This window comes from Fundulus heteroclitus, unplaced genomic scaffold (genome assembly GCF_011125445.2).
Source record: "Fundulus heteroclitus isolate FHET01 unplaced genomic scaffold, MU-UCD_Fhet_4.1 scaffold_219, whole genome shotgun sequence".
Classification (NCBI taxonomy): domain Eukaryota; kingdom Metazoa; phylum Chordata; class Actinopteri; order Cyprinodontiformes; family Fundulidae; genus Fundulus; species Fundulus heteroclitus.
This window is the reverse complement of record NW_023396631.1, coordinates 1-104,705: the sequence shown is the minus strand read 5'-3', so window position 1 is coordinate 104,705 and position 104,705 is coordinate 1. Positions and strand designations below refer to the sequence as shown.

Below are 104,705 nucleotides of genomic sequence, written 5' to 3'. Positions count from 1 at the left end.
AATGGGATATTTATTTACCTGAAAAACAGAGAAACGCAGTAATAACATGTTCAGCCACAGGAAACAGTAGTTTTAAATCTAAACAGTTCATGAAAAATGAGCTAAGGTTAATCACCCAATGCTGTCTAAGAGGATAAAGAGCAGGAAGCTCCTCCGTGGCAGGAGACCAACATACGCTGCGACATGTGAGACCTGAGCCCAGAACGCTGGAGGGTCAACAGGAAACTTATCAGGGTTATAACTTAGGCCGGGGAAGACGTGTCCCCCCAATATTGGAGACAGGTGCATTTGTCTCCTCTAAAAAGTATACAGTCCCACCTTCTTGCTTTACTGACAAGTAGTCCTCCTCATAAACTTGTAGTTTTGCCTTTGCTGCACTGAATCCCTTCAGATTTTCTAGTCTTTCAATTTCTCTTTTCAATTCTTCAACTAATTTTCTCCTTGCAGCACTTTCCTCTTGTCTCTTTAGCACAACCGCTTGCTTCCATTCTCTTTTTAATTTGCGATCAGTTTCCTCCTTTTCCTCTAGGAGGCGTTGTGACATTGCAGCAGCTTCTTGGTCTGCCATTATGCGTTTGTCTTCTTCTTCGAGCATCTGCATTTCTTCCCTATATTTTTCGTGCTCAGTCATTATCTGAAACACAGCGTTTGTGGCTTCATACTCTGCTGCAGCTTCTTGTCTTTTTGCAGAGCAGCTATGAGACATAACTGTATTAGCCTTAAAGGGTCTATGAACTGAGACACTAACCGGCATCAAGCCATACAATCTCCTCATTTTCTCCTTCAACCTGACATTTGATGTTTAGCAAAACTAGTGTAGTCACTGATGTGCATTTATCTAACTTGGAACGCATATCATGTGGTGGTCCATCCATTGCTCTATATTCATCATAAATATTATTAAATTCAACTTCATCTCGTTGTACAATATCCGTGTGACCTTTAACAAGGTCAACTGGATCTTCTTCTACAACAGATTTTTTTAGCCTCTTTGATTAATGGCCACTTTCCATCTGTCATAAATACCATCAAAGCGCCATTGCAGCCCTTGTAACTTTACTTTGTGGAGTTCTCTTCCCTTTTCTGTGAGCATGTGAGGCCTTTCACTTCTACACTGCTCTACTTTGACAGTTTCTGCAGCTTGTTCTGCACTGGCAACTTTGCTTTCTCTTTCCTCTCATTCTGAAATTTTCTTTCTTGAAATGTTCAGCACGTATTACTTGATGAAAATCTGGTTTAAACTTTAACCGGAGACATGATTTGTGAACTTGATTCCCTTCTTGTGGTGCCGCTGTTGTCAGGCTTTACCCAGTTCCTTATTGTTTCTTCCTCCTTGCGTCACTTTTCCAAACATGAGCCTTATTGTCTGGCTTCTGGACGTCTTTATGGAGATGTAACTGTTGAACCATTAACATTTGCGGTCATTGGTGCAATGACACGGTATCACCACCAGGGGGCGGGAATCATGTAGGTCCGAGTTCGACTATCACTTCCACCTCTTCTTGCGTCAATAAAGAGTTTGTTTTACTGATGGCATGACTTGACTTTATTTTCGGATGTACAGTCTTGATTGTTACAGCATCACACGACGGCATTATCAAACTCGCTGGCTGACCCATGCGTAGAAGTAGAAATTAGGAAAGCACAAACAATCTGGCATCCCTTGACTTACTCCAACTCAAAGCCGCCTCTCAGGCTATAACCAGAGCTATAACAAGTCAGTTCCTGTTCTCACACAGAGCACTGATAAACTGGAATGTTATGATTGGCTGCTGTTGGAACCAGTCTGGACAGAACCCTTTGTTTTACCAGAGATCTGAGCCAGAAACTATCGTTATAAGCACATTTATTGCTGCTGACACCAAACACTGTAAACAGCGCTGCATACGCAGGCATAAAAAGTAGCCCTCTGTAAAAAAAAAAAAAAAAAAAATCTGTGTGTCAACAGAGGATCAAACAAAGCTCTGATGCTTTCTCTTCATAAAGAGAAAAACTCACAAAGCAACAGTAAAGTTAGAAGAAAATGGGGTTTTACCTTCAGTTCTGATAAAAACTTGTTCTAGGACATTGTTCTTTGGAGACAAAAGTAAGTCAGAGCTTTCGTTATTTTTCTCTTCCTGCTTCAGAGTAACATAGAACCAGTCTGTCACACAACATGATGTGTTAAAGGACACCATGTACTATTCATGGTATTTTGTCAACAAATTTAGCTTCAATGAGGCATATGAAGCCCTTTAATGAGACAAGATGTCATTTTCTAGTTAATTAAATATCTGACAGTCATTTTGTCAATTAGTGAAAGGCTGCTTCTATTGTTATACTTTGAATCTTGATATATCTACTTAAATTTCATCAACAACACCTCCCTGAACTCACACATGTATCAATCCCATCCATCAACATACATTATATATATATATATATATATATATATATATATATATATGATGTGCAATAGACTCAGACAATAATGCTGCTGTTTATTCTGTTTTAAAAATGAAAAACATTTTCACCACTACCATCTGTTTTCACCTGGTAAAACATACTTCATATATTTTAACTGTAAATAGTACATAGGGCTGGACAATACTTATATGACGAAATATTTCTTAATTTCTGTCAATACGATATAATTAGAATATAAGCAAAATAAAAGCCTACATAGAATCCTCAAAACACATGCTGGTACAATATTATGACAATTATTTTGCCGTGTTTATAAAACTCCTCCAATATAACATTTTAGAACATTTGCTTTCAAAAATAAAAACACACAAAATTAAATAAAACCCAGAACATCAGTCAGTGACAGATGCTGTAATCATAGACTGTAATGTATACTGAAATATTGGAAATGTCATTTCACCTTTATTAAATAAAGTTATATCATGGTATATATTGATACTGAATTACTGTGCACCCCTAACAGTACCCACTGCACTATTTTGATATACTTTCTGTCCGCACTAAAAAAGTGTCATGGTGCATTTTAGGCCTGCTTGTTTTCTCCATGGACTTTCCTGCACTTTCTGCCTCTCCTCCAGCCCAGTTACTTCCCTCTGAACTGATCAGGTCCACCTGCTGTAAACAAGCCCGGACTCGGCCCACCTGCCCACACCTCTACTCTACTTAAACGCACCTCAGTCTGCATTTCTCCAAACATGAACCGTATTGTCTGGCTTCTGTTCGTCTTTATGAAGATGTAACTGTTGAACGTGCGTGTCCATCAACATTTGCAGCAGCTTGGTCCTTGGTGCAATGACACAGTATCACCACCAGAGGGCCGGGAATCATATAGGTCTGAGTTTGACTATCATTTCCACTTCTTCTTGCTTCAATAAAGAGTTTGTTTTACTGATGACGTTGACTTTATTTTCGGATGTACAGTCTTGATTGTTACAGCATCACACGACGCCACCGTCGAACTCGCTGGCTGACCCATGCGTAGAAGTAGAAATGAGGAAAACACAAACGATCTGGCATTCTTTACTTACTCCAACTCAAAGCCACCTTTCTGGCTGTAACCAGTCTTGCTCACACTTCACAACCGGCATGCCTCTCACACAGCTGTGCACCTATCACAGGTGTGCCAGCAGAACCAATTTGCCCTAACAAAGATCCCTCCTTAGATTTTCAAAATAAGTGTCTTAATGACACATAATTCTGTATAATGCAAAGGAAAATACATGAACTGAAATGATGGCAGTGACAGAGAGGATAATACTCTAATGCAGATCTTTCCTTGCAGACACATTTTCCCCTAATCAGTCATTCTGTCCAATCCAAGTATGTCAGACTCTTTGCCTCCAGAGTTTATCTGTAATTTCCATTACAACCAATTTTGCAGTCCAGTCTCTCTAATCTCATAATCTCTAACACAGGTCTTCATGTAATTGTTATAATGTGTTTAAGACATTTTCAGTTTGTATTGGTGTGTAAATGTATTGTTTAGTTTGCTCTTTGTCTACAGTAAATAGTGTATTTTTCCATTTTCATCTGATGCAATCCTAATAAAAAAGTTTTCCCCCACAATTTAGGTTCATTTGTATTTAAACTGTTTGTCATTTGTTGATGGGTGTTGGTGGTACTTTTTGGTTATACTGGTGGCTACAAAAAAAAAAAAAGAAGAAAGCTTCCACAGATGTCATTTCTTGGTTTGTTTTTTGACCGCCGTTTGGGTCCCATTCCATGGCCGCTTGACCAGTTTGACAAGCAGGTGACAGTAACCAACAAGAAAGGCACACCAATTACCAATATTTACTTAGTGATTTGTTTCATTCTTAAAAAGTCTGTTAAAAAAACAACATAGCTCAGTTAAAAATTTGTCTCAAAACAAAACTAATTTCTTCTCACTTAATTTGAACATATCATTGATTGTTATTGCTTTGGTGAGAAACTAAGACGTGTTTTAGGTTTTAAACCGATGCCTCTGCAAGTAAATACAACAGCGTTCAGGAGTCACAATCTGTCATTTCAGGAATGTATCTAAGTCTTTCCCCAGATTTATTTTTAGTAAATAAGCCATAATCACTTTTTAGCAAGTAAAATATTTATATTTTCTTTAATTGGTGGATTTTTCAGTGTGGGAGGGGTTATGTTCAGCAGGATATATAAAATATAATCCCTCTAAATAAAATAAAGCCATTTTAAGCAGAACTGACATTTCGATATTCATATAAAAGTCATAATCTCTTTTTGCCAAGTTGTCCTATTTTGTCTTTTCTGTTAATTTATGCAGAGTGGGAAGTTCAGATCAAGATCAATAAACTATAATCCTTCCTTGAACCTTTGCACTGGGCACATTACTATCTGTACTTACATTTTTCAAAATAAATAAATAATACCCCCTGTAACAAAACAAAAAACGATTAAAAAATATATTTTTAATAACTTATTGAGTAACATCCATCACGGTACAGTTTTGTGACAGAATGGATCTAACTCTAAGCAAGCTCAGTGCAGATAAATCGTCAAAAGTTTATTTTTATTGTTCCATTTAGAATGTAAATTTGCAAATATTTATCAGGGCAAACACGTGAAACTGACACTTTCACGCATAGAAGAGGATAAGAAAGATAACACTTTTGATTGGTCATACAAATAAAAACTGTTTTATTAGCGTTAATATTGTTTGATTTTTAGAACTAAACCACAGAGAAAGACGCAGGCCGTGCTCGCTCCCGCGGTAAGCAAGTTCCTCTTCCTGCTGCTCCGAGAACGCGCAGGATCATTTTATGCAGACCATGACTTAAAATGGCGTGTGTCGATCGTATCATCACTTCCTCATAAACCACCCTTCTCGTTGCATTTTCATTCCGTTTGATCTTAATCGATCACAATATTTCGATTGTTAGCTATTGTGACTTTTCTCTTTAGGACATTTACAGTAGGTTGAGAAACTCAGAAGTGAAAGAAAAAGACGTGTCAAAGAGTCGTAAAGAACCCGTTTAACTACCAGTCTATCTACATAAAGGCATTTTGACCAGTAAAACATGTTAATCAAAATATGTTTCTCCTCCCCTATTTAATTCAGTCCTACACCCTTGATCACTACGTTTATTTCTAGGGAGACGGGAGGATTATCACTCAGTTTTATGACGTCACAGCACATTTCAACCGACTCGCACTTACAAATGTTTCAACAAAAGTTGGTTCTCACTGAGACGGAAGGGTTCGGTCCTTTCTCTCTTCCACGACCCGAAAACACATAAAAAAAGCTTTAAAACGGAACCGACACAGTTTAAAGAACCAGGACTCACCCGACAGACACACCGTCAATGCCACAGAAGGCTTCACAAAAATGGAGTCCAGAACCGATGGAAAAAAGTACTGAAGAACTTTCAGTTTCAGTTCTGAGCTGGGTGTGTTCTATGGAGCTAAATTAGAGCCAAAAGTTTTGTTACTTTGAAAAAGGAAAAGTTAATTTAAAAACGTAATGTTCTGTCTATATTTTGAAAAGAGATAACCATCTATTCAACATAAAAATAAGTGTTTTTTCCAGTTTAAACAAAACACTGATTTGATTGTGGAAGTATTTTCAGTTTAGAATCAAAGTTTTTAGTTTTTTTTTTACAGCTTCAAATTACTTTTTTTTTTCACTTTCAGATCTTTTTTTCCCCAGTCTCAGACTTTTGGCCCCGATTTTGTTTCTGGGGCGCAGTTACAAAGGAAAGGGACGTGGAATCATGAATCTTTCTTCTTAAAGAAGAAGACGCATTTCTGTTATGTTGCCTTCATGAAACGTAGAAACTGTGAGAATTGCGTGGCTCTGTTTTTATTCATTATACCAGGGGTTTTCAAATTCATTGAATATGAGCAACCCCTTGGAATAGGTAAAGATAACCACGTATTTCACTTTTACTTGTCTCCATGTTCTAGAGGGTCCCGTGGAGGCTCTGACATAAAATAACAAAGTAAATATGAAATTATTAAAATGCAAAAATACATACTGTAGAAAGTGATAGGAACATGCTGATGTTATAGTATTCACAGAAAACGTCCAATAGGGTGTTTTCACTGACGTCACTGGCCAACTTCCGGTCCGCCATATTGGGTGGCACACTTCCTTATCTCTAGTTGTCTTACACGTATTATCGTATCGCGAATGGATAAGTACGCCAGCACGCTAGAGCGACCAGATAAGGACGTATATCTGAGGAAATGTTCCGTGATCGACCATATGGACCCCTATGCCCTCCACGGTGCTTTGTTTAGCCGTAATCCAGATGATTGGCCAAATGTAGAGCACGGCGACATAGTGCATTACCTGGTGTTCGGTGAAAACCCTCTGCACACTCTTGAGGAAATGAGAGCTTACAAGGATCTAGAGGCTCACAACCAGTTCACATCTGGTTATGTACATCAAGGAAATCGCCATCATACGTGGACGGGTGAGTTTTAATAAGATGGTAAAAATGTAAACAATCCGACGCAAATGTGTTGCACCGCCCGCCGGGGGCGGGCGGTGCGCGAAGGCGCTTGGCTGCAAGGCCGATCGACGCCGCTCGCGGCTTTAATTATTTAAGCAGAACAATGACCAGTGCAAAATTAAGTTGTATTTACCGTATTGGCGCCGGTAGGAGCTGCAGATCATAAAGCCAGCAAACAGTGGGAACACAGCAACTCGTTTAAAGGTAAGCTGCGTTCAGACGGGCTCTGGCCCATGCTAGTTTAGTAGCTGCTAACCGCTAGTGCTAACAACCACTCGCGCATGTAATGTACTTTTAACTTGCTGCTATGTGTTTCAAACGTTTAGAACACACTCTCATTGACATCGGGATACTGTGGAAAGTTATGTTCGGTCTTACAGCCGCGATCCAAGCGAGCCGACGATCTCTTTATCTCTGTAACTCGTTCAAAGGTAAGCTGCGCTCAGCCGGGCTCTGGCTCATGCTAACCGTTAGCGCTAACAACCACTCGCGCATGTAATGTACTTTTAACTTGCTGCTATGTGTTTCAAACGTTTAGAACACACTCTCATTGACATCGGGATACTGTGGAAAGTTATGTTCGGTCTTACAGCCGCGATCCAAGCGTGCCGACGATCTCTTTATCTCTGTAACTCGTTCAAAGGTAAGCTGCGCTGAGCCGGGCTCTGGCTCATGCTAACCGTTAGCGCTAACAACCACTCGCGCATGTAATGTACTTTTAACTTGCTGCTATGTGTTTCAAACGTTTAGAACACACTCTCATTGACATCGGGATACTGTGGAAAGTTATGTTCGGTCGACTTACAGCCGCGATCCAAGCGAGCCGACTCTTTGTTATCGCTAACAGTTGTTCTCCGTGGTTGCGCCTCCAGGCAGGAAAGCGGTGGAAAATTAATCTGTTTCTATGTTTTTCCCATGGCGATCATGTGTTGCGCTGTTACAGCCCACAATACAGCAACGGTTTACCATGGTTGAAATCAAGTTAAGGTGAAATTAATCAAATTAAAACACGGCTGAGAGAGGGAGTACAGTATGCGGTAGTAATAGGCAGTAGAGGCGGCGGAGGCAGTCAACACGACAGCCGCGGAAAGTAATAAGTCATAACGCCCAAGCCCTATTATTAATATATTCTTCTTATATGTTTTAAATACTTAACAGTTAATTACCTGTGACAAAGTGAGCACCGCAGACTCTGGCGTATTCCAGCTTAACACCGTCCAAATCGGACCTGGATATCCGTGTCAGCCATAGGTGACGGCGTTGTTCAGACAGCTGTTTTTTTTTTTTTCACACTGATTCACTATTACGGCTGGTAGGCGATAGAAAGAGCGTTGATCTCCACCTCCACGGGCCGTGCAACCAACCATTAAACACGTTTTCCCCATTGTTCACCTCCAATACTGCCTAAGGCGTCATACAATGCAGGTCAACGGTGCGAAACGACTGCCACCCAATATGGCGGACGCGCTGAGTAGTCACGTGAGCGTGACGTCAGCTGAAAACCCCCTATTCTATAGCAACATTTACAACAACACAGGTCAAATTGAGTCAATGTAGAGATTATGCCTTTATTTTTAAATCCCAAATCATGTAGATGGACTTCTGGAGATCATCATCTGTCATCTGTAAGTGAAAGTTGTCACCTGTAAAAAAAAATAAGTTGTTTGAGTAGTTTTTGAGGCTAAAGAGTGTGACCAAAGTATATATTTCCATTTTCACCAGCAGACCAGAATAATAGAAAAAATGATACATAAAGCATAAAAATATGTCATATATCTGATGAAAATGTGTAAAAACACGTGGTCGATACACCACAAAAATGATGCTTTTATTTTGAAAAGTAGTCTCAGCCGTCACTGCCGTAATCCTTAGTGTTCACGTGACCAACAAAAACAAGTGAGGGCTCACTTGACCGCAGTTCTCTGTTGCTCCTTCCTGTCTCAGCGTACAGGGGGACACCCAAGAGCATCACAAGCTCTTTCGGGAGGGTGATAACTCTGAAAAGCTTCTATCCTCCTCCTCACAGCTCTGAGGAAGAAGTCGCGCGCCGTCTCCTCTTTCCCGTACGCGCGCTCTACGGCTTGCCATACGCTCTCGTGTTACGTGGCGCGCACGGTTGCTCTGAGCCGCACAGAGCGCCTGTTGTGCATTACAGAGACAACTCTGCAGGACAGCCTTTGTCTGCACAGCGCCTCTCACACTGGCTGTGTGCGGCTATTTCTCAGGCTTATACTTCCTTTGGGTTGGAGCCTCCAGAGAAGCTAAGAGCTCACTCCACCAGACTGCAGTAAAGTTGGCAATATATTCACAGATTCGGCTTTTCCGGATAAATAACTCATTGGCGGATGGTTGATTCTACAAAGCGACACCTCTCTGCAACCACAGGAAGGCAGACAGTGAGCTACAATCGTAGTTTCCTCAAAACGAGTCTCCCACCGCGCTGGGAGAATTACATTGGACTCTATGCAGAGCTCGCTGCTCCGCAGATGCTTAGGGACCGTCTGCAAATTGAAGCACCAGAAGAATAATGATGGAGAAATATTCAACAGCGTCACCAAGGAGAGGTGGATTATCATCAAATTAATTTCATGTGTATCTCATCTCATGTATATCATACCACATTTATTGGATTTGAAAATAATAAAAAAAATTAAGAATTTCCCAAAGCCTAAATGGCAAATGGCACCTCTATTTAATTATTAGAATAAGTATAAAATGAGCAATGACTACACTATAGATCATTGTAGTGCCACCAAACTCATCATACACATAGATAACCCCATCTAGTTTATACTACAACTCTTACTTTGGGAAAATGTGTTTAACTTTATTTTTTGATATTTTTTCATTGTTATTAAAAGCATATACTAGCCAATAAGTACGCTATAGATCATTGTAGTGCCACCAAACTTGTAGTATACATAGATAACTTCATCTAGTTCATACTACAACTCTTACTTTGGGAAGATAGCCCAAACTGTATTTTTTTAGATTTTTTCATTGTTATTCAGACGGAAACAAGACTCTGACCATTTTAATGGTCAGTCAGAGTCAGACCCGGCGGCATGGGCGGGCATTGGGGGGCCGTGCCCGCCCTGTGAGCCAGCTGTGCCCGCCCTGGACTGGAAGCTGTCTTTTGTTTTTATATATATACCTCGGAGTGGCCATCGTTCTATTAGTACTATCTTTGATGTGTCAATCATACAATTTAACCAATCAAATCAACGACTGAAGACAACATGCTAGCCAATCACAGATGGAGTGGGGCGGGACACTGAGTTATAGCCTTCAGTCGCTGACGCGGGCGGTGGTCGGCTGTGGTCACCGTCACCGTCGGTGTCGGTAGAGCGGGATGGAAATTTGGTCTGATTACCAAACAATTACAAGAAGTGACAACGAAGCAGACAAGAGCGAGCTGGAAGCAGCGCGATTAATTACTGTTTGAAATGTCAGCACTGAAGTCTAAAGTGGAGTAAACATTGACGCTAGGAGGGTTAGCTACGACAGCTAGCAGCACCAGGAGCAGATCTACTGCCAAACTGGAGAAACTTGGGTTACTTGCAGACAGAAGGGAACTCTGCTTTGTTCTGCTCCTTGCGCTCCATACCTGCTGTAATTACAGAACCTCTTTTAGTGTGAATTTTTACTTCAGTCAGTGTTCAGCCTGATCTCATGCTAATAAGCGTGTAGCTTATGCTGGACTTTGAGTCAAGACACAGCACTACAGGTTACCCTATCTCACTGATAGTTTCCAGTAACCCAACATAAAACCTGCCCAATTTAAAAGAAAAAAAAAGCCCAAATCTCAAACTCTCACGTTTAAAGCACAGAACTATTAAACACATAAGAACTATTAAACATAAGAATATGCCATTAGCACACAACTGCACTGAAGCAAAGAAAAAAACTGTGCATACGGCCTCCGAACAAAATATGCAATCAGACAACCCCATAACACACACAATCTCTTTAACAATCATGATATATCAACCGGAAAAAAAATATTTATAAATAGCTTCCCAACATGAGTTGTAAATCTACCTTAATATAAACTTAATTTCTCTCAGTAAAGGTCAATTAAACATATCTCTTACATGCAGTCATGAAATATGTTTAAGTTGATAAGTAGAACTCAACCCCTCTTGGGCGTTTACACTGACCAAACACTTGATTAACCATTATTCTTTTCTTGTTTTATCAATATTATTCATTATAACTACTATTCAATGATGATGTCAGATCGACAGATTCGACTTATTTAAAAAAATAAATTGACCAGTATGAGTTGTAGGAGATGGCATTTTATTAAAATGTTTTGGTTTCCTGTCCGACGTTGACAACTATTTTGATATATTTTGTTAGTAATTCTTTCTAAAAGCCCAACAAATGTTGTGAAAAGCTTCCCAATTTTTTTACAACCTGCCCATTAACTATTTTTGTTCCAGCTAATTGGAACAAAAATTAGGCTTTTGTGTTCAAATGCCTAATTGGTGTGAAGCCTGCCTAATTTGACAAAACTGACTACACTATTGCTATATATATATATATATATATATATATATATATATATATATATATATATATATATATATAAGTAATAAATAAGTAATAAAAAACTTTTAAAAGTGTGCCCCCCTAAAAAAATGGAATGCCCCCCCTGTGATTTGTTTCTGCAGCCGGGTCTGGTCAGAGTGTCAGTTTTGCCCCCCCTCTGTCCTGGGACAACTGACCCCCCTGTCGACGGGCGTGGTGATTGGTGTCACGTATTGTCAAACACACCATTTGAAAGTGAACTGAGTTAGTTGAATTTGTTTGTTTACTGCCAGTCACATCCGTTTCGTGAATAGAAACGTTGGAGCCACAATTCTCACAGTACTTACGTTTCCTGAAGGCACCATAACAGAAGCCCGTCTTCCTTCTTTAAGCTTGTCAATCATGATTCCATGCCCCTCTCCTTTGTAATCGCGTCCCCTACGCAAAATCGGGGCAGAAATCTGAAACGAGGGGAAAAAAAATATTTATATAAGTTGTAAAAAAAAAAGCTTTGATTCTGAAAACATAAAAATTGAACTGAAGAAAAAAGTCTTCAAATATCCAAATATGGAAAAGTGAAAGAAAAAACTTGTAATTTCTTCAAAATACTTCCAGAATCAAATATTTTTTTTATTTAAACTGAAGAAGAATTTTTTTTTTTAGTTTTTAATATATGGTTATATTTTTCAAAATCTCATACACAACATTAAGTTTTCAATTTCAAATTTTACTTTTTCACTTTCTTTTTTCAAATTAACACAACCGGTGGCCCCAATTTTGCTCCACACTGATGCGCTTGTAGGAAACGCCTCCTCCACCACTCGAGACGCTTCAGAGCCTCGGCTCATCTCATAAACCCCCTGATCTCGCCTTTGCTAGTTCTTGTGTGGACCACCCGGTTCACTGAGTTGTTCCTGAGGTCTCTGAGTCTCGGTTTGCCCACACTGGGGACACATCGCCTGCATCGTGTGGTCACCATCCTACTTAATAAATATTTTAAAATGTATACGCCACCTTTGTGACCAGCTTTAATATCGGGTTCCCCACATTACACAATCTTGTTTGAAAAGATAAAGTAGCGCAGCACAAGTTTTTACAAGTTATCCAGCGATGGAAAGCTGTCCAGAAGTTTGATTTCTCACATGAACTTTAGAAAAAAGACCCTCAACCGATTTAATAGCAGCATTGCAAAATATGCATATAGTCACGCCAAAACTGTTTGTGTGTGTGTGTGTGTGTGTGTGTGTGTGTGTGTGTGTGTGTGTGTGTGTGTGTGTGTGTGTGTGTGTGTGTGTGTGTGTGTGTGGAAAATCATTGAATGGATAAATGGCATTAAAGTTTTTTAAATGGTTTTTGCTTTTGGTGTGTTACGTCCAACAGGCTCGTTTAGTGGGGTAACATTAAAGGAGGCCACACAAGGATTTTCTGATTAAAAGAAATTTGATTTTATTAAATTATACTAAAGAAATAAAACCTGAAAAGGGAATAGCTGAAATAAGAAACCAAAATAAATTTATGCAAAACCCATAACTAACCAGAAATAAGCAAATGTGAAACAAACCTAACTAAACCCAACCATAAGATGCAAACCAAATGGGGTTCTGAGGAGGGAGAGGAAAAGGCCTCCCCTCTGCTGCATGCCTGGCAGCTTTTAAGCAGCAGAGCTCCAATTAGGGCAAAACACAACGCCTGCAGAAGGCCTGTCTCCAGAACCACATAAGGAAAAAAACAGACCTACTGCAGCCGTAACAGGTGGAATAGGAAAGATACTGAATTTTCTTTTTATTGAGATGGGAAATATTGTTTAAGAAATGTTGCACATTTTGTCCTTAAATTGGTATCCTTCAATTATTAAACAAGAGTCCCTAATAATACAAGAATAAGTTAAAAACTCCATCTGAAACATTGGCCAAGGAACATATGTCATTACTTTTTAAAACTTGCTTTGAGAACATACTACATATCAATATATTTTCCATATGGTAAAGGATTCCTATTGTTGTCTAATAAATGTATAATTGTCCAAATTCCCTGATCAATCCAATCTCTTTAAAATAATTTTTATTTATTAAAACATCTATTCCAAATTGAAGTTGTGTGTGGGGAAAAGTTAAAGTTCAATTCCTGCTAACTTTTCAAAAATAGTTTCAGGGTGTCATTCGGTCTCTTCATGAATAACTGCAACCATTTTAGTGTGATGGTATCACTCAGTGACTCAGTCATTGTATCCTCCTTCCTCAAACGGCTTCATGACATCACTCTACTTAATGTAGTAGTTTATTTTTCCAAATGTGACTGAAGTGGGTTCAAATTATTTCCTTGATTGATTTATCAGATATAAACACTGCGAGGGGTAAATTTATCGAGAGAGACCCTTAATTTTAGTTAACAGGATACTTCCAAAAATGGACAGGAGAATGAAAACATTCACCCTCTGAGTCTGACGGGAACTTCACTGATTATAAGTCAATTAGCTGATGGCACAACTTTTTAAAGAACATTTCACAGGTTCCTGTTGCACTTTTGGAAATGTCACTGTTTTCAAAAGCTTCTGGAATAAATCTAAATATTACACAATGTGAATTATTGACTATTCATGATCATCTACTTGGAAACATTTTCAACATTCCTATTCAAAATGAAATTAAACACTTAGGAAATGTGTTTTCAAAGGATACAAATAAAAGAGAGTCTCTTAACCTTGAGAATATTATAAGAAAAAAAAAATCAAAAAAAAATTTTTGAACAGTTGGCTCCAAAAAGACCTAAAATTGTTTAATAATTCCATCACAATGATCAAGAACAGAGGATATGCTGGGCACCCTTGGCAAATTCCTTGTTTAACGTCAAAACCTTTGGTTGTCCCAAAAGGCAAAGAAACATAAGCATTAATATCAGAATATGGTAATGAAGTTTGTAATTTTTTTCTAAACCCAAAATGAAGCTCTGAAAACTTTTAAAATGAAATTATGTTCAACTATATCAACAGCCTCATAGAAATCTACAAAGAGAATCATACAATCATCCTCGATTAAATGACTGTAAATAGAAGATCTAATACCAGTCTGATAGAACGATCCTTAAGGAACCAAGATTGTGTTTCACTAATAATCTGCTCTAAACTGTCCTTTAACCGCTTCGCAATGACATGAGTAAAAACCTTAAATGTATTAGTATGTATTTGGTCGTAGAGTTCCAAAAAAATCTATCTTTACCGAGTTTTGGAATAAGACTGGTAACTCCTTGTTTCATTGTAGATGTTAACGTTTCATTAAGAATGATATCTTTAATAACTTTAAAGAGGAAATCTTTTAAATCGTCGCAAAATAATTTATTTAAAAAATTACTGTCAGTCCATCTTGCCCAGGGGCTTTTCCTGTTTTTAATTTGTTTATAGCTTAATCTAATTCTTTAATTATTATGTCAGAATCACAAATTCCTTTAAATATTTAATCACTTTTAGGGATATGGTATTAATTTGGTCAAAAAACTGAGCTGAATTAGTTGTCAGATAATCAGAGAATATATATATATATATATATATATATATATATATATGTATACTACTATACTATACTATATATATATACTGCGACAGACTGGCGACCTGTCCAGGGTGTACCCCGCCTCTCGCCCAGTGAACGCTGGAGATAGGCACCAGCACCCCCCGCGACCCCATGAGGGATTAAGCGGTTTGGAAAATGGATGGATGGATGGATGGATATATATATATATATATATATATATATATATATATATATATATATATATATATATATATTTTATTATTATTATTTTTTTTTTTTTTTTGATGAATGAAATTCAGTTTTAAATTAGAAAATGTGTGTTCAGGACTTTTGGAAGAAAAATTCCTCCGTACATTTCCATAGTGGCAAACAACACCAGTGCATTTAAAAAAGCTGACTAACCTGCTTCCCCCGGTCTGACACTCCTTTGCCTGCCTTCAGCCTTTCAGCTGTGTCTAATCAGTAATCAAGGCAACAGGGAAGCTGATAAAGTTACCTCAGCCACTATCTCCCTTTCAGTTTGTTGTTGCTGTGGCTGGGGCCATGGGGATTTTCACAAGGCAAGTTTAAGTTTTAATTTTGTTGTTTTCTGTTTAGCTATGAAAAATAGGAGTTTGCTGTTCTCACTGAAGGTGACTTAGTTCAAGCCTTAAGCTATTTCTAAAGGCCATGTCTTTAGTCATTTTATAGCTGAATAAGCATAAATTAACAAAGTTCAAATTCAAAACAAATATAAATATTGGCCTGTGTCATGCTGTTGGAATGCTTTTGATAAATTGCAAACATTGACAAAATTAAGCAAAATGGTTCCAGATTTTTTTTTCTACCCGTTGACATAACCAAAATCTTTTAACTAAGGTAATTGTCTCATTTAGGTGGCTACTGGTTTCTTTGTTGGTTGTTGGAGGATACCATGCAGTTGGTAAGCATTATCAAACTGAGTTATGAGACCAGTTGTATACACAAACTAATACATTTTCCCAACAGTTGCCAGTGATGAATCTCCAGCAAAAGACAAGGAGAAAGTTGCAGTTGCTGCGGCCTCTAAAACCTGTTTACACACTGATGCTGGGGACAGGTCTTTAAGGAGGCCGGGGGAACTTGATGATTCGATGCCATTGGTAAATGACACCAGCTGCAACAATGCCACAGATGATGATCAATCTGAGGCTGAAACACTGAAGCAAAACCTAACAGAGTCAGACCACCAGCATCCAACCAATTTGTCTGACCAACAACCAATGGAAGACTCTGATCAAAAGCCAGTACAGCAGCCACGAAACTACTCACCCCAAATGCTCCCACAGTCTCATTGCCCAACTACAAAGTCCACCTGTCAACCACAGGTAATGGAACACCAGCTGTCAAAGTCCCTATCTCAATTTTCTGAGTTACTTCAATGGCTGAAGAAGATTGGCTATAGGCCTGAGGAGAAGGAAAAGAAGAAACAGAAGGACAACGACAAGGAGCAACAGGGACATGGGTACGCAATAAAGTGGTTCCAGGACCTCCAGCAGCAGTATGGTCAGCCCCCAAAGTGGTTCCAGGACCTCCAGCAGCAGTATGGTCAGCCCCCAAAATGGCTTCAGGAGCTCCAGCAGTATGGTCAGCCCCCAAAATGGCTTCAGGAGCTCCAGCAGTATGGTCAGCCCCCAAAATGGCTTCAGGACCTCCAGCAGTATGGTCACCCCCCAAAATGGCTTCAGGGCTTCCAGCAGTATGGTCACCTGATGAAGTGGCCTGTCAATCCCCAGGAACACGGTAAAATGCCAATGTTGCCTCAAATTCCCATCCCTCAGCATCATGGTCACCAGCCCCAACAGTATCAGGATCATGGTTTCCTGTCACATCATGAACCCCCAGCCTATGGCTTCTGGCTACCAGTGCCAGTGGAGCCCCAGCGGGTGCACGGCTTCCGTCCGCAGGGGCCCGTGGAGCCCCAGCGGGTGCACGGCTTCCGTCCGCAGGGGCCCGTGGAGCCCCAGCGGGTGCACGGCTTCCGTCCGCAGGGGCCCGTGGAGCCCCAGCGGGTGCACGGCTTCCGTCCGCAGGGGCCCGTGGAGCCCCAGCGGGTGCACGGCTTCCGTCCGCAGGGGCCCGTGGAGCCCCAGCGGGTGCACGGCTTCCGTCCGCAGGGGCCCGTGCAGCCCCAGTATCAGCACAACCCCATAGTCCCTGTGAATCTCCATGAACATGGGTACATGCCTATAGTCCCCATTGAGCCTCAGATGCCCCAAGAGCAAGAAAGGTACCAGAGCCACAGAGCATCACACCATGTGGCTAGGTGGCCCGATTATCTGCCCCAGAAGCCAAATTATATGGTCATAGCAACCAAAGGCTACCCAAAGAGGCCAAACTACAAACCTAGGCAGCCTAGTAGTCTGCCTCGGGTGGTTTACCGTGTGGCAACGTAACCTCCTTTTGCCAATCAGGTCAGTTGGTAAATTTCAGCTGCAATAAGACTTTTGAAAAGTCTTATTGCTTACTGTTTTTAACCACTGTATTTTACTTCAGACCTGCTTGCTTTGCTAATCTGTTGAATAAAAGTCTATCTTAACCTTGTTTTGACTGTTTTTAGAAAACTGGCTGTGTACCGGTTTTCTGGCAGTTCCCACCAATCCCCTGGAGTCGATGCCTGATTTCAAGTCCCGAGGAGTACAGGGTGCAAATTGGTCAAGTTGCACTGAAACCTTGAGCTTTAGGAGAAAAATAAATTTGTTTGAACCCACTGATGGTTGTTCTTTAATGGCTGCATCTGGAACCTACCTAAGGAAAAACCCTTTTAAATGAATTGCAGTCAAGGAATACTAATTTATCCTGTACTAAACATGTGTGTTGGTAATACAGTGTGTTAGATATTAAGAGGGTGTGGAACAAAATGGGGAAATTGTTAATAGTAATTTAGGAAAGTTGGAGACCCCTTGGCAAAAGGAAAAACTGAACCACTGTTCAGAGCAGAAACTAAGACTTTCTTTGCCAAACCAAGCTATTTAGGAAACACTGAGATTGTCCGAAAGTGTTGCTCCTTTCCTAATGTGCAGCCTGAAAAGTTACACAAGATCCCAGACTGTCGCTATCAGCAAAATCTAATGTTAAAATAAATGCCCATTCTGGTCTGTTTCAATAAAACTGACTTTCTAAAAACTTATCGCATGCTCTATGGACCACATTTACCGTCTGACTTGATGGATTGTTTTGGATTTTGAAGTATAGTTTGCTTGTAATGCTTGCAGATTTAAGTTTAGTGCTACTAAAATTTAATGAATGAGGACACAATCAGTGGTGGTTGTGAATAACTTTGCTGGAAAGATGTGTGTAGACCATGCTCTGGATATCAGTCTACCATCAGTCTGTCACCTGAAGAACATTTCCAGGATTAAAGGACTGTCTCAGCAGGATCTGGAAAAAACTAATCCAATAATTTTATCATTAGAATTGATTACTGCAACGGTGTTTTCACAGGTCTGCCTAAAAAGTGGATCAGGCAGCTGATCCAGGACGCTGCTGCCAGTGTCCTCACTAAGACTAAGAAAATAGAGCACATCACCCCAGTTCTAAAGTCCTTACACTGGCTCCCTGTATCTCAGAGAATAGACTTTGAAATGCTTCTGTTAGTCTATAAATCCCTGAATGGCTTAGCACCTAAATACATCACAGACTTATCAGTGTATCAACCCTCCAGACCACCAAGGTCTTCTGACTCCAGCCTACTCTGCAGAAGCAGCATTTATTCCTATGCTCCACTAATCTGGAACAAACTCACAGAAAACTAAAAGTTCTGAAAGCCTGAGTTCTTTTAAATCAAGATTAAAAACATTTTAGGATTGCCCTTGACTGTTCCAGTTAAACTGTTTTACAGAAAAATCATTAGTTCAGTTTTGTAGTCCAACTGTTTTTAATGTTTGCTTTTAGTTTCTATTTTCCCATGTTTTATTTTTACATTTTATTCCAACTTGTTTTTATTCTGTTTTACTTTCCTATATTTTAATCATGTAAAACACTGCATTCTTTGTGCTGAAATGTGCTACATAAATAAATGTGCCTTGCCTCTCATGGACTGCAAATACCACGGCAGTGGTGAGGAAGGCTCAGCAGCGTCTCCAGCTCCTGAGAGTGCTCAGGAGAAATAACCTGGACTGGCTGCTGGTGACCCTCTACAGAGCCACCATAGAGAGCATCCTGGCGTACTGCATCACAGTGTGGTACGCGGGGTGCTCAGCAGCAGACAGGAGCGCCCTGCAGAGGGTCATCAACGCAGCCCGGAAGATCCCTGGATGCTCTCTGCCCAGCCTGTAGGACATTGCCAAGTTTAGCTACCTCAGCAGGGGTATCATAAAGGACACCTCCCACCCCAGCAACTACCATTGTGACCAGTTACCGTTGGCCCGGCGGCAACAGGTCACACAAACCAGGACAAATAGACTCAGAGATTCAGAGAATGGTTTACTTTCCAAGAGCTTTCACTGTAACAAATCAACAAATTAACTTGTCCCCAAAAATCATACATATACTGGTTATATTCATTATGTGCAATAAATGAAGCAATTTCTGTGCAATTAATTATATATACTAAGTGAAATGAACTGCTTCTTACCATTTTTACAGTTTTGACTGCACTGGCACTGACGGTGCTACTGTGTATATATCTGTATATATTATTATTGCTTTTTTTTGTCTTTTATTTTAGGCTAGTATTGTTTTTTATGTTCATTGTAATTTGCACCAAAGGGAGTTGCACTCAAATTTCATTGTAAACTGTACAATGACCATAAAGGCTATTCTATTCTATCTGCAAAGTCAATATATTATTCTGTTATTCTCTCCATACATTTTTACTCCTGCCACAAAGATGACATGTTTAGCTGTTTCCCTCTTTGATGAAGCTGCTATGCTCTGTAGCATAGAAAGTGATCACTTTTGTTTTTAAAACCCTTGGTCAATTTCAGGAGATTGTTTGTCTGGAGGTTTCTTCTTGCTACTTTCCTTGAGTCTCTCCTTTCTGCTGTCACCACATGCATGCATGCTCAGAAGGAGTGATTACTGCAAAGTTAATCATTCAGTGAAACTTTTTCCTTATGTAAGGCAAGTCAAGTTTATTTGTAAAGTGCATTCCAGTAGCAAGATAATTCAAAGTGCTGTACATGTGCAGAACATAACATAACATAGAAAAGAAAATATATAGAGGAAAGTACATTTCAGTTGAATAGTAGCTGTAAGTTGGACACGATACTTTGGACAACAAAGTTAGTCTAATGAAGTTGTAGTTAACTAGGACAGTTTTAATTGAACATTAACATTTAAAGGTAATGCAGAATCAGAAGGCCTTTTATTGTCACACGTACAAGAATAAAGCCAGCTCAAAACAGTGCAGAAATATCAAAATGTCAAATTATCAAATTATGTACAGATTAAGAGTTAAGGTGTACAGTCCTGGGTGTTATGTATATAACATTTAAAGGAACTCAGGGTTTAACCACTTTCAGAAAAATTACATAGACTAACTTATTTTTTACCAATTGGCACCAAAAACTGATCTTGAATGAAATTGGAAGGAATTCACATTTTTAGATTAATCTTCCCAAAAACGACTTAACTGATTGTTCTGCGTAAGTATTGGACCGGTTTGTTTTGAAAAGGGCCTTGAGATATTAATATGTGAGAATTTAAACTGAATAAATAAAAAAATTAATTGAAAGTTTGTAATATTTTCCACACATTTTGCCATCAAATGTCATTGCAACAAATTTATTAGATATACTCTTTGTATTTTAGTGTTGTTCAATATTATCTTCATATCAGTCTCCTCTCTATTTTTTCAAATGTCATACATCTAGTTCTAATCAGTCTTAGTGATAAATTGTTTTTGATCAAACTGTTTTTCAATTTTACCAAAGTTTTGAGTGATTACCTCCAAAAGCTGTTGTAGGTTGTTTCCCTTACTAAACATTGTTGTGTATGTTAGATGTTTTATTTTTTGTAAAGAACAAATTCCATTGGTCCCAACACTCCCCCCTGGTGGACACCACAAGAAATGCCCAACCATTTTGAAAATTGTCCTCTCATCTTCACAATATTGCTGTTGATCAAATAAACTTTGATCCAAACCAAAAGCCCCTCTGTGGTATATTTTACCAATTATCAGTTGCAGCAAAAACCTTTTACATAAACATCAAATATATATTTTCTGAGGTTAGCAATAGTTGTGACGAGATTCATTTACTCTGTAGATGTGGATCTGGTTCTAAACCTGTGTTGATTCTCCTTGAGGATTTTGTGTTTTGCAATAAATCTATCCTGTGTGAGTTTCTGTTGTATTAAAAAGTAAAGAAAAAAGCCCAAACTTAGTGAAATTGTGTTTATTTTCAGCTGAGAGTGGTAGAATTTTGGCAACTTTCTTTTTAGGTATATGGCCACTAGGATATGAATAAAAAGCCATGTACCTACATAAAATACACCCCTGGCAAACCTCTGCACACTGTTGTTTACATTGGAATGTAAAAGAAGTCCCATTATGGTTTTGCGACGCTGTATACCTCTTTTGTAAGATATTTGACAACACCTGCGTTTAACTACTGACACCTGGTTTCATTTACCCAAACAAGGCAGGAGAGAGGTATAAAAAGGTTCAGAGTTGTAGTAGCAGCATACATTTTTTCTGCCTAAGTAGGTTGTGAGCTTTGGTAGCAAGTTACTGGGCTTGCTGTCAACTGTGGTTGACATTATGGGATTTCTGTTAAGGTACGTGTCAACCTGTGGAATAAGTTTGACAGTTTATATAATTTAACTAATTATTTTTATCTCCCTAGATTGCTGGTGGTCTCCGTACTAGCAGTGGGGACAAGTAAAGTATATGGTAAGGTTATCTAACTGTTATCTAAATTTGATTGTATATTAAATCAAACTCTTAAATCATGTCTGTCTCTCAATCAGCAACACATATGCTCTCAATGCCTGAGCCAGACTTTCCAACTAGGGGCCTAAGTAAACCACTCAAATTGCCAGAGAAGCTGAGCTATCCACTATGGTTTTCAATGGCTCCCTTATACCTACCCCAGCAGAACCCAGACATTAACAGGCCCAGGTACCCAGTAGGAGGTCCAGTCCCTCGGGCCCAACCACCAATGCTTCCTGTTGAGCCCAAGTATCCAATAGGAGGTCCAATCCCTCAGGCCCAGCCACCAATGCTTCCTGTTGAGCCCAAGTATCCAATAGGAGGTCCAGTCCAACAACCACAGTTTCCTGGATGGCAGCCTTGTTCAACAGGTCCTTGTAGGCTACCAATGTTTCCGGTTGAGCCCAGGTATCCAATTGGAGGTCCAGTCTCTCAGGCCCAGCCACCAATGCTTTCTGTTGAGCCCAAGTATCCAATAGGAGGTCCAATCCCTCAGGCCCAGCCACCAATGCTTCCGGTTGAGCCCAAGTACCCAATAGGAGGTCCAGTCCAACAACCACAGTTTCCTGGATGGCAGCCTTGTTCAACAGGTCCTTGTAGGCTACCAATGTTTCCGGTTGAGCCCAGGTATCCAATTGGAGGTCCAGTCTCTCAGGCCCAGCCACCAATGCTTCCTGTTGAGCCCAAGTACCCAATAGGGGGTCCAGTCCAACAACCACAGTTTCCTGGAAAGCATCCTTGTTCACGGGGAAATCCAGTTGGCTCTTGCGCACCACCTATGTTTCATGTAAACCCAAATTATCCATTTGAGAGTCCAAGCACACAAAGGCTTTCTGCTGGGTCAAAATACCCAGTAGAGGGTCCAATGGGCCATGGACTATTGTCGTTCATGTTCAACTTGGAGCCTGGAAAGGACCTTAATGATCACTTGCACCATGGATATCCACCTAGAAGTCCAGACTGCGAGAGCAAATGGCCATTTCTTCCATCAAAGCCCTGCTCTTAAAGGTTAGTAGTAATGGTCTTTATGAAGGGCAGTTGTAGTTGATCTGTTTAAAAAAAAAAAAAAACTTTTTTTTTTTTTCTTTAAAGGACCAGCGGCAGTGAAGACTGAATCATCATCATCATTCACCTTTCAAAATAAAGAACTTGATCTGATTTTTGTGTGTGGGGTTTTTTTTTTTTTTTTTTTTTTTTTTTTTTTTTTTTTTTTTTTTTTTTTTCCCTCCCATGTATAGTGTGTTCCCCTAGTTTCAACTTGTTTGCCCTGCTTCCCTCATATCATGCAACGCTTGCTTGCAGGATGGCAGCGCGGTCCTTGTCAGTGGGGAAATTCAAGTGTATCCGCAAAGTGACAACTACATGCAGAGGGCAACAAAAATTACAGTGATATCAAACATAAATTGGCCAATAAAGTTTACTGAACTGTGCAAATGGCAAAGATGTGAGTTGGGAGCAGTGGATATAATCTGGCAGCTAATAGGTCTTACAATAAGCTCCTTGGTGCACCTAGGATGCAGGAATCTCTGAGCTCTGGTTCTGCAATAGCTTCATCCAGGGGTGGGAGACAAAGTTTAATTTTTGACAGTTGTCTTCTATGCTCTGCACTGTTTAAACAGAGCTGGTACTCCAAATATTGCCTAGAATATACATACTACATACATGGCAAAGATTCAGGGTGTATAAACCATGCACACCCACACCAGCATGCAATTTCCCTTTTTATAGATCAAAGCTGCACCTGAACGTTGGTGTATCAGGTTTGGCCCTCTACATGCCCAGGTTCAACAATAAATGGTCAATGCAAAGAACTGCATGAATGTTGATGTATAACAGCCAGTTGATGGTTAATGGCTACCACAGAGAAAAGGCTAAGAAACTGCTAATTTCAGAGAATGGCATTTATTACATTTGTAAATCAGACTTACACATCCCCACTATCCAAAAAAGGTTAAATACAACTGAACATAATTTGACCTAACCAGGAACTTCAGATCTGATGTCCAGTTCTATTTTTTATTTTATTTTGATTTACAATGTCCTGGATGGCTGAGAATCTTCACCTGCATTGATACCATTACAAGTTAAATTAAGTTCTCGTTTTAGTTTTGGCAGTTATCTTGATCTCATGTTCAATTTCATGTGCTTAATTCATAGTAAATCAAGGCTGGAGTAGTTCATCCTAAATCTGATACAAAACTGGAAAATCCGTAGCGTTTGTTTTGTTTTTTTAAACCTGACAAAAACCTTAGTGTCCCCCATGCTGGTTGGTGAACGCTATTTACCCTGTAGAATTGGCAACACCTGTCTTTAGGAAACTGAAAGAAATCTATGAGGAGGATTGGCGGGAGATTTGAAGAAAACAATTTGGACAAAGCAGATAGCAACCAGCTGTACCGTGAGTGTAGCAATGGGCCATAGTTCTGATGGTGATGATTATGATGAATGGCCTTCCGATATGGAGATAAGTCAAACCAAAATGGCAAGAAAGAAATCTTGGTCGGAAGTGAGTAGTGAAGAACAAAATAGCACAAGGAAAAATGCTAAAAAGATTAAAGCTAAAGCAGATGATAGCCGTAGTTACGAGGAAAGAAAACAGGAAGAATGGAAAGCTATAATTACACTTAGCAGCAAGAAGGGACATTTTCATCCAGTTCAAATCACTAAAGCAATAGAAAAGGAAATAGGAATGATTAAATATGCTAAACTGTTAAATAATAGAAGAATCTTGATTTCAGCAGTAAGTAAAAAACAGCAAGAAATGATATTAAAAATGAAAGACCTCGGGGGAGAAAAAATTAAAGTTCACATACCAGGAATGGCAGCTACATTAAGAGGAGTAATTTCAAATGTCCCTTTAGAAATTTCTATGGAAGAACTGAAGAAAGAAGTAAAAGGTGGGAAAGTAATAGAGGCAAAAAGACTCCAAACAAATAGAGGTGGCAGCAAAACAGATAGTTTGTCTGTGTTGCTGGTGTTTGAAAAAACAATGCCTCCAGAAGTGAAAATTGGATGGATAAATTATAAAGTTAGGGAATATATTCCTCAACCTTTAAGATGTTTTAAATGTCAGAGGATGGGACACACAGTGCAACAGTGTAAATGGAGGCAAAGATGTGCAAAATGTGGGGGAGAACATGAGTATGGTAAATGTAATAAGGATGCTAAAATAAAATGCTGTAATTGTGGGGGAGAGCATAGTGCTGCTTACGGTGGATGTGAGGTTCAGAAAAAAGCAAAAGAAGTACAGAAATATAAAATCTTAAACAAAGTGTCATATGCAGAGGCTGTACGAAATGTTGGTGCTATGGAACAAAACAGATTAACAGAATATCAATTAAATGATGGTACGAGACAGGAAGGACTTCCACAGAGAATACATACAAGAAGAGTTCAACCAGAAAGAACTCAGACTCCACAGCAGACATGTAGCCATAAGTGTATAGTGGAAGAAAATTCAATGATTGTAGAAAAAAAGGGATTTATAGCTTTCATATGCAAAGTCATCAATGTTACATCCAGGCAACAAAGAAAAAGTGATAGAATCAAAACAGTGGTAGAAGCTGCCATAGAGTTTCTAGATATCAAAGATATTAAAGCTGAAGATATTCATGAAATGCTAAGTATCAATAATGATGGAGGGTCTCAAAGTATTAATTAAAATTATAATGGTACTCCATTTCTTACAATGGAATGCCAGAAGTTTGATAGCAAATGGACAAGAACTTAAAAAATATGTAACAGATTCCAAAGTTAAACCAGATGTTATTTGTGTACAAGAAACATGGCTAAAACCTCATCTTGATTTTATTCTACCTGGATATGAATCCGTTAGATTAGATAGAGATGGTAAGCAGGGTGGGGGATGTGCAACATTTGTAAGGGAAGAAATACCATTTCGAAGAATAGTAAATTCAATAGAAATAGAATGTGTAATAATAGAAATATATAAAACAGATAAAAAATTAATGATAATTAATCTATATAATCCTTGTAAACCATTAAAATTAGAAACATTAGAAAACGTAAGAATAGGGAATGGGAAAGAAATATGGTGTGGAGATTTTAATGCACATAATAGTCTTTGGGGAAGTAAGCATACTGATAGTAATGGAGAAGTGGTGGAAGATTTAATGGATGTTAGAAAACTAGTATGTATAAATAATGGAAAAGGGACTAGAATAGATATCCATTCTAACATGGTCACATGTATTGATCTCACCATGGTATCAGATAGTCTGGCAAATTCATGTGAGTGGAATGTTGAGGAAAACACAAGTATAGGAAGTGATCATTATCCAATAATATTTTCAGTTAATGTTAAAATAGATGTACAAGAAAGGCCTATTCATAAGAAATGGATGTTTGAAAAAGCAGATTGGGAAAAATTTAAAGAAATATGTAACAAATCAGTAGAATCAATTTCAATGAAGGAAGATATTGAGGAATGTTATTCTGAGATCACCCAGATAATTTTAAACGCAGCGTTAAAGAGTATACCTTATAAATCAGTGGGGAGAAAGAAAAAAACAATACCTTGGTGGAATGATGAATGTACAAAAGCAATAAAAGAACGTAATAAAGCATTTAGAATGTTAAAGAAAACTCTGAGTCAAGAAAATGTGATTAATTATCAGAGGGAAAGAGCAAAAGTTCGTAGAGTTATAAAGAACAGTAAGAGAAATACATGGAAAAGTTATTGTTCTACAATAGGAGGTGAAGTTAAAATAGGAGAGGTTTGGTCAATGTTAAAGAAAATGAGTGGGACTAAAGTATTTGTTAAAATACCAGTATTAGAGGATGATGGAGTAATTGCAATAACAGATAGGGAAAAAGCTAATGCACTGGGAAAGAAGTTTGCTAGTGTGCATAATGGGGACCATTTAGATAATAAGCATAGACAGCATATGGAGAAGATACTAGTAGAAAATAGAGATATATTTATTCACAAAGAAAGTGAGGAAAATGCATTACATGCAGATATAAATATGAATGAATTAAAAATTGTATTAAAGGGTATCAGAAATAGCGCAACAGGAGAAGATAAGTTAAGTTATATGATGTTTCAGAAATTACCTGAGAAAGCATTTGAGCTTATATTACATTTATTTAATAAAATTTGGAAAGAAGGTAAAAAGCCAAAAAGATGGAAAAGTGCATTAATATTGCCTTTTAATAAGCCTGGGAAAAATCCTAATGAAGTTGGAAATTATAGACCTATTCCCCTAACATCACATTTATGTAAATGGATGGAAAAAATATTAGTAAGAAGACTAAATTATACTCTTGAGAAAAAAGGAATATATGCACCATATCAAAGTGGATTTAGAAAAGGTCGTTCTACTATGGATGCTGTGGTGAAAGTAAGTAATGAGATGGAAAAAGCATTTAAAATGAAAGAAATAATGAATATTGTGTTATTAGATATAGAAAAGGCTTATGATTCAATGTGGCGGGAAGGATTATTAATTAAATTAAATATGATAGGAATTAGGGGTAGATTTTATAATTGGGTTCTAAATTTTCTAACAGAAAGAAGAATTATAGTTAAAGTAGGAGCTGAAATTTCAGAACAATTTGAAATAAATAATGGAATTCCGCAAGGAAGCGTTATTAGTCCAGTATTATTTAATATAATGATTAATGATATTTTTATGAAACTAGATAGAAGGATTGGATCAGCTTTATATGCGGATGATGGGGCCATATGGACAAGAGGAAGAGAATCCAAAATAGTAAGAAATAGAATCAAGGAGGCAATAGGAGAAATTGAAAAATGGTCATATAGATGGGGCTTTAAGCTCTCGACAAGTAAATGTTGTAATATGATATGTACAAAAAAGAAAAAGATAAATGAACAGAATTTGGAATTATATGGTCACAAAATGGAGACAGTAAGTAATTTTAAATATCTGGGTATATGGCTAGATCAAAAAGGAACATGGAGAACACATATAGAAAAAGTAGAGACGAAATGTAAGAAAATCATAAATCTCATGAGAGCAGTAGCAGGAAAAGATTGGGGAGCAAGTAAACAATCATTGGTGCATATCTATAGGGCTTTAATGAGATCAACAATAGACTATGGGTGTTATATATATGGAGCAGCAGCTAAAACAAATTTAATGAAAATAGAACGAGTAATTAATAAAGCAATGAGAATTTGTACTGGTGCAATGAGATCAACACCAACTAAAGCAATGCAGGTAGAGTTAGGAGAAGTGCCTTTAGATTTAAGAAAAGATCAGCTCATGGTTACATATTGGTGTCGGTTATATGGATGTGGAAATGAAAATATAGCAAAAAGTGTTATAAAAGAGTGTTGGGAATATAATTCTTTTAAAGGTAAAGGTTTTGGATGGATAATAAAAGATAAATCAGAAGAATATAAAATAAGAAATATATGGTTTAACTCACCTAGACCTATAAGTAATATCCCTATTTGGTTATTTCCAAATGTCGAGGTAGATTTTTATATAATGGAATTAAAAAAAGAGTGGGTAAACAGAAGGAGAGGTCAAATGGCAAATCATTATATAAGAACTAAATATTATAGCTATTTAGATATATATACAGATGGATCTAAAGATGATAAAGGAAAAGTAGGTATAGGAATATATATTCCAATGATGAATGTAAGCATCGGTAGGAGACTACCTGATCAGATGTCAGTATATACAGCAGAAATGATGGCAATAATTATAGGATTACAATGGATAGAGGAAGTAAACCTGATAGAGTGGTTTGTTGTGTTGATTCTTTGGCAGCACTTTACAGTATACAAAATATGAAATCAGAAAGAGAAGATTTATTATTAGAAATACATCAAAGTTTGTTCAGAATACAAAAAATGTATATAAATATAAAGTTTTGTTGGGTTCCAGCCCATGTAGGAATAAATGGAAATGAAAGAGCAGACCAAATAGCTAAAAAATCAATTAGAACAAATAATATTATAAATATACCGTATGGGAAAGGAGAAGCTAAGGCAATAATTAAAAAAGAAATTAAGGAAAAATGGCAGGATAGATAGAAAATGGATAAAAGTGGAAGAAATTATTATATGATACAGAAATCTATTAATGCCAAGGGTGTGACAAGGAAAAATCGAAGAGAGGAGACTATGTTAACTAGATTAAGATTTGATCATACTGGGTTAAATAAAACATTATTTTTATTAAAGAAAAGTGAAACAGATGAATGTATAGAATGTAAAGTAATAGAAAATGTAGAACATATTTTATTATATTGCAGGAAATATGATAAAGAAAGGATAAGATTAAAACAAAAGACAAGACAAATTGGAAGGGAATGGAATTTGAAAGGATTAATAGGAACAACAGGAGAGGGGATAAAGGAAATGCAGAAAACTGTTATTAAATATCTTAAGAATACAGGATTATATTATAAGATTTAAAGGTATATGTATATATGGATGTATGTATATTTTGTATGTATATATGTATATGTATAGATAGATAAATATATAGATATATATGGATATATAGAGATATAGATATATAGAAATATGGATATGGAAATATGGATAGAGATATATAGGTATATAGAAATATGGATATAGCGATATAGATGTGTAGAAATATGGATATAAATGTATATAAATATAGAAATATGGATATAGATATAAATAATCATCACATTGATATGGCCCATGCTACATACTCCGGTACAGTAGGTGGCGGTATGCACCTAAAAGTTAAGGTTGCAATCTGCCATTAAACAAAAAGAAGAAGAAGAACACCTGTCTTTAGCTAATTATGCCTGTGTCCATTTGACAGCAAGTTAAGGAGAAGGAGCATTCTTAAACACTGTCGGTTAGTTTTCTTGATAAAAAAATACTGAATTGGCTGCTTGGTGTGCCTGAAGTTATGGGATTTTTCTTTGGGTAAGCTTTTGGAGAGTGAATATGTCACTCTAAACTCAAGTTGAAAAGTTTTGTAGATATTAAAGGGCCTTACATAAATTGGACTCTTTCTTTCCAGGTTGTTGCTGTTGTCAACAGTTGCTGTTCAAAGACAAGTAAATGGTAATGTTTTGCATCATCAATGTAAAAGTATACATGATGTGTTATTTTGGTCTGTGATATTTTATTTACTAAGAAAATGGAAAGAATGCTTGAATAAGTGACTGGTTATGTGGTGACAAAAACACTCTTCAAACAGGTGACACCACTGGCTTTGCCACCAAACATGAAGACGCAGAAACACTCCTGGCTGGTTTCCGACCAGTTTTTGATGAGCCTAAATACCCAGTAGGGGGACCAGTGAGCACTGAGTACCTGCCAAACAGGCCCAACATACCTCAGCAGCATTATGACTACCCACCCCAGAGTCTGAAACTGTCCCGACATAAATGGTATCATAGTTACCCACCCCAAGGTCCACAAAATCAACAGCAACATGGTTACTCTCCCGAGAACTCCCTGTTTCCCCAGCAACAGCATCACAGCCCCCTACTCCAGGCACCTGTGTGGCCCCAACATCAGCAACGGCATAATGCCCCCCTGCCCCAGGGCCCCATGTTGTCCAAACCTCAGCAACAGCATCACGGTGCCATGCCCCAAAGCCCCATGGGGCCTCAACGTAAGGAACCCCGGCGCCCTGTGACGCCCCATCGTCAGCAACGGCATCAGGGTCCCATGTTGCTCCAACCTCAACAACAGCATCAAAGCTCCCTCTCCCAGGGCCTTATGGGGTCCCGACGTCAGGAACAGCATCACGGTGCCATGCCCCAGGGCCCTGTGGTGCCCCAACATCAGCAACGGCATCAGGGCCCAATGTTGCCCCAACATCAGCAACGGCATCAGGGCCCCATGTTGCTCCAACCTCAGCAACGGCATCAGGGCCCCATGTTGCTCCAACCTCAACAACAGCATCAAAGCTCCCTCTCCCAGGGCCTTATGGGGTCCCGACATCAGGAACAGCATCACAGTGCCATGCCCCGGGGCCCTGTGGTGCCCCAACATCAGCAACGGCATCAGGGCCCAATGTTGCCCCAACATCAGCAACGGCATCAGGGCCCAATGTTGCCCCAACATCAGCAACGGCATCAGGGCCCCATGTTGCTCCAACCTCAGCAACGGCATCAGGGCCCCATGTTGCTCCAACCTCAACAACAGCATCAAAGCTCCCTCTCCCAGGGCCTTATGGGGTCCCGACGTCAGGAACAGCATCACGGTGCCATGCCCCAGGGCCCTGTGGTGCCCCAACATCAGCAACGGCATCAGGGCCCAATGTTGCCCCAACATCAGCAACGGCATCAGGGCCCCATGTTGCTCCAACCTCAGCAACGGCATCAGGGCCCCATGTTGCTCCAACCTCAACAACAGCATCAAAGCTCCCTCTCCCAGGGCCTTATGGGGTCCCGACGTCAGCAACAGCATCACAATGCCATGCCTCTGAGCCCTGTGGTGCCCCAACATCAGCAACGGCATCAGGGCCCCATGTTGCCCCAACCTCAGCAACAGCATCAAAGCTCCCTGTCCCAGGGCTTTATGGGGTCCCGACGTCAGCAACAGCATCACAGTGCCATGCCCCGGGGCCCTGTAGTGCCCCAACGGCATCAGGGCCCAATGTTGCCCCAACCTCAGCAGCAGCATCAAATCTCCCTGTCCCAGGGCCTTATGGTGCCCCAACGTCAGCAACGGCATCAGGGCACCATGCTGCCCCAACGTCAGCATCAAAGCTCCCTGCCCCAGGGCGTTATGGGGTCCCAACGTCAGCAACAGCATCCCGGTGCCATGCCCCGGGCCCCTGTGGTGCCCCAACGGCATCAGGGCACCATGCTGCCCCAACCTCAGCAACAGCATCAAAGCTTCCAGCCCCAGGGCCTTATGGGGTCCCAACGTAAGAAACAGCATCACAATGTCATGCCCCGGGGCCCTGTGACGCCCCATCGTCAGCAACAGCATCAGGGCCCCATGTTGCCCCAACCTCAGCAACAGCATCGAGGTCCCCTGACACAGGGTACCATGTTGCCCCAAAGTCAGCAATCCCAACATCAGCCACGGCATCACAGCCCCCTGCCCCAGGGCCCTATATTTATCAAAAGTCAGCAATGGCATCATGGCCCCATGCCCCAAGGTCCCATGGAGTCCCAACATCACCATCAACATCATGGTCCCCCTCCCCAGGGCTCCATGGTGCCCCAACTTCAGCAACAGCATCAAGGTCCCCTGAACCAGGGCACCATGTTGCCCCAACCTCAGCAACAGCATCAAAGCTCCCTGCCCCAGGGCCTTATGGGGTCCCAACGTAAGAAACAGCATTACAATATCATGCCCCGGAGCCCTGTGACGCCCCATCGTCAGCATCAGGGCCCCATGTTGCCCCAACCTCAGCAACAGCATCGAGGTCCCCTGACACAGGGTACCATGTTGCCCCAAAGTCAGCAACTCCAACATCAGCCACGGCATCACAGCCCCCTGCCCCAGAGCCCCATATTTCTCAAAAGTCAGCAATGGCATCATGGCCCCATGCCCCAAGGTCCCATGGAGTCCCAACATCACCATCAACATCATGGCCCCCCTCCCCAGGGCTCCATGGTGCCCCAACTTCAGCAACAGCAGCCTCGTGCTCTGTCGGTTTCCCAAAGTCAGCAACACCGTCATGGCTACCGACCCCAGGGACCCTTCATGAACCAACAACATAGTGACAACCCACCCCAGGACCAACTGATTCCAGAATATCAGCACAAACGTGGTGACCTCCCACCCCAGGGACTGTTGTGGCAACAGCAATATCATGTAGTGCCTACGTCCCCAACTGCACAGAAGTACCATGGTTATCCAACAATAATGTCCCAACATCATGGTTCTCTTCCACAGGATCCCAAACAGCAGTCCCACAATCAGGAGCCAAATGTACTGGAGCAGCTGTATCTTGACTACATGACTCAGGTGGCCCAAGAACCTAAACAGAATGGCCAGTATTCTAGCTACACGCATTGGCAGCCTGATATACCAAACCAGCATCACAATCCCCAACAGAACACCTATTCAACGAAAAGCCCCCAGCGTAAACGCTACTTAGGCAAGCACCAGGGGAAGATGATCAAATTGCCACAGAAACCTTATATTGCCATCAACCGACCTGGTCTGTTCCAGAGGCGCCACTTCTAAAAAGAATGGCATGAGTGGAGCTAATGTGAACATTTTGCCGTGTGCTTTATTAGGTTGCCAATTAAAACCCGCCGTGAGCTATGAGCTGAGTTTTGTTTGTCTGTTTTTTTTGTGTTTGTTTGGAGGGGGGGGGGGGAGTTCAATAACAGCACTTTTACAAAATTTACAACACGGTTAAAACATTTATTCAAGCTAACATTGGTTTTTAGCTTTACATATGATTTCTTTGCTGAAGGCAGGATGGGTTTGGCCAGCTTTATGTCAATATACCGAAGGCTAAAACTAGCCCTTTTAATATTTTTTGTCTAATATTAGAAAGGCTGAAGTACAGACTGATGGTAACAAATGACCTGAGATCTTCATATGGGTGAAATGGCATGGAGAGAAAAGGGTTCACTTGCAATGGGTCTAAACATCTGTTTAGAAGAATAAATATTGGTTTGCTGTTGCAGTTCTACATTACAATGAAATTGGTCTTCTGCATTGAACTCATCACCCTGTTGGGAGCTTACAGCGCCTGGGGAGCAATCTAGGGTTAAAGGAATGTTCTGTTCTAACCTTTAAGCCGCCGCTCTAATATCAAGATTTTTTTTTGTGACAAAACCAAAAAACCCATGTATATAATTGGAGGTTTAACATTTTTCTTTCCATAGGATCTGAAATATTTTCTTCCTTGCAGGTAAACATGCTCAACCAGGTTATAGGTTTTTCTCTAAAAGTGCTTACCTCTGGCCGGACCTTTTGGAAAATTGGAAAAGTAGCCAAATTTTGGCAGCAAGCATCAACTACACCTGTGGGAAACCTAGAAAATATCCCACCAACTACTGCCAACTTGCTCTGGCAAGCTGTTCTTGGACTGTGGGAGATAGCCTTCTTTATTTTTTTATTAAAATTTTTATTTTGTTGAAACAAACATAAAAACAAACATTCGAAAGTCCTGAATGAAAGGGAGCTGAAAGAAGAATCTTATGTTATCTGCCCCCTTTACCTAAAGCAATACGTTTACAAAGAAATTAAATTACAAAAGCATCAACAAAATCAACACAATGAGCATCAAAACATAAATAACAAAAACAAAAGATAATTAACTGAAACATCTGTCCTCAAAAACTAAAATACACATTTTATTTTAGGTTGATTTACTGTATATTCATAAAACTTGACATGACTATTAATAATTAAGCATAACTTATATATTCCCTCAGCATAGCAGCTTTTATTGTCCTTTTAAATCTGAATGGTGATTGTGATTCTTTAGTTTCTTTGTTCAGATTGTTCCATAAACTGATTCCAAGAAACAGAGCGCTCCATCAGTTATGATCTAAATTTGTTTTTTAGAAATCTTAGTTCCTTTTGAATTATAATTACTCTCTTTTTCTGGATCTTTTTTGAATGTTTTTTTTTTTTTTGGTAATTTTAACAACCTTCTATCGGTTGATGGACAGACAGGTCAGAGACAGAAGTGTACATGCAGTGTGTGTAAAATTAGAGCCTCAGTAAATCTACAGATCTGATACAGCACATCTGCATATAGAAAGCTGATAATGTCCTTTTATCTTTTCTTTTTTTCCCTTCAGGTGTGGTTTATGTTTTGTAATTAGTAAAATTGTTTTTGCACTTTAGTTTTTCCAGACTTCCTAGGAGAAAACCAAATTTTCCTCTCCCCTCCTAGGGCCGGAGGAACCCGGGCTGGCCCCTGAAAAGCAAACTGCTCCTGAAACACTCACAAGCGAGAGAGCAGTGCGAGGCCAATACAAGCCTGTGGAACGGGCCCTATTGATATGGGTAACTTAATGCAGCCATTTATGTGCTGCTCTTTCAACCGGAATCTAAGGCAATCTCATATTGTTAAAGATTGGAACCGGGAGTCTGGATGCAGCTTTCTATCAAACATCCCAGTTTCTACTAATGAGGCTAAAGTCGACAACTGTGTTTCAGCAGCATTTGTAACGGACCCCAATCTACATGGTTTTCAAATTCTGAGATCTAGACTTCTTTCAGAGTCGACTCCCATCCCTTGCTCTTCCCTTGTAAACACTAAAAAACCAAGGTTTTAACTCTCACAGATCTAGTTATAATAATAATAATAATATGATTTTATGGTCTTTTAAAGTAAACTGGAGCTATTAAAACATCAGCGCTGTTACTGTTGGTTGTTGTCTTCCAGGACATCCTGGCATTACTGAAAGCAGAAAGTGCTGCTAAGAAAGCCCTCAACTAAAGGGTTTGGACAATGATATGCATATACAGTCATGTTCAATAAATTTGAATATTATCAAAAATTGAATTTGTCTCAGTAACCTGAATAACTAAGGTAAACACATTATATAGATTAATTACTCACACTCTCATGTTTTAAAGCCCTCGTTTCTTTTAACAATGATTTATTCCTTGCATATAATGAAAACGCGACGTTTAGGATCAGAATATTGCATCAAACCAATTAAAAAAAGTAAATTTTAAATACAGAAATTTTGGATTAATGTAAAGTATGTTTATTATTCTGTTGAAGGTTGTTATGTTCAAAATGTACTTTTAATCTGACAAATGAGCCTCAATGAACCCATACTCTAATTTGTTGAACATGTGACTGTATATATGTGACTATATACATGCGTATCTGTGGGATGTGACAAAATCAGAGGGATGAATTTGTTTAACAGTATAAGAGGGCCATCATATTCTTTTAAAGCTACAAATGACCAAATCGTCTACACAAGCTGCAATTTTGGTCGTTTACTCATTAAAATGGGAATAATCACCTTGGTGTCAGTTTTACCAAAAATATGAACCTGTATATGAAACATGTTTTACTCTGGTCTGATACAGTATGCCACAACAATGAATTAGCAGCAATACTTTGTGACATTAAGCCTGTTAAAATGTAAAAAATTGGTTGCAGGCTGTTTAACCACTGGGAATCAGGGGTGTAAAAGCTAGCAAAATAAATCATGCCGTGTGTCCCCAGTTTTAGTGTCCTGCACCCTGGTTGGTGAACACCATCAGCCCTGTGGGATAATCCGCCACACCTGTTTTGAGCCAGTCACACCTGTGACCATTTGACAGCAACTTCAGGGACAGAGCTCTCAAAGACCACATGTGTCGCATCAGTCAATGCCAATGTTTTTTTTTGGGGGGGGGGAGTGCTGAATTAGCTGATTCTTTTGGCTCAAGTGATGGATGTTTTTTTGGGGTAAGTTTCTATGTTGTTTTCTTTAAAATAGTTTATGTAAGAGTAGGAAAGTTGTCCTTGTATCGGTGGTATTTATACAAACTTGGATGTTTCTTTCAGGCTGCTTCTGCTGTCCATGCTTGCTGCTGGAGGACACAGAGTAAATGGTAACCTTGACTATTAAGTTTTCATGAATTCATGGTTTTGCTTGCCCATTCTGTTATGTGGCATTTAAGAACTATAAAGATAAGGAAATTATAATTAACTAAATGAAATTCTGGTCTTGTGGTGACAAATCTTTTTTTCTGAACAGGTGATTATAGCTTTGTCAATAAATATGGAGAAACACTCCCTGTTTATCGGCCAGTTTTAGAGGAGCCTTGGTTTCCAGTTGAGCCTGACTTCCCAAATGGGGGTCCAGTGGACTCTGGATATCTGCCCTACAGGCCCAAAGTATCTTACCAGCATCATGGCTACCCACCCCAGAGTCCTGAACTGATGCAACATAAACTACAGTATCAAGGTAACTTGGGCCCATTTGTTCCCCAGTGTATCCATCAGCACAGTGACTTCCTACCCAAGGACCCCATGGTTCCCCAGCATCCTCCTCAGCAGCTCGGTGGCTTCCCGCCCCAGGGTCTCTCTGTGCCCCAGGACCCCAAAGGGTATTGGGAGCATCATCATGGCTACCTGCAGCAGGTGCCAACTGTATTCCAATATCGTAGCTACACAACCGAGGCGTCACAACATTATGGTCCAGCCAAAGAACCCAAGGTGGTCAGACCGGGTAAACATTACCCAGCCTACGCCCCCCGGGGGCCCAGCGTGCCGAAGCAGCACCCTGGCTACGCCCCCCGGGGGCCCAGTGTGCCGAAGCAGCACCCTGGCTACGCCCCCCGGGGGCCCAGTGTGCCGAAGCAGCACCCTGGCTACGCCCCCCGGGGGCCCAGCGTGCCAAAGCAGCACCCCGGCTACGCTCCCCAGGGCCCCTGGTATCCCCAACAGAACACCTATTCAACTAAAAGTCCCCAACGTAAACGCTACTTTGGGAAGCGCAAAGGGAAGATGAACCTGCCACAGAAACCTTATATTGCCATCAACCGACCCCGTCTGTTCCAGAGGCGCCACTACTAAACAGAATGGTATGAGTGGAGCAAATGTGAACATTTTGCCGTGTGCTTTATTAGGTTGTCAATTAAAACCTGCTGTGAGCTGAATTGTTTTGGGGTGCCTTTTTTTTTTTTTTTTTCTTTTTTTTGGTGGTAAGACTGGTTTAGCTAGCTTTACTTCAATCCCTAATATTTCGGAAAAAAGTTTAAAGGGGTTGCTAAAGCTACCCTTTAATTGAAGTACAGATTGATGCTAATAAATTACCACAGATCTTCATATGGGTAAAAATGGTATGGAGGGAAAAGGGATTTACATTGAATTGGGCCATAAAACCTGTTTGGAAGAAATCTTGTCATTGCAGTCATACGTTCCAGTGAAATTGATCTGCATTGAACTCATCACCCTTAGGGAGCGGAGGGCATCTTGCAGCACCCGGGCAGCAATCTGGAGTTGAGTCTTGCTCAGGGGCCCATAGTAGCAGTCTATAGGGTTAAAACGATGTTCTTGCAGCCGTTCCAGAATGCAGTTGTTCTGCTCTAACCACTATGCCACCATTCTGACAGCAATGTTTGTGACAAACTATATAATTGGAGGGTTAACATTAATCTTCCCCTAGGATGCTTAACTAGGTTATAGGTTTTTATCTATAAAAGGACTTTTGTGTTTCACAACTGCAGAATGTTTTTTACATTTTTGTTTTAAATTACCTCTGGAAGGATTTTTCTGAAGAGGCCAAATTTTGGCAGGAAGCATCAGTTACCTGTAGGAAAAATTTAGAAAAGATCCCGCCAACTACTGCCTGCTAACTCTAAGATGTTCTCAGACTGTGGGAGGAAGGCCGTGAACCCAGTTGAGAACCTGCATTAAGACCTCAGGCTGGGAACTGTGGTTTGTGTAAATATGGGATCATTGGATGGAGGTTAAAATTGGTTTTAAGTTTTCTAAAACTGTCTGCAGCCTTTGTACCTTCTGCAGTCACTCCACTAGGATGCAACACTTTATATGGATGGAGAAGCAATCAACGGTAAAGAAGGTTACATGGTTTTGGCCTGATCTGACTGCAAATTGTCTTTGATTTACATCACATTAAGGAGACTTTTTGGGCTTTGTATAAGTCCTTTCTAGAACAGGAAACTGTGCACTGTCCCCCTGCGCCGTGGTTTATATACAGAAACTGGACACTGTCCACCATCAGGGACTTGGACATTTTAGGCCCTGTCTCATTTCCACCCTTGTTCCCCTTGACGGTGTGAGTGTGTGGTGTGTGTTCCTATTCTTCAGAGTGGTTTAGCGCCCTCGATCCACACTTTGAAGTCAGCATTGACGCGGGCTGCACTGAAATCATTGATGCATGTGATGTTTTGAGCTATGAGGTGGAAATATTTTATCTAAAAAGACCTAAGAAAAAAATAAAAGGCGTTTTCTTAAAATAAGGCAATGCAAAGTGCTTTTACATGATTTAAACATAGAAAAATAAAAGCAAGCAAAAATAGTTTAAATGGAATGTAGAAAAATGTAAGCAAAATGGAAACTAAAAGCAAATGATTAAAAAAAAAAAAATAGTTGAACTACAAACTATTTCAGTTAACAGTTTAACGCGACCAATAGTTATTTTTACTTAAGACAAATTTCCTCAAACAGTAGCAGCTGGTTTAACTTTATTCTATGTGCTTTGAATTGTTTTGATATTTGCACTTTTAAATGTCTGAAAGCACAAAGTCATGTTTTGCAGGTCTATTCATTGACTTTGTTTTGTCTGAAATTGTATTTATGAACAAGTGAGCAACCAGTTATGCTTCCTCTGTCTTTTTTAACCTTGCAGCAGCTGTTGAACTTAAAAAATACAATAAAGACATAGTTATGCAAAATATCTCTTTATTTGCTTTTCTGTAACAAATGTCACATCAAGGTGCTAGCATTAATGAAAAGCACACAACACATCGTCTAGTTATATATATATTTTTGCTATATATTTAACTATATGCTTTCCCCAATCCTGTCAAATTTCTGTTCCAGCAGTTTATTCCCCTTCTAAACGATGGCAAAAGCAATGAGTCCCATTTTCGGTGTCAGTTATGACTCAGAGGGGCAAGTTGATGACATAATCGGTAGTGTCCTAATTGTCTTGTTTTGGACACCTGCACACTTGAACCCTCATGTGCACTTTCACCAGGTTTACAGGGCTTCAAACATCACCTGTACAGTGTTCATGTGGAAGCAGGTAAACCGTCACTCCAGAAGGCGTTGATGCTTACTGTAAAAACTAAGCCAACAGCGATAATCCAGCATACTCTAGTGTTTTCCATCCACAAAATCAAAAGTATCATGATACTAAGCCTGTTAAAACATGAAAAATTAGCTGTAGGCTTTTTCCAACTGGGAATCGGAGGTAACATCTAGTAAAATAGCGTAGTGTCTCTCCAGCTTTAATGTCCTGCAGTAAATTAGTGACTTTTTTTTAAATGTTTCCAGAAGCCTCATAGTGCCATCAACCAGCAAAGTCTGTCCCAGAAGCACTACCATGGATTAAAGCAGAATCAGTGGACTTTATGTTAATATTCTGGAATACGCTTTATCAAGTTCCTAATAAAACCTGCTAAAAAGGATCAATTACTCAGTTTGTTTATGCAATTGTTACATTTTCTTTACCTCTGCATCTGGTCTAGCTAATACTGTGTTTTAACTAATTGAGTGAAATTACTAATTTTTGGAATCCAAGATGTAAGTGTTGAGCTCCATTTACAGCAATTTGGGTTAAACATTGGCAGAAGGCTAATGTGACTCTTTTATCCCTTTTATTATTCTTATAATTTACTACAGACTGACTTAAACCACACAATGTTGGGACATCTAACTTGTTCTAAATGCAATTATTCTGTGCTAAGGGGATTGTATGGTGAGGGTTAAATAGAGCTACCTGCGACTTGGTGCATCTGAATACCAGAACTCAAACCAAACATAATTTGGGTTTTATCTAACTTTACACTTTAGACCAAATTGAACAGTAGTTGCTTAGTCACTGGGTGGTCTTCCTATAGAACCCTTTTGTACTGTTGAGTAATTAAAACTAATTTTTACTTTAAAATAATCCTCTTGTACAGTTTTGGCTTCCCTGCATCTCTATCAAGTGAGTTCACTTCTGTAATTGGATTTCAAAAAGTAACATTTCAAGTTGTTGTGAAAGAGTTGTCTTGTAAGATTTTAACTTCCCGTGGTGTAATTATTTATAATCACAATTATATTTGTAATTGTTCGTTTTGGTGAAAATATGAATTTTCAAGTGTCCTCCTCACCATTAGGGGGCGCACTCAGATGTGATTTGTAAACATTCCACTAAAGACAAGAACAGCGAGGCAATTTTTTTGCACCAATCAAATTACAGAATCTGAGCTGTTAGCCAATCAGGATGATACAAATGATTCCTGTGGGAGGGGCCAATAACTGCTGTTCCGACGCCATTCATTCGTGACACTCTTGGCTAAAAAACAACAGGGCTCGGTCGGATTCAGAAAGTAATTCGTGTTTGTTTTGATCCATTTAAGAAGATTTGTGCGTGTTGGCGCTGTTTCTCAGAGTTCTGGATGAACTAACCCGGAGGTAGAGACTAATTCAGCGGCCCGGATTAGCTTGTATGCTAACCACCGGACGTTACTGGACAATCCTGCGGCTGTCAAGCAGCCAAACCGGGACGTTTCTGGGTCTGTTTCGGGTAAATATGGCGCTGCATCATCAGGGAGGTCCTGTGTTTGTGTCACTGTTGTCCTCCTCGGGTGTTTCAACCTGTTTTATTTATTTTTTTTACCCCTGCTCCTCCGCAGCGGTAACCATGGGTGAGGTGGAGCTCTCCTGCCTGGCTTATGTGAAGATGTACCTGCACTCCTGCCTCTTCCCCCGCTGCAGCGTCAACGGGCTGCTGCTCTCTTCCAGCTCGGCAGGGGGCGCTGTTTGCGTGACCGACTGCGTGCCGCTGCTCCACTCTCACCTGCCTCTGGCTCCCATCACGCAGCTGGCCCTCACACAGGTGAGCAGCTGGTCTCCTGTGAATATGGTCCCCCCTTTAAAGTAAAGGTAAACTGCATCCTTTATGGTGTTTTTATGCACATGTGCATTTTAGTAAATTAGAATAACATCATAGTAGGCATGTGACAAAAAAAATCAACATTACTTAAAATGACTAAGACTTACATTTTAAGAATAAGGGACCCAAGATCTTTAAAATGATACTAAGATTATTGTTCTAAGATTAATGAAGTTATCAAAATTTGAAATCACAGACTAAAACTATAGGAACACTTGTGACCACCTTCAACGACTTTTTACCAGTTATTGCTTATAACTTCAGAATTAATTATCATAGCCTATTGAGATTTTCAGCACTTATAAGTTGTATAATTTACTTTCTGAATTCCAAATAAAAAGTAAAAAACAAAATTCTTAACTAACTAATCATCGTTTTTAATTACTCATCACCATCTACCGACATAGTGGAATATGCTAAATATACAATATTAGAGATTAAATTCCATTTCCACAGTATTAATAATTAATTATATTTATAAAATCTGGCTCAATAGACTTGAAATTTCATTGAATAACCCTAGTGCATTCTCATTGTTTGTAAACAAAGCAGTTGGCCAATCAGAGACTCTGAATCATGTCACGTGATCGAGTTCACGGTGATGTATGCAAACCAACGAAAAATATACATTTTGCTGAAGCAAGGAAGCCATGTGTGAATTGTCAAATCATGCTCAGACTTCCCATAAATAAACTAAAATATATGGTCTTAAAGGAGTATATACTATTAAAGAGGAAGTTGCTGACCTTTGATAAGATTTGAGTAGCCAAAGTTGAGGTAAAACTTCGAAGATCGATAAAAACGCTTGTAGTAATCGGACAACAGAACTTTGAAGACGAGGTTGAACAGGAAGATGCCGTCTATGTCACTGAATACTGAGCACTACACTGCATCTCAAAATGAGCGAGTTAGTGATTTAACAAGTCTGAATACCACCGACCATGATGTGCTGCTTCACTAGCAGTGGTCAACACTCGCTACAGCGCCACCTGCTGATGGTCACGTACCTAATTATAGAGTTTATTTAGTTCCACAATATAGAATAGACCGCCCTTTATTCTCATTATATTGTGCATAATGAAATTGGAGAGCTCCTCGTTTTCTGTGTGGAGACATCTTGTGTACAAAGTAGTGCAAAAGCTGCTATTTGCAGTTAAAATGCGGAGAATATGTGTAAAAGTATGTTTTCCCAGTGAAAACAGAGTCTATATCGCATGTTGGACATTATGCTGATGGATGGGGACGTTCAGGATGGCGATGGCTCTCAGAAAGAAAAATTTTTCAGTCTGATTTGCTCCATCTGAATGTAATAATAGCTTCTGGCTGCTCCTCCTTCACCTTTCATGGCGTCAACAGTAGGGCTGTACGATTTTTGCCAAAAATCCAAATTGCGATTTATTTCAACCATAATTGTGATTAAATTTAGACTTTTCTCTGCATTAACCACAAGCAACAACAATGGCCTGTAGACGAAGATGTTTGTTAACAAGGACGATTTAAAACAAGACATGTAACTGTTTGTATTAAGCAGAATATTATTATTCAAGAGAACAGGTTTTAACTGAGTTGGACATCAATCCTTGTTGAACATAAAGTAAAACCAACAAACAAGTCTATGTATTAAACTGACCAGAAGTTAATGCTGTGGTGAGATTCCCTGAAAGTTTCTGGTAAAAAAGTATGATTATATAAACTCTAAAACAAATAATAAAATTAGATTATCTCACTGCTGCTACTCCATGTGGAGGAAGACCCACATAAACATTTTACTGACACTTAAAGGATGCGTCTGATCTATTGTTACAACCTCTGTGATTTGGAAATTGCGTTTTTAAAATTGCGATTATATTGTAAATGCGATTAATTATCCAGCCCTAGTCAACAGTAAGAACTCTATCGTAGGAAGGAAAGGAACTTCGGACTGCTGTGCCGATTTTATGAGAACCTTTAACTCCGACGTCGTTACGCTACGGAAACAAACACAGATGATTGTAGTCAGATCTGGACCTACAGACTTCCAAAAATAAACTACAAAGTGTTCGCTCTCTTTCTCCGGACATTTTTGTTGATTTCCATGAGGGGGGCTGTGCTGATACGTCATGTCACACAAAGGATTGTGGGACATCTTAAGGCTTCTTGGCACCAGTAAGGGACATGGCGGGGTTCCTAAGCTAAACTAGCTGTGGGAGGAAGCATGCAGGCTCCTTTTCCTACCTCCTTCCTTACTGACTGCTCTATTCAGACACTCATCATGGCGACTGCTGATGCACTTCTGCTCTGGCTAAAGATTCCTGGCTCCATAAGGGTGTTCAGATGGAGCCTTTGTCTGAGCTCGCATGTTTCTGTAGCGCCTCCTAGAGGGCAACAGCTCTAACAGCTGAGAACCGGAGCGTGAGCCATTCTGGATGAAGATGTGAGCTCTGCTGAAGCACCATGTTGTGTAGACGCCCTTCAGGGAGGAGAGGAGGCAGACAGCGATCCTCTGAGCTGCTTTGATCGTCCTCTAAAGCCTCGCTGCTGCTCCTGTACCATGGAGACAGAAGGCCGGCAGCAGCTTCCTGTCCAGGGGGTTTGTCCCGAGGACTCTCAGGAAGTTTTGGTCCGTGAGGCAGACACCCTGTCTATTTTTAAGACTAATGTTAAAACTTTCCTTTTTGACAAAGCTTATAGTTAGAGTGGCTCATACCCTGAGCTATCTCTATAGTTGTGCTGTGATAGGCCTAGGGTGCTGGAGGACATCAGGGTCTAATTTTCTCTCTCTACTGATTTCTACTGTTCTCCAGTTTTGCATTGTATTACATTGAAATGACTGTCGTCATTTCAGCTTTTAACTTTTTGCTCTCTCTCTTTTTCTTCATAGTAGGTACACCTGGTCTGGCGTTCTGTTAACTGTGACATCATCCAGAGAAGACGGCTCACCCGCTACTACCATCTAATGTAGAACAGATTACTAGATCAATGTGTGCTTCTGTGCTTGTTTGTCTGTCTTGTTGTGTCTCTGTTCTGTTTTCTGTAACCCCAGTCGGTCGAGGCAGATGACCGTTCATACTGAGCCCGGTTCTGCCGGAGGTTTTCCTTCCCGTTAATGGGTGGTTTTTCTTCCCACTGTCGCTTCATGCTTGCTCAGTATGAGGGATTGCAGCAAAGCCATGTACAATGCAGACGACTCTCCCTGTGGCTCTACGGTTCCCCAGGAGTGAATGCTGCTTGTTGGGACTTTGATGCAATCAACTGGTTTCCTTATATAGGACATTTTTGACCAATCTGTATAATCTGACCCAATCTGTATAATATGATTGAACTTGACTTTGGAAAGTGCCTCGAGATGACATGTTTCATGATTTGGCGCTATATAAATAAAATTGAATTGAATTGAATTGAAGTGAAGACGGTGCTGCTGAGCCCTCTTTAGGACAGCAGAGACGTTTTCTGTCCAGGAGACGTCGTCTGAACTGCCAAGAACCTGAACGTGTGGTCTCTCTCTCTCTCTCTCTCCACACACTCACCGTTTCCCCTGAAGCCCGGGACGATTTTTGTTTTTCTGGTGTTCAGTGTCAGGACGCTAGCTTCTAAACCTCCTTTCTCTAGACCTCGTCTCCCTGTGAGATTAGTCTGACCACGGTGGTGCCGTCAGCCAGATCAGCGATGATGACGGGGTCAGGCTGCAGTCGTGGGTGTGGAGGCTGCACAGGATTGGACTCATCATGTCGATGTCACCTCGGTGGATGTGTTCGCCCAGCCGTCAGACTGGTGGGAGTTAGATGTGCTGGACCAGCAGTGTGTCAAAGCACTTCATGAGAACAGGTGTGACTGTTGAAGTAAGGGGGTGATGCCAGGTAGGGATGACTGGACCTGGAAGAGATTATAAATCCTGCAGAGGACCTATAAGACACGCAGCATCCCGAGATGCGTTGTTGTCAAGCTTGGGACTCTGTCCTGCTCTCATATTCCTGCTTTTTAAATTCCTCTTTTCAGTCCGATCCGTCCTGTAAGGAGCTCCGTCGTCTGGCCTGAAGCCTGGCTGGGCATTCAGGGTTTCTGGTTTAGGAAAAACCAACCAGAAGGAATGAAACCACCAAATTCTGCTGCACGTGAAACTGGAGTTTTTTCTCATTTAAAAAAAAAAAAACGTTTTTAAATACCAAAACATGATGTCACAGCTGACAGAATTACAGGAAAGTTGAGTGGAAGGAAAAAGGCGGCGAAGCACCAGAGCATAACTATGAAGCAAAGCCCGCTGGAGAGTTTGGAGGAGGATCGCACGGTGTGGACTGTTCATGTTTGGACTTCAGACGTCCACCAGGACCTTTCTGAGCGCCTGATGCGTATTTCTACTGACGCGCTTCACAGATGTTGTTGTCCAGCAGGACCTGCCACCTAAATCATTTCTACTAGTGGCCGCAAAGACGCTGGTAACTAAGATGTAACGTAATGAGTTGTCTGGTAAGATTATAACTCCTTATGGTGGGATTCTAGGTGTTGTTTCTGAAAATCTAAACTGAGCATTCTCCATTCCTTCAATAAATGAGGTTTAACACTCTGATGCCTTCAGGTTCCTCCTCCTGAGACTAAATGAAAGGACCAGTTTAGCACATCTTCTTCCTAGAGAGACGAGTCTCTGTCCTGCAGATGAAGCGTGCTCCCAGCAGGGGGACTCCTCGTTAAAAGTGACTAACCCAGCGGTTTCTCTGCTCACCAGGTGGATGTTTGGTGCTCTCAGACTCAGCAGAGGATAGTTGGATATTACCAAGCCAACGCCTGCGCGTCCGACTGCAGGTGAGTTTCCCCCCCGGGAGGAAAGTCTCCTGATCGGCTTCCTGTGGCTGATTCCAGCTTCAATGTTTGCCTGTTTTGGCGTTTGCTCGCAGCCCGACGCCCTGCGCTCTGAAGATAGCCGACAAGATCGCCGAGCAGTTTGAAAACGCCGTCCTGCTGATGGTAGGAACGACAGAAACCACGCAGCTTTTAGTGGAGAGATGAGAAAGAACGAGTCCAGATGGCAGAATGAGCCTGCATGCAGGAAACGGGTTTGTTTTTCGCTTTCTCCTCGCAGCTCGACGGCAGTAAGATGGCGCCAGACGACCGGGTTCCTCCGATCGTCATGTACGAGCGCAAAGACTCCAAGTGGGTTCTGAAAGACAAACACACGTAAGAGCCGGATCTGAAGCCGTCAGTATGTAACCTACTGCAGGAGTCGCTCTCTATAGACGATAAAACGGGTCAGTTTAGCTTTAAATAACCTATTTTTAAACTTGGGGAAGTAACTGACCAGAGTTTGAACGGATGCTGATCATTTATCAGGAGTCAGGTTCACTGAAAACGTCTCTAATGGGGGGAAAAAGCGTCTTATGAGACCAGAGATGAAATATTATGGTTCAGGAGGGTCTTTGTTCTTTTTCTGGAAAGGCTTTTTTCTTCAGCCTGCTTTCTCTAGACTCTGTTCTTTCATTATCAGTCAAACCCTGGATGCAGATTCCTTTAAATCACGTCTAGAGGAACGCACAGAAGCTGAAATGACATAAAAAAGAAATACATGTAGATATTTTATAGAGATTTGAGTCTCCTGGAAGCTGTGTTGAGTTTGTAGGATAACTGGGAAATGGACTTAGTGGCAGAGTGAGGAGAGAATTGATTTAAATGTAATTTAATCACCATGCAAACTAGTGAAAGGGATGGAAATGATTGTTTGCATAGAGCTGCAGTGGCCAGCAGGGGGCAGAAAGGAGCAATTTATGAGGTCAGGGATCTTAGCTATGCTGATCTCCAGTCATACATACATACATATAATAATAATAATAATAATAATAATAATAATAATAATAATAATAATAATAATAATAATAATAATAATAATAATAATAATTGTTATTATTATTATTATTATTTAATATCATTATTATTTAATATCATTATTATTTATTATCATCATTATTTATTATCATCATTATTTATTATTATGTATTATTATTTTTACTATTATTTATTATTATTAATAATAATAATAATAATAATTATTATTATTATTATTATTATTATTATTATTATTAAATAATAATAATAATACATTTTATTTAAAAAAAGTGCCTTTCAGAGCACTAAAGGACATTGTACAGAACAATAAAGATAAAATAACAAACATTAAAAGTTAGTGATCCAGAAATCAGAGAGTATGCACTGTTGAACAGAAGAGTTTAGGTTTGAAACGGTGCAGAGGGGGAGAAAGTTCTGCTCCTGCTCCTGGTGCTGAGGAGGGAAGTAGGAAGAGTGAAGTGAACAGAAGAGGAGGATCTAAGGGTGCAGGAAGGAGACCAGAAAGGTAGGAGGGAGCCAGATTGTGGAGGGTGGCCAAATCGTTTGGTTGAGCTCGTTAGAGTCAGGTTCCATTGGGTCGGCACCTCGGCGCAGATGATGATCGGATTAGATGATTTATTTTTTTTTGCAGTCTGCCATACATGGAAGGTGGGAAACCTAAAACAGCTCATCGTCCTCATGGTGAAACAAGATGGTGGCTGCATCATGCTGTGGGGACTTTGTTCTTCTGCAGCAACTAGGAAGCTGGTGAGAGGATGGAGTTAAATCCAGATCAATCCTGGCAGAAAACCTGCAGAATCTTTCAAATTAAGACTTTCAGACGCTCTCGTCTGGTCTGACAGACTTTGGGCTGTTTTGTTAAGACAGGAGATGCTGCTGGAAACGAACCCCAGAAGACCTGCAGCTGTATCTGCAGCATATATCTGCCCCACTTTGCCTCTTCATAACTCTGCACCACTTTGTGTTGGTTTGTCACGTAAAACACGGATGGACTTCAGTCAGTAAAGCGCTAACTTTAGGATTTTAAACTGAGCCAGCAACAGCAAAAGTCCTAAATCCAGAAGAAACGATTCGATTTCAACCACAGAAACTAATCTGAAGCCAGCAGAATGTGAATTGATCAAGTATTAATCTGTGACAGCTTCCTGTCGATTTTTGCCGACTCGGCGCTGACTGCTGTCCCTTCCTGTCCAGGATCATGCTGCGGCAGTGGGAGGAGACGCGGGACATAGCCAGCCAGCTGCTGGAGTCGGGCGACCACGGCCTCTTGGTGGACTTCGACGGCCACCTGGATGACATCACGAAGGACTGGACCAATCAGACGCTCAACGCCAAGATAGCGGAGCTGTCCTCGCCGGCCAACGGCAGCATCTGAGCCCGAGAGCGCCGACCCGAAAACCCGAACTCACTCACCGTCCGACACAAACACTCAGCCGACAGAGTCCAGGGAAAAGATTTATTGTTTCCCAACAGAACAGACATGCATAAAATGACATATTTACACCTTGGTAGATCTCTCCCCCACAGAAACGGACAACTTTTAACTACAAATCCACCGTAAGATCATTTCTAACCACCGTCACCCGCCTCATTTCTTCCTGTGCAGCAAAATGTTCACCGTCATCAGAATGATGGTGATGCTGGTAGCTTTTCCTAAAATATACCTTTTTAAGTCACCTGGTTTGGTCATAATTGTTTCATTAAAGTATTTAACATACAAAGTAACACCCTGAGCAAGATGTCCTTTTATTATAATTATTATCACTATCCTCTCCTTCTGTGGTTCAGTATATTGGTACATTAAATGTTCATAAGTATGTGTGTGTGTGTATATATATATATATATATATATATATATATATATATATATATATAATCTATATATATATATATAAAAAATTTTTATTAATTACGTGGCTTTTTTGTGATTTTTAATGCCAGAAAACTTCATGAAAGGCTGTTTAGTCTCTACCTCTGCAGCATTTTCTTACCCCAAATGACCAAAACATCTGCTTCTGGGTATTTACTTCTAATTTAGACAAACTCCGTTTAACTAACCTTTTAAAGGAAGTTAAGTTTTCTACGCTTTACTGCAACACGCCCGTATTTCCCTTTTACAACAACACAAGGCATGGTTTGTCCTCAGAAGGCCTTGAATGTTTTTTTTTTTCCATTTCAGAATTCCAGATTTTTTCCCACGTTCAAATTTGATAATTTCTCTGGTTTTCTGTCGGTTTTTAGGTCACAACGTCTGGAAAGCTTTTGTTTGCAGATCCAGTTTTCTCTCATCAAACATGAAAACAAAGCTGCCCCCGTCAGCCAGATGATGCAGTTAAACACTTTTCCAACTGCTTTAAACTTAGGAGTAATTTGGTGGTTTGTGCAGATTTTTAATAATTATAGGCAAGTTAAAACTTTCTTACAGTTGAATTTGTCTTTTAATAACCAAACCTTTACATCCTCTTTCCTTTCAGGTTAAAGAGGAACTTGTTCATCCACTTTGAGTTTTACTCAAATGCAAACTTTACCAGAACACACCAAGTGTTTTCTAATCCGGTTTTTATTGCCAGGAATTGACAAAAAATGTATTCAGTTTTTAAATTGAGCCCTAAAAAATGGGCAAACTGGACGATCATCTTTTAATGCGGCAAAAGTTAAAGTTAAAGTTTTGGAGCTGCAGTGATTAACGCATCTCTAACCTGCAGGAAATCCAACTCGTATGTGTAGTTGAAATATTTTATACTCAGATTTTGTGGATTAAGTAACAAAAAAAAATACTATTTTTTTTTAAACTTCTAGTTGTTTTATTACAATTTTTGCCCCCCCCTGAGTTTAACCTTTTTGGCCCACGTGATTTAAAAACTTTTTGGACACCCCTGCCCTAACAACGTCCAGCTCAACAATGTTTAGCCCCAGCCAGAAAAAAAAAAATCTTAAACTTTAATATGATATGTGGGGACTTTCTAAAAAAAACAATGCAATAAAGTTAGAAACTTTCCTAAAATAAAATAGATAAAAATTTCACTTAACTTTCACGTAACTGACAGAAAAACGGTTATTAAAATAATTTGGCTTTGCATCCATAATTTTATTTGCTACAAGTGGAATAAATGTTGCATATTTTCTCATTCTGTTTAAATGATTATTGTTTTTTTTTTTCTTTGCTAAATTAAACAGCTTACAGGTTTTCCATCTCTACATCTCTAATTTCCAACTGGTTACAGTAACGATGCATATATTATTCCTTATGTTGTTTTCTAGAGGTTTATTTTATAAAATACTAGAAAGCTGGTAATAAAATAGAAAAACAAACGTATTATTCCTCAAAGCTCGTTGATGAATCCTCTGAGTGGGAAAAATCAGGAATTTTGAAATGAGCTCTGCTGTTTAATAATGAAGTTCACAGTAAAAAAAAGTCTATTTCTAACTAACTATAAAACCTACAATAGTAAAAAGAGTGTTTGTGTTTTAAAGTTAAACTGCTCCTTTCACACCTGAGCGAACAGAACCGGCTCTGCTGCTCTAACGTCTCAATAATAGTTTTTACAGTACTATAAACACGCTGGCTTCTAACAGCAGGTTTAGCTTTTTTTTTTTTGGTCCTTTTTAAAGTGTCTCAGCAGAAACACTCAGAATAAAGACTCGTTTAAAGAGGAGCTGTTTCCTTCTCTCTCACATTTCCTAAAGAGACACGACCTCCAGCTTCACGGTTTTCCCCCGTAGTGTTTCCAACGCACCGATCCTGGCAGGGAAACCAGGTCCTTCCCAGAAAATGTCCTTTTTTTTTCTTTTCTTAACCCCAAGCTTCATGTTTTTAGCTCCAGAGCTGAGCAGATTTCACTTTTAAAAGTTTTAACGTCTGTTTGTGGTGCAGAAACCACCAGAACCAGCAGAGGCTCTTATTTTGAAATCCGTTTCCTCCGCGTCTCCGGCCGGTTCCCGGCGGGTTCTGAGCCCTCAGGGGATCTGGGAGTCGACCTGCTCGGAGGACGGCGACGGCACCGCGACCAGGTTGAGGGTGATTTCGCCCAGCGGAGACTGGCTGGCCAACGTCTGGAAGACGGAGATGGTGTTGAAGACGGAGAGCGCGTTCTGCACCTGCTGCTCCGCCCAGGGGAGGGAAACCTGCAGAGGAGAGGAGGAGCAGGTTACCCCACCAGGCCTGCTTTATGCTCTCAAGTAGAAAAACTAGAGGGTTTATATAGTAGTAAACTCTATAATCCAGGGGTGTCAAACATACGGCCTGCGAACAATTTAGTCTGGCCCTGTGGCTAAATGCATTATCATTATCATTATAATTTTTTTTTTTTTTTTTTTTCCAGTGTCCTGTCTGGCAATGTGGCAATAAGATGCCACAAAGAGCTCATCATATTTGACTTTCACAAGTGGACAAGATAAAAGGAAGAGAATGATAAAACAATTATTGAAAAAAATATGTACTTTGTTTAATTGAAAATATGCAGTTCCTATATTGTCCACGAGGGGCGCTGTGTTTTAATTAGCAGATTAAGCTTCAGGTGTGGAAAAATTTAAATCATTTCTTAATTTTTATCTGTTTGATGTATTTTGTCATGCAGGACAGTGTTTTTAAGTTCCAAAAAATGTGAATAAATGTTTTTCAACATTGTATAATCACTGTGATCAGTTCTTATGCATAACGCACAAGTAAATGTTTAACTGAGTAAAAGTATTGTTGAAATTGCACATACTTTTCTTAAAAACGCTGAGGTTATTCATAATATATTGTGTAAAAGTGAAATTCATTTAATATAAAAATCAACAACAAGTCCACTTTTATTAGTTCTATTTAATCTTGCAATGAGTTAACTCGTGTGGCCCTCTTGAGATCAGATTAAGCTGAATGCGGCCCCTAAACCAAAATGAGTTTGACACCCCTGCTATAATCACTTTATTAAATTAACTAAAGCATTAATTTGATGCTAAAGTGCAGTTTAAAATAGGAAATATAGCAACAGAGATTTCTGCACAGTAAAACAAATGAATTTTTAAGAAGCTGCTGGATCAGAACACTATTGGGTCTGCAGGTGTGTCGGACGGTTTACCTGAACGATGATCAGTTTCCTGGACGGATCCTCGGTGTTGCTGAACTCCTCTCCGAAGCACAGAGTGAAGCTGCACTGGGGAGGCTCACCGCCGTTGACCTGGAAGTGGTCCAGTTCTGAGGAGACACCAGATGAAAACCCCGGTTATTTAATTTTAACAAGCTGACGAGATTCCTGCTGATTATAGAGAACGTTCCCAGAAATCCATGTTTAAAGCAGGAACTCCTGAAGATGGCAGATGTTAGATCTGGAGCTTACACAGGAAGGAGGGAGGGAAGGAGGGAAGGAGAGAAGGAAGGAGGGATAGTGGGAGGGAAGGATGGAAGAAAGGAGAGAAGGAAGGAAGGATAGTTGGAGGAAGAAGGAAGGAATGATGGAGGGAATGAGGGGTAGGGAGGGCGGGATGAGGGAGCATAGAAGGAAGGAGGGAGACGGAAGATGGATGTTGGAGGGAGGGAAGAGAGGAAGGAAGGAGAGAATGGGGGGGGGGATGTTGGATAGGGAGGGAAGGAAGGAAGGAGAGAAGGAAGCGATGGTCGTTGGAGGGGAGGAAGGATGGAAGGAGGAAGGAAGGATGGATAGTTGGGGGGACAGGAAGGAGATGAAGGACGATGGTAGTTGGAGGGAGGGAAGGAAGGAAGGAGGAGAGGAAGGGAGTGGATGGAGGGATGGGAGTGGAGGGAGGAACGGAGGACGGAAGGAAGGATATTTGGAGGGAAGGAAGGAGAGAAGGACGGATGGATAGTTGGAGGGAGGGAAGGAAGGAAGGAAGGAGAGAAGGAAGGATGGATAGTTGGAGGGAGGAATGGAAGGAAGGAGAGAAGGAAGGAAGGATATTTGGAGGGAAGGAAGGAGAGAAGGACGGATGGATAGTTGGAGGGAGGGAAGGAAGGAAGGAGAGAAGGAAGCAAGGGTAGTTAGAGGGAGGGAAAGAAGGAAGGAAGGAGAGAAGGAAGGATGGATAGTTGGGAGGGAGAGAAGGAAGGATGGGGAGGGAAGGAGGGTGGATAGTTGGGAGGGAAGGAAGGAGAGAAGGAAGGATGTATAGTTGGGAGGGAGGGAAGGAAGGGAGGGAAGGAAGGATGGATAGTTGGAGGGAAGGAAGGAAGGAGAGAAGGAAGGATGGATAGTTGGAGGGAAGGAAGGAAGGAGAGAAGGAAGGATGGATAGTTGGAGGGAAGGAAGGAAGGAGAGAAGGAAGAATGGATAGTTGGAGGAAGGGAGGGATTGAGGGAGTGAAGGAAAGAAGGAAAGAAGGATGGATGGTAAATGGACTAATAAGTCTTAAAAAAAAAACAACAACAACATTACGCTGACTTTTCTTTTTTAGCATGTATCTCTACTTTTAGAGATACATGCTAAAAAAGGTTCCCCCTGCTCCACTCACGTTGCTTGAAGACGTCTTTGCTGAAGAGCAGCACCGGCTCCGTGCGCCTCTCCATCCGGTGCAGGCCCGGCGTGGTCGTGTGCGGCCCCGTCCAGAAGATGCGGCCCTGGCAGAACCTCATGCCGTAAACGCCCTGCGGCGTGGACGTCAGCGCGATTCCCTTGCCCATGAACGGAAGCAGGGTGAAGAGCGCCTGCAGCTCCTCGCCGGCCGGCAGCGTGGACGGCGGCTCCGGCAGCAGGATGCGGGGGAACCGGGAGTTCAGGGCGGCCGGCGTGGGAGGGACGGACGAGGAAGGCAGGTACGTGATGCGAACGTCAGGCCCGCAGATTTGACGTTTGAGCACCTCCTGACCCAGATAGTGAACCACCACGCCGAAGGAGTCTGTTGGAAACAGGGATGGGGGTTAAAGCTCCAGGACTGATCCAACATTTCTATGGTCTGCTGAATTCGCCTAAAATGTTCACTACCTTCTGTGTTAGCGGTGACGCTCTCCTCGATCCGAACGTCCAACGTGATCTCATCCAGAGCTGCAGAAAGTTTAATACGTTGAAATGTTGTTTATATAACGCAATCCTATCCAGCGTGATAAAATAGATTTTTATTTGGTACAGCTCCTTCCGCCTGAAATCTGAGCTTCATTGAAAAGCACATAAAAAACAATTATACCTGGTCTGGGTAAATACTCGATTCTGATTGGCTGCAGGGTGTCCAATAAAAAGACACCTATGAAAACGTTCCGGTCAAATAGCCTGATTGTTCTAAATTATTGCGCCGGCTCAAATGTTAGCTGGTAACGGCAGCACGGTTGACACAGGTTAAGTTGGCAACGTGTCATGACGAGATATTAAATAGTTATCTCAGCCGCTTCTTGTGAAAAGCTTACAATTCTAACGGTGAAAAAAAAAAACATTAAAGCATTAATAATTGATTTAATCGTAATTTATTTTGTAATAGCTGGTTGAAATGTTAACAACCAACAGCTAGCTAGCTGGTTGAAACGTTAACAATCACAACAGCTAGCTGGTTGAAACGTTAACAACCAACAGCTAGCTGGTTGAAATGTTAACAATCACAACAGCTAGCTGGTTGAAACGTTAACAATCACAACAGCTAGCTGGTTGAAACGTTAACAACCAGCTAGCTGGTTGAAACGTTAACAATCACAACACCTAGCTGGTTGAAATGTTAACAACCAATAGCTAGCTGGTTGAAACGTTAACAACCAACAGCTAGCTGGTTGAAACGTTAACAATCACAACAGCTAGCTGGTTGAAACGTTAACAAACAACAGCTAGCTGGTTGAAACGTTAACAATCACAACAGCTAGCTGGTTGAAACGTTAACAAACAACAGCTAGCTGGTTGAAACGTTAACAATCACAACAGCTAGCTCGTTGAAACGTCAACAATCAATAGCTAGCTGAAATGTTAACAACCAACAGCTAGCTGGTTAAAACGTTAACAACCAACAGCTAGCTTGTTGAAATGTTAACAACCAACAGCTAGCTGGTTGAAACGTTAACAAACAACAGCTAGCTCATTGAAACGTCAACAATCAATAGCTACCTGACATGTTAACAGTCAACAGCTAGCTGGTTGAAATGGTACCATAGGAGGGTGGTCCAGTTGGATAACGATACCCAACACTTGTCAGAATCGGTTAAAAAGCGGCTAAACAGGCTAGCATTTAACTTTTGGACCAGCTAGCATGGTTTTAGGGATATTTTTTTCTCCCCTACTGAAGGCACGGTGGTGGCAGCATCATGCCGAGGGGCGGTTTCACTGCCCGTGGTACTGTCAGCGTTATCTACATAAAATCATGTATGTTTTTATGTTTTGAATGAAGACGAGGTGATGTGTGAACATGTGATTTAGATGAAGTGCGTTCGGTGCTGGTTCCTGCATATCAGGAGGCGTATCAGGAAGGCTGAGAACTCACCTGTGCACTGGGGGGGACCATTTGACTGGACGGGCTCGTTGTCCTGCAGCATGTCTTCATCCGCGTGCTGTGAATCAGAAATCAAGACGTTTTTGATTCATCTAATCTGTGTGAGGAGCAGCTGGCGGAAACATTTAACGTCTTATCGGTTTACCCTGCCCAGCTGAGAGGTCACTTCCTCTGTTTTGATCTGTTTTTCCCGGCTGATGCTGTTGCTGTCCGACCTGCTGCTCTTCCTCTTGAGCTTCTTGCTGCTTTTTTCTTTGACCTTGGTCTCGGGCATTAAGACACCTGAACACACAGAGGAAGGAAGCTCAGGTCATTTTATTCAACATTCAGTAAAAGCTTCAATCCAGCCATCAGTTCCAGGTGTTCCCCCTCCAAGCAGTCTAACCTATTATCTTTTTAAGGCGTTCTCCAGGTTTTCTGGGGAGTTTTCTAGTTTTTCACTCCTCCAGTTTGGTCCCGGACTATTTTAGTAGGGATGGTTTTTTTTTTTATTTGTTGGACATTATTTTTCAACAAGACGACTTTCAGGAGCTGAAACATCTGCTGGAGCTTGTTTTTAGAGAGAACTTTTCATCTATTGTCCCAAAATATTCCACTTTCCCCATTTCTGGGGCACAAACTACACAATAAAGTAAGCAAAGAAGGTTAATACACTAGGTAGGACACTAGAACAAAAGGAAGGATAGACACTTGGAAGGTCAAACACTAAGAAGGAAGAAAGGACAGACATGAGGAAGGAAGGACACTACGAATGAAGAAAGGAAAGAGACTGTTAAGGAAGTATTTTAGGAAAGAAAAGGGGAGGACAGACACAAAGAATGAAGGACTCTAGGAAGGAAGATAGGACAGAAATAAGGAAGGACACTCAGGACAGAGATAGGACACAGAGAAAGACACTAGGAAGGTTACAAAGAAGGATGGAAGGAAGGACTCGCATGAGGAAGGAAGGAGAGGGGAAAGGGTCACTAGGATGGAAGGAAACAAGGAAGGATGGTAAAAACTAAGAACTACTCTAGGAAAAAGGAAACCAAGAAGGAAGAAACAAGGACACCAGAAAAAGTGACAGTAGAAAGTTATAGATAGTGAGGAAGAAAATAAAGGTCACCATTACATTTTTGTTTCCTACTTATTCAGAGCTGCAAATCACCTAATTTAAATTTCACGCTTTACTTTCTCAGGGTGCATAACAACACTGGAAAACATTTATACCAAGAAAAAAAACACACTGGAATATAAATAGAGGCTTTAAGTTCAGGATGTTCCTGGTCAGAAGTGAAGGAGTAAACAATGAATGAAGGGCGTTGCTTTACATACCCATCAGCTGATATGTAAATATATGTTGTTTGGTTGCCACAATAAACCCAAAACACACCAACTAGTCTGTCAATCATAATCCAGCACGCAGCCAAACAAAGCCGACTCTCACTCTGCAAACTGTAAACGAGATCAATACACGAGAGACATCAACCCACTTTAACTCCTTTTATTTATGTTTGTGTGACAAGCTGCTTTACAGCTAATGCGATAAACCCTTTTTTTTATCTGACATGCTGTCATAACTTTGATTTATTGCTAATTAAAGATCCAAAGTTCAAAAAACGACAGAAACATTCAGATCCAGCAACCATTAACACCCAGACAGGCGTTTCTGTCCTCAGTCCTGCTACATAAAACCCCTTAGAGACACTAATCTCAGCTGACCTTTTTTAAATGGTCAACCTATTATTTGTAATTAATTTATAATTACAATATAATTATACATTTTTAGATTTAAAATAAAGACAAATATTAACAAAAGGGGGTGGATACACTTTCTGTCTACATTATGTGAACAAATAAACTAAAACAAGGAGGTGGGCCAGTGACACAACAACTCATACCTGCAGCTAAATGCTATGAAAACAGAAAGACTGTGATTGATTTCCTAAGAAATCGGCCTATAATGGGTCCAACGCCTATTCATGGTACCGTTAATGGTAACGCTGGATCATTCATGGTAAAATGCGTGCCAACATGGCTGCCAGCAGGAGGACAGCAGAACCATCATGTGTCTCTTCCACTGCTTTATACTCTTGTTTTAAAGGGCTATGAAGGTATTCTGCTTTCTTCAGTTACATCTCTGACTATTTCTCTGTGCATTTCCACTCTGACTCGTCTCATGTTCTCTGCAGGCCAGCGGATAGGCTGCTCAGAGACCCAGTGGTGGAGTTTTAAGGTTTCTGCCAGAATCAGACAGATGTTTGTTTAAAACTCTGGCATGCAGCCAACGAGGCTCCAGGAAACAGCATCACACTCCCTCCATTATAAATAACCGCGTTATTAAGGATTTGTTACTGAGAAGCTCAACACACTTCCCATGTTTGCGTTTGTGACGGTAGGACGGGGACGGCTTTTTCCCCCAACATGCCTCCCAGGTAATTTGATCGTTGTTATGGAGACTTTACATGTACGACCCCCAAGTTGCCGGTTTTTCCAACAGTTTTCCACCGGTGAGCTTTACAGACACCTGACTCGCTCCCCTTTCATCCTCTGAGCTGCACAGGACACACTTAGCTCCTCCTGTCCTGCAGCCTGGCGGCTCACCGCTGCGCTGATTGATCAGTTTAATTATTGCTCTGACTGCTGATAGTTTAGGCCAGACGCTGTTGTACTCCTGACTCATTAAGATCAACACTCGTGTGGATTCTGTTAGCTGTGATATCATCCAGGCAAGGCAGATCATCCTCTATTACCATTTAACATAGAAAGTACTCCTGGGTCAATGTGAGCTTCTGTGCTTTCTGTGTCTCTGCTCTGTCTTCTCTAAGCCCCAGTGGGTCGAGGCAGATGAGCGTTCACACTGAGCCTGGTTCTGGTTCTGCTGGAGGTTCTCCTCCCTGTTAAAGGGGATTTTCCTCTCCACTGTCGCTTCATGCATGCTCAGTATGAGGGATTGCTGCAAAGCAATGGACAATGCAGACGACTTGATGCAACCTGCAGGATTTCCTTAGAGAGGAACATGTATAATCTGATTGAATCTCACTTTGTAAAAAGCCTTGAAATGACATGTATCATGAATTAGCGCTATATAAATAAAATTGAATTGAATTGTTTGAATGAGATATTCGTTTTTCCTCTTTGGAAGAGTTGCTAGTGTAAAAAATGTCAAAATGTGCGTCTTAAAACTGCATGGGTTACATTTCCTCTACTTTGATAGTTGCGTAACAATGTACAAACTTTAAAAAAACAACATTTTCTGTCTTTATACCAGCCGCCGTCTGAACGCCTAAAGCTGCTTTGTCCTCCAACAAAGCATCGTGAAACACCTGAGGCAATCACGCTGGGTTTCCAGGTCCACACCCTTCAGAAAGGCACTAAATAAAGAGGTCGGTATCTGCTCCGCTGCAGCCTGAATGTGTGCTAAAGTTCACTAGTCTGATCTGGAGAAGCAGCTGCTCCGGTTCATCTGGAGCAAAGCCAGGACCAGCATATCAGGAAAAAGCCTCTTCTCAGAGATAAACCGGCGCAGAGAGCGCTCTGCTCTCAAAATGGATGTTTTTTCCCCCAACAAACACTGTTGTCATGTTTCAACAGACCACTTATTACTGCGCTAAAAGCCAAAAGAGGAAGCTGCAGGGACTTATTAATCATGCAAACTACATCCCAACATGGCTGCTGTTTGTCTCCAGAAGGCAGCACCGATAACTCCTCCTTTTTAACTTTTCAGCTCCCCATCTTTTCCATGATATACATTTTATCCCATTTTTTTATACCTTTGGAGGTTTGGGGTAAAATACGCAACCAGGAAACAAACTAGGTTCCCCTTTGCAGCCTGGAGCTGCCGGGGATTACCAGGGGATTAACAACACATCGATCCGCATCGATATATCAATTAAAAGACAAATGGTCTAATTATAACAGTGCAAAATTAAATATTGATCCATATTGTCATTTTTAAGATACGCCTTTAATTTAAAATTCAGGCATGAGACGAAAGTGAACGGATCATCTAATATTATTACCTTAAAATTAGAAGAATGCTCTTTTTGATTTAAATACCTGATAATCATATTTATATTTTGTTATAAATGTAAATAATAATGTTAGATGGGCGGATACTATCGGTCAGAGATCGTCACAGACTTTGTTATATCGGCTAATATCGCATCGTCGTCCAAACAAATCAATATAACGTCAAACGGTGACAAAGCTGGTGATTTACACCCCTACTGATTAGCTGCTGGTCATCAAACATTTTAACACAATGCCAGGATGGACGGACAACAGCAATGACCTTAGAGAGGCCTCTGTTGCTGCCATTCAACCCAGGGCAGAACAACTATTCAATAAAAATTATATATCGATCAATAGATGTATATCAATGATAGAAAAAAATTGTCAATAAAAACTTAGAATTATATTAAAATAGAATAATAGTTTTCCTTCCTTTTGCATTCTGGCCATGTAGGTTAATATTAGTCATTACATCCTCCCAACCAATCACAACGCAGACCCAGGAACGCTCAGTCACCAAGCTCCGCCCCCTTCAGAGTTCAGAGAGCACGCGTTCTTTTTTATAGACTTGTAGATTTGGTAAAAAGTTGGTTGAATAAAGGGTTGAGTTTTAATTCACACTGCAAAAAGAGAACTAAAAATAAGTAGTATTTTCTTGAAATGAATATATTTGCCCTTGATTTGAGCAGGTAAATAAGATTATCTGCCAGTGGAATGAGTATTTTTACCCCTAAAATAAGATAATTAGATATACAGCACTTGAAATAAGATGACAGAGATGAATTGTCCCTATTTTAAGTGCAAAAATCTTAATCCATTGGCAAATAATCTTATTTACATGCTAAAATCAAGGAAAAATACTCTCATTTCAAGAGGATTTTTCTTATTTTTAGTTCTATTTTTGCAGTGTAGTGTTTCTGGTCTTTATCTACAAATAGGTAAGTAAACAAGAGCATAAAATGGTCAGGGCTGCATTTGAATTTGTTGAAAATTATCGATATCGATCAATATGATTTGAATTTTATCTATATGCTTTTTTATATATCTTCCAGCCCTAAGTCAACCTGGAAAGGGTTTCATGCCATTACTACAAAGCTTTGAATAGTTTACAGTGAAGAAAACGACCATATTTGTCGGACCATAAGGCGCACCATGAATTTGTGAGAAAATTTAAGGATTTTAAATGCGCCTTATAGTCCGCAAAATACGGTATTATTATTAATAAGTGGAAAACCTTTAAGGCAGCTGCATTTCAGCAAATGTAAACGTGTACAATGCTCAGAGAAATTACAAAAAATAAATTAAAAAGTGAGTTCCGCTTTAGACTCTGGAGGCGTCAGTTAGCATTATGGATATTAAAGGTCATGACGGGAAACGCTGATCAGACTTCTGGAGCGTCTCGTTTGGAGAAAACGCAGCATATCATTACCAGCTGTCAGGCACGGTGGTGGAGGAGTGATGGTACGGGGCGACCATGTTGTTCTAGAGTCCAATGTCAGACTATCTGAGTGACGGCAGCAGGAAGGGCCTAGTCAAAGTCCTGACCTCCACCATATGAATGAGATACTGGTGGTTAAAGCTGACGGTAGAAAACTGGAGGGAGATTCCTGCTGATAACGGTGGATTTGGACGCTTTATCTGCAGAACATCAGCCTTTTACTTTCTTTCACTGGTTTAACGTTAGTCTGGATCGGTACCGTTCTTACCCTGCTCGCTGATGGGGACCAGGCGGTACACCTTGTACGGCTCTGAGATGTCCAGCTGGGCTCGCTCCATCACCTCCTTGAACTCGGTGCTCTTGTTGAGGGCGCACCGCAGCCGGGTCTTCCAGGCGGCCGGGTTGTTCTGTCCGTCTGCCAGCTTCCCCTTGAACTCGGCCCAGGCCTGCAGCGACCCAGAAGAGCCGGCGTTACGTTAGAAAGGTAGAGAAACCTGACCTGGTTCTGGTCGGGCTGTATGAACAGGATGGGGCCAAATATTTTCCCAATTTTGTGTCCAAATTTATCCAAATCTGAAAAAGATCTAATTTCCATGATTCTACAGTCAGAACAGGAACCTGGGATGATTTTATTAATCAGGTTTTCTAGTTTAACAACGAGCTTCCGGATAAATGATTCCAGATCCGACCCGGTTTGAAGGTTCTGTGTTCTTAAAGAACTGTATTTAGATTCGGGTCCGGTACCGGTGTCAACACTGCAAAACGGGAACTAAAGGTAAGTAAAATTCTCTTTAAATGAGTGAATTTGTCCTTGTTCTGAGCAGGTAAACGAGATTATTTGCCAGTGGAATAAGATTTCTGCACTTAAAACAGGAACAACTCATCTCCATCATCTTATTTCAAGTGCAGGTTATCTAATTGTCTTATTTTAGGGGTAAAAATACTCATTCCATTGACAATATTCTTATTTAGCTGCTCAAATCAAGGACAAATACACAAATTTCAAGAACATTTAAGTTACTTTTAATTCCCTTTTTGCAGTGAAGCAACCTCAAGGCTTTAAAAAGTTCCAGTTTATGCTGAAAAGCAGCTCGAGGCGACATTAGTTTTTAACCGGCACCGTCAAAGAGATACCAAATACCCCCCCCCCCCCCCCCCACCACCACAATGGTGCTACAACGCCTCTCTGACCTTGAAGAGCGCGGCGTCCTCGTCCTGCCGGAAGTCGTGTTTCCCCGCGTGCTTCCAGGGGATGCGGAACATGGTTTTGGCGTCGTCGTCCCACATCACGCCCGGATATTTCCCGCTGCTCACCTGAGAGAGAGAGAGAGAGAGAGAGAGACAAACGACACAAATTGGTTTCCAGGTGAGGAAGATTTGAAGTTAGGTTTCACCTGCAAGCTTCCTTCATCACCAAACTCCAGCTTCGGTGCAACGAACCCATTCAACCCAGGAAGTTCCTCATTAATGAGGAAAACCAAGCTGTGTGGCCACTAATGCGCCTTGATCTCCAGCTACAGGCTTGATGGATCAAACAGAGGCTGATCATCACAGTAAAGCCTGTAGCTGGAATTACTGCATGGCTGTAATGGGGGTTCCATTATGTGATAAATGGGTATTTCCAGCCAAGGACCAGGCTTTGGAGCACAGTCCATTAACGGCACATTTAGGTTAGCCCACAACCGTCCAGGCTGATGTGTGTTTATGATCGCTGTCCTGCTGGATCATCTAATTACCCTCCAATCTCTGAACTGGGCTGGACGATAATGAATAACTATATATCTATATATCGATCGATAGACATATATCAATAATAGAAAAAAAAGTTGGTTGAATAAAGTTTGAGTTTGATTTCAGTGTTTGTGTATGTACCTAAAAATAGGTCGCTAAGCAACTCCATAAAGTGGCCAGGGCTGCACTTACAATATATGTTTTGAATTAGTTGCTAATTATCGATATTTATCTATGTGCTTTTTTTCTATATTGTCCAGCCCTATCTCTGAACTCTGCTTAGTAGCATATACCGTATGTTTCGGACCATAAGAAGCATTAAATATTCTTCCCAAGTGTGTAGTATCACTCCGCCCCTCCGCGTACACACATACTACCTGAGAGGGAGAGCTATACGTCTCTGTTGGGAGGACTACACTACCCAGTTTCTAACATAAGGCCAAAATAAACTTTTATATTGAATTAACTTACTAGGTTTATTGTTGCTAGCGCGTACTCTGGGCTGCCTTACATGAATGCACTTCTAGTTTAGACATTACAGTCAGGCAGTCTAGTGGACAGGTCAGGGGTCCTATCAGGTAGTGACACAGTGTACCGCAATGCTCCTAATATCCATTGAGCAGAGCGGCTTCGTTGCTAACCAAAGTTGTACTTACACATATTAACAGATTTCTGAGCGCATTGTACCACATAGAATCAGTCAGTAAGCACAACGGTAATCATCAATTTTCAATCAATTATTAAGAAAATCTAAGGATTTTAAGTGCGCCTTACAGTCTGAAAAATACTGTGGGGTTGGTTTTATGCAACTTTGTTACAACTTTATCAGATTGTTGGGGTTTTTTTGTGTGCAGTTGGACAAAGAGACTAAGATTGAGCGCCTTGGCAAAAAAAAACAACAAAAAAAACATAAGGATGTTGGAGGCTCTCAAACCTAAGAGCCATCTGTAAGGCAAGGTGGTGGTAGCATCATGCTGTGGGACTATTTCACTGCCAGATTTACCAACATCGCCTCACATCTACACCGAACACCAAACACACATCTGAACTGGTTGGAAGAGAAGGATTGCCGGTTTAAAAGCAACATTTGGGTCACAAAATATGTCTAATCAGAGCAGAAAGGCAGGCTGGTGAGGCATAAAAGACATACACTATGTTGCCAAACGTATTCGCTCACCTATCCAAATAACAGACATCAGATCCATGACCAACAGGTGTATAAAATCAATGCTGACTGTTTCTAACTACATCAGCAAAAGAATGGGACGCTTCAGTGAAAGAAACTCTGAACGCTTCAGCAGACCTGAACACCTTCATGTCCAACATCAGGGTCTGACCTCACAGACGTGCCTCTGGAGGAATGATCAAACATCTCAACAACACTCCAGAACCTTGAGAACCGCCTTCCCTGAACAGTTGAAGCTGCTACAGCCTCCATGGATGGACCAAAATCACACTGAACCCTGTGGCTGAGGGTCAGGAGGTCACTCCATATGCCAGTCCAGGCAGGGGAGCGAATACTTTTGGCAACATGCGCGTAACCTCGTCCATTTTGGTGCAATTAACCTTCCAGGAATAAGACTTCCGGTTGTTGTTTTTCTTTTTTTTTATGCCCTGAAAAACAGGCACAGACGGAGCACTTTCTCCATTTGCTTCACATTTTAACGAACCTGCTCGACTATCCAGGTGCGAAGTTTGCGCGTGGATCTCATCCTTCCTGCGGCCATGGCTCCTGTTTTTGTTTTTTTAGCTGAAATACGTAAACAAAGTAATAAATAATGAGCAATACATCCATGTTATAAACTATAATATAAGTCTACAGGCACATGGAAGAAAGAAAAACGGACAAACAGATCAATATAATCCACAAAAAAAACAAAAGATTTAATTTAAGAGACAAAAATCAGCATTAACAAGTAAAAGCTGCTTTTTTACTTAAACCCGGACGAGTTTCAACCAGAAGCAGGTTTTGGAAGTGGGGAATATCAGAAGCGGTTTTATGAGAAGTTTATAAATATGTCAGAAATAGATTCTAAGGTGTAAAAAAAAAAAAGATGGAGGAAGTAAGATTTAAGTTTCGTTTACCTTGGTTGTGCTTCCTCAGCGCAGCTCTGCGGACTGACTGGCTGACAGCGGCTGAGCGGCTCCTCTTCTGCTCAGCAGCCCGTTTCCCAGAAATCACGTGACTTTGCAGAAACAGCCGGACGTCCTGACCGCCAGGGGGCGACAGCGGACACAGAGGAACAACACTCTGTTTACAAATGGCAAATATTAAGCTAAACCACACAAAAAACGCTTAATTTTACTCTCCTACATGAAACTGTAACATGTTTCCGGTGCTTTAATATATGTTCATGCTTTTATTCAACTTATATTTGAATAAATCCATCTAATTATCGACTATATTAAAGGTTCTTGTACATTTATGGCAAATAAATTCATACAATACACGTTTCTGAGTCTTTTTTGATAGCAAATACTTACATGTTACGTGAATAGTAAATATTTCCAGCGGTGACCCTTCTTCTTCATGATATCCACAGTTTATCTAGTGTGCTAAACACCTGCGTGTTCAATAAATCACAATATGTATCATCACAATAAGGCTTGTATGTCAGAAAATATTAACATTTAAGCTGGCATTAAATATATGTTTTGATAAGCCCCCATTTTTGTATTAATTCAATTCAATTCAATTTTATTTATATAGCGCCAATTCATGAAACATGTCATCTCAAGGCACTTTACAAAGTTAAGTTACACCATAATGTTTTATTTATTTTTAATGGTCTGGTGTCATATTCTCACCTTATTAATTGTTGTGTTTTCATTGGCTGTGATCAGAAAATCCTCATAATTAACAGAAGAAAAAGCTTGGAAACATGCTTGCATGTCATTAATCTCCAGTGTGTTTATCTTGGTGAAAAGAGTAACTGAAATAAAGGAACTTTCAATAATACTCTAATTCACTGACTGAACTTGCTTTTGGGCCAAATCCTTAATGACGGTGCGATGCCCATTCTTGTCTTCTTGGTGCATGAAGTTGAACACAGCTTGTTTTTGGAGAACTGACCACACCCTCTGCTCTTTGTTTAGCTGCAAGTTGCCAGCAACTCTGATCTACCAATGCTATAATATAAATCATTTTATTTGTATATTAACAACTTGTGCCATATGGGTACCATGTATCATATGCATATATTTGAGTGTCCTATGAAAACAAAAACTGGCTGATAAGGATCTATTGTTGTCATCTTGATGCTTGAAGTGGATCACTTTGTTGTTTTTGTATTTCCACCTACTTCTCATGAACTGAGCACAGCCTCTGATCTTTATCAGTTGCAAGCAGCGCTGCTCTAACCACCTGTTGTTGTTTTTGTAACATCAGTGTCACTATGTGTTTCTATGTATGTAACTTACAGTATAATCTGCAATCATTTTAATATCACCGTAAGGACGACAGAAGGAAGATCACTAATATAAATTGTAACATGAACCAAAGACAGATCCTTTAGGGACAAAGGAGATCCGGAGTTTTGTATGTAGAAAACATGTTACACAGGTAACAAGGGGAGTTCTATCTAAGTGTATATTCATTTTTATGGTATGTCTATTGTCAAAAATAAACAAATAAAACATTTAAGAGGTTTTGTGCATCTTGGTTCTCCGGGGCTAACTTTACTGCTGCCTCCACACAGAAGTCAGGGAAACTCTCATTCTTTCTTCCCCAGATGTCCCAATCAGAAGAATTGCACTTCTTCCTGTACGTCCTGCAGGACATCTATTGTTCTGGATGTTTTCCTGGATATACATGGCTTTCAATGCAGCTACTCCCACCTGATGTCAATGTTAAGCAAGCTTCTTTTTTTGATAATCCAGAAAAAAAACGTTTCTGCAACATTTCCCTGCGTGTAAACCCATTCCTTTTTCTCTCTGAGGTAACTATTACTGACACACAAAGACAATGATTTCAACATATATAAACATGCCTGTAATAAGCAGCCTGAGGTGCTGGGCTGATGTGACTCCACCTAAATCTACAGAGCTGATGACTCTTCCCAAAGATTTAGGATTAATCTCTGTACACAACAAAATATGAAATAGTTTTGTGAAATATAACATTTAAGAAACATGTTACAGCAAAAAAAAAAAAAAGAATCTCCTGGTTTTCAGTCCGTCTCTGAGTGGATTTCTTTGTTTAGTCTCCCAACCAGCAGGAGGATGCCGGCAAAAGCCACAGCTCTTCCCAAGAAGTGCTGCATCATCTGGGAGAAATGCAGGGGGTGGGAAAACCGTCTGGCCCTGAATGCACTGTGGTCTGGCTGAACAACAGTCAATTACACCAAATCTGAAACACACCATTGTTTTCAGTCACTATCTAGCGTAAAATCTGTCAGAGCAAGGCCTTGTAAAAAGTACGAGTTGAACTTTGACACATTTTGCCTCGGTACAACCACGCATTTTAATGTTTATTTTGTCATTTTATGTGATAGAACACAAAGTAGAGAGTAATAGTGGCAAAAAATAAATAAATAAATAAAAACCTTGTGCAACATTTGCGTTCAGAGTTCACCTAATAGGTAAACCGCTGTTTGTAATTCACATTCAGTATAAAGGCAGCTGTAGATTAGAGGACAACCAGCATCATGAAGAGCCAGGAACCCAGCAGACGGGTCAGGGAGGAAGTTCTGGTTCGGTTTAAAGCAGGGTGAGGTTCTAAACCGATAATATCTCCCAGAGCTCTCATCAATCAGTCGTCTGAACATGGACAGGATGGACCAGACATACCAAAAACATGGACATCATTAAATCAGAGAAGCAGTCAGGCAGAGCATACCACACTGCAAAAACATGACTAAAGATAAGTAAAGTTTTCTTGAAATTAGTGAATTCATCCTTGATTTGAGCAGCAAATTTAAATAATCTGCCAATGGAATAGGATTTTTGCGCTTAAAATAGGAACAACTCATCTCCATCATCTTATTTCTAGTGCAGTTTATCTAATTATCTTATTTTAGGTGTAAAAATACTCATTCCATTGGCAAATCATCTTATTTACCTGCTCAAATTAAGGACAAATACACCAATTTCAAGAAAATTTTACTTATTTTTAATTGAGTTTTTGCAGTGCAACTCTGGAGGAGATGCAGATGTTCGTAGCTGAGGTGGGAGAATCTGCTAAATGGACAACCATTAGCCATGCAGTTCCCAAATCTGGCCTTTGTCCAAGAGCAGATAGCAGAACGCTAGAAGGAAGTCCGGTTTGCAGTTCTCCAAAACTCATGTGAGGAACACAGCAAACATGTGGAAGTCGGTCATCTGGGAGGATGACACACATTTCAGCTTATTGGCCTCCAATCAAAACACGGCAGTGGCAGCATCATGCTGAGGGGGGATTTATCCTCCTGAGCAGCTGCATGGAAGCTGGTGGGATTGAGTGGGCGGAGCTAAAGAAGAACCTGTTAGAGGTTGAAGGAGACCTGAGACAGGTGGAGGTTCACCTCCCAGCAGGAGGACCGGAGGTAGGATGGGAAGGTTTAGATCAAAGCGTCTCATCAGTCGCTCTGGACCATAAATGTTATTGAGGGCAGTGTTGTAGTCAAGTCACTATGCCTCGAGTCTGAGTCCAGGTTCGAGTCTCCAGTGTTCAACTCCGAGTCAAGTCCAAGTCATTAAAAAAAAAAATCTGAGTGGAGTCACTATTGATCAAGTCGAGTCCAAGTTCCGCACTAAAGTATAGCCTACATGTTTTTAAACTAAAAAAAAAATCCACACTCCACCACATTGCACTAATAATTTAGATATTAAAATCATACACCAAATAATATTCTAATGACATATTAAAATTATAGCCTAATGATATGAAAAAAAAGTCGAGTCTTTTTCTCAATTTCCGAGTCAGAATGATCTGAATGTAGGAGTCCGAGTCCAAGTTCGAGTCATCAGTGCTCAAGTCCAAGTCAAGTCACGAGTCTCTAAATTTAGCTAAAGACTCGGACTCGAGTTCGAGTCTCGGACTCGAGTCCTACAACACTGATTGAGGGTCTAAGGTAAAGACTTGATGCTGGTGGTCGATCTACATCCAATCAGACTAAGCTGGAGACGTTTCCCACAGAACAATGACCCACAGTTTTCGTCTAAAAATGCAGAATCAAAATCATCTTTAATGGCAACAATCAAAGAATGAGATTCTGGTTACAACGATCTCAGCATGCAGACATAAAAAGGTAAGTTTTTTAAATATATAAAGGAAAGGGAGGCTGTGAGTCGTGAGAAGGGAGCTGGAAGAAAGAAACACCAACAGACCTTCAACTTAGGGAGGTGAAATATAAGCACATGCCACACTTTTCAGATTTTTAATGAACAGTAAACCTAATTTTAATAATACTTCAGTATTATGACTTTAACGTTATGACTTTGAACACATTAAAGTTTGTAGTTTTATAATGAAAAGTCTGAAGACTGTTCATTATAATGATTTAGAAACAAGCAAGAAGTAAACATTTGAATAACCACGTTTTTATTTAAATCATTTATTGGTCTGGTTTTAAATCCGACTTAAACACATGAGCACCAAAAAAGAAGAAAAGTTTGACATCTTCCCCAGAATCTAAGCATTATAACATAATTTCACTTGTATCTCTCTACATGTAGCTTCTTTATTCAAGTGCAAAAAGTCAAAGGGTGAGAATCCTGCAGAATATTAATAATGCAGTGAATTACTTCCTTTGAATGTTTAAAAGCTCAGAACTGAATCCATTTAAGGCACCAAAAACAAGATAAAATGTGCAGAAAAACTCAAGATAGATTGTTCTTTACCCCAAAAAAAACAAAAAACAAATCCTGCTGTGATCATATTAGCCATGACAGATGATTGGTTCTAGAGAGAAAGACAGTTTGTCCTCATATAAGAATTAAAACCGCAGGAGAACATTCAGAGAACAGCGGAGATTCAATATCAATCTGGTTTCACAGAAAGGATTTCCTGATCTCAGGTTTCGGTTTATTTGTTTCGAGGAACTTTTTCTCCCAGAGGAACCTCCATCAGTTTCTGTAAAGAGGAAACGGAGCGTTAACCACAGTTTGGCGGCGAGCCTCCAAGGTTAAATAAAAAAAAAAAAAAAGGGTGAGCTTCCTCCCACCTTCAGCAGGCGAGCATTGTAAACGTTGTCGTCCTCCCCGTCTGTCCTCGTCGCGTCCAGCTGGTGCCTTTCGCAGGCCGTAACCAGCTCCTGGGTTTTGTAGAGGACCGCCGGGTCCAGACAGTTGTCGTTTATCAGACTCACCAGGTACTCCTTGTAGTGTTTCCTGCAGGAACAAAAAAATAAATAAAGACACAAAGCGCAGTCTGAGAAGGTTTCTTCTTCTCATCTAGGAACCTCAGCGCTCAGATAAACAACCAGAAACCATCCAGAGAACAAAGGGAAGCTATGAAACCTGCTGCAGGCCTCAGCAGGAAGCAGATCCAACACAGAAGATACGGATCATAAGACTTTAAACACACGGATTTTACCAGCTGGGCGCTACGATGTAAGAAAACCAGATATTGAAGCCAGGGTTCCCACACCTTGGTGAACATCAAATTCAAGGACCTTTCAAGGACTTTCCAGGACCAATTTCCTCAAATTCAAGGACCACACGTGGCGGCATTTACCTACTGTGACCGCTGAATAGGTTATCATATTTTAATACAATGCAAATTCAATAAAAGACTAAACAGCATAGAAGTTGTTGGGTCAGAAGCAATGCAAGAAAGTGGACTTAATTTATAGCCTACATTGATATTGATCATATTCATAGCCTACATTTATATCCACAGTACATGGCTATGCCATACTACATTACATATAAGATGTACATTAGCCTACCGTTTCATGGAATTTTATGGAAAAAAAGTGCAGCATTGAGATGTTCAGAATTATATCAATTTGTTTCACTTACTTTCATCTTTGATTAAGCTAGTTTTTGACTTTGACTCTAAAAAGTCGCTAAATATAGCGACAAAGTCGCTGAGTTGGTAACACTGCGTAAATGTAACCTATTGGACGCACGTAGGCCTAAACCGTAGCCTACCAACTAACGAAGAAGAGCGAACGTACTTTTGCAAATTAAAAGTCTGCGGAATCAACATAATTTTAAAAGATCGTGTGGTAGTAAAATAATGACACACGAGTCGTCATCCGTGTGAACTTTCAACCCCACAAAAAAATTCAAGGTCTTTCAAGGACAAGGTGTTTTTTTTGGCTGTTCTCAAGAACTTTCAAGGGACTTGAATTTAATTTTTTCAGATTTACAAACTTTCAAGGATTTCAAGGACCCGTGGGAACCCTGTGAAGCTGCTGCTGACTCACATGCAGAGACCAGCCTGACCCGGCTGAGTCTGGACGCCACACGGCGAATCGGTCTGCTGGCCGCCTTCGTCCTTCTGCTCCATCACGCCGCAGGCGTCTGCGTCACAGGAAGACACCGTTAAGGTAGGAAAGTCTGAAAGTATTTTCAGTTCTATTTTATTTATATAGCACCAATTAGCAACACATCATCTCAAGGCTCTTTCTAAAGTCAGACTCCATCAGATCCTCCAGGTTGGTGAGAAAGTTTCCTCTCTAAGGAAACCCAGCAGGTTGCATCAAGTCTCTCCAAGCAGCATTCACTCCTCCTGAAAGAGCGTAGAGCCACAGTGGACAGTCGTCTGCATTGTTGATGGCTTTGCAGCAATCCCTCATACTGAGCATGCATGAAGCGACAGTGGAGAGGAAAACTCCCCTTTAACAGGGAGGAGAACCTCCAGCAGAACCAGAACCAGGCTCAGTGTGAACGCTCATCTGCCTCGACTGACTGGGGCTTAGAGAAGACAGAGCAGAGACACAGAAAGCATAGAAGCTCACATTTACCCAGGAGTACTTTCTATGTTAGATGGTAATAGAGGATGATCTGCCTCCCCTGATGATGTCACAGCTAACAGAACGCCAGACCAGGCGCACCTTCTATGAAGAGAAAAATTACAGAGAACCAAAACTTAAAAGTTGAAATAACAACAATGTAAATTGGAGAGCAGCAGGAGAAATCAGCAGAGTGAGAAAAATAGACCCTGATGTCCTCCAGCAGCCTAAGCCTATAGCAGCATAACTATAGAGATAGCTCAGGGTAACTTAAGACACTCTAACTAGAAGCTTTGTCAAAAAGGAAAGTTTTCAGCTTAGTCTTAAAAGTTTCACAGTAGCAAGCCCACAGCTCAAAAGGCCTCACCGTTCTGGGTTTCGTTGGAAGGATCCGTGTTGAAGGCCACACCGCCCCTCTGAGGGAACACATGAAATAAAAAAAACTTTATCAGGGGGAAATTAAATTTTTTGATCAACACAAAGTCAACTTTAACTGTTTTTCAAATACTTCCTGAGCTGAATGTTAACATTTTTCAGCCCTAACTTTGTGATCATCTATTGTTCTATTGTTTTATAGTAAGTTTTTTCCCAGACCACAGCTGGTCAAAGTGGCTCCATCAAAGCTTTTTAACCATTCTCACTTCCTGACAAAAAAGTCCCCAGAGTTGTTAGTTTTCCCATTAGTCCACATTTCATATTATTATTACACACTTTCCTAGATTCTTGCTCTTTGTTAGGCCAAAAAAAAAAAAAACACATTAAAAATAAATACATTAGAAGTTTCACCATAAAAATCAGTGACAAATGTCTGCTACTTCTGGGCTTCAAACAACGAACCGTCAACCGTTACATTTTGCAGGACGTGGGTCAGAGGGACACATTATAAGGGACAGGGCTGTGAAGACTTTTCCAGCGTCTCTCCTTCCACACCGGAGCAGCCGAGGAAGGAAGCAGGAAGCAGGAAGCAGGAAGCAGGGCTTACCTGCAGCAGGGCTTGCAGCTGATCTGCGTCCCAGTCCCGCAGGTAGAAGAGGCAGTCTCTGGGGTGATGGGCGTGGAGGCCGGAGAATTTGCACCGAGGAACCTTACACTCAGTCTGCAGGAGGAAACGAGGAGGTTAGGAGGCATCCAGTAGGAGACAAGCTCCTTCTGACCCAACTGACTCACACAGTTTACTGTGAGCTGCAGATAGATTCAGGAGGGAGGGAAGGATGGAAGGACACTAGGAGGGAGGGAGGGAGGGAGGAAAGAAGGAAGGACACTAGGAGGGAGGGAGGGAGGAAGGACACTAGGATATAAGGAGAGAGGAACGAAGGAAGGACACGAGGATGGAGGGAGGGAGGAAAGAATGAAGGAAGGACACTAGGATGGAGGGAGAGAGGAAAGAAGGAAGGACACTAGAAGGGAGGAAAGGAAGGACACTAGGAGGAAGGGAGGACATGAGGATGCAGGGAAGGACACAAGGATGGAGGGCACGAGGATGGCAGGAGAGAGGAAAGAAGGAAGGACACGAGGATTGATGGAGGGAGGAAAGAAGGAAGAACAATAGTATGGAAGGAGAGAGGAAAGAAGGAAGGACACTAAGAGGGAGACAGGAAAGGAAGGAAGGACACTAGAAGAGAGGAAAGGAGGGACACTAGCAGGAAAGGAGGAAAGGAAGACACTAGGGAGGGAAGGGAGGGAGGAAGGGAGGGAGGGAGGGAAAAAAAGAAGGACACTGGGATGGAGGGAGTGAGGACACTAGTATGGAGGGAGGAAAGGAAGAAAGGACACGAGGATGGAAGGAGGGAGGAAAGAAGGAAGGACACTAGGGGGGAGGCAGGAAAGGAAGGAATGAAGGACACTAGAAGGGAGGGAGGGAGGGAGGAAAAGGACACTAGGATGGAGGGAGGAAAGGAAGAAAGGACACTAGGATGGAAGTAGAGAGGAAAGGAGGAAGGACACAAGGATGGAAGGAAGGAGGAAAGAAGAAAGGACACAAGGTTGGAAGTAGAGAGGAAAGAAGGAAGGACACGAGGATGGAAGGAGGGAGGAAAGAAGGAAGGACACTAAGAGGGAGACAGGAAAGGAAGGAAGGACACTAGAAGAGAGGAAAGGAGGGACACTAGCAGGAAAGGAAGACACTAGGGAGGGAAGGGAGGGAAAAAAAGAAGGACACTGGGATGGAGGGAGTGAGGACACTAGTATGGAGGGAGGAAAGGAAGAAAGGACACGAGGATGGAAGGAGGGAGGAAAGAAGGAAGAACAATAGTATGGAAGGAGAGAGGAAAGAAGGAAGGACACTAGGGGGGAGGCAGGAAAGGAAGGAAGGAAGGACACTAGAAGGGAGGGAGGAAGGAAAGAAGGAAGGACACTAGGAGGCAGGGAGGGAGGAAGGGAGGGAGGAAAGAAGGAAGGACACTAGGAGGAAGGCAGGAAAAGGAAGGAAGGACACTAGAAGGGAGGGAGGAAGGAAAGAAGGAAGGACACTAGAAGGGAGGGAGGAAGGAAAGAAGGAAGGACACTAGGAGGCAGGGAGGGAGGAAGGGAGGGAGGAAAGAAGGAAGGACACTAGGAGGGAGGGAGGAAGGAAAGAAGGAAGGACACTAGGAGGCAGGGAGGGAGGAAAGAAAGGACACTAGGATGGAAGGAGAGAGGAAAGAAGGAAGAACACTAGGAGGAAGGCAGGAAAAGGAAGGAAGGACACTAGAAGGGAGGGAGGAAAAAAAGAAGGAAGGACACTAGGATGGATGGAGGGTATATTTGTCCAGCTGGTGAATCTAGTTTCTTTATTCTCAGACATTCTCAGATGTATTTAAGTGTTTTTTAGCTCCAGGGATGAACAAGTTTCCTGTCAGGAACCTAAAGTGAGGAAGGACGCCATGATCCCTCACACACAACACCATCATGAAGATCTGTGGACTGCATCAGATCAGGTTAAAGGTTAAAGGTTAGCTGATGGCTCCTCCCCCTGTGGAGCGTAGCAGGAAGTCACCTTGTAGTACGGGTTGTTGCAGCCGCTGCAGAACTGGTGGCGGCACTGGGAGCAGGTGAAGTGCATGCAGCCGCCTTTGGTCAGAGCGTACTGGAACTTACACTCAGGACAGGCTGGGACAGACAGAGAGAGAGACAGAGAGAGAGACAGACAGGGAGAGACAGACAGACAGACAGAGAGAGAGAGAAACAGTCAGTCAGACAGGAGGAGGAAACGTGACCACACAGAGCTTTAATCAAGGAAATGACGAGCTTTTAACTAGACGTTACGTAAACATTTAAATGACATTATCCGTCTGTGAGTTTCCCAACATTTATCCTCATACGGCCTCCTTAGGACCGCCGTCCTGCAGCTTTTACACGTTTCACTGCCTGAAAACGGCTCATTTATTGTAGATTTCCTCCTGAAAACGTCTCATTTATCGTAGATTTCCTGTAATCCACATACAAGCAGCCCCATATATGGACACACAGACGAAGCCCGACTAATTTCTGGGTAAATGTCCGTTAGCAGGTCGAGCCTAAACCACATCAACAAGCTGCAGGACCAGTTCTGTCTGGATAATAATAATAATAATAATAATAATAATAATAATAATAATAATAATAATAATAACAACTAGAAAAAGCTGTTCCTGCGTAACAGCGAGTGAGAATGCTAATCGGCAAAATGATTTGAGCAGAAGATGCAGAAGATCCATGCAGGAGAGAAAAAAATTGCTTAAAAACATTGAAATCAGATTTGACGAATTTTAAAAAATTGAAGAATTTGAAAAAAAAATTTAATTAGAAGAAATAGAAGAATGTGAAGAATTTGAAAAATTTGAAGGAATTTGAAAAATTTGAAGGACTTTGAAGAATGTGAAAGAATGTGAAGGAATGTGAAAATTTTGAAGAAGTTGAAGAATTTGAAAAAATTTCAAAAAATTTAAAATTTGAAGAATTAGAACAATTAGAAGAATTGGAAGAATTGAACGAATTGGAAGAATGTGAAGAAATTTGTATCAATTTGCATTGATTTCAATGGAAACAGCCAAAAAAAAAAATCGCACAAAAAGTGAAATATTTTAAAAAGTGTAAAAGTTAGCATATTCATGAGATATAGCAGGCATGCCGGGAACGAGCCGAACGTTTTGATACCAAAATTGTTGAAATCGGTTGAAGTATGCGGGAGTAGTTAGACGCCGACGGAATAACAATAATAAAGAAAAACAGGAAAACAATAAGTGAGAATGCTGTATATCATTCTCACTGATAATAATAATCCTCTTTATTTATCATTGCAGCTTACATGCCACAGAAACATGTTCTCTGCATTTAACCCGTCCCTCAGGCGGCGGTGGGGATCATTCTGGGGCTGACGGTCTTGCTCAGGGACCCAGAGTGGCAGTCTGTGGGATTTGAACCTGGCACCCTTACTCTCTAACCACAAAGCCCCCTCTCCCTGGAAGTGGAGGATCAAGCTGCAGCTCCCAGGTGAGGAATTGCTCCTTCATCGTCGTCATCCTCTCCACTGTGTGAAATCCACCACAGACGGGCAAAACGGCCCCTCAGCATGACGCTGCCACCGCCGTGCTAAAGAGTCCGCACAGCGTTCACATATATATTTTTTTTTCTTTTTTTTTTTTTTCCCTTCACATATATAACCTGTCTCCTATTCCTGAACCTCAGCAGGTTAATGTGAAGCTTCTGCAGCCTCAAACATTTATGGTTTCTAAGCACATCTGGCAGCAGAGGCCAACAGCAACAACAATCTGCAGCATTACTGAGCTTTTCCACTTGTTTTTACCCTAAATCTCAATTAGGAGTATCAGACTAAAGGTGGGCAAATACAAATTCATGCAAAACTTTACAGTTTCATGGTTTCACCTCATGGTTCTGTGCCACTATGCACTGGTGAATCACATACAGTCCCAATAAAACCACCATGTGACAGACTCTTCACATGTGAATACGTACGAGGGGGATGAAGACTTTTGCAAGGGACCGTACAATAAAATCGGAAGCGCACAAAAATCAAACTCTCTTTAAGGTGGTTCACTGTCTGATTTTAATTTTTAAAGCTTTCCTGCACTGCAAAAATAGACCTAAAAATTAGCATTTTTTTCTTGATTTGAGCAGGTAAATAGGACTATTTGCCAATGGAATAAGAGTTTTGCACTTAAAATAGGAACAATTCATCTCCATCATCTTATTTCAAGTGCAATATATCTAATTATCTTATTTTAGGGGTAAACACACTCATTCCATTGGCAAATAATCTTATTTACCTGCTCAAATCAAGGGCAAATACATTAATTTCAAGAAAACTTTACTCATTTTTAGTTCTCTTTTTGCAGTGTGAAGCTTAAATTGCTGCAGCTGTGACCTTTATAAACGTCATAAAAGAATAAAATACACCATTTTAACAACAGCGAATTTATAAACCCTGCAGGGTTAATTACCTACGCTTGGAAACTTAAACACCTCTCTAGTTTTAGTAGTATCGTTTCTCACTGGACACATTTTCTGTGTTTATAGGGAAGCTTTATTATCCAGCATCCAGTATTTGTGCTACATTTCCTGTTATTATTTCTAATGTGGTGAGAAAACTTCACTTTTCTGGTGACCCGACCAGGCAGAACCAAGTTTCAGGTCAGGTTTTTTTGGTAGAAAGCCGCGTTCAGCTGCTGGTCGATGAACTCCATCGATGCGGTTGAGGCTAACCGAGGAGGAGCAGAAACCCTGAAGTGAAACCTGTGGTTGTAACTTACTGATGCCGTTGTCCCTCAGATAACCGGCCAGGCCCTGCCTCTGGTACTCCGGGTCGTTCTCCCTCTTCCACAGCTGGAACTGCTCGCAGGACACGTCCTGATGCTGAGGCTCCCACTGCGACAGAGACACAGCCGCTAAGCGGGGCGGAGGGGGGGGGGGGGGGGGGGGGGGGGACATTTACGCCGAGCGGCTTCTTTTACTCACCGGCTTCTTGCACTGAGCGCAGAAACTCTTGCGGCACGACGGGCAGGTGACCTTCAGCTGGTTTCCATCGTTGATAAAGCCGGAGGTGCACTGGACAGAGGGAGGAGAAAAGGAGGAAACGGCTCTTTGGTTGGGATGATAAATCAGCGCTTTAGGCATGTTTTCAGCGAATAACCGCCTCAGATTAGAAGATTTAAGGAGGAATTTCAAAGGGTTGGGATACAGCAGACGCAGAAAAATCACCACACTGCAAAAACGGATCTAAAAATAGGTAAAATGTTCTTAAAGTTAGTGTATTTGTCCTTGATTTGAGCAGGTACCCCTAAAAATAAACTAAATGACAAGAAAGAAGTAGCTTTAACCTGAACTTTTAAATTAAAGCAAAAAAAAAATCTTTAAAATCTAAGACTTTCTGTTAAAACCTTTGATTATTAGAAAATTATGTTACATTTTCTTAACAGAGCCACAGTCGAGGTCATTTATGCACTGCAAAAACGGATCTAAAAATAAGCAAAATGTTCTTAAAGTTAGTGTATTTGTCCTTGATTTGAGCAGGTACCCCTAAAAATAAACTAAATGACAAGAAAGAAGTAGCTTTAACCTGAACTTTTAAATTAAAGCAAAAAAAAAATCTTTAAAATCTAAGACTTTCTGTTAAAACCTTTGATTATTAGAAAATTAGGTTACATTTTCTTAACAGAGCCACAGTCGAAGTCATTTATGCACTGCAAAAACGGAGTAAAGTAAAATGTTCTTAAAGTTAGTGTATTTGTCCTTGATTTGAGCAGCTAAATAAGATTTTTTGCCAATGGAATTAGTATTTTAACTCCTAAAATAAGATAATTAGATATACTGCACTTGAAATAAGATGATGGAGATGAGTTGTTCCCATTTTAAGTGCAAAAATCTTATTCCATTGGCAAATCATCTTAATTACCTGCTCCAATCAAGGACAAATACACTAACTTTATGAACATTTTACTTATTTTTAGATCTGTTTTTGCAGTGCATAAATGACCTCGACTGTGGCTCTGATAAGAAAATGTAACATAATTTTCTAATAATCGAAAAGTTTTGACAGAAAAACGTAGATTTTAAAGAGTTTTTTTTTTTTTTTGCTTTAATTTGAAAGTTCAGGTTAAAGCTACTTCTTTCTTGTCATTTAGTTTATTTTTAGGGGTAAAAAAATGGATTTTGCAAACTGTGGGCAGGAGTGGGAACCTTGTTTTAGATAAAAATATCTCTTGATATATAACAGTTATCACACCCCGACCTAAATATTCTGTGGCAAGAAAATATGTAAAATTACCTGTGACTGTGCAAAAATAATCAAAAGACCAATTCAATTAGATAAACTGCTACTTTCTTTAAAATGTTTAAATGTTTTTCCTGCTGTAAAATAAGGCAGAGCTACGAACGTCCAAAGACAGTTTCCTCAAGTTCTTTCACCAAAATCAAATTAAAATGATGTTAATTTTGTGCAAAAACTACAAAAAACTAAGCCACACATGTAAATGTACAGAAGTTATGACAATAAACATTATAATAAAAAGACGTTTGAACATTAGGTAGGGGTATTCAAAGCTTTTTAACTGGCCATTTTAGTAAATATGGAAAATGTTTCTTTATTAACAGGAGGAGTCGAGTGGATTCTTGAGGAATATCTAAACTTTTTCCATTTCCTCAGAAGGCGGTGCGCCTGCTTTACCCACTGAGTCACACAACAAGCCGCCTTTTTCACTTTTAATAATTTGGTGACCAAAACTGTGCAGCAGTAACACAAATTTTACATTAAACTAAAATGTAAGACTCTTAGCTAGAAGCAGCTAGGATGTTATTTACCCCCATTTAACATTTATTTTGATTTGTTTGTCTCACAGATTTTAAAATCTAAAGTGAACTTAGTAATTAAAATATAAAAACTTTGCTAGATGATGCCTCACTTAAGAGCAGAAAGTTACACAAACTTAATAAATGATATTCAATGATTTTTAAATGTTTTTCATGATCTGAAATGTGACAAAACAGCAAAAACTGAAGAAATCTGAAAAGGAGGAAATACTTTTTATAGCATTGTATAATTTTTTCTTCATACTTATGAAAAAATATAACTATTTTAATCAGTTTGAATTTGACATTATTTGGGTCATTGTAGATAAAAGAAAAAGTAATAATTTGGCCACAGACGAGGTAATTTCCTAAAACATCAAGTTTTTTATTTCACGTTCGTACAAGAAAACAAATATTAGGATTTCCTCTGACTTGAAAAATTTTTACCAAACAAAATGAGAAAATGTTCAATGATTAAAGGCTTAAATTTACAATATATAAAAGTAGGATACTGACTGACTAATGTAAAGTCAGACATTTACAACAAAAAAAGCCACCAATGGTCAAAAGTGGTAAATTTAGAGGTAAAATTTTCTCCCAAGCATAAGCGGCAGATCGGGTCTCCTTTCCTACATCAGAACCAAGTTGTAATTTTTCATGGAAATGTCTGAAATTAATCCAAAATGTCATCATGGTGACACATAAAGACAATAAAGCTTCACACTTTTAACAGTGTGTGCCTTTAATCAGGGAAAATTAACATTTTCTTCTTGCAAAATTGTGACTTTTAGACAAAGAAACTCCAAGATTCTTCTTATAAATACAACAAATTAATCCAGACGTTTCTGAGCTGTATTTCTTCTAAAGCCCTATTCACATGGGATTAGTTTTACCTGCGGACGTCATGTAATAAATAAATTAACCCCTCCATCAGCTTTGTATGCAGCGCATTCGCACAGGATAACGGAAAACTCACATTTGCTGAAATTTACAGTTTGCTGAATTATTTATCTCTGCTGCTTGTTGCACATGTATTACAGAAGCAGTGCTGCCAACAGACATTTATAAGCGTCTCTGGGCTCTAATTTTGTCTAAAGTTGCTGTTTTTGGGCTCGTTTTTTAATGTGTAGTCACTTATTTGGGCTTATTTTTTCTATACCAGAACCCGTTCTCCTGTCAAAGCACTGTGCCACAAAAACTAGACCTCGCGCTATTGTTGCATCTTACAGACTGTAAAAATGGGGCGATTTTTACTTTACAAATCACTGACATGGTGACAGGATTAAAAACACAGATAATCTCCATAATTACTACAGATCACACGTGGTCCTGAGGTAAAACTAATTTCGTGCAAAGAGCAACCTGTGTACAATCTGTAGCTTAAAAATTAGTTGAGCCGAGATCTGTGCTCGTATATCTGGTTTGGGCACTAAGACTATTTCTTTCTGTTTGGCAACATAATCACAGACAAACAACAGGTTCAGTTTTCAGGAAAAACTAAAATCTGTTTGTTTTTTCATGAATAAATTAGCAAATATTCAGCCAGTTAAACAGTAAATGATTCAGTTAAGTTATTTAATTTGCATTAAATAATGTGCTAGCATAAAAATAATGCTAGCACGATATTTATTAAAAGAGGTTGTTTCACTGAACCCAGATTAATACAAAATACTCTTCTGGCTGCAGAGATTCTAACTAGAGCCACAGGAGCTTAATAAGCAGCTGGAAATTTAGACGACACCACATAGAAACAAAATCAAAATCAAAACAATCTGCACAAAGACTTCCTTTTTATGTTCCTTACACTTTGAATAAACTCCGGCTGAACTCTGGCCCAGAACACCAGAAGAATGAGAAGCATGCAAAGCGTGGGCGGAGGAGGAGATCTCTGCAGACGGATCAGCAGAGATAAAAAAAAAAAAAAAAGAGATTCTGAAAACTCACGTGACAACACCAGAGGAACTTTGGGTCCTTCATGAGCGCGTGCTCCGTCAGCTTTTTGTGGAACAGGTCGTACACCTCCAGCTCCAGGCAGTCCCGCAGCTACAGAACCAGACAAGAACCAGACAAGAACCAGACCCCGTCATGCTGCGGCTCTAAAGGTTCGGTTCTGCTGTTTATTTAAACCGGACCCAGTTAAAGTCCAGTTAAAACTTCTGATTCATGCATCCGCATCTCTATTTAGCCTGGAGATCCTCCAGAGTTTCCTGTTATGCTGATTTATTTTACTAATCTTCAGCCAAGAACCCAAACCATTCTGAAAAAACATGTTTTAGTGACACAATGAAGCTGCATGAACCCTCATACTGTCTCTACATCTGGATAAATTAGCAATAAACAGCAACACTTTGACTCTTTTAGGGTAAAAACAGCATAAAAGCAACTAATAACTAAAAGATTAGCCACTAAAAAAAACATAAACCTGCATTTTAGTGCAATTGTGCCTCATTATGCTTCCTTTGTACAGGCGCATCTCAATAAATTAGATTAACAGCAAAAAGGTTAATTTGTTTGAGGAATTTGATTCAAGAAGTATATATAGCAACATAATTATAAATATTATAAATTGAAGAAATAAAAGAACTAAAGGGGTAGGAGTAGGGCTGGGCGATATGGCTTAAAAATACAATCTCCGATTTTACTTTACCAAATCCGATTAATCGATTTCTTTTTTCCTCCTTTTCTTTTCATAAAAAGAAATGAAAAAAATTAATTTAAAAACTTCACATCACTAAAAAAATAAGTAAATGAGTAAATTAAAATGCCTCGCATTACGGTAAAAAAAAAAAAAAGGTTTCCTTTTACACTATTTTGACAATATATTTTCCTAAACATATATTCAGCATTGCGTGCTGATCTCTTCACGGAAGCCCAATGATTAATTTGGAAAAATAAAATCCAGATTTTCCAAAAATTTATTCTTAAAAAAATGTAAACTTGAATTAATCGATTAAATCGATTTATCGCCCAGCCCTAGGTAGGAGTACATAAGCTTTACTTCTTCCTACTCCTTTTCGCACATGTAATAAAAGTATATTAACTCAGGAAAGAAGGGTACCTTGTTTATTGTTTTCTCACCAATGTTTTCAAACATTGTTTTATTGTTTTTTGTTGTTTGTTTTATTTGTATATACTTTCTACTGCATGTTCGAAATAAAAATATCAATTCAATTCAGTGAAGTCAAATTTATCGCCCGATATATTAAAATCAGAAGCCGTTTGATGAATAAAGCGTCTTCTCGGTGATGTTCTGAGCTCTGACCTGGATGTCCAGCGTGGAGAAGTAGCTGTCCAGCTGCTCGGGGTCGTTGATGTCCGGCTCGCTGCAGGCGGGACACACCATGTCCCGGATGTGTTTGTCCCGCACGGCGATGGTGAAGTGCTGCCGGAAACACTCGTGGCAGACGGAGCACTGGCAGGACGTCAGAGACTGCATCTGAGAAACAAAAGATGGCCGTTTACCTCCAAGCCGCCGCCCTGCAGGGAGCGCAGGGCCAAATGAGGAGCGAAGGTGAATGTCAGTAAAACAGAGACCCCCCCCCCCCCCCCCCCCCCCCCCTTCACTGCTGCACCAACAACAACCAGGGGATCTGTAGTGGAGACTGTGGACAGATAGGAGAACCCGGGGACAAGTCTGTCCACTCTGAGCAACACTGCAGCAGTTTGGAAAGACGGACCTGCTAAGACTTTTATAGATGACTGAATCTATTTCAGCATTGGGGATTTCACTCTAAAAATCTTTTATTGAGTCCGTTTTATCATTTATTGCCTGCCACTGGTACTTGTCCTTTTAAAAAATGTAAAAAATGTCAGATCAGTCCTGCTAAAACCTCAGTAAAATAACTCAACAGCGCCCCCTGTTGGACGTCTGGAGCTGACGGATGGTAGGAAAGGCCTAAACCATCCTAACCTGGCTGAGAGTCCCTCTCTATGTGACAAAATCAGCTCCAAAGAGATTTAAACATTTGTTTCTCTGCTATCAGGAGAGTCTTATTAAAAATCCCTAAATGATAACGTCGACCAATTTTAAGCAGTTTTATTGCTTTATGATCTATCCTGGTATCGGCTACACTGCTTAGGCTATAGTAATAGAAACCAATCCAATTATACGTCCAGTCAGGTCTTTACTCTTCAACAACAATGTTCTGAAATACAATCATTTACAGATATGTTAAAAGTTTGTTGTTCATGGCTGAATTACATTAAAATAAAACATGTATTTGCTTTTTTGTGACAGAGAACAAACTTTGAGATTGATGTCCGTACTAAACTGGATGTTTGTGTACCGTTAATCAGCCCCTTTTTTTAATCATGACGGATGAACTGCACTACGGTGATACAGCCTGAGACAACTGTGGCTCAGCGGGAAGTTTAGTCGCTCTGCAAACCAAAAGTTGTGGGTTTGATTCCAGCTACAAGTTGCCAACCGATCTGCATATCGGTTAGAGCTCCACAGTCTTAGAAATCTGCGACGATACATACATATTTTCTTCTTCATCTGTGCTTCCATCGCTCTGTGACCGTTGCTGCCACATGACTGGGTCCAGCTATGATTTATTAGACAATAATTATTGCATGCCAGGCAGTCGTTTTTTGGATAGGAACAATGCTCACACTGAAAGCATGACATGACTGTAACGTCATTAGTTCAACTTTGTAGTCCAAACTGTTTTTAATATTTGCTTTTAGTTTCTTGCTCTAGTTACTTGCTTTTATTCTGTTTTAGTTTCCTATAGTTTAATCACGTAAAGGCCTTTGCATTGTCTTTGTACTGAAAGGTGCTATACATATAAATTGATCCAGCCTTGATATTGTGACGACGATATATATTATATTATACACAGTGCTCTAAGTGGGCCGTTATGGAGCGATACCGGAAACTTCTGAAGTTTACCCCTTGGCGTACCGGGGCTTCTAGCCGCGTCCCTGCTGACCACTCCACAGTTCACAGCTTGTAGTGCATTGTTGATTTAAAACATTTTCATTTTCTAACCCTGATTCCAACAGAACCTGACCTGGAGCAGAGTTGAATAACGCCGATCAGTTGGATTCAGCTAGCATTAGCGCGTCCGACAGGGGCAGTGCTAGCTATTTGGGGGCCATGAGCACGAATGCTGTACGTTGCCCCCCCCCCAGGCGGAAATTAATAATATATGATTTGTCAGCGTGTTTCTTTTTATTTTCAAAATAAATTCTGAATATTAATGTTTAGAAAACAGTTGCAACAAATAAGAGGAGAAATTAGGATAATGAAAAAAAAAAACAAATTTTGCATTAACAATAGTGTGCACAAGCTAACCGTGCTTTTCTGATTAAGGAGGAAAATTAATAAATAATAGATTTTAAGTGGGATTAAAATGAGAAAAATAAATAAATACAATGAATAAAATGCAACAATTGGTGGTAAGTTACAGAACTAGGACTCATCCTATAAAGTGCTCTTAAAATAAGCCTTTTTTTTGTCCTGTTTTCACATGTTGCATTTGTTTTTTGAAAACCCCTAAAAACATCATAAATGTCAGACTTTCCAGAGGAAATTGACCAATGTGACCCTGACAAGTTTTGTTTTCCTGGAAAGATTCTCCAAGTTGGCAGAACTTCTGCAAATTATTTCAGATTAACAGACTTTAGCGCTGCTGCTCAGAGTAAATAACTTTTAAATTAGGGCTGAACGTGGGATCAATCCTCATGGCTTTGTTACTTTGATCATTTTAAAAGACCTTTAGTGTTGCTTTGGTTAAAAAAAAGAAAAAAAAAAGAAAGCATGTGCAATGATAGTTTGCTACTTTTTTGTCAACTAAAGTAAAAAAAAAAAAAAAAAAAAAAAAAAAAAAAAGTTATTATTGCAAGGTTTTTCCATTCATCAAGTCTTGACTTTGTTAAAGCATCACCTGTAGCTTAGGAACCTTTTTCACTGCTCATATGTGAAAAATAATGAAATTAAACAGAGAGTTAATGGAAGACAAAACAACGCTGTAAAAAGTTGAAGTAACTATTCAACACACATGAAGCTGGTATTAGTCAAACTCCCTGATGTTTGTTTTTTAAAACTAATTACTGATCATGGAAGAGTCACAGGACTCTGGGGAGATGTCCATCACTTTCTTAAGATAATATTTCCGTATAGCTCATATATAATAACATTCTTTAAACATTTAGATTTGAAATATGTGGTTATTATGGTTACTGTAACTGTGATTTTACTCTGGATGGACTCCCAGTATGTGCATCCTTAGTATCGATGTATGAAATTATGCCGCTCCATGAGTGCAGTCCAGATCTCCAGAGCTCTGCTAATGAGCCGATATTAGATTAGATTAGATTAGATTAAGGCGAGTTGAAGCAGAGATGCAGCTAAACGTTGCAGGACACCAAGCCTGGAGTCTGAGGCTACCAGAAAAGTGCTGAATAACTTCCCTCCTCCATTTTGCTATCAAACCTGAAATGTTGCCGTCGGTTTTTCCAGTTTTCATTCTGATTATTAGCATTTTCGCCCCTATTTTTAAAGCCCTAAGAGTTGCCGGTGCAACTCCCTGCCGACTGACCTTGCTGCGGGGGAAGATGCTGAGGCAGACGGGACACTCGGTGTTGAGCAGGCGCCTGATGAACTCTCGGTCCTGGGACTCCTTCACGGCCTGCACCACGTCCTCCAGGGAGTAGTTGACGTCGGGCTCCTGGAGCAGCGACAGGGCGAGCTCACAGCGCCCCCAGCTGGGCAGGTCGTACAACGCCAGCAGGCGCCGGCACATCCTCTGAAAGGCAGCGGACACACGCAGCACCACAGACATTATATACGTAGACGCGTCATAGGGCGCAGGTTCGCACGTCAACGTCACCGCCATATTGTATGTGGCAGAAAAAAGTTGAGTTCTGTTATTGTGAACGTGAATCAGAGAAGATGCATCATTTATATATATATATATATATATAAATAAATAAAAAGAAATATATATATAAACAATTAAATAAATATATATATATATAAACAATTAAATAAAAATATATATATATATAAACAATTAAATAAAAAAAATATATATAAACAATTAAATAAAAAAAAAATAAAAATAAAAAAAAAAAAAATATATATATATATGTGTGTGTGTGTGTGTGTGTGTGTGTGTGTGTGTTATGAATATTATATGTGTTATGAATATAAGGATCAGTTTGTTGAATCTAAACATTGTGGTCTTCATTATTTCATAAAACCGCGTCACATGTGAACCTTTAGGAACAGACTTTTTGGTGGAGTATTAAAGAGGTAAAATTAATAATATGAGGAAAAAAGGTCCTAGGTCAATAAAGTAAAAAAACAACAACAAACAAACACAAAAGTGATAATGTTATGATAAAAACATCATATTATGAGAATTAAGAGGGAACATTTCCAGAATAGTCAGTTTGCAGAATTATTTCACTCCTGGAGTAATAGGACCAGGTTAGATTATTTTAAATATTTTTTATTCTTTAGCAGAATAAATTCAGGAGAATGAAGCTAAAGGGATACGAAAATAAACTTGTAATATTACAAAAAAAAAAATACTACGAACAAAAAGTGTATATTCAGAGATTAAAGTCCCTCTGATACTGTTTAAGTGACTGAGTAACTGCAGATTTGCCACATTAAAGATGGCGGACGCTCTGACGCATCGCAGCATAGGCAGAACCCGCCCAACGACGCGTCTACTCTTATATTATGTCTATGCGCAGCACGGTGTGAAGAAGGAACGCAGACGTTTCGCAGCGCGGGCCGGCTATGAAGTCTGACCTGCTTGTCCGGGTGTTTGGGGTTGATGGGAGGCTCGGGCTGGTCCAGCCAGATGCGCTGGTGGAAAGGCTCCATGAGGGGGCGCTGCAGCAGGGACAGGGCCCCTTTGACGTCCCCCCCGCTCTGCCGCAGCGCCTCCTCGCATTGGGCTTTGTCCTGGAAGCCCAGAGAGTGAAGTTCCCTCATCTGGACACCAAAGAAGAAGAAAGAAGAAAGCAGCTAGGAGTAATTTTTCCTCTCAATCACAGAATTTACAGCCTTAAACATGCTTTTAACTTTTCTAACTAGAACTAAATACTTTACCCTTAATAATCATTTAAATTACAACTTATAAATTATTTATAAACTTTATATGGAGCATTTGACGTGTCTCAGCAGTTAAAACATCGTCACTTCTATACCTCCACATATAACCCTTAACTCAGTCATATAACCTGAGGATTGACGCATTTCACGTTTTTCAGCAGAGTTTCCTCCTCTGGTTTCAGCTTAAAGCTTTTTCATGTGTTCTTTAGACACGACTGAAGTTTCTACCCCTTAAATTTGACCAAACATTCGAGCGACAAGGCTAAAACCAGAGTTTCCAGCCTGTCCTGATAGCTACACTGCAAAGACGGATCTAAAAACAAGTAAAATGTTCTTAAAGTTAATCTATTCATCCTTGATCTGAGCCATTAAATAAGATTATCTGCCAATGGAATGAGTATTTTTACCCCTAAAATATAAGATAATGGAGATGAATTGTTCCTATTTTAAGTGGAAAAATCTTATTCTACTGGCAAATCATCTTATTTACCTGCTCAAATCAAGGACAAATACACTAATTTAAAGAATTTTTAGTTCTGTTTTTGCAGTGTAGATGTCAGTTCACTTGAAAACCAGAGGATGGGTGGATAGTGTAGACGCATAAGAGGACAGACGGATAGACGAACAGGTGGAGGAAAGGACAGAAATGATGGAAAGATAGGTGGATAAAAGGTTTTATGGATGGAGCGACAACAGGACAGACAGAGAGACGGTTAAATGGGATTAATTAAGATTAATTGATGGATGGAGAGACTGATGGGAGGATGTATGAAACTTTAAAAAAAAGGGTTGTATAAATTTGTTATAGATCTTTGGAAAAAGTGGCAATAAAAGACTCTAAATCCCAAATTATTGTAGTTTATTATTAATAAGAGTTTAAAGCAGTGCCTCCAGAATGGTTCCCACCAACAATGTCAACAACCCAACACTTTTTATAACAGTTTATACAGAATTTATATTCACTTATGTTGAAGGAGTTTTGTGTTGAGTTAAAGACTTTTATTTCACCTTTAGTATTTCTGAATTTCTTTCTTGTAGGACATCCTTTTAGCAAACTTAATTTCTGTGAGTATTTGTTTTATTGTGCTTAGTTTTCTATATTGTGTCCTTATGGTCTGATGAGCCAATGTATATCTAACCATGTGACTCGCTTTGTTAGTCAGGTCAGTTATGTTTGTTTATTGTTCACAATGTTTGCTGGACTTTTACATTACCATATTTTTCGGACCACAAGGTGCACTAAATATTCTTCCCGTGTGTGTAATATCACTCCTTCACGTCCACAGTTCTCTATCTGTTTCTGTCAGGACAGAGTAGCTGGACTACACTGCCCTGTTTCTAACATAAAGCCAAAATAAAGTGAACTTTTATATTGAATTGACTTACTACACTGCAAAAACAGAACTACAAATAAGTAAAATATTTTTTTAAATAAGTGTATTTGTCAAAATAATGTAACTTTTATAGTTAATTAACTACGTTTATTTTTGCTACACTGCAAAATGGAATTAAAAATAAGTAAAATTTTCTTGCAGTGAGTGCATTTGTCCTTGATTTGAGCAGGTAAATAAGATCATAAAGATCATAAACATAAAAGAATGAGTATTTTGACCCTTAACCTAAGATAATTTGATATACTGCACTTGAAATAAGACGATGGAGATGAATTGCTTCTGTTTTAAGTCTAAAAATCTCACTTTATTGGCAGATCATTTAAACTTGCTGCTCAAATCAAGGACAAATACATAATTTCATGAAAACTTTACTTAATGTAGTGCATACTCCAGGCTGCCTTACATGAATGCTATTCTAGTTTAGACATTACTGTCAGGCAGTCTTGCAGACACCTCAGGGGTCCTATCAGGTAGTGACACAGTGTGCCGTAATGCTCTGAATATCCATTGAGTGGAGAGGCTTCGCTACTAACCAAAGTTGTACTTACACATTTTTGGGCGTATTGTACCACATAAAATCAGTCAGTAAGCTCGAAGTTGATCATATATAAGATTTAAGGATTTTAAGTGCGCCTTATAGTCTGAAACATACGGTAACATAAAAGCTTTTCTTGAACTTCTCCTTTTACAGGGTTCCTACAGCGTAAGGCAAGTTAAATTCAAGACTTTTTAAGACCCTTTTAATGCCACTTGAAATAAAAAGTTAAGACCAACGTCACGATAAACAAGATAAACCTGTTTGCAACAACTTCACCCAAATGTTTATTTTAACATAAACCATTACTTTCTGGCTCAGTAGACATGTTAAAGATTTTGAAAAACATTCCATATAGGAAGAAAGCTAAAAAAAACACACAAATTACAGATATATTTTTATCAACTACTGAACTGAATTCACAAACTTTGTTTTGTTCCCTACTAAAATAAACTATAAATCAGTTTTAAAAACCACAACATAACCAGTGCAGACTCTTTTTCACAGCTATGGTCCGGCCGCAACAGTTTTTATTGGTTCCTCTATCGGGACGGAACCAATTGAGCCGTTTGGTAAATTTTAAAAAAAATATAATTGTGTCAATTATTTTACCGTTTGGTAAGGATTACAAAAATAAAATCCTATTTATGACCTGGTAACAATTTTAAGACCTAAGAAAGATTGATTTAAGACATTTTAATGCCATTTAAGGCCTTAGTTTTATAATACAGAATTTAATGCCTTTTAAGACTTTTTAAGGATCTGCAGGAACCCTGTTTTAAACTCGGTCTGTCACGGCGCCTCCTACCTTGACCTGTCTGTCTCTCAGCAGCTGTCTCACGGCCTTCTCCTTGTCTCCGCCCGCCGCCAGCCAGGCCAGTTTGGCCTCGGCTCTGGACAGCTTGGCGCCGCCGGCCGGCGGGTTCGGCTCCGGCGGGACGCAGCCGTCCCCCTCCACGACCGGCTGCGTCCCGCCGCCGCCCGCTCTGTAGTTGAGCTGCACGGAGGCGGCCATGGCGCAGATCTCGTCCAGCAGGTGGGGCAGCTCCGACGTCAGCCAGTCGCAGGGGCTGACGCTGCTGCCGCCGCACATGCTCAGAGCGGCGTAGACCTCCTCGGGGCTGACGCCTCGCTTCTCCGCCTCCTGCAAACCAGAGCGGTTCAGATCTGCATGTTAGAGAGCTTTTGATGATGTATTTAAAACTGTATCCAGTTTTTACGCGTTATAATCTGTCCTACTTTGATCCGGTGGATGAGTGCGAGGCCGTCCTCCCTCATCGTCTTCTGTCTCTTCTGGTCCAGGTTGGCTCGTGGCATGGGCTGAGGTTTCCCGCCGGACTCGGGCTGCTCCTTGGCGAAGGCCGGCGGCGGCGGTGGCGGCGGCTGCTGGAGCGGCAGAGGCACGGAAAGCCCGGCCGAGTCTTTGGAGGGCAGGCTGCACATCTCGCACGCCGCCGAGGGCTTGGAGTTGACGAAGGTGCAGAACTGGCAGGTCCACTGAAAAGAAACCCAAACGGATAGGCGGGGCGAGTCAGAATAGGATGAATAAAGGGGATTAAACGCCAGCAGGAAACGGGCAACAAGGAACATCTGGAATATAAACATCACTGAGAGAGACGCTGCTTTTCTGGACCCTTTAGGAACGAGAACTGGAAGGTTTTATTAAAACGCCATGAAACAGCGTTTATTTGCTGTTTATTAAACGTTTACTAATAGAAAGCTATGTTTTGCAGTAGGTCTGTGCATAAAAATTGAAACAGAGATTGATATTGATATTCTGGCTTTCGCGTGTTATCACAGCGCGCAATTGCTGTTCACAGCGAGGAAGAGCAAGTGAGACGAATTTGCGGAACGGCCGACAGGAATTTTGAAGCTCCTTTGGGCTTCTAAAATCGGCGGTGGTCAGAGGGCCCGGTGGCGCCGGTGCATGGCAGCCTCGCCTCTGTCAGTCTGCCCCAGGGCAGCTGCAGCTACTAACATAGCTCACCACTGCCAGGGTGTGAATGGGTGAATGACTGAATGTAGTGTAAAGCGCTTTGGAGATCGTCAAGACTAGTTAAAGCGCTATACAAGTACAAGCCATTTACCATTTCGTCCCTAAAATCAGATGTTTGGGCACATTTTTGGTTTCTGTGATAAGTTAAATGCATTGAACCAAATGCACTTTATTCTCCTGTTAATATATCAATGTTCAATAAATTGAACATAAATATCATATGTGGCTGGTTTTGTTGATTAAATGACTTTGGGCATTAATTTGAAAGTCATAAATATTGATATTGGAGTCAAATCAAATCAAGCTAAGCTGTATGAGAATCGTATCGGCTCATCCTAGATGATACCAGCCCTACTTTGCAGTCTGTAAATGCATCAACAAACTACATGTTCTCTGCTGCCCATTTTAGGAGCTCAATGAGAAAAGGGTCGGGACATGAGTCTAGACCAGAGGTCAGCAACCTTTTTGAAACTAAGAGCTACTTCATTGGTGTTGTGTCATAGGAAGTGCTACCAGTACTGACCATTGACCTAGAGGAGTCAGAGTTCACCTTAACTTTATGTAAAATAAACACATTTATTGTTATTTTTAAATCTATATAAATTTGTGTGATTAAACAAGAAGAGTTACGGAATAAAATAACGTTTAGGTGTTGGATTGTGGTACTTTTAGAACAGGCCTGTGGGCCCCAAATGTGGTCCTCGAGGGCTACTTGGGCCCCGTGTTGTTGAGCCCTGGTTTAGACGCATAAACCTGGATTATCCTGGGAGACGGAGGACAGGTGAGGTTTTTCTGACTGACGTAGTGTTTGTTTTCCTTTGTGTTCATTTCAACCAATTCAGATTTTCTCTTCATGGCGATGAACCGATAGGAGAATTTAGGCCGATATCAATATCTGGTATCATAAATGCTGTTATTCCCCATAACCGGTGTTCCTGACTTCCCTAACCTTTGACACAGAGGAAAAACAACCTCATCGCTGACATTTCTCCAGCTAATCACCTCACAATCCAACCATCACGGTCACTTAAGCAAACAAGAATCACATGCACCCCCACAGAAACACAGACAGCAATATGAAAAAAATCTGACTAATTTATTTATGTAAAATTATCAGACTTTGTAGAGCAGGTAAAAAAAAGTGTTAATTGTTTGGCCCTCGAGTTCCTTTGACTTGACAATTTTGGCCCTTGTACCAAAAAGTTTGGACACCCCTGGGATACACCAGCTTTTATGTCTCACCTACCTGCAATATTCTATATTTTGGCTGCATTATTTTGTGCAAATCTCTTAATGTATAAATTTACCAGTAGTAAAATTTGATTTTCTAAATAAATTAAAACCTTTGTGGTATAATTATGTCTATTTAATGCATTTTCATTTCCTCTGTGTACTTTTTTATAGTTTTTTTCTGCCCGTTTTCAATCAACCGCTATAAGAATAAAAGTTTCTTACTGCGACATGAATAAGAATATACTAAAGAGTGAATCTGTTCTGGTTAAAAAGTAAATTCTGCACAGAAGGAAAGAAGCTGATCTATGAACAGATGCAGCATCTGGTCTAAGAACGACTAATTCAGTCTGCGAGGTAATTAACATAAAGGAGGCTACGTTCTCAGCTGACCTTGGACCCCAGGTCTACGGGGACAGGCGGGCGATCGGCCAGGCGGGGGCGCTCACACACCGAGCAGAGGATGCTGCTGCCTTGGTTCACCACTGTGCAGCTCTTACACTTCCACTCTGAGGGGGAAGGATAAGACAAAAACGGTCAAATCAACAACAGCTTCTGTCCTAAAGGCACTTTTCCTCTGGAGGGACCCTGAATCACACACAGGGTGACGTATAACAAATAAATTACATTATAAAAGGTGAAGTTTATCCCGTACAGTTCAACTGCAAACCAACTAAATGAGGTGCAACAACCTGGCTGCATGTGTCCTACACCAATAGAGCTGCTGCAGCCAGTTTGAGCATTCAGACTTCTGGCGTTCACGCCTCCCAACAAACACAGAGGATCCAGTTAACCTGCCGTCCTCAGACGTCATCCTCTTGTCCTTAACGTGCCGCATGTCAACAGGGTAAATATTGTGTCCAAATGGCACCACAGAGCGTTGCTTGGACACCATATTTGGTTTGGATGCTTCAGTTCTGGAGTCAGGCGTCCAGGCTCGGCCTAAAGACGATAGATCTGACTTTTAGGGAGGGATCCTCACTGCCCACACTGGATGTGGTTCTATAATAGTGGAGATGGTCACTCAGGTAGACTGGAGGGGAGATTGTGTGATGGAAAGAAAAAGAAAAGTGTCCTGGAAATGTGGGTTAATCATGATAGATAGAATCAAGGCAGTTAAAATGAAAGATTTTAAGATTAGACAGATTTCCTGACTTTGTGCGGCCCTATCTGGTTTAAATCTCGTAAAAGCCAAGAGGAATCTGGTGAATATTTCTGACAACATTTAGAAAAAGGTTTAGACAAACGTTGAAACAGGGAGGCGGGTTTCTGGTAGAGAGTTAAAGACGCAGACAGATGAGCGCTGCCTGGGACAGAAGGCAGAGCGGGAAGCTCACGGTTCCTGCGAAGCAGCGCCACAAAAATCTTCTTTTTAAAAGATGATGCAATGAGACCAGGCAAGAAATAATCAGAAATCAACAAAAGAATACATTTTTGGGAGCAAAACTGTAGATTAACAACGACCAAACCAGACTTCAGAGCTAAATCTGACAGAATATGTCAGCAGAAGAAGACTGTGGACAAACCAGGGTTCCTACACCTTGGTGAACATCAAATTCAAGGATCTTTCAAGGACTTTCCAGGACCAATTTCCTCAAATTCAAGGACCACACGTGGCGGCATTTACCTACTGTGACCGCTAAATAGGTTATCATATTTAATACAATGCAAATTCAATAAAAGACTAAACGGCATAGAAGTTGTTGGGTCAGAAGCAATGCAAGAAAGTGGACTTAATTTATAGCCTACATTGATATTGATCATATTCATAGCCTACATTTATATCCACAGTACATGGCTATGCCATACTACATTACATTTAAGATGTACATTAGCCTATCGTTTCATTGAATCTTATGGAAAAAAGTGCAGCATTGAGGTGTTCAGAATTATATCAATTTGTTTCACTTACTTTCATCTTTGATTGAGCTAGTTTTTGACTTTGACTCTGAAAAGTCGATAAATATAGCGACAAAGTCGCTGAGTTGGCAACACTGCGTGAATGTAACCTATTGGACGCACGTAGGCCTAAACCGTAGCCTAGCAACTAACGAAGAAGAGAGAACATACTTTTGCAAATTAAAAGTCTGCGGAATCAACATAATTTTAAAAGATCGTGTGGTAGTAAAATAATGACATGAGTCGTCATCCGTGTGAACTTTCAACCCCACAAAAAAATTCAAGGACTTTCAAGGACAAGGTGTTTTTTTTGGCTGTTTTCAAGAACTTTGAAGGGCCTTGAATTTATTTTTTCAGATTCACAAACTTTCAAGGATTTAAAGGACCCGTGGGAACCCTGACAAACTAACAATCTGATTGGTCTGGAGAAATGCTTCAACCAAAGAAACATGGAACCTGAATCAGAATGAGCTTCTATTACGAGCAAGGAAGTGTTTGCAGCAATCATTGCACCTTTTTTTTTTTTACTCATTTGTTCCAACATGTTGTCGTTGTTGAACTGTACAGGATAAACGTCACAGTATTTTTCCCCTCCTGGCATTTTAACAGGACAGGCTACATTTCAGAAGGCTGCTGTGCTTTTAAAAGCACCAGTGTGTCAGAGCTGAATTCACCGGCGCTCCACCTGTGTTCTGCGACTGCGGGCCATCCTGTACGGATATGGCGGGAGTGGCGAGGCGGGGGCGGTCGCACGTCGTGCAGAGGACAGCTCTGGTCTCGTTCAGGGTGGTGCAGTGAGCGCACTCCCAGGTGGACAGAGACGGGCTGAGGGGACGAGGGGACAGGTTAGCGTCAGGTGGAGCTCGCAGCGACGCCCAGGAGGCTCCGTTCTGTTCGGTTCTGCTCACCTGGCTGTGGCGGCGGCAGCCAGTTTGGTCCTGCTGTGACCTCTGCGGTCGGGGTGGGAGTGGAAGAGCCGGTCGCAGTTGGAACACAACCTCTGGATGCAGGTGGAGCACTGGATGTGGACGCTGGAGATGCCGCAGATGCTGCAGGTCTCTGCAGAGCGACACACACAAAGAACAGGAACATTACAAACTAAATAAAAAAATAATTTCAGTGTTTGGTTTGTGGGGGAAACCGGACGCACCCTGCTGGGTTTTCAGTATTTTGTCTCTCTTGTGGTCGGCCCTGGAGGGGTGGCGGTGGTACAGGTCGTCACAGGCGTCGCAGAAAGGCTTGTCGCTGCAGGACGGACAAACCAGAGAGGAAGCGCCGCCGCACAGATTACACTCGCTGACTGCAGGGGGCGCTGAAGACACAAGAGAGACACATTTACTGCAGGGGGGTCCAAAGTCCAAAGTCCAGGTCCTGGGGGCCGGACAGAGAGTTGGTCCATGAGGTGGTTGAGAATTTGAGGTGTAACACAAAGTATTATTTTTTTTTTCCCACTTTAATTGGACAACATCAAACCTCCATTATATCATAAAAAGCTTCACATTCGGTTCTGTTCCTTAGTTTCACCTTTATTTCAGTTACTGTGCAGAGATTTACAAAAACAAAGCCACAATAATGTCATTAATACTTCAACTAAGAGCAATAAGCATAATTAACGACGCGTCGGGGCTAGAACACACTAAGCTAGGATTTAAACTAAACAAATTAACTGATAAAGTTGGTCTACAAACACGCTAATTATGTTTAAAGCCCAAAATCACCAACAACTAGAAAACATTTAAAAACTGTTAGAGAAAAGAGGAGGTTAAGAGTTAAGACGTTTAAATTAATATCAGACAGACACCATCGGAACAAAAAGGAGAACTTTCTGTGTGTCGGTGAAAGTGTGGACAGAACATGGAGCTCAAGCAAGGTCCAAACTTTTTAAAAACAGATTAAATCATGCTAAAAAAAAAAAAAAAAGCAGATTATCAATGGATCTACCTGTAATATTATTATTGTTGCTTTTATTGGCAGTAGTTCTGTAGCGTATATGTTATTTAGACGCATCATGTATTATTTGTTAATGTGTACATAAGGATGAAAGGAAATGTAGAACTTGTTACACTTTTTGCTCCTATCTACTGTTTAGCGACGGAGATCTGCAGCTTGGTTTGTTGTGACAGTTGAATAATTTTCATCAAGATACCAAGATCTAAAGTTTGTTTTGACTTATAAATAAACCTGAACTGCATTTAATTGAACTAAACTTTTATTATGTCCTTAGAATCCAAAGCAAGATGTTAAGTTTCCTTAATTTTAACAATAGTTTCAAGAAAAAAAGTTTAGGATTTTGCCATAATCTAAAATTACAATGGAAAGATCTTAAAAGCAAGCTTGTTTTGTTGCTATAAAACCATAATTGTTTCAAAATAATGTTATTAATTCAGCATATCTCGATATTAAGCTGTTGAGCTTGAATTTTTTTTAGTTAATATAGCAGCTTTCTGTAACATTAAATAAATATTTCCCTCTTTAGTCCCATGTGTATAAACAGTCGAGGATTTACGGGTCTGTTTTCGTTGTTAGGAAGTCCGTTTTTTTTGTTCTAGTAAGTAGAAAAGAGTCAGGAAACAAATGTGTTTTTTCCAGAGTTGTTTGGACTGGGAAAATGTTATAACCTAACTTTAAGCCTTTTAGCAGGAAAGTGCGACTGGTAAGTGTCGTTTCTATTTATGTGAGCGACTCACCTGCCAGAGGCTTTGGAGGCTGCGGCAGCCTCGGCAGAGGAGTGGGTTTGACTAAAAGAGGCGCGGGGCGGGCTGGTTCTCCCTCTCCTCTGTCTCCAAGCAGCTTTAACACAACGTCTTCAGGCTTCTCCTGAACAAAAAATGAATAAAAAATAATCACAAAACCAGCTGAACTCAGACGTATCACTGACTGGGTTGTGTTTTTAATCACTGAAACTGTGCAGACCTGCTGGACGAGACAGGGGAGGATGTCTTTGAAGCATTCTGGATGAGGATGGATGCCCTGCACACAAACAGATTCAACATGTCGGCTTTCTGCTTCAGAGTGAGAACTGATCGGGTTTTCTCACGCGCCGACACCGACCTTCAGAAGCATGTCCACTTCGGTGCGCAGCGTCATCACCTCCAGGGTCACGGCCGCCACGCCGTCACAGTCCGGCTCGCTGACTTCATCGGGAAAGCTGAGGCCGTCGATCTGCTGGTTGGTGTATCCGTACAGGAACAGGACCCTCCGGCCTCCCTGTGGGAACACGACGGCACGTCAGAGCGGGAACCAGGAGAGAAACTCTGCGTCCAGAGCCGAGGTCTGATTCTGCAGGGCTCCCCTCGCCTTGATGGCGTCCACGGTGGTCCTGAAGACGGGGTTGTTGTGTTTGACGCTCCTCCAGTATCGGGGCCTGGAGGGGCTCGTCAGGTTGCAGCCGTATTTCTCCAGGATGCTCAACGCTTTGACGAGTCTGCTCAACGACTCCAGAACCTGACGGGACACAAAATCATGATAGGTTAACATTCTGAGGCTTTTTACCTCCCCTCTGCTGACATTTAACCGTAAACTGATAAAAACATATCGATTAGTGAACATTTTGCCTCATAATGTGGAAATGTTGCCAGTGTTTTTCCTACCATTCAACAAGAGGGGGCGCCCCGCCAAGAAAGTCACGGCATGCAGTAAATTATTATACGTCTGTGCGTGTTCATGGTTAATTTTATTAAAACTAGCCTTTCTAAGCCGCGTCAGATCACATCCTGAGCTTTTTCTGTCTCTAGGCAGAAAAAGCAGACAGTAAATGCTGAGTCTGTTCTGATGGAGGAGAATAAGGCGTTCATTAAAGAGAAACGCTTAAATTACCGAGAATTATCCCGACAGAATTATTATTGCGTGCGTCGGGAGGGCAGCATCCAACTGGATAAATGAGTCCTAGTCAGTTATTTTCTGGTGTGTTTCTACTGAAAAAGGACGCATGTGTTTATTTCACATGGTGCCCTGATTACTTCAATATACTGAGAAAGTTTGCCTGATACAAAAATGAGGATTATCACGTCTGTTTAATATATTAAAGCGTAATAGAGCATATTCTCAACAAGTAAACGGCTCTTTGCTCATTATCAGATGTCCTAAAACAATTACCATTTGGTTTGATTTCACAAATCACCAAAAGTCTGTCTGTCGGAAACAAAAATCCGCCTTCCTGAATCCATCCCTGAAATAAGACGCTGCTTTATTTTTGAAAACATATTTTTGTTGCTAGATAGACTCCATGAATGGATCAGAATCAGATTCTAAATGTAATTAAATTAAAACTGAATAAAGTTATGCTGAAAAATATTATAAACTCTGGCAGAACAAAATTTCAAAGAGATTTTCATTCAGTCAATAAGTAGGAAGGAAGAAAGGCAGGTAGCTGTCAAAACACGATAAAGATAGAAAGACCGATAAATAAGAAAAAGGTAAAGAGAGACAGAAGACAGCTGCTGGTATAAAGCTGTATTCTGTGATATTAATAGAAAGCTAAGTGGAAGAAAGTCCCCCAGACAGAATTTCTAGGGGAAACACAGCATATAATAGAGAAAAAAAATAAGTGAAATATAAACTGTGACCCAACTGCAGCATAAAAGGCCAAATATTCTTTCCAGAGTAACAGAAATCATCAGCAGGACTATGAGCTGAACAGGGAATAGACCTCGGGTTTGCTGCGCCCGGCGGTGTTCTCCTTCAGCATCTCCTCTGCCGTCAGATGACGGTACTTCTCTGAGACGGGCAGCGCGATGCTGGCCAGCGTCAGAACCTGAGCCTTCACGTCCTGGGCCGACCCCGACGACGCCAGCAGCGACTGGGCCGTCTGCCGGACCTCCTCCATCTGGACCGACTCGGGGCTGTCGCCCATGGCTGTCAGCAACAGAAAGACGAATAACTAAATCAAGCTTTAAAAAAACTAATTTAGGTTTAAATAAAATTGCTACAGCTATTTTTAAAAAAGCCCAGAGGAGATAATCATTGTTGTCCTCTTCTTACTTCATTTTTGCAGAAAATTTATCATCAGATTTATTCTTTGTTTTAATACCAACATATGAAGTTTCGCTCACTCTGCATCCTCGTGTATTTCTTCCAAAAACAGAGAAAAACACTTTTCACCGACTTTCCCTTCTGAATTAATCAACTGTTGTCTTTAAATGAGTGTCTGGGAGCAGAGAAAAACTTTCCTGACTCCCTGGATGGAGGCTTTAACAGCTAAAACCACCATTAATTAAATTTTATAGCTTTGTTATTTCCCCTGGCTCTCAGCTTCTTGGTTTAGCTGCCGTTATTTCCTGTACAGAGAAACTGACAAAGTTGTTGCCATCATCAACTTTGAATCCTCGGTTTGCTTTAAATTCCCTTAGAAAGTACCCCTGGGTCAGTTTTATTTGATTTGTCTTGTCCACATAAACTGCCAGCTCATTTTGAACCTGGCTCTGGTTCTGATAGAGTTTACCGCGGTCTCATCGGCCAACTTGGATAACTTTTTATCTTTTATTTTAAGGTTTGATGGCACTTTATTCATTAATGGCTGGACAGTAAGAAGGGCAGAGAGAGCAAATTACCCGGGAATCTAACCGGGGACAGCTGCTTTAATAACTCCAGCCTTTGCAGCGTATGCCAGCTCGACCAATGAGCTCATAAATTACTTTTTACAAAGGTTTTCATGAGTTGATAATAGTTCTGATGAAAAGTGCAACTAAAAGATCAATTATAATCAAGTGTCATTTCAGGCTTATCTTTCTTTACCTTATCACAATGTCCCCATTACTCTCTTAAATGTATTTTTTCTTGATTATTTAGTTCTGTAAACACTATTTCAGTGTCGCATTGTTTGTTTTTCCTGTGTGAGTTTTTAAATCTGTGCTAACAGCTCTCTCTTGTAAATGTGAATTCGTGTCTCAATCTACTTGTATAAATAACTGTAATATTTAATAATAAAAAATGAACAAGTAGAGAGCTTATCTTTGTAAAACATGACCTAATGGGATGACCAAATATCAAAGGTTAAACAAAGACTGCATGATTCGCTTCACCTTTGACACAATGGGAAACTCCACTGGGCTAATATTAGCCACAGAAATAAACAGATGACAGGTGAGAAAGTGTCAACCCTCGGTGCTGCTTATTTTAATTAAAAACAAAATTTTTTTAACTGCTATCGGTCTGTTAAATCACCTACAACTAAAAACAAAAACGTCAATCCAGCTGAAAGCGAAACTTTGAACCGATGTCAACAAGCTAGCTGTTTAGTTCATAATGTTACTCACCGCTGTCGCCCTTAGTGCTGAATCTGACGGGATTTTTCCGTATTTCCTTGGAAAATAATTTTTATTTTTATTTCTATTTTGGCCCAATAATGTCTTTAAAACGCACCGCCTTACGCGGAACGCTTCTTTCTACCCGTCTGAAACTAGCTGGATACGCGGAAGTGCAAATTTGACGGCGACGGAGCTAATTCTACTTCCGGTTTAACGTTTTGCGTGTTTTTTAAAAAATAAAAGCGGATTCTTCTTTTTCTGTGTAAGAATCTGGTCTGTAACGCCGACAAATTATGTTTTTTGTTAACGAAACATGTTCTACAGTTTAATAAAATAAATAAATAAATAATACAAATGAAGTTTTCCTGGTTTCCACCTACAAAAAAATCTAAGGTTCAAGCTGAAAAACTTAACGTTACCTTATTCTTTAAGGGTTGAAAAAAAAAACAAAAAAACCCAGTATAAACAACATTTAAATAATCAGCTAAAACTAATAAATGGGTTATTATTGTAAGCTGTTTATGTTGGGGACAACAGTATCAAATGCATAATTAAAGTATGCTAATAAATTATTGGTCAGGTTAAAGGTGCATCACTAACCAAAACGTTTTTTTCCCTGTGCTTTCAAGTTGTGCCTCCGACAAAAACAAATCGTATATTTTATCTCATTTGCAACCAGATGTTTGAACGCATAACCTGCCGCAGCTGCTATTTTTATTATATAATCTGTATTTCAGACAGAAACGCTTCAAATGTGTTCGTTAAATAGTTTCAGATATTTTTTATTACTCCAACGGAAGCCTGACTTCCTGTTTACCTGCTACGCATGCTCAGTAGCAGCCTTCTTCGCGCATGTCACGAGCGGACTACTTTCTGCAGAGGAGGGACACCGCGGGGTGGGAGGTGCGACGTTTAATCGAAAGTAAACTCAATGAGGAAATAAAATAAGTCACACCCACACAAAAAGGTCCAACTGTCCTCAGCTGCAGCCGCACAGGAAAAATATATTTAAAATCCATCCTGGGGATTTATTTATTTTAAGTGGTTTATCTTTTAAAAGCGGCAGAGTTTCATCATGTCAAAGGCTGCAGCGCTGAAAATAAGCAGAGACAACGCAGTCAAGGTGAGTCCGATGGGGGCCAATGCGGCCAGGAATTACGAGTTCTACTGAAACTTTTATTTTTTTGACAGTAAAATCGTTTATTTGTGAATGTTGTGTAAATAACGCGTGTAATACAATGTAAATATGGCTGTTTATGATGGTGTACGCGGTGGAAAGTCCCGTTTCTGGGAGGAAAACGAAAGTAAATTTCATAAATCCTTCTGCCAACGTGACTCAGCAGGTACTTTTGTCTTTTTTTGTCTCCGACAAAGGTGGAAAACTTCCGCCAGTCGCTCTATCATGAGGTTTGTGTCCCTTTATAACCCTGAAAAGTGAAGTAATTCCCAGTTTAATTCCCCTCCTGCAGCTCCTGATCTCTGTTTTATGATTCCAGGCTGAGAATCTGTTCTCCAGTTTCATTCCTCTGAAGATAATTCAGCTGGATGCTCTGCTCAGGGTTCAGTATACTAACTACCTGTATTCTTTAGATCCACCCCAGGATGATTGTTTTTATTTTTATTTAATTTGTCTGTTTGTTTTCCCCAGGATGACGCTCTCAGCATCACAGACATGTCTTCACTCCAGGCTCCTCTGGATATTCCCATCCCAGATCCTCCTGCTCCAGAAGACGAGGTGATCTGACGGCTCCTCTATTTCCATCATACACAACCCTCAGAATTAGTTTCATAAACTTTCTTCTGATTAGCACAAGTCAATTTCAGTTGAATTTACTCTCTAATGCCAGATCAGTACACCTGTTCACTTCATGCAGCTTCTTATGCACCGGCTATTTACTCAGCAATCAAACATTTGTTCATTTTAGGTCTTCAGATATGTAGTTTTTCTTTCTTTTTATAAAAACCCAACTTGGTGTATCTCTAATTGTGAATTACTGAGGTACAAAGGATAATATTACAGCAGTAGTCACCATGTTTGTTGCTCCTGTTGTAAAAACAAAGTATATTTATATCCCTTTACTTATTGCAGAATTACATTGATTCAAGTAACTGAAACACTTTTTTAAGTTTAGCTAAAAAAAATTCCCAATTTGACCAACTTTGCTCTTTTAAATCCATATCCTAAATAAAACGTAAGCTCATTTCAGTTAAACAGGGCTGCACAGTAGCAGGAAGAAGGTCCTGGGTTCAAATCCTTTAAATCCAGGGTTTCTTTCTGCATCTTCTTTCTTTCTGGCTTTCTCCCACAGTCCAAAAACATGACATGTTATCTTATTTTGTCTCTCTAAATAGTTATTTAGATTGTGTGTTGGACTGACAACCTGTCCCGGGTGCTGTGGGGTGAGATTAGTGGGTACAGACGATGGGTGAACAGGTATGGGATGCAAAATGTTTCATGTATACGGCACATGAAATAGCTGTCAAATCTGCTGACAGAGAGTTAAGCAGATTGCTCACTTCTCCTTTGTTGTGAATTTCCCAACTTCTTTTTTTTTCTCCTTAAACTTAGTTCATTCCAGTTGTATTTGTGGCATCTCTGATAAATATGCGCAAGATTCCTTCACATAGTTTATTATTTCATTGCAGAAGCGTAATGTCACATGAAAAATGTTAAAAATATTTAAACTGCAACTTTGGTGGTTGTTTTTTTTAATGGGAAATGATAATCCCAGGGTAAGAAACACTGTATTGCAAAATGACCCTAACTATTTCTCGATAATAAGTATAAACTGGATTTTATACTTTTATTAGTAGTAAATTCCTACCACCATGATGTGTAATTATCTATTAACTACGTGACATGTTAAAAAAATCAAAAAGAGTTACAACTGATTTCTTTAGTCTCTCCTTGTTTTCATAAACCTTTGCTCAGACCTGTCTTATTATTAATCCACAGCCAGTCTGCTTTCTAACTTGCACTTTAAAATAAATCCAAACCAGGACCTTTAACCAAGTTTGGCAACATTATCCTAAAATGACGACCTGGTTTCACACAAACCCAAAATCTCAGCCCTTTTAAATCCCTTCAGCTGCTAATGTGTCTGCAATGCATCTTCTGTCTCTGCTAAGTTATTTCCACTAGGACTGGACGATAATTCAATAACAAAATATATCAATCGATAGACACGTTGTCAATAAAAAAAAAGGATTAATAAAAAGTTCAATAGAATAACATTTTTCCTTCCTTTTCCATTCTAGCCATGCATGTAGGTTAATATTAAAATTGTTACATCCTCCCAACCAATCACAACGCAGATGCAGAAAGCCCTTCAAAGAGTTCAGAGAGCTTCTTTTCTTTTTTTTAAAACTTGCAATTTTGGTAGAAATTTGGTTGAATAAAGGTGTGAGTTTGAATTCACTGTTTGTTGTTCTATATCTACTGAATATGGCCTAGACTGCTATAAAAATATATGTTTAGAATTTGTTAATAATTATCGATATAGATCCATATAATTGCTGTTTTATCGATATGCTTTTTTTCTATATGGTCCAGCCCTAGTTTCCACAGTTTTCAGTGTCCGCTGGGCGCTTAGATAACTGCCTGATAAGATATTTACTACATTAAAATAAAAAATAAAGTGAAAAAGGAGGCCTGGCATAAGTCTTTTAAGTTCTGTTTCTGTTCTGATGGGATGTTCTGATCCAGCTGACACATTTGTGTCTCTGCTACTGCCTTATTTTCCAGGAAATGGAGACAGACAAGAACGAGGAGGAAGAGAAGAAGAAGAAAAAAGGTAAACAGTTTTGGACGACTCAGTCCCTGAAGGTAATATATTTTTTAATTGGAGGAAGTGAAGGCCTTCAGCTGCTCTTTCTGTGTCTCTCAGCTCCAAAATGTGGCTTCATCAAGGGAAACGAGAAGATCATGTTGCTCCTGC

At 40.4% G+C, this 104,705-nt stretch overlaps 8 protein-coding genes and 1 long non-coding RNA gene across 16 annotated transcripts; 6 read left to right on the top strand and 3 right to left on the bottom strand.

Annotated features, from left to right (window-relative positions):
* Positions 1–8,477: 8,477 nt before the first annotated feature.
* Positions 8,478–8,999, bottom strand: LOC118559096. Its single transcript, XR_004928634.1, has 2 exons — positions 8,838–8,999; positions 8,478–8,572 (listed from the first exon to the last, which is right to left on the bottom strand). It is a non-coding gene; the product is annotated as an uncharacterized LOC118559096 (long non-coding RNA).
* A 6,458-nt stretch (positions 9,000–15,457) lies between these two features.
* LOC118559094 (transcription factor SPT20 homolog) lies at positions 15,458–17,718 on the top strand. 3 transcript variants are annotated; one of them, XM_036129803.1, is made up of 5 exons: positions 15,458–15,549; positions 15,865–15,911; positions 15,977–16,513; positions 16,595–17,421; positions 17,568–17,718. In XM_036129803.1, exons 1-4 carry the CDS (start codon positions 15,533–15,535, stop codon positions 17,401–17,403), a joined length of 1,410 nt encoding a protein of 469 aa, XP_035985696.1. In that variant the 5' UTR covers positions 15,458–15,532; the 3' UTR covers positions 17,404–17,421; positions 17,568–17,718. The 3 variants fall into 3 exon arrangements, with proteins under 3 accessions (XP_035985696.1, XP_035985695.1, XP_035985694.1); XM_036129802.1 differs by having other exon boundaries at positions 15,977–16,872; positions 16,915–17,421; XM_036129801.1 differs by having other exon boundaries at positions 15,977–17,421.
* Positions 17,719–21,591: 3,873 nt separating this feature from the next.
* LOC105922782 (proline-rich protein 2) lies at positions 21,592–23,054 on the top strand. Of its 2 annotated transcripts, XM_036129810.1 has the most exons (5): positions 21,592–21,727; positions 21,796–21,842; positions 21,920–22,144; positions 22,205–22,889; positions 22,974–23,054. In XM_036129810.1, exons 1-4 carry the CDS (start codon positions 21,711–21,713, stop codon positions 22,885–22,887), a joined length of 972 nt encoding a protein of 323 aa, XP_035985703.1. In that variant the 5' UTR covers positions 21,592–21,710; the 3' UTR covers positions 22,888–22,889; positions 22,974–23,054. The 2 variants fall into 2 exon arrangements, with proteins under 2 accessions (XP_035985703.1, XP_035985702.1); XM_036129809.1 differs by having other exon boundaries at positions 21,920–22,889.
* A 6,580-nt stretch (positions 23,055–29,634) lies between these two features.
* On the top strand, positions 29,635–33,101 carry LOC118559095 (putative mediator of RNA polymerase II transcription subunit 26). 5 transcript variants are annotated; one of them, XM_036129808.1, is made up of 5 exons: positions 29,635–29,787; positions 29,885–29,928; positions 30,065–30,655; positions 30,902–32,014; positions 32,417–33,101. In XM_036129808.1, the coding sequence occupies exons 1-5, from the start codon at positions 29,771–29,773 to the stop codon at positions 33,019–33,021; spliced, it is 2,370 nt and encodes a 789-aa protein (XP_035985701.1). In that variant the 5' UTR covers positions 29,635–29,770; the 3' UTR covers positions 33,022–33,101. The 5 variants fall into 5 exon arrangements, with proteins under 5 accessions (XP_035985701.1, XP_035985698.1, XP_035985697.1 ...); XM_036129805.1 differs by having other exon boundaries at positions 30,065–31,147; positions 31,220–32,014; XM_036129807.1 differs by having other exon boundaries at positions 29,643–29,787; positions 30,065–31,527; positions 31,738–32,014.
* A 2,990-nt stretch (positions 33,102–36,091) lies between these two features.
* On the top strand, positions 36,092–37,414 carry LOC118559087 (DNA-directed RNA polymerase II subunit RPB1-like). The gene is made up of 3 exons (XM_036129791.1): positions 36,092–36,214; positions 36,314–36,360; positions 36,507–37,414. The coding sequence occupies exons 1-3, from the start codon at positions 36,198–36,200 to the stop codon at positions 37,325–37,327; spliced, it is 885 nt and encodes a 294-aa protein (XP_035985684.1). The 5' UTR covers positions 36,092–36,197; the 3' UTR covers positions 37,328–37,414.
* A 3,317-nt stretch (positions 37,415–40,731) lies between these two features.
* emc9 (ER membrane protein complex subunit 9) lies at positions 40,732–48,917 on the top strand. The gene is made up of 6 exons (XM_036129799.1): positions 40,732–41,012; positions 41,122–41,324; positions 46,081–46,157; positions 46,250–46,319; positions 46,435–46,529; positions 48,387–48,917. The coding sequence occupies exons 2-6, from the start codon at positions 41,130–41,132 to the stop codon at positions 48,565–48,567; spliced, it is 618 nt and encodes a 205-aa protein (XP_035985692.1). The 5' UTR covers positions 40,732–41,012; positions 41,122–41,129; the 3' UTR covers positions 48,568–48,917.
* Positions 48,918–49,091: 174 nt separating this feature from the next.
* irf9 (interferon regulatory factor 9) lies at positions 49,092–64,928 on the bottom strand. The gene is made up of 10 exons (XM_012882590.3): positions 64,840–64,928; positions 64,425–64,504; positions 62,215–62,337; positions 61,292–61,469; positions 55,738–55,874; positions 55,584–55,650; positions 54,113–54,172; positions 53,643–54,026; positions 52,256–52,371; positions 49,092–51,317 (listed from the first exon to the last, which is right to left on the bottom strand). Exons 2-10 carry the CDS (start codon positions 64,479–64,481, stop codon positions 51,150–51,152), a joined length of 1,290 nt encoding a protein of 429 aa, XP_012738044.2. The 5' UTR covers positions 64,482–64,504; positions 64,840–64,928; the 3' UTR covers positions 49,092–51,149.
* Positions 64,929–69,253: 4,325 nt separating this feature from the next.
* LOC105940123 (E3 ubiquitin-protein ligase RNF31) lies at positions 69,254–100,958 on the bottom strand. The gene is made up of 24 exons (XM_036129792.1): positions 100,777–100,958; positions 99,171–99,376; positions 97,820–97,966; positions 97,574–97,729; positions 97,436–97,492; positions 97,210–97,339; positions 95,673–95,834; positions 95,431–95,581; positions 95,208–95,347; positions 93,017–93,132; positions 90,637–90,894; positions 90,206–90,541; positions 87,163–87,348; positions 85,940–86,146; positions 82,657–82,830; positions 81,339–81,437; positions 77,565–77,654; positions 77,360–77,474; positions 74,608–74,720; positions 72,616–72,729; positions 72,001–72,049; positions 71,106–71,202; positions 69,897–70,062; positions 69,254–69,805 (listed from the first exon to the last, which is right to left on the bottom strand). The coding sequence occupies exons 2-24, from the start codon at positions 99,372–99,374 to the stop codon at positions 69,758–69,760; spliced, it is 3,315 nt and encodes a 1,104-aa protein (XP_035985685.1). The 5' UTR covers positions 99,375–99,376; positions 100,777–100,958; the 3' UTR covers positions 69,254–69,757.
* A 683-nt stretch (positions 100,959–101,641) lies between these two features.
* Positions 101,642–104,704, top strand: LOC118559092 (proteasome activator complex subunit 2-like; the record flags this gene model as incomplete). The annotated part of the gene is given in 6 exon segments (XM_036129798.1): positions 101,642–101,890; positions 102,142–102,174; positions 102,264–102,326; positions 102,416–102,502; positions 104,513–104,561; positions 104,655–104,704. Coding segments are annotated over 6 exon segments (330 nt in total), but the record flags the coding sequence as incomplete, so codon positions are not given.
* Position 104,705: the final 1 nt, after the last annotated feature.

What these genes read in the sequence shown, in the direction of transcription:
- LOC118559094 (XM_036129801.1), top strand. An exon ending in TGGAGGATACCATGCAGTTG is followed by an intron (nt 15,912 to 15,976) that starts GTAAGCATTATC and finishes TTTTCCCAACAG; the next exon opens with TTGCCAGTGATGAATCTCCA.
- LOC105922782 (XM_036129809.1), top strand. An exon ending in GGGGACAAGTAAAGTATATG is followed by an intron (nt 21,843 to 21,919) that starts GTAAGGTTATCT and finishes TCTCTCAATCAG; the next exon opens with CAACACATATGCTCTCAATG.
- LOC118559095 (XM_036129804.1), top strand. An exon ending in TGTTCAAAGACAAGTAAATG is followed by an intron (nt 29,929 to 30,064) that starts GTAATGTTTTGC and finishes CTCTTCAAACAG; the next exon opens with GTGACACCACTGGCTTTGCC. An exon ending in GTCCCAACATCACCATCAAC is followed by an intron (nt 32,015 to 32,416) that starts ATCATGGTCCCC and finishes ATCACCATCAAC; the next exon opens with ATCATGGCCCCCCTCCCCAG.
- LOC118559087 (XM_036129791.1), top strand. An exon ending in TGGAGGACACAGAGTAAATG is followed by an intron (nt 36,361 to 36,506) that starts GTAACCTTGACT and finishes TTTTCTGAACAG; the next exon opens with GTGATTATAGCTTTGTCAAT.
- emc9 (XM_036129799.1), top strand. Translation starts at nt 41,130, where the DNA reads ATGGGTGAGGTGGAGCTCTCCTGCCTGGCTTATGTGAAGATGTACCTG. An exon ending in GCCTGCGCGTCCGACTGCAG is followed by an intron (nt 46,158 to 46,249) that starts GTGAGTTTCCCC and finishes GTTTGCTCGCAG; the next exon opens with CCCGACGCCCTGCGCTCTGA. An exon ending in GTTCTGAAAGACAAACACAC is followed by an intron (nt 46,530 to 48,386) that starts GTAAGAGCCGGA and finishes CTTCCTGTCCAG; the next exon opens with GATCATGCTGCGGCAGTGGG.
- irf9 (XM_012882590.3), bottom strand. Translation starts at nt 64,481, where the DNA reads ATGGCCGCAGGAAGGATGAGATCCACGCGCAAACTTCGCACCTGGATA. An exon ending in GCACCTGGATAGTCGAGCAG is followed by an intron (nt 62,338 to 64,424) that starts GTTCGTTAAAAT and finishes TCTCTCTCTCAG; the next exon opens with GTGAGCAGCGGGAAATATCC. An exon ending in TGACCTCTCAGCTGGGCAGG is followed by an intron (nt 55,651 to 55,737) that starts GTAAACCGATAA and finishes TCTGATTCACAG; the next exon opens with CACGCGGATGAAGACATGCT.
- LOC105940123 (XM_036129792.1), bottom strand. Translation starts at nt 99,374, where the DNA reads ATGGGCGACAGCCCCGAGTCGGTCCAGATGGAGGAGGTCCGGCAGACG. An exon ending in CCGGGCGCAGCAAACCCGAG is followed by an intron (nt 97,967 to 99,170) that starts GTCTATTCCCTG and finishes GTGTCCCGTCAG; the next exon opens with GTTCTGGAGTCGTTGAGCAG. An exon ending in AAGTGGACATGCTTCTGAAG is followed by an intron (nt 97,493 to 97,573) that starts GTCGGTGTCGGC and finishes GTTTGTGTGCAG; the next exon opens with GGCATCCATCCTCATCCAGA.